The sequence below is a fragment of the Corapipo altera genome, unplaced genomic scaffold (assembly GCF_003945725.1).
Source record: "Corapipo altera isolate COAL_440 unplaced genomic scaffold, ASM394572v1 44b, whole genome shotgun sequence".
Classification (NCBI taxonomy): domain Eukaryota; kingdom Metazoa; phylum Chordata; class Aves; order Passeriformes; family Pipridae; genus Corapipo; species Corapipo altera.
Genome location: NW_020884932.1, coordinates 3,793,276 through 3,937,454, shown reverse-complemented (window position 1 = coordinate 3,937,454; position 144,179 = coordinate 3,793,276). Strand labels below are relative to the sequence as shown.

Below are 144,179 nucleotides of genomic sequence, written 5' to 3'. Positions count from 1 at the left end.
ACGTGACACACATGTATGCTCCCCACCACACAAATCACACACTGACTGAATCCTGTTCAGGCTTCATTGCTATCTTTCTCTTCCTCTCCCAAACGAAATCCAAACGCAGTAAAATGGTAGCCATAAAATATTAAACATAGTTTCCAGAAGTACTCCTTAAAAAAAATACCTGTTGAGATATTTGCAAAAAGCCAGACATGGTACACTGTGCATTGACAGGAGAGTTTTGCAGAAATGGCTTGTAGCTGTACACTCCTGAACTACTGTTCTTGTCTCTTACAGTGACTTTTCTTAGTTTAAGGCCTGACAAGACACAGGGTCAGAGTTTTAAAATTCTTGTTCTGGTAACAGCATAGATATTTTTAGGCTCCTTCACTCTAAATAGATCTTGTACTTCTTCACATCTTGTAGGAGTTTTTGGAGTTTTTAATCCTTCAGAAAGCTGAATTAGAATCCTAATACAGATCAGAAGAGTTAGGGGGGTATCAGGGGGTCTTAGAGGGTGTGGCTTCTGTGAGAAGCTGCCAGAAGCTTCCTGTGTCCCACAGAGCCAATGGCAGCTGGCTCCAGGACAGACCCACTGCTGGCCAAGGTCGAGCCCATCAGTGGAGGGCCCCACACCAAAGCACGGAGATGCCCAAAGGAGGCTGTGGGAAGTCTGCACTAGAGTGGACTCCTGGCAAGACTTGTGATCGTGCAGGGGATGCATGCTGAAACAGTCTGTTCCTGAAGGACTGCACCCCATGGACATGACCCATGCTAGAGCAGTGTATGAATAATTGCAGCCTGTGGGAAGGACTCTCATGGGAGAAGTTTGTGGAGAACTGTCTCCCATGGGAGGGATCCCACGCTAGAGCAGGAGAAGGACTTCTACCCCTTAGAAGGAAGCAGCAGCAGAAATGTTCTGATAAGCTGACCACGAACCTCATTCTCTGTCCTCCTGTACCACTGGGGAAAGGGAAGGAGGTAAAGAAAATCAGGAGTGAAGTTGAGATGGGGAAGAAAGAAGAAGAGGAAGGTGTTTTTAAGATTTGGCTTTATTTCTCACTATCCTACCCCAATTTGATTGGCAATAAATTAATCTAATTTCCCCAAGTTGAGTCTGTTTTGCCCATGATGATAATTGCCAACTGATCTCTCCTGGCCCTTATCTTGACCCAGAAGTCTTCCATTGTATTTTGTCTCCCTGTCCAGGTGAGGAGGGGGAGTGATAAAGCTGCTTCAGAGGGCACCTGGCATCCATCCAGGGTCAACCCACCACAGAGCCCTTTGAAAGGCATCTTCCAGACCTCTTTTCACATGTCCAACACCACACTTGCCACCCACTTCAAAGTTTATCTACCTTCAGAGTTAAACCTTATTTCTTAGGGTGTGTTTTGACTCTCCCCAAGGATGATGATTCTGCAACCTCTCTGGGTAGCTTGAGGAAAGCCAGAGGACTCCAGATGCTTAAATGAACTTAAAAACCCCCACCAAACAACATAACACAACCAATTGCTGTAAAGCAATTAATAGTTAACTGTTCATCAGATCATTTAACTTCTTTACAGGAAATTTAGTCTATTGGTCCTAAAATGGGAAACACATCAACAGTATTCCCTTTGCAAATCAGCCTTCTTAAATCTTTCATGTACCCATATTAAATGCACACATTAAACGCTTTATATTTGAAACTAAAAACATCAGAGTAAGAAATACAAACATGCAGTTCACTGAACGCTGTAGCCTTAAAACACCTACTTTGTTTTCACTGTTCCTGCTTTTGATCAAGTGCACATATGCACCTCGGTTCTTTCAAGGAGTTTCATAGCAATAATGGGAGCTGGTTTTACGGTGAAAAGCAAAAAAGCTTACAGAGATAGAAAAAGGGCAAGACAAGCTTCAAGATACCTACAAACCCTTAACTTTTTAGAATTTAAAAAGCAAACAGGATAAACTACTTAAGGAGCAGTCAGAAACCTACTGCTAGTTGGCAGGAGGCAGCAGTATGCATTTTTTCCACAAGAGAAAGCTGCAGCTACTTAGCTGCTTTAGTTGAACACTTAACTGACCTCCCAGAAAAAGCTGACACACAAGGTTGACACAGAAAACGGGGAGGAGACACTGCAATGTTTAATGTTGGATCTGTTATGCCTTTAATATAGATGCTTATGTGCTCTTACTCATCATCTGATTATCTTAAGCAAAATAAGTTGAAAAAACATATTTTAACATCAGGTTGTGAATAGTGTCCGAAGAAAATAGTCAGAACAGTAGTTCCAGTTTTTGAATAGTCTGTATAAAGAGCACAATATGGCCAAGACATTTACACTGACTATACAGAGCACAATGAGCACTTCCATCCATGATCAGTATTTTTAAAAGCTGCTCTTTACACTAGAAAGTGCAACACGACCATGACACCACCATAGTCTCAGCACTGAGATTCACATGCTTATTAGTTAAAGGCTGTTTTCACCCAAACAAGAAGAAGCTTACAGGTGCCAAATATTTGTGATATAAACAAATGTTTTCTCAACCACACTCAAGAACAGCAATTTCTTCCTGAAGAACATGAAGTCTTTTACTCTTGTAGTCCACAAACTGAAAAGAAAAATGAGAGAATTAAAGCTGCCAGTGCAAATTATGCCTGGTCTCTCAATACATGTCATATGCCCTGCTTTGTTAGACCAGCCCCTAGCATTTTTCTCTCTCAAATCCTACACCACGTTATCTCCTACCACCACCACTGACCTTTTAACAATTTTTTTTCCATCACCTTTATCTCCTCTTACACAATGCCTGTAGTTTAAGCAAAGCCAGAAATGCACATTTCACATTCAAAGTCCTCCTTCCCATGGTCCTCTTCAAGACCAGATTTGTTGACAGAAGCATCACGGAGAATAAAAGACAAGTCAACCCTGTTTTCAGCTCAATGGACCAAAAAGGCTTCAGCAGCTTGCAGCACACTGGAATAGAACTGTTGTTGACTGTTTCAGAGCTCTGGGTGATTTTGTTTTGGATGTCTTGGATGGGGGAAGGCAGGGGCAAGAGGAAATCAAGTTGCCAGTCTACAAAGTTGACCAAACTTGAACAAACATTTCTTTAAAGGCATCACCTTTAAAAACTGCCTTAAATACCACTACACAACACAAACTGGAAAGCCTAATGCCCTGCAAAATGTTAAATTCTTGCTTCAGAATAAGTGGGAGAAGTTTTCAACAGAAAGATGATTCACTCAGTGCTGGCTTCATTTGTGTAAGAAGTTCAAAGTTTCCTAAAACAAATACAGTTTAGAAAGAGGCCGAGACTTGAAGTGTCTTCAGCCCAAATGCTTATTTACAACCTTACCAATGACGAGAACTAGGCTAGTAGTCTCATTTTTGCTTAGATGATCTTTTCTATCATAAAATTGCTATAGTTAAAATGACTGCCTCTCACTTCTCTTTCACAATAGAAGCTGATGAACGTCTTACGCAGGAATAGGTTCGACCACAAACCCTACTCACTACCACGTCTGTATGTCTGTCACAAGCTTAGAAAGACATCACACATACTAGTTTTACTTATCTGAGAAGGAGATTTTAAATGCTGAAGAGAGGATCACTCACAATGACTAGGAATCTGCAGACAGATTCATTCCATTCTTTTAATGAAATAAGGAACAGATCAAAATCCAAATGCTAGTATTACATAAAAAATAAGGAAAGTTGTATTTTACAGAAGCCCATAGTGCCTGTAGTTACTTTTAGAACTGGTTTTCACACCTCAGGCCCCATTCTGCTTTTGTATAATCATCATATTTGACACTGCAGCTTGCTTGCCTCCTTGGCTACATTGCCACTGCTGTCTAGAATCATGGAAAACATCAAGAACTCTTATCAGCAGTATCTTGCTTCCCTTACACCTTAACAGCACATAAAATCTTCACAAAATTTTAGTTCCTTTATTTCCTTTCTTTTTAAATAAAGGAAAATTGATCACTGTTATAATGAACTATTTCTCACTGTTGCTAAAGAACAAAGGGAGGGATAAACGCAAACATTTTAAATTGATAGTATAACTCATGATACTCAAGAAAAGGAGAGGTATTGAAGAAGTGTAACCACCAAATTCAGGTTTCAAATATCACTGAGGGTGATTTGGATTTAATTTTGATAATCTTCTCCAACTGAAACTGTGGGGATTGCTGCCAAAAGAGAAAGCAACTCACTCAGTAGATTTCATTCCTACAACTCAAAGTTAAGGTAAAAAATTGACTCCCAACATAACAAACATAAAAGAAAACAAAAAATCCCCCAAATCACTGCTTGCTTACACCAAGAGTAAAGTCAGACTCATTTACAGTTAGGTGAGGTAATAGGGTTTTTTTGTTTGTATATTTGTTGTGAAGTTTCACTCATTAATTATACTATAAAGCATCATTGTATATCAAAAAGATGATGCACAGTTGCATCCCACATTTTAATTAGACTGATCTTACAGATAGGAATATTCCTGTATTCAGATATAGCATGAAAGAGGACCCATCATGCTCTAATGGCCACTAAAGATAGTACTTCACTCAATATCACTTAAGCCTTCTAGGTCTCAACAGCCAAACCCTTACTTCAGCGATTGATTATTTCACCATAAATACTTAACAGTGCTCTAACGCAGAAAACTCTTTGATGTCAGCCCCTAAATACCATAATAAAGCAAGACAAAAGCACACTCTGTACTGTGCAGGGATGCCTTTGGTATCCTGAGTACAGCAAATTTGTCTGCAGTGAGACACAGAAGAGGTGGTAGTTTATGCACAGAGCTCCAGCAGTATGTTAAGTAACAGTGCTAACATGCTGGTGGTTTCAGCACTCCAGAGATTCCAGATTTTCTAGGTGAGCAGGTGTGCTAATTATATGTCTCCCATAAATATTACTCTCCTCAAGCAGAAAACAGCTCAAAGAACTGGAACATCTCCCATAGAGCACGGAAAAGAAACCCAGGATTTAGAAAACAGTAGTGGAAAAAAACATTAGAAAAAAAAGACATGTATTAAAGGCACAGCTACATAACATCTATTTCCAGTGAAGTTTCACTTAAAATGAAAATAATTTACAGCTTAAGTTGGCTTCCTGCTCTACCAACATCCCTGAGCTTTACCCTGACAGCCTCTTAGACTGAGCAGAAACCAGGTATGTGTAGTTGTTCCTTCTAGAAGTGTTATCCAAGCTCTGAAAACTCAGTTTAGAAAACTAGCGAAAAAAGAAACCAAAAACAAGATGCACTTGAAGACCTCTCCCCAAATACAGACAAGCAGAAGGCACTGTGTTCAAGTGCAGTAGCTATTTAAGTCTGACAAGAACTTTCACAAAGCACATAAGGCAGCATAACTGTGGGCAGGAGGAGTTAAATTTGAAACACAGCTAGTGTCCTGGACCCATAAGATACTAAGATAAGTAGCAGCAAGTAGCAGCATAAGTCTTCATCCAAGCACAAAGTAAAAAAAAAAAAAAAAAAAGGTGATTTTAACCGATCCAAAACAACAGCCAGGATTTTCTCTATTCTGCAAACAGCTTTAACAATCAGTTTTTATATATTAACTGGACTGGTAGCTGTACTACCACCCACAAGTAGTGGATAAAATACCTACAATAGCTGGTTGAACTTTACAATTTATTACCAAGGCTACAAGAGGAAGTTCAGTAGGTATAGCAGTGCCACAGATGACAACTATGGACAGCAGTTTTCACATTTATAGTTTTCCCCAATAACTGTTGGTGTAACTCAATTAGTTCCAACAGTAATACAGATTTGAGGCATCAGCATTTTTACTGGTATCACCTGAACTTGACTGATGACACCGGTCAAAGCACAAAGGGCGTGAACTTTGATTTTTGATAACATGAAAAACACAAGAGGTTTGAGTTCAGAGCTAGAACCCACAGCTAGGGATGGGATGGGAGCCTGTGGAGCACTACAGTCAGTGAAGATCCACACAGTGAAGATCCATCCACCAGCCTACCCAGATGAGGTACAGCTGCAGAATCTGACCTTTGCGTAGTGAGAATGAATAGTCAGATTAAAAAACTAAGCCAAACACTGCTACCACTATTAAATCCCCAAACTCAAGTCTAGCCCCGATTTCTCAGAAGAACATTCTCCTTTGACCTTGTCAACCTGCTAAGTTTGACTCATCACCCAAGTTATGACCTTATATCTTCAAATGCATGGTTGAAAGTCTGCAGGCATACCACAACTTGGTGTAATAAAAAGAAAAAAATCCCAAACCTCATTTTTCAGAACACAGTTGTTTATGAAAAAAATCATGTTAAATTACATTTGAGACAACCTTCTGAAAAGATCAAAGCTTACTTTTAGCTAAGATTAAACTTTGAATGAAAGAATTCTTTACTAGCCTGTATCCAGAGAAGTGCTTTTACTTGAAAAAATTCTCAGTAATAACAACTCTGTACTACAAGCCACACAACTGCTACTCGCACAACTCACCTTTGCTCCTCTGCAGGCAAAAAGATCACAAGATCAGCTTAAAGAAAGACAAATACTGTTTAGGTGACAAGGGGGGAAAAAAGCTTTCTGCCAAATAAGCAAGTCTTTCAGCCATCACTGATCTTACTCTTCAGCAATAATCAGTTATCTCCAGTGCCTGTGTACCCTCACACAACTGTTTGATCAAAATAAGAAGCCCAGTGACTTTGAAACACCTAACAGCATTATGGCAAACTGTTTACACAGACCTCCAAAATATCTAAGTATGTTTGCTCTGAATCCAAAAGATGACTGTCAAATGAAATTTAACAGAGCATTAAGCACAGTAAATCAGGCTTAAGAATCACTTTCAGATACTGCTTTCTGAAAATGGCATGGGTAACTCAATTATGGAGTTTCAAGCTACTACTTAGAGGTCAAAAGCCTGGGAACGCCTTTAGGACACAAAAAGACACTTCACTTTCAGCTTCAGACAGTCATGAAGAGTCCCATGCTCAGAGTAATTTCCTCGGGAATTTGGACCGGCCCGTGTGAGGGTTTATAATGGAGACGCCTCTTGCAGTGTTAACTTCGTACTGCTTTTGGTTATGCAACTTCTGCTGCTGTATTAAAGGCAACAAACAAACATCTGGCACACACACATTTAAAGGGTTACATCCTCCCCCTAAGAAAGTGTTTTGTTTTAATAAAAGATTTACACCGGGAGGTTATGAGAATTTATTTGGAAAAGTCATAGCAGGCACTGCACTGGAGAGCTCGGAAAGTTCAAAGTCATCACAGTTCAAACTCATTAACTGGAATCAAACCCATCAAATCACAAAAAAAACCCCCAGCTGTGCCATGAGAGACCGATGGGCGAGTACGCGTAGGAAATCTGCTGGCAAGCAGCGCTGCATACACACAGCTTTACACAGCGCCCGAGCCCTACAGCTGCCACCTACAAGCAAGAATGCGGAATCACAGAATTATCCGGGTTGGAAGGGACCTCTGGAGATCACCTGGTCCAACCCCGCTGCCCAGGCTGGGTCACCTCGAGCAGGTGACACGGGAACGCCTCTAGGTGGGTTTGGAATGTCTCCGAAGAGGGACACCCCACGACCTCTCTGGGTAGCCCGGGCTCCTCACGCTGAGGGAAGCCAGGCAGGCACCGTCCTCCTGTACACGCAGGAGGGAAGCGACAGGGACACGGGAGCCGCCCGCCCGCAGCGCTGTGGGATGGACGGTGACAGGGGATCGGTGCCGTGTCCGCAGCCAAAGTCCTTCTCCCTCATCCCTCCGCCCTCCTCCCGCCCGGGGCTGCCGCCTCGGGCCAAGCCCTTCGCGGTCACCCGGGGAGCGAGGGAGTCCAGGCCGGCGGGGAGGGCAGCGGGCAGGCCAGGAAGGGCAGCGGGCAGTAAGGGACGGGCAGCCGCCGCTCCCTCGGCGGCTCCTCCCTTCCCTTCCCCTCCCTCGCTCCCGTCCGGCAGGTGCCAGAGCCGCGTCTCCCCCCCGCCCCGGCGGGTCACTCACAGCTTCAGGCTGGTGTAGGCCGCCGCCGCCGTGGTTCCCGCGGGTGCCGCCGTCGCCATCCGTGCCCTCGGGCTGTCCCGGCCCTGCCGCCGGCCCCGCTCCAACCCGGCTACTCCCGCCCCGCCCGCCCGACTCACTGACTGCCAGACAGACGGCCTGACGCGGCGCCCGGGCGGCAGCGACGGGGCCCCGCTCGGGACAAACCTCCGCGGGCGCGCTGGGGAGCCCAGGGAGGGGCACCGCCTATTGGAAGGAGGGGGCGGAGCCGACCAGGCTCGGCGGCCTCGCCATTGGCTGGGGCCGCGCGCGAGAGCCGCGCTGAAGGGTTCGGGGACTGACGCTTTATTCCGAGCAGGGCCAGTGGCGCAATGGATAACGCGTCTGACTACGGATCAGAAGATTCTAGGTTCGACTCCTGGCTGGCTCGGCTGCTCGTTTTTTTTTCCTTCCGCCGTTTTCTCCCTGTGTTTTATTTTACACTCCTGGACTTCGGTCCGAGGGTGCTGCCAGCAGCCCCCACACTACTGCACAGACCTAGGGCGGGAACCCTCATGCACCCAGCATAGGGGCCACCAAACCCCCCAGGGTTGCCCTTGGCAGCCTCCCCACCATGGGCACCACCTTCTGGACAGCTGTTGTCCACCTGGGCATCCCGTCTGCAGGAGGAGATGAGCCCAGGTCATGGGGTTTGGCACAGAGCAAGCCTGGGGAACCTCCAGGCCAATTTTCCACTGGATCCAGCCTTCTGGGTGTCATGCCCTGGGTTTGGGCAGCTTCTTGCCTCAAGGAGGGGAAACCCCAAACTCCAGTTATTCCTGTTTATTTGCTTCATATTAGCTGATAGCTCCATGCTGCTGCAGTGCTGCTTGGCCAGCAGTATCCAGGAACATCAAGTCTTCAGACATGAGGCGTCATGGTCACTGATACCATGTGGCCGCCTGCCTCCCAGATCCATGGCAATGCTATCCATGGCAATGCTATCCAAAACCCTATAAAGAATCCATCCCCATGAATGCTGTAAAGGAGACCTCCATGCTGAGCCCACAATCTGCTCCCACATGCAGCACATCCCTCCCAGTTCCTTAGTCCAGTACCTGGGTCTCCCCAGATGGATGCCAGGGCAGGACGGCCTCTGATGCAGCAAGTACCAGCTGCCTGCAAAGGACTGGAAATCCCCAGAGAATCCTGCTGACCAGGTACGCCCCCCCCCCCCCCAGTCTGTACTGCAGCCACTGATGGGGGGGGGACAGGAGGAAAGCAGATGTTGGGAAACCATCATTTCACAGCATTACTCCCTCCCTGTGGACTCCAGGTGCTGACAATCATCATAACTTTAGGAAAGACTTGACTCTTAGTGTTGCTTAAGATACCGTGTTTAATCACCGAAATCACAACAGGCCAGTGGCTTTGTTCTGCTACCAGTCTTCATTCTTTATAAATACTTAACAGCACAGAAGAAAAGAGGTCTGTGTTCACAGGAGGCTAAGGTTAGTTACACCAGCACAAATCCTAAAATACTCTCTCCCGGAGCTGAGCTTTGAATGAAACATAAAATAATTAGTACCATTCAGTATCACTAGCCAGGCTCTGGATGTGCTTTCTGCATACAGAAAGCCACAGCCTGTGTGTGTGCCTGGGTCCCTTCCCGGCCATGAGCCGCAGACCTGCTGCGTGGGGAAGAGGGTCGGTGCCAGCAGGGCTGGGAACTGCAGCCCAATCATCCCTATACCAGGGCTGCAGGGCATTCCTGCCTTCACAGGGCTCTATGCCATGTTTTTTCATGTGGGGACAGTTTCTTCCCATCTCTCATGTCGTTTTTACTGGGCTATGGATGTATATTGCCATGCAAGCTTCTGGCTGCCCTGGAAGAAAAGTGGGTAAGGATTTTTATTCTCAGGAAAGCTTTGCTTCTCTGTAGGAAAAGGGTGGGTGGCAGCTCCAGGCTCTGTCTGGGCTCATGGCAGGACACAGAAATGGAAAAGAAAAATGAACACATGAACGCTGCACAATGAGAGATGCAAACCCCTACCCAGATTCTCCCAGTGGTGCAGGCCCTCAGAAGATGGGGGAAAAGGGATGTGTATCTGGCCATAGCCCTTCCAGGCCCACAGGTAGTGACTCCAGAGATATTTTCCCAGTGATAAAGCCTGGGTCAACTTGTCCTTACATTCATGCACAGAAAGTTGTTTACGATGCACCTACAAGCACTTGGCATGGGCACAGAGGTGTGAAAGGCAGGTGTCTCCCAGGCAGCAAGTACCACACATCCACGTGCACAGACACAACAGCACACACCACCCCAAAAGTGAGCACGTAGCAGGCAGTCAAGGCCCACATGCGACTTTTTTCCCTCGGCAGCCAAAGATAATCCTCTCTTTTGAATGACCAGCCAGAGCCATACCAGCTCTTAGAAGCCCAGTTTCCCCCTTTCAAGGCTGCCACAGCACACCCGATGTTGATGAAAACTCCACCATTTCCAGACTAAGCAGCCATTCACTTTGTAGTAAAAAGATCTAAAAAAAAAAATAATCACTTAAAGCCTGAAAGACTGGGAAAATATTTTAAAAGCCCCCAAATGAAACTCAGAAACTGAAGAGCCACAGATCTCTTCAAACACTGCTCGCTAGGGTGTTTGAAACTGCTGTTCCCTGTGTTTTAATATCAGGGCAATTTCAAAAATCACTTTGATCATAGGTGTTTCTTACACTTTAAATTACACAAAAATGTCTGCTTCTTCTATAGCTGGGGTTTTCCCCAGGCTCTTATGCAAAAATCCCTATTTAAATGAGTTTCTGTATTCTAAGCAATAGAAATTTAACAGCATGACCTGAATGAAAAAAATCTCCTAAGCTCTGGTTCCTGAAAACAGGCTTCAGGGAATTCACTTGAATAACTATTTGCATGAGAGTTACTCATTACCAGCACAATGGGACTTCCAAGGGTCCCTTACTCTAAAACCAGTCAGAAGAACTCGATGGGGGAGGAATCAAGACTACTTTTTCATAGCACGTTTCAGCATCTTAATAAATTAAAAGGCAACAAGGTTCACGTGAACAGCAAAACCCAACACGTATCAGCCAGGGGATAGGCAGAATTTAACAAGTATTTTGAACTTCTTTTGCAGAGCACGCAAAGCCTCACACCTCCAGCACCAGAGCCACATTTTTTTCCTTTGGGGGAGCTGCCTGAAGTCAGGCAGTGAGGGCTTGCAGCTCCACAGACAGCTGGCAGAGGGTCAGGAGGAGAGGTCTCCCTCCCCTGTGCAGGATACCCCTGTCTCTCCCTGTGCTGGACCTACTATCAGGCAGCTGCACAGTCAGGGACAAGCTGGGAAAAATCAACAGGGACTCAGACACCCACAGCCTGGGAGAAATAATACCAAGCTTAAATGAATTCCAACTCTCAAAGACAGATTTGGTGCAAGTTAGCACACAAAGAGGTGCAGGGCAATGAAGTAGATGCTTTAGCTTCAAAACCCCAAAGCTCCTTTTTCAACAGTTTCACACTGTCATTTCTAGCCCTTCGTAAATACAGAAGAGTGTTGGCACTTAATAATTTATAGGGAACCTCAAAACTGAAAGTAGGGCAGCCTTCATTCCCCAATGCTGAGGGATACGGGATGGCTGACAGAGGTAAGAAGACACTGTGTGGGAGCAGAGGCCAAACTTTCTGGTGATGCAAAGAGAGCTCCTGCAAGACAGCTTGCCACAAGCTGGCTGCTCAAGGCTTTCCACAAAGGAAAATTGTCCTTCTCCCCATCCCCTTCTTTCCTGCTTATTTTGAGGTTGTGGGGAAGGCTGCAAGGGTGAGACAGAAGTTTAAATAGCAGCTTAAAAAGAAAGTATCAATCCCACTTGTGTTTTCAGGTCTTTACAAAATGAAGACCGAAAAATGTGCACAAGGGCTTGCTCTAAAAAAAATCAAGAGCTAGCAAAAGCATGAACCACACAGTAGCTGGTCTCCCAGAGACAGCAACAGATGACCAATGCTGGTGTTTCCAGCTCACTTCCAAAAGCCACTTTGATACCTCATTGCCTTCACTGCCAAAAGCAGCTTAGGGAGGGGAGCTATCTGCCCAGGACTATCTGAATTATTTACCAGGGATGTGAGCTGGTGTTATTTTCCACCTCAGTCCCTTCAGACAGTCCTAAGATCACAGCCACACCCTGAACACTCCCCTTCCCGCTCTGGCCTAACTGTGCTGCAGGACATAAGCTGATGCAATGCACCAAGGTGAGAGCACTACAGGATCTGCCCAGGGCTGTTTTGTTGCCCCCAGTCCATCCTGCCTGGGTACAGCACCTTTTATATTTTGTGTCGGCTCCCATCCCTTCACTAACCAGCATTTGGAGGCTAAATTTAAGGCTCTAGGGGGCTCACATACTCGGGGTCATTTTTACCTCCTCTAAAATCACAGATAAAACTCTCGGAAGACATATATTTCACAGTGGAAAAGTCCCCACCTTGAGCTTTCAGTCTCTCACTGAGGGGCTGCATGGCTGGGTGGTTTCTGGCACAGGATCAACCTCCAGCCATGAGCTGCCATTCCCATCCCAAAGAGTAGCAGGAACAGGCAGAGGTGGTAACAGCTGAATGGGGCAGAAGGCTGGATGGTCCATCGGCCCCATGAAACTCCGTGCCAAAACCACCAGGCTCCCGAGGCTTGTGCAGTTGCGGACACTCACATTTCAGCCACGGCACGCTGGTTTGTTAGCATGGGCAGAGACAGGCAGCTTGCTGCCACCTGGTACCTGTGCTGCTCCAGATGGGTACATGAGGCAGTCTGACTACATCAAGTGAAGTTCAAGCTACATCCATGCTACTGGAAAAGAGGTTTGGTTGAACCGTAGTGAGTTCTCGGCACAGACACTTTTTGTGAGTCTCAGTGCCACTGCTCAGCTAATTTATTGTAGTTTCTTCACCAAAAAGATCTTCAGGAATGTCATCCCATCCTCTGCCAGTCAGAACCAAATTTACATCTTTAGCATGGATACTTGAGGATTTATGTAGTTTTCCACAGAAAATGTGGGAAATAGTAGCTAAGATCCCCAAACGCATCCAAGGCTTTAAATTAAGAGATTTTTTCTTAAACAAAAGCTTTGTACCTGTACACTAGGGGCTGCACAGCTTTGGTAGGTACAGAACATGCACTGCAGGCACAGCTATCATACAAGTAACATGTTGTGGGGGAACACATTTCTTTGACTATAAAGCAGGAGGGGCTCAAAAAAGAAATGATTTGTCTTTCTGCTTTCTCAGCAGAATGGAAAGTAAGGGCCAAACTTGCTAACTCCTTGCTCAGATAAGCTGTTATTCACAGGAGCAAATCTGTTTATACCAATATACTCATCTGAGTTCAGGTTGTGGAGCTGGGCTCCAAATCCCTGTGTAACAAAGCCTTCATAACAATCTCGAGTTTGCTCCCTGAGCTCTAAATAAGCACCATTATGAAATGGCTTTGTGCTGGGTAAACACCATAGAAAGGAGTGGCCAGGCTGAGGGCTGAGTTGCAGGGACAAACTGGAAAACCCAGGCAAGTGTCTGTGTACAGAGAGCTTTTTTTTCAAAGTGAGCTCTGCAAGCAAGAATGAGGATGGATTTCCCCTGTGTCCACACTTTCACCATCTCGACCTTTCCTTTCCAAATATGATCCACTATTCACACTCTGACACAGCAGACTGGCCCCTGTGTGTCGTGCTGACACACAAGCCTGGGCCCCAAGTCATTGCAGTAGTTTAGCCTAGCTTGTTCCAGTTTTTTGTTCTGTTTGAAATGGGACATCAGCCTCCAGCTGCTAGACAATATGCCTGGTTTGTGCTCAGAAAGTTGGTGCTTTTACAGCCAGATTTTATACTGGAGTTCAGGGAATTAACAGAAAGGTCTGAGTGTGCCATTTTCCACAGACCCCTTTGTTTTCTTTTCCTAAGGAATTAATAAAAAGAGAGAGACTGTCTAAAAACTGGTACTAATACGTTGATGTCCTTCAGGGAACCTGATGAAATGTGCTTGTCAGGAAACAGTAGATTGACAGGATGCCTCTGGCAGGCAGGCAGACAAGCCAGCCTCTGGCTTTTTAATTGTGCATGACATGATCTGAGTTTATAGACACAACAGCAAATTGTGCTTTCACTGAAGAATCTTCCAAAATGAGCCAAGAGGAATCTCCAGGCAGCAGAAAAAGGCACGTAAAAGTAAACTGATCAGTTTAGATAACATGCCACATTCTTGGTCAAGTAGACATGGTTTGATACAGCTGGAATCCACAAGCATACAAACTCTGGGAATCCACCAAAAATCTCTCATATCCTTTTACAGAAATGTTGCCGACTGGCGAAAAACATGCACAGGAAATCAACTGAGGGCAGGGAGAGGGAGATCATGTAACAAGTCTTCTGTCCCGGCTTTCCGATGTCAGCCACACTGGCTAGTAGTGGTGCTGGTAGGCAGCTGCTGGGGTTGTGCCATTCTCTATGTGTTTCAGATGACAGGAGTGACAAAGCAAATGTTCATCTAGTGGGTAACAGCGATGCCCGTCTTCATCGTTCAGTTCCATCCCACAGTCCTGCAAAGAGAGGCCATGCAAATTATTAGAGCTTCTGTTTGTCTTCCAGCATGAGCTGGGTCTGGCTTCCAGGAAGGTGATTTTGTGACAAGGACAGAAGACACTAACAGCTCCTTCCCAATAATTCCAACATGTGTCACGAGAAGGAAAACATCTGGCATAGGCATTGTAATGGGCAGCCTTGTACAAATTTGTCTTAAGCAGTTTTATTGAATAACCTTTATCTTGTGGCAAGGTGCGACCACATTTGAAATGTGCTCATATCTCCTTATACTCTCAGGTAAGATTCACCTCTTCACATTACAGTTGTACTGATGTGAAACCAGACTGTGGAGTCAGGGCCTCTTGTTACTCCATTATGAGCACAGTGAGAGAAGACAACTATTTGTTTTAATTTACAGTGCAGAAGTATGAAGGCTTTCTAGGAAGACCTGCACAGAGACCAAATGGTGTTTTAGGGCTGGTATCTCCTGGAATTTTTTTTTTTTGTGCAGCCATATCCTTTGTCCATTCCCAATGACATGTTCATTTCCTATGAGAGTGAAGGTAACTTACACCCCACAGGATCAGTCATCACCTTAGCATTTTTGAACAATCTGACTTGGAAATCAGATACACTAATGTGATCTGGAGCTCAAGGTTTCTGAAAGGCAGCAACAAACCTAACTAAGTCACCATGCTTCCTTCATTAACAAATAAACTGCCAAGTTTAAAAAGCAATAACTAACTCTTTGCCCATAACTTTATGGATAGCAAATGAAATTGCAGCTGAAACACACTGCTGCAAAAACTTTTGTCCTCAAACTGGAAATTTTTCAGCCACCGATGGAAAGAGTCGCACAATGCAAAGTTTGAATTGCTCATCTACTGCCACTGGAAGGCAGGACATTTATTTCCATCTTAAAAATAATAGTAGTTATCACTATTAAGTGCCTACTCCCCAAGAAAGCTTCTGACCTACCTCGCAGTGATAACATTCCACATGATAATCCTTCTCCATGGACACAACTCGAATGGTCTCATCAGACCCCTGTAAGCATTTGAGCAAAGCAGAAATTACAAAGGATTACAGCAGGATCAGACACATGAACTCTGTAGATTGCTTCCTGCAACAAAATAAATGTTGAGGAAATACAGCTGGGTGGCTGGCTGGGGACTGCAAATAAATCCTGCCACTTGCAGTTGTTTTTACAGTAAAGCTTCATCATTGACTGACTACAGATATCCTCTAAAATGTAACACCAGAAAGGTAAAATTGTTTCTGTTTAATAGTAACATCTACCTCAAATTATGCATTAATGGTTTGGTAATTTCACTAGATCACATTTCTCAGCATTTTAAATTAGTTTTGGCTAAGATTCATCTCCTCCAAGTATTAAAATGAGTTAGTCTCAGAGAGGTCACACAGAAGTCATTCATGTGTGCCACCAACATTTATGGACACAAAGGAAAATTATCCTGAACATGAAACTAGCAGCAGCATAATCCTGCAGGAGATGAAAAAAGCAGCCTGTCTGCTTCGCTATGGAGCAGAAGTGTCACATCTCAAGAACAGCGTATGAGCTTAGGTCAGAAGGCTGCACTCCAGAGGAAGCGACCATCTCTCCCCATCCATAAACACATTCATCTTGATATAGGGTCAAGTGTCAAAGAGAGCAAGACCTGAGACATGATGCTCCCTCCCCAGGGGGATATGGAATAAAAGGCTCTCACCTCAGAGGGCAGAATGGGAAGCCCACACGCTGCACACTTTGGAGCTAAAACTCTGAAAGAGCAATGAGAAAATGAAGGCAAGTTATAGATCAACACAAAAAGAGAGGCCTGTATGTTCTCAATATAAGATGAAAAGCTGCAGCTGTAAATAACTTATCCACAGGAAAGCTTTGCATCCTGAGATCATAAATTCACTTTAGCACTGATTTTAAGTAATGCTCGGCACATGTTGCTCAATCAGGCAAAAATAGACTTTATATTTTACACTTAGTGCCAGAAAAAATACAAAATCCCCTGCAAAATTCTTGGCTGCTACTGAGAGATTTGGAAAAGAGAATGAGGAGAAACTGAGCAGGGCCATCCCCAGAAAAACACAGCAAAAGAAGTGGCAACCTTGGGGCAGGAAACCTCAGAGACAGTACCGTGTGACTGTACAGTTTCTTAAGGCCTTATAACACAATAATTAATTAAATTAAATCACAAGGAAATATGCATCATTTCAGAACAACAATGTCACACAGAGGCACTAATCTTGGCAACAAGATTATAACAACTCTAATCTTGGCACAACATAGAAGAGTTCCAAGGGCTGCCTGAGCAACACTTAATACTCTCCTTGTCCAGAAAACGGAGCAAGGAGCAAAGCCAGCCAGAAGGACTCAAATATATGCAGCTCTAATATCAAAACTACCAGCTAAGAGCACAGTCATTTTATCTTACTGTCTAAATAGCAAGTGATTTTTAAAGTGGATTTATCAATTGTTTAATTTAGTTTTGCTTTGCTTTGCAGGTTCAGTGGTGATTCTTTAAAAGTCAAACTCAGCTCCTGAGCTACTCAAAAGTAACTCACATTAATTTCCACAGGCATTCACAGGCTTACTTTAAAGTGGACTGATTTTGTACATCACGGAACACTTTATGAGCACTCCCTCTGCTTTACAGAAGGGGCAACTGAAGCCCAGGGGTTATGTGACTTCCTCAGAGTTACACAGGAGTCAATGATAGGACAAGAGGAGAAATACAGAATTTCTAGGGTCTAGGTCCATCCTCAAACTTCTAACCCTGTACCTATTTTACTAATCTACACTTCCTAACTAGCTGAAAAGCTAAATTAGAGGCTTATTGATTGGAACATCTCTGCTGTTTTTTCGTCCTTACTTGTGGTAATCTCTGACACAGTAGATTTTGTTTTCAGAGTCTACAGTGAATGGTACACCATCCAGACACTCATTGCAGACCACGCATCGGAAGCAGCCTGGATGATATGATTTCCCTAGAGCCTGCAGGATCTGCAACAAACCAAGAGAGAGGAAAAATGCATGTGAATAGCCAATAAAGGTGAAAATTACAAACATACAGCTTTACACCAGAAAATACTACATATTCATCAGCAGGGCTGTGTCTTTTTTCACCACCACTTCTGAAAAACCAGTTAAAAAGAATGGAAAGAGCAGCTGGAATATTTTTCTCTGGAAATATATATCAATATATATTTTCTCTGGAACCAGCACCTGGTTCGAGAGAAATTAATTATTACCATGGGTAAGAAAACAATCTAGAGACTCAGTCAAAGTATTTAGCATGACAAAGGATAGAAGTGACAGAATTTAAAGGAACCAAAATAATTTCTGAAGCCAACAGATAGAGAACACTTAGCAGGATCACAAGGAAAGATTTACCAGCCGGACAAAGGAAACGTATCTTCATATTCTCCATGAGAGGCTGAAACAAATATTATTGCTAGGTTTTCATAACTCCTTAGATATTGCAGAGCTTTGTACTGAATAGCCTGGCCTTCTAGTAAGCACAGACTGTGGAAACTGTGTTTAACTCAACAGCCGCAATTCACCCTCAGGGGTACCTGGAATACCATGGTCCATCAGCAGAGGCATCAGACTTCTGAGTAAAACATACCTTTTCCAATTTAAATGCTTTCCAGTGTAAGCAGGCAAAAAAAGATAATTAATGATAAGCATTAGAAAATCTTGGGAGGTGTGCTATGAATCAGAAATTCCTAATTTCTTTTCTGTAGTGTTACACCACCAGCTACACCAGTCTCCCTCTGAACAACATCTAACTAAATGCTGCCCAGTGCTGGCTAAAGGCCAGCTGACCCCCTGAGCTGTTACCCACGCCATGCTCATCTGGAATGGATGGTACCTGCCTAATCCTGCTTCAGCAGGATGTCGACATATCTATGGAAGAGTTTGCAAGGACTTGGGCAGATCTGAACTGAGGTCTGGAGCACATACTCTGGGCCAAACCTGTACCCCAGACTATCAGCACCCACCAAAAATGACAAGGAAGTGGCTTAATCCTGAAGGTACATGGGAAAGACAGGCTGAGAGAGCTGCACTGATGCCTCACAGCAAGAGAGCACTGCAGAGCCATGGCACTGCTGAGCAGGAAGCATCAGCGGGATTTCAAATACACTGTCCAGGGAAGCCTGAAAGGGGATGAAAGAGCTCAAGGCTCTGCTTTTCAACACGCACTGAAAACAGGCAGAGCAAAGTCTCTGCACTATTCACAGCAAGGTGCCAGCTTCACTTCCTTGAAAAAATCAACAAAAGGCTTAGTGGATTTTCTTTTTGCTACCAATCTCACACTAGGCAGACTACCAGATGATAACAGACAGTACTGGATATGAATATATTTTGCTTTTGATGCATTCTTCTAAAAAGCTGTGGGAGTTTTTTTTTGTAAAGCAATTATCACTTACCATGTCCATTATCAAATGACCACAAATGAAACACCTGTCAGCTGACTGCTGGAAACCAGAATACTGCAAGGACAAAAAAGAATTCTCTCAAAATTTCACAAGGCCAGTCAAGCATAAACAACAGTGTATTGTGGGGTGTTATTTGCATATGTGTTATTGGTCCTTTTTCTGTGCTCCTTACACAAGCTAAACTTCCCAATGCTTTTTTCATTATATGAAGGTGTGTATGGGTCCCCAGAGGACATTCTATAAACACACCAGACTGCCCGTGCTCAGAAGGACTATGAGTTCCTGTAACTTCCAAATCTGAAATTCAAGTTTATTAAGTAGAAAAGTAAATACCATAAATGCACAAGCAAATAAGGTATTTACTAATAAGAGTTATTATGTGCTTATTTCACCACATGAATCTACAAGCCAGGAACTTACTTGCGTTTATCCCATATTCATATCACAATATCTGTATATATATAGGCTTGAAAAGCCAAATTCTTTCTTTGATTGCACCATTATAGTGCTATTGAAGCTTCTCTGAGGTCAGTGGTATTGTCCCAGCTCTCTGTTAGGATAACAATCAAGTTGGGCAACTTTTTTGCTGCTGTTGGTGAGATCTGTCATTAAGGAACTGTCTGTCTTGTCCATGACATGCACCTCAGGTACAGTACATCATCTGTCTGAATGGCAGAAGTGCAAACTTGAAAAATGAAATATTTTAGATGCATTTAATCAATTTTTTGATTTTCAGCCTATGTAGATATACTGATTTTCAGCCTATATACTGATTAGAGCAAAGGTTAACTCACCTCTGACAGAAATCACTAGACTACACCAATAAGTAGGCAAATACAACTTTTTCAAGTCTCTGTGAATGATTAATCTATCAGGACCCAGGGGCAGAAGGGTATATGGTTTTTTATCTCCACCAGCCAAGGATGCTCACTTACATCACACAAAATCCATTGAGGGCAACAGACAGATGTCCATTAAGTTGCCCAAGCAAACCCAGTCCATTGAAAAGGGAAATTCACTCATTCATTCTTCTGTAGCCATTTAGCTCACTCCTGCCTCCACAATATGGCCACAGGGACGTGCTCTGAAGGAGCCATCACAACAGATTATGGCTTCAACCAGGGGCTCTGCGCCACAAAACCGTAGCCCCTCACTCGGATATTTCCAGCACCACATGTGGGCAGCCACCAAGGCTGGTGCTGGCTCTGGGTAAATGTTGGAGCAGAAGGGCCAGGCAGGATGCCAGGTTTCAACTATGTGAAACACAGGCAAAACTGACAGGCAGAACGGCTGCGTGTCTGCTGGGGACATTGAAATGTGTCATTACAAGGGCCAACTGGATGCTTACCAGGAAATCTTCTTCACAGAACACCTTGCCATTGACAAAATAAAAGGCTTTTCCTCTCAGCTTTCGACCTAAGGGAAAAAAAACCACAGAGATAAAAGGAAGGTTAGCAGAGAGCAGGGAGACAACGTGAGCAAAACCTGGCTGCTGAGAAGCAAACAACAGTAAAGACATCCAAGGACAGCCCCCATACAGGTGGAGAAGAGCACCCAACCCCAGCATGGGTCTTCCCAGACTCCAGCCCCCATCTCCTCTTCCACTGCCGGTGGCTGATGAGTGCCAGTCAGTTGATGCAGACAACAGTCCCACCTCTGGGTAGGAAGTGGCAGCTTTGCAAGCCTGGACCACCTAGCAAACTACTACATGCATTTTTAACTCTGGGAAGAATGAGGATACTCTGACTCATGCTGGAGAACACCCCAGGAGATAAGCAAGGAGGAAAGAAGAAAGGGCATGCAAAGAGTGGCCCATACTTGACTTAATTCCTCAAAATGCCACAACCTTGCTGTTTCACTATGAGATGCCTTCAATCAGCAGCCACCAGAACAGGCACTGCAATCCCTGACCACCCACTCTGTCCCCAGCAGAGTGCAATACCAGAGCACTTAAAAGGCTTCTCTGCTCTGTACCAGCACATTTGTTTCTGCAGCTGCCAACAGAAAGTTTTGAAACCATTAATTTTTTTTTTTTAAATCAGAATGTTGTAACATAGACAAGATGACAAAGTTTTTCCAAGAAAGGACTCTACATATGGAGAAGATTTGTATTTACTGAAGCTTTTGTGTTTATGCCTCACATTCACCGTCTGTTTTCAGTTCCATGTAACTATGGCAATGTATGCTCACGCCACCACCGCTTCTAAATGCCCTGCCTTCCTCCAAGAGAAAAGGGCTAGGTTTTGCTTGCTTATAAAAAGTGGTTCCTACCTCACTGAAGCCCAGTTTACCAACTCAGCCCGGGGTTTGAGATTCAGCCTATCACTGGAACAGTTCTGTGCTGGAGCCACAGGCTTGTGCCAGGAGACAGCACCCAGGGCAGGGGGAGCAGCACTGCCTGGGCACAGCCTGAGCAGGACCTGCTGCAGGGTGGTTTTGGACACCTACCAGGCATTGCTGGAAGGAAACTGGATCTGAGACACTGTGGCCCAGATGTCTCCTGCTTTATATGCTGCACATGGCCAGTATCAATAAAAAAGCAACCATCGGCTGCTGGGTGTATAAATGTGGACAACACATGGGCCTGGTCTGGGGGTAACATCTTGGTGCTTTATGGCAGGCACCTACCCGGCAGCCTTTGACAAATAACCACACTGGCTGCAAAGCGTTAAGAAAAGGAGGAAGCCAAGTAAAACCACTTCAATAAACTACAATCTTTATCGTCCCCTGCATACGCCAGAGGGCACTCTCAGGCTGGGAAATGACTTGGGAAATGGAGATGCTCCGATGAATCTCTAAAGTTTTGCCACTGAATGAAGACTAACATTTCACCAGCAGCCCCATGTGCCCTGCCCAGGTTTCAGCCAGCAAGCCAGATGGAGGACAGGGCAGCATGCTTCTTGAGGAACAAGCCCTGGCTTGCATGTGCAGGAGCTTCATGGTTAAACTGTAGGCACTGCTCAGCCCCGTGTTTACTGGGCAGTGTAGGAGCCAAAAGCGCACGGCCCCAACACAGTCATTGTTCCCCATTCTCTTCTAATCCTTGCTGGGGACAACCACATAACCTGGAGGTCAGATATGACCCAGGGCACCAGCCCATCCTTGCACCAATGCAAACACTGGATAGTATGTGCAAGAAAACCTGACAAACCTGAAAGCATCCCACTCTCATTTCTCTTATCCACTCTAATGTTGCCAAGGTTGCTGACACCAAAATAGGACCCACAGCCCTAAACTGAAAGTATCTAATCTTGGACACGTTATCTTTGTGGCTCATAACCCAGGGTGTGCATTTGTATGATAACCCCTCCCGTGTGCCTGCCTGTCCACAGGTAAGTCTGGTACATTCACCGGCAGTTGCAGAGTCCCAGTTTCTGAGGAGAGAAGGGAGAGGCATGGGGACACCTGAGATTTGCAGCAGCCTTATCAAGAACAGTCCTAAGCAATTTATCAACAAGCCTAATGCAGCAAGAAGTACTCCTGAAAATCTCCTGCTGATTTAAATACAACATTGGTATTTGGCTCTCCTAAAAATGAAAAAACAAACAAAAACATTTAACTTTGGTTTTAAATTACGCTGTAGTGTGGGCTCTGGATTCTCTGTTTAGTGCAACAGGAGGTGCTCAAGTGACTTTCCACCTACATGCAATGTCTCTCCTTAAAGACAAGCCGACAGTGGTGAGGAAAAACATACACATGGGGCCATGGAATGAGGAGAGGCTTCTTTGGAAAAAGGCCCTGGCTGGTGCATGAGCAGCAGCCATTCCAGCAGAAGGGATGAGGTTTGGATCACTGCCACGACATCATTCTTCCACGGTGACAAAAACAGCATTTACCAGCCATTCTGCACCCAGTGTATTTTTAACCCTGTGACATTAGCAGGTTAAGATTGATGGCAACAGACCTGCAGAGTAGGTGCCATTGCCAGTGTGCTGTGTCTGGGCTCCTGCTGCAAGCTCATTCAGCAAAGGGATAAACCTCTTTATAAAGAATTTGTAAGTTGGCATTACATGAATCTGTGCAGAAGAACTGACACCAAGAGCACATTGAGGGAGGGCAAGGATGATTTAATTACTTTTTTTACAGAAGAGGTGGGCATTTTAACTATTTTTATCTCCTCTACATGACTCTCTTTAAGCCGCTGGCAGAAATGTAAAAGGAAATTTGCAAAAACCACAAGTGATCCGCTGCTCCTGCAGCCACCCTGGGAGTAGTGCATGCAAACAGAGCTGATGTCTTCCTCTGCTGCTCTCAGCCTCTCCCTACCCACTTCGAAAAGAACTTCTCCCAGTGTGTCTTTGAGATGAGGAAGTACCTTCTCATCATACAGTTGGGAAAGCAAGATGCAGGAAAAGCTCACTTCCCCAGGCTGTGCTGGGGACTGTCCCGGTCGAGCTGGGAAATGCATGTTCTGGCTGCAGCCACACTCGTGAAAGAAACAGCACTGGGACTGTCCCCCAGCACAGAGCAGGGTGGCAGTGGATTCTGTGCTGAGTTCCCTGCCATGGGACAGTACCTTAAACTAAACAAGTCCATCTCAAAAGCAATACTTCTGACTGTGCCTGCAGAGGCTGGCGCAAGTTTCACTTGAGCACAGAGATGCTGTTGTATTTTCACCAAAAGGAAGGATTAAGAACTTAAATGGCATATGAGGAATCACATACTGATCACTGCCTACTTTATATATGCATCATGAAGACTACAGAGAGGATATCTTTTGAAAAACATAGGAATATTAATGCGTGGCTTGCTGCTTTGAGGATCAGTTGCTCTACGACATGTCTTAAACTGCTGGTTCCTGACCATATTTCACTTTCACTTCACCCTGAATTTAGCTAATCTCGCACCTGATAAAATTCAGACAATTAAAATTCTTTGGCATTTGAACCTTAATGTCTTCACTTGTTGTTACAAGATATCTTGTTCATCTCTCTAACAGGGTGTTTGAGCCCTGAGTTTTTATGTACTGTTCATCCCTTACACGTCTGTCTAATCTGTTTAGCTGTGGAACCTTCAGGATGACCTCAAGGTCATTTCAGCACCAATTTCAAAATATTTCAAGCTTAGTCACTAGTGCCTTTGTGCTAAAATAAACACACTTTGCTTAGCAGCTGATAATAGGCATACCATCAGGCAGCACTCCCAGGATGCTGATGCCTCTCTCTTTTTGAAGTTCATACAGAGGAGAGGTTTCCCAGGGACTTGCATTGGCCCAAGGAGGGTCTTGGGAAATGCATCATTTGGTTGCTGGGGAGTTGGACTCAACTTTCTAAGTTGCTTTTCTGTTTATTTATTTAAAGGATAATGGGTTCACAAACCCATGTTCAAAGACAAGAGATACCTCTAAATGCCTACAATGGTAGAGGGCCACATCCAGATCCCAGGGCTCTATGAGGATGCAAGACCAGGGTCCTGCATTGCTGGGGAGGCAGTGTGTGGACCTCACTTATCCCTTATATAAGCACCATGGAACACCCTGTGGTATCTATACAGCAGATGGGCAAAAATCACTGCTGACCAGCAGCTGCTCCTGAGTCCCTTCCAGGCTGACAGCCCTGAGCCTCTGTTGTTACAAAAATCTGTCCTTTTCAGAGTACCACAGAAATTTGAGGTAAATTTGGACATATGATTACTGATTGAAAGAAGCTCCTCCTCAGTCCTGGGTGGCTCAGACTCAAGCTACAGCCCTTCTCCCAGTTTTCAGTCTTCCCATGTAAATCTGTGACGACATTTGGATTGAAGAACCTGCTCTGGTCCACGCACACTCCACAGGCAGTAAAATGTGTGCAGGTAGAGCCCAGAGACCTTGGCTCCTCCCTACCATTCAAAAGTCCCTGATGCCCACAGCACATGAGACCCACCACAGTTCCTGGCCAGGACGTGTGTTTTTGGAGCCTTCCATGGATACTTTGCTGACAGGCAGGGCAGTATGGTGTCCTACCAGGCACCGCAGACCAGGTCAAGTATCAGAGAGCTCTACTTAATTTCTGCCATCTGTCCCATTTCTGTTGGCCACCATTAAAGCTGGAGGCAGCACTGAGGCTGACACAGAAGCGTCAATACTTTTAATCTGGTCTTGAACTGGGCCTGCTCAAAAGGGCCCCTTAAATGCCTGCACATCCTCCAAATCAGGTAAACTCAGACTGTGATCAACCAGCAAACATTCCAGGACAGACCACAGTCTTGGTGAAAACACAGGTAGGAGGATAGGATATCTCTGAGAAGAAACTGTGCTAAGACACAGCTCCATTACCATGTAAGATGTTCAGTCTGTCTCTCAACTACACCAGCTGTACAGTAAGATTGCAAAAAGTACCCTCTGTGCTCTCACCATACATCTGAGGCAGTAAAAAAACCCAAACAACCCAATCAAAAAAACAAAACTCAGAGAAAAAGATCTGATGCCTGAAAGCCAAAAACATGCTCTGGCCCACATAAGAAAGGTCAGCTGCTGCTAACAGCAATACAATCCCTCATGAGCAAAAACGGATCCCCAGAGGGAAACACTGAGAAACCACAGCGCCCCACACAACTGAGCAACAGCTCTGCTTTGCTGATGGCAAACTGTTGCAAGAAGATATTCAAGAGTTCTTTTTAGAGAAAACCCTTAGAAGCTTCAAAATTCAGAGGTAAGATACAGTCACTCAGGGACAAAGCAGTGCTACGATCCAGGATGTCCCTGAATGAGTTACTGCTTTTCACTCCAGTCCTCAGTCACTGTGCATCACACTGGGGACTGCTGCCCCATTCCCCAAAACACACCAAAACTAGGTGGCCATCAGAGCTGGCCTCTCACCCTGTCACCCAGTGACCGCCATTGAAATGCACAGAGCCTCAAAGGAGGAAAGAAGGTGTCTCTGCGATCTTGGTGAATATAACTCTGCATCTAAACTACATGAGAGAGCATTTTTAAATTTCTCTAGGTATGGAAGGTGCCTCAGTGCTTGCTGAGATGCTACTCAGAAAATTACTCACAGGTACTACTAAAACATTGTAAGAACCCTCCTAAAAACTTTACAGCATGACTAATCCAAAGCCTGTTCTTAACAGAAAACAGTACTTTGAAGATGACATTATAAAATAAAAAGACTGGAAAGACTGGAAATTTATTCCACTGAAGTTTTCAACCTTTTTTCTCACACTGTCCTAATAATTTCAGACTTTTAGCCAGCACTAAAACACATGCAATTGATTGAAACCACTAGCATATTTTTAAGTTCCTGACTGCATCCCCCTGTGTGAGCTGAACACTTGCACCTTTCCATCAGGGATATCTACTGAGGATGCCTGAACCATGGCAAAATCCCTTCAGCTCAGATCCCAAATCACTGCTGCCCTGAAATCTGGCCAGAAAAGGAACAAGTACTGTCACCTTTCTATAAAACTTGCCCTGCTTTTCTCATCTACAGCAAGCACTTCTTATGAACAACAGAATTTTTCACTGGCGAGCTGAGAGATTGAAGATAAAAAGTCAGCAAGAGCATAGCAGGAATTTAGGCCAGCAGAAACATGCACTGATGAATTCTCTGTCTTCCGAACTGTACATCCAGGCACACCTTATCTTTCCTGACAGTAGACAGTAGTTTTGCTAAAAAAAAAAAAAAAAAAAAGGGCAAAAAAAAAAAGCATTTACTATGCAGACTCTGGCATGATAATTTTATTGAAGGGATGTTGAAGATGAATTATTGGCAATCCTTGCACTCTCCACTTTGAAGATGTGCACGTTTCTCAAGCGTGTCAATTGGTGTAGTGGGTTTATATCCAATTAAAGGCAGTAAATTCTGCCTCCAGTAGAAGAGATGGCAGTTTTTGCATCTGAAGATAACCATGCACATACATGTGCCGCAGGGAAATTCACTTGGCAAGGCTGGCTATCCTGCTGTCTGGGATTAAATCACACATGCAGAAAAAGCTGACTTTCTACTTGCAGAGTTACTCAGAAGTGCCAATAAAAACCAGGGCCTTGTTGCTCCCGGAGTTACATACCAATTCAGGACATGCTTATTCAAAATAATTAGCCCAAAGGCACCAAGAGCTGCACTGCTCTAAGTACCCATGCTTTATAATCACTGCAGTAAGACTAATTAGTCCAAGCAGAGGGCTATGCCTACAGAGAACACTGCTTCAATAGCTTAGCTACCTAGTTTAGTAAATGACCCTTGATACTTCTAAACACAACTATGTTGTGAAATACTAAATAAAAAATATATATACCCAGAGGGTGGTAAAAGGCAGACAGTTATTTCAAGCTCTGTCACTGGAACAGCAGCCTGTTACCCCCACACAGACATGAACACTAATCTCAGCTTACAAAAAATAAAAAGAAAAGAAAGTAATGCAGTGATGTTGACATCAAAGGTTGAATTCTGTAATGTGGCAAACGTGCAAGGTTTCCAACTCTCCGCAGTAAGGGTCCAAAATCTGGTCCTCACTTTGGCCCTTGTGTTGTAGCTCAACATCAAACCTTCCTTCAAACCACGCTGAAATCAGTTCTTTCTTTCTGATTTCCTTCCTCACCTTCTGATTTCCTTCACAGCCATCCCTGACACTTCCCTTGCAACTTTTTTAGCTTTCAGATTTCCTCTGAGGACTAAATTGTTCAAGTACAAGTCCCTTATGCTCTAAACTACGCTGCTAGGAGAGCTAAAAAATTCTGTCAGATATAAGTCTGGTTGAATCCTAGAGAAAACACTAAAACTCCCCAGTAGGTTAGAGTGATACTGTCTAGTTAAATGTATATAATTTATAAGGTCTCCTTACTCCTAAATAGTAAATAACATCTGGAAACACTTGTATATTTCGTGTTCTGAGGAGGTATAAAGTAGTGATTTAACTTAAATAGTTAACATATTACAAAGCATTTGACAGCTACAAGTGTTTGTCCAACACTGAAAAAAAACCCCCAAAACCCAAGACGGAAACAGACACCTTGAGCTTGCAGGAAATAGTTGTATGTATTTTGGGGCCCTTTTTTTTTTTAACCTACTTTTGTGGCCCTTCTGTAAAGCAAATATCATTTATTACTAATCCTGCAGAAAGAGCCTGAAGTTTCTCTCCCTCTCTGCAAAAGGCTGCCTTGTTTGTGCCTCTGCCCTGTAACAAACAAGAAGATAAATGAGACATTTATGCCAAAGTAATAATTCTAAATCTGTTGTTTTGACCTCTAAGCCAAATTTTCTGCATTACATGCCATTGGCTCAGATAAAACAGTACATTTTTTTCCTGCCAACTGAACCCTGCAATGTGTGCACAGCTCTGTTCAACAAACTGCTCTATCATTTATCTCTGAACATACATGTATTGGGAAGCAGAAGGCAGAGGAAATTTGGCACTACGAGGTATCACTCCCCCCCAACCCCTTGTTTCTTAGACCCTCTTGGTTTTCTCTGTCAGGGAAACAAATACACATTTGGACACAAACCCAGCTACAAGCAAAATTAGAAATCCTCCCTAGAATGAAAACAGCAGGACAGTGGTTATAAATATCTGGAGGACAATATGCTTTACCTTAATAGGTAATTTTGTATATTTATTGGAGTAGAGGATAGTCAGTGTTCCATTGGAACAGAAATTTTAGGACTGAAATCATGAGCAACCTTGACTTCTCAAAGTCAAGTTTGTCCTGGATGGTGTCCAAGATGAACTCCAATTGACCTTAAAAGCACTACTTACTTTTTAGCTAGAAACCAGAGCTTCCGCTAGACAGGCAACACTGTCCAAATAAATATTTATTTTTCTGGCAGATAAAATAGTCTTACCACATTTACTGCAGCGACACAGATGACAGGAAACCTGCAGAGAGGCATGTGTTCTCCCTGGGTGAACGACAGAGCTGCATACCCTTTGTCCCCATAGCAGCTGATGGTCTGTGGGACTGGGAAATTACTTCAGTCTGCAAAAGGGGGGATTCCCCTCGGGTACATTTCCTCCCTGAGCGCAGGGCAGGACGGCATGTACCAGCCCAGGCATCGTGAGTCAAGCAGCCACAACTCAAAGAGGCTTGATGAATCAGAACAAGCCAGGCAGCAAAGCCCCAGAGCAAGCAACCAGTGCATGAAGGCCATGCAGAGCGTGGGGGCAGTGCAGGAAACCCCCCCTGCTCTGGATGGTTTCTTGCAAGCCTTGCCACCCATCGAGGTGTGTGCACGTGAGGGAAGCACCACTACTGTGGGGGCCTCCCTCCAGTGACACTCTTCTTGAGAGTGCTGGGAATCCCACGCCACCACACACCCTCCCCTCCATCCATCCATGTCACCCTGGCTGGCTGCTGCTGCTTCCAGTTTCCATCTTGGTACAGACACTGCCACAATGGGATAGACTTGAGCTTTCATGACTGGTTACTCTCCTGCACATAACAAGCTGAATTAGGCTCTCGCTTATCCTCCCATGACTCCCTTTTTTATTTTGTATTGGAATACAGTATTTTCTACTCAGCTCCAGGTTCCCCGATCTTTTTTTCCCCTCCCTATCATCTTCCCTAGCTTTATTTTTTAATTTTACTTTCCATTTGAAACCCTTTGCCCCAACACATCTACTCAGCACATTTCTCAGTTACAGCCCAGGTAAGAGAGAAAATGGGCTTCACTTTGCTAACCTTACCTTAGCTTCTTTCCACCTTTCTAAATCTCACCTGACATCTACACCTTTTTGTCTTACACTGGAAACCTTTTGGAAAGGGTTGACTTTTAGAATAAGCAGCAAGTAGTTGTTCTTTCAACCCGTCCCATTAAAGATGGGATTAAGCTAATTTTTAACCAAATGCAGACAAACATAAACAGAAGTAACCATGGATACCTCTGCGATCACAAGTACCTTTGTAACACTGGTCTCCAAATAAAGGTTGTAAAATTCATTCTAAAAAGAGGATCTAAAGTGTTTCTTTCTAAAGCACCAGTTGCACAGTAGTAATGTCAGAAATTTAAGACAGCTCGAACCTGCTGCTGGATTATTTTTAACAAGAGCTTTGGGTACAAGGGCAGTTCAGAGGCGTCCCGGCCATAGAGGGTGAGAGGTCCCTGAAGCAAAGTCCTGGTTGCAGCCAGGAATCCTCTCCAGGGGAGGAGATTAATGAATTAATTTTGAATTAATTTATAAGAGAGGACAGAAGAGTGAGATGCTGACTTCTGAGCCTTTACGAAACTGCCATTACATGCAAAGACCACTTTTTCTTTTCAATTTTCGGTTAGATGATGGTGAAGTGCTATACTGAAAACATAGGTGAGGCAGGGCAGCTGGTGTTGGACAGCTGGGAAATGAGCACAGTTCAAGGTTCAGCTATTATTAAAAAGCATACACATCTTTCTATATTTATTCCCACTTTACAGCTCCAAATAAAACACATGCAGTCCTGATGAGTTTACAACTCTAAATACAACCCAGGAGAAAAACCCTAAGCCTCATCTGGGAAAACCAAACTCATATATACAAAAGCAGCAGCAGATTATTTTTTTTTCTGCCACCACATGCACAGCTACATTTCTAAAAATATGCTACTAGCGCTGGAGTTAAACATAATAAAATAGAAAAAACACTGTCTTACAAACACAGCCACAATTTAAAAGCAGGTGGCCTGCTCCTCACCCCAGTTCCATTACAGACCTCATTGAAAAGCCGCTTAGGAGGATCCACACATTGCAGCATGCTGTACACTCCAGCAAGCTTCAGGTGGGGGTCTGACAAGCAGCAGAGAGGTCAGCAGGGCCACTTGAACTATTTACTCTGTTTCTTGGTAGATTTCACAGGGCCCATCATCGCTGCTCCGAGCCCGATACCTCTGCACAATAACCAGTTCCACTGGCCTTCCTCAGACTGAAAGGCCAGAATGGCTGTAAAGTCTGAAGAGACAAACCCCTCCACGTGCCAGCTAAGGCATATTCACTGTCACTTTGAAAAAATACTCACATAAGTAAAAAAAAAAAAGTGGCTATAACTGAGAGGCAGAGGAATGAAAACAACCATCCCCCATACCAGAAGGCAGAAGCCTGGCACAATCCAAAATATCTTTTCTACATGCCTCGCAACAATCCATTCAAAAACAAACAGCAACCACCACCACCACCACCAAAACATACAGCTGTGGCAGACTCCATGTGGCAGATAATTCAATAACCACCTTCTTTTTCACCCCCTCTTTACACCAGAAAAATGTCAAGCCCAAAGAGTTAGCTCCAAGGCCTGGCCCCATAGCAGGCCAAGCAGGGGTACTCACTGCAGGCTCCACAGGTGAAGCAGCTGTCATGGTAGAGGTTGCCCATGGCCTGGCAAGCCTGGTTTGCTCCATACACTCCCTTGTTGCACTTCACACAGGTGCCTGGAAGAGAGAACAGGGAGACAGAGGTCAGAAGTGGGACCCAAGGGGATGTCTGGGATCACTGGTTGGGTGACAACACATGTAGTTCATCATGGTGGCTTGACAGCTTAGGACCATGTGGCTCATTGAAGCCACAAGGCACAGGTGACACCAGCAGCACCTGCCCTGAGAGACGCTGTTAACAGTGGTCACGACGGTCATCAAACCTCCACCGTGTAAGACTCTTGCAAAAAAATACACTGCACAAGAACAGCCCTGTCTGGCTACAGTGGAATCTCCTTCCTTCTCCCTACAACCTTTATATACATCTAACCCCGTTCAAGGACCCTCACAAAAGCCTGGGTATTAGTAAGTGGTGCTCAGAGCTGTTCACAGACCAATAGTTTCTGCTACTTATTGTATAAGATAAGCTTGATGGTTGCAACTGGTGTGAGGAAAACACATCTCTTCACTTAGCTCCCCCAGTCGTGTCTGCTGAAGGCCCTAAAGATTTCCCACTGAAACAGATGGACTACATGACACCTACCTCTCTTCCCTCTATCAGTCACACAGGTGCTATCTACAAACCACCTGTCTGCAGACATTCCTCTCACCTCCTGCAGGACAAGGCAAGAAAAACGTGAGTTTTAAGGAGAGGATACCGAGCAGCTGAGCAGGGCTGACTCTCAGGTGGCCAATGGGGTGAGGGAGAGCCAAGGAAAGCACATACAATCAACTTCTGGCTATAAACTGTCCCAAGTGCAAGCACAAGCTGTTCCTCATACTCAGGCTTCCCTGCCACCACTGTTACCTAAGGACCAGGGTCAGCTCTAGAGCTCCAGAGGGGGGAGATGACCACACTCAGCTCAGTTTCTTGCTGGCACAGCCAACCACCTTTCCACTAGCACCCATTCTGGATGTGGAGCTCCAACCCCAAACCCAAGCTGGGCAGAGAGCACAGGATGAGGATTTCCACCTCATGAGGAAGCCTCTGGGACCCTCCAGGCCTACCCAAAGGGGCTGGAAGTAGCACAAACGGGGCAGATGCACAGTGGGGGTGGAGAGGGATTGCAGGGAGAAGACTTTAGCACTGCAGATTCGCAAAGGTTGTTATGTGTTCACGTAGGACTTCTCAAATCTCACCACATTTCCATGTAAAACTATTTTGATAACAGAGTAAGAAGTGACAACAGAGTTTCATGCCCCCTACGCTAGAAGGATCTGCTCCCTCCACCTTGCAAGGAGAAATGCAGCAAGTTCACCCAAAACCACTAACGGAGGCCTGAGAGACAAAGTTGATTACCAAGGAAAATGACACATCAAGCCAGCTTACTCACTTCAGCATCACCCTGTGATTGTGATAGATCATTTTTAGAGCAGCATCACTCTTTAATTACATCTAAATTAAAAGCTTTAATTTGTGTTCAGGCAAATAAACACAAGTCTACCCAAAAGGGGTAGTGTGAAGGAAAAACAGGTGATGTGTTTCTGCCTCTGATTCACAATGACTCTGATGTGACTTCACCTCCAGGTCTCTCCTTCTACTGCTGCTCAGTCTCATTAACCCTGACTCTTAAATTCCCTGGAGCAAGGGACTGATGGTCACATCTTGCTCCTACTGGCCCAAGAGGAGGGACAGCATCATCTTGCTGGAGATCCTTAGTTATGCTGTGGTTAATAAAACGTGGCTTCTTTTGGGGCACCACAAGCTCCAGATTAATTGGAAAGGTCTGGAGAAAGTTAGGAAGAAACCCAACATGCTTACGACAGTGCTGAAAAGTAACTCCCAACTCTGGCAGCACCACGCTGGCACTCCCACGGTGAGTAAATTTCTTCCTGCATCCGACAGCCACGGCCATCAGTTTTCACAGGGATAAAAACACTCAGGAGTCTTTTGCAGTAGCATACACATGGCTGCTGAAAAGCAGGTACTTGATTTTCCCAGATTTTCCTGAGCAGACCTGGCTCTCTGTGCTGCAGCTGCCTGTGTGCATTCAACCAGCATGCTGAAAGCTGTCCCACTGCTGAGCCAAGCCCCACTGCACTCAGAGCCAGAGTCCAAACTGACACAAACCTGGACAGAAGTCTGCAGAGAATAATTAGTTACTTTGTTTTGTCCAAATCCAACCCTAACTGAAACACTAGCTTGGCTGTGGGCCCACCCCAGTACACAGACTGGCACCAAGTGAACAAAACTCGCTAACTCTTTTTGAACTGAGCAGGTTTATCTCATTTATTGAAAGAAACATTTTAAGAAAGCAAAAGATAAATCATGCAGGCATTAAAGAAAGATTAAAAAAAAAAAAGTCAAGGCAAAGATAAGAAAATTTGCCTTTTCAAATGGATGTGCTCTCCCAGGAATGCACACATTCAGCAGCAGCCTGAGTTTTTGTGCAATGATCTGACACAAAAGCTAACAACTCAAAATTTACTCTTGACTACAGCAATGCTGAGCAGAAAGTTTTGAGACCAGAAAACCTTCCAATTTTCCACGACACCCACCAAGCTTTCCACAGAGCCAATGTAGTTATTGCACTGCAAGTGTTGCATTTTCCCCTTCTCCGTGCCAATGAGTGGCTGCTCCAGAAAAATTCACCAGCGTGCTCCTATTTCCTCTTTTCCACAAAGCAGCTGGGTGACACTGACTATGGATGAGCAGCAAGAAGAAGCAGGAGGCAGAAGGCACAGCAGCTGAGTGCAGACACAGTGCCCAGCAAAGATGCTGGCAGGCATAAGCCACTATGAAATACGCTAATGCAAACCCCATGGAGGGCAGAAATTGCCTCTGCTGTCTCCTGTCCACCCTATTAAGCTTCAGAATGTAGGCACTGCCCCTGTGGGTTCCCCAGTGGGACAGATGACAGTCTGGCCAGGCCCTGCAAGAGCTGCCCAGGCTCCCGCATCCGTACTGAAACCTTCCTCCACCTCTCGACCTATACCAACCCCATTATCTTTCCTCCTTCCTTTCAGTACGTACTCCATTTCATCCCTGATTAACTCTTTTGCCCACTTTAAAAATGCAGGCCCCTAAACCATGGAAAATAAAGTCATAGAATGAAAGGGCTTTTAAAATAAATCGACAATGTTGTCTGTGAAAACTATAATGTGATAAATTACTCAACTATGTAGTAACCAGCCATGCTATAAATATTCATCCATGTCCTGTGCCAAGGCTGACAAGTGAAAAATGGCATTATGGCACATCTGTATCTAGTTTATTTTCTTGCATGTATTTGCTAAATCTCAGTAGCAAGTGGAATTACTCTGTAAATAAGTCTTTGCTTTTTCCAGATACAATATTCTGAAGTATTTTAAGCAACATACTTTAGCCTTCATCCCTGATTCTCAGCACACCTCTCTGAAAATGCAAAAAAAAAGGTGATTTTTATTGATTTTTCATTTCCTTTTGCCTTTTTTTTTATAATTCACTCCTGCTGTCACAATGATCCCGTTTTTTTGGCTTCAGCTATGCAAGGGAAAAGCAATACCTGCTGCTGATGGCAGCCAGTCGCTGAGCTCAGCAACACCTGGGTGAAGCCAGCCTGATGGAAGGCAGCGCAACAGAGGCCACCTCCAACCCCATTCCACTGCAAAACAGGCTCTGTGCCCTGCTCCACGCCAGCTCCAACAACTATTTCCCGAAACAGTGCTGAGTGTGCTTTCTGCTAGCCAGGGCGTAGTGTTAAAATGTCAGCAGCATCAGTCCAGCCCCACATGCCGCTGACACTAGTCAGCAATTCCGGGTAATTTTCTTGGCATGGAGCAGCTTCTAGCAGAAACTTCTGTCCTCAGCTCAAAGCAGAGCGATCCTGAGTAGCCACAGCTCAGCAAGATGCCCGATTCCTGTGCTCGGTAACTTTGCCACACATAACAAGAGTTCATGCGAGCGCTGATTCGAGCAGATATGCCCTCTGAAATTACAGGTTTGAACCTTAGACAACGTTATTAAGAAGAAATGAAAGGTTTCTCTTTTACCACCAGGATGACAAACACATGCACGGCACCAGTAAGTTCATGGCTGAGTACATGAGCAGAATGGTAGCCAGATCTGGAAAGGGAAAGGGATGGAAACTGCTGATTTCGGTTCAGTTTCTGCCGGCAGGGCAGCCGGCCCCGGACAACAAAGAAATCTCTGTTCCCTTTTGCATCATGCGGCAAGCAACCGCCCGCGCTGCAGCTGAGTGTCTGAACAAAGGGACTTTTGGGGCAGAGCTGGGACCAAAAACATGCCCTGTAGGCCACTTCCCAGCACTTGCCATACTGCATCTCTGCACTGCAAACCAGGAGGGCTGTCACCAGGAACAGCCTCGGCTCACGTGACCAGACAGGTTTGATGCAGACCTCAAGGGCTGTTAGAAATGAAAGCAAACCCGGTGCTCAGTCTGAAATGTCAGTCCCACCCTCAAAGTTCAACAAGTGCATTTCCATTTACCACCAGACCCTAAGCCACTGGAGACATTTTTTCCTCCAAGCGTTGCTATTTCACACTCACCAGAAGGAGCTGCATTACTTACTATATCCCACTCACTAAAAATTCAACATAAGCCATGATGAACAGGAGTATTTTCTGGGGTTTGTTGGTATGATTTATTTCCACATGCCAGACAGCATCGATCTACAAAACACGAACACAGCTGTGCATTTTTCCAGCAGCACCCCTCTTCTTTTCAGCAGCATCCTCTTCTCAGCAACACCCAGTACAGCCCAGCTTTCCTGTGCTCCTCGTTGGGTTTGCTAAGGCTGCTGCTTAATTTTGAAGGGCCAAATGCAATGGTGTGCTGCTTCCGTGGTGAGATTTCCTTGCCGTGTCAATTTGGTCCCAGATAAGAGGAATGCAGTGGCAGGATGATTGTGGTGGTGTGGGTTTGCATACGTGGCTAATCCAGAAACAGCACTTGGAAGAGTAAGTCTGTCCTACCCCTTGCATATGCTCCATGCAAGCCACATTTCCACAGTCAGATTGACTCTTCTCCAACAGATGTAACTGCCTTTTCCCCCTTCCTTACAGGAGACTGGATTTACGCTGAAGAACCCCCAGAGACTTTGCACATAAATACTTCTGGTATCACCATTCCCATCTGTCCACACATGCGCAGAGCTAATCTAGTAGACCCAGAAGTTGTACCTTCACAAGGGTCCTCCGCGCTAGAATGCTGCTCTGACACTCTGACAGGGAGGACTCTGTGAAGGGACAGCTTGTGCATTTCCAGCCCATCTACTTATCCCAGGAGAACCAAACCCTCCACTTGTACACACGTTTCAAAGACTGTCTGCTGAGAAAAGCCTTCACCCTGTCATACACAATGTGATGCTCAGTTCTGCTTTTATTTCAGAATTTATCCAGAATCTGAACTCACCTCCCCGTGGCTCACCATAACCAAGTAATTTCTGCAACAAATTCTGAGTTACACACATTGCATGCCTTGCTGTGCTGTTATCCGCTACTGCGCCATTGCTCTTGCTGAAGAGGTGATTTCAAGGGGATCTGGAGGCCCGGGTGAGACGGAGTGTGTGGAAAACCTGGCAGTCTGGTTCTGTTCACTACTGTGAACAGTGGTAGTAAAGATGTACAGACACTCTCTGCTCAAAGAACCACAGAGCTGGTAAACGCAATTTTTCTGTACCTTTTTCAATGCCATGTTCTTGACCCGAGACCTTGCTGTAGACCTTCATGTACACACTGCCAGTGAAGGACAAAAATGCCATTAAACTCATGTTAGTGACATTTTAAGTACCTTATAGTGACGTCAGAGATTATGATAACTCCAGTGCTACATGAATGAGGTTCCTTATTCCTTTCAATTCTCACTGCCACAGAATCCTGGCTGAAAGACGGACTGCTCCTCTGCCTCAACTTCTTCCTTTTTCTTTCCTTCTGATATATTATTCCTTAGCTTGCAAACCCAGCTGAGCTCCCCAGAGGAAGGGAGAAGTGCATACTGCTGTAATCTTGAAGAACCATATTCCAGGCCAATACTTATTTGCTTGGTTCCTTGCAGTGAGATAAGCTTTGCAATCCACACACACCCACTAGCCCAAGTGCCGCGATCCTTCCAGCTTTCCTTGTTCCACCAGGACCTGTCTCACCCTGCCTCCCCTCTCCTCTCTGCTGCAGGTAGGCATCTCCTTTCAGCTTTGGTACTCTCCCAGGAGCAGGTAGAGAAGGATGCCTCTGCTCATTCCCAGTGGAAATGACGCCATTATCATCACCCATCACATACAAAACACAGAGGAACTTTCATTTTAATCAGAAAATTCTCCACTTGTCAACCCTGAAATGCCCTTGTTGCTGCCAAAGCATCCTGGTGCAGCACCATCAGCAGCGTTCCACAAAGTCCATGGGTGTGTTCAGCCCTAAAGTTAAACGAGCTGCGGTTTCAGCAGTGGTGAAACACTAACGTCACTGTGCACAACACTCTGAAAGAGCACTGCTGGCCTTTGAGCTGCCCACACCCATTCAAAGGTGCTGGGTCTCCACAGGGTTGAGTGATTCAGCTACTGCTCTGCTTCTGCCAAGGGGAAAAAAATCTGCAGGCTTTGCTATGAGATCTTCTCTGCCCAACTGCTGGGAAGCATCCCAGTTTTTCACTGCAAAACAAGATGCCCAGGGCCCTTCTAAACACCCACAGCTCATCAGTTCTGCTGTAAGTACCAAGGAAGTCAGAATTCAACACCTAACAAACGCAACAAGAAAAAATGGTTTTAAAAAGAACTCTTGGTAAGGGTGTAGATAATCCCCCATCAGGTGGAGATTTCCATCTAGCTATACAAAATAAGCACTGGTCAAAATGTCATGCAACATGTTACGCCTCTAAAAGCACCCATCTGTGCCTGCAGACGGAGGAACTGTGTGGTACCATGGGCTCTGCTAAAACGGTCAAACCTCCCTGCAGACCCCTCAGCACACCTCAGCCAGGCCTCTCCTCTACCAAGTCACTTCCAGGTAGTGCAGGCAGATGCTTGGTTTGGTTATGCACCTGTCTGGATCTCACCTGAAAACTTATGCAGCACCAGTCCTTGGGATGGTGATGCTTCACTTAACCAAACATCTGGGTTGTGCTACTGAAGCTGTTGCAACTCTGCCATTCACTCCTGTTTAATTAATCTTCTGTTTCGCCAAGGGAAGATGAAGGCTGGTTCACCCACAGTAACACCATGGAAAATCAGTGGGATTCCTGCATGTTCCCTGAAAACAGTACACCAAAAAAACCCTCAATAAATCCTAGGCTGGCTTCCAACAACACCTCCTGGGGACACGGGGCCCCTTCCCCGCACAGGAACCAGCCTCTCCAGGGAGCAACTTCAGGTTTTCCCTCCCCAGGCTTAAGATCTGGATGATACCTGAGACTCCCTATGTCCTCCTTGACAGCCCACATAAATCAAGTCAGCACTTCAAAAGCCCTCATGGAGAACCCAAATTCCTCCACAGACACGTGAAGCCTATGCAGCTCACACATAGGTCACTATTTTTAAAAAAAAAGGAGAAAAAGAAAGAGAACTCTTGGCTTTGTTTGCTTCTTTCCTTTCACTTATTACACATACCCTGAGCAGACAAAAAGCATTTTGCACAGCAAGCTGGTGCTGACAGATAACCAGGCTGTTACTCCTCAGTGGAGCATCCTACCTGTATTATACGTAGTCCCTAGCTTATCCTTTCCTAGGCTTTCATTTACAAACACACATTTTAACAAGGAAAAAGCAGCTCCTTTACTGTGATCAGAATTAATTGTTCATTGTAAATATCTGGTCCTGACTGAGACAGACTGAACGACTGTATGTTAACATGACAGTATGTTAACATGAGACAGTCTCATCTTCAAAAAAATCTCCTTGTTACAAAAGCAGCACGCAAAATTAGGAGAACTGAAAACGTTTTTGATAAAATACTTCAGTCATTTGCACTTCAGTCCTAGTTTAATTTCCTGGTTCCAATGTACTGCAAAGCTGTTGCAATAGACTTCCCTTCACTGGGGAAAAAGTCTGCAATGAAACAAACTATTGATCCTTTTTATCACTATTACATAAAAGTATTTATTTTCCATCCTAAAGTTGCTTGCTTGAGAGTAGGACACAGCACAAATAGAGTCAGAAGACCAGCTCGGCCCTTTATTCCTACAAAGGAAGTAAGGTAACTGCAAAAAATGAAAATAAAAGTGAGAAATAGAGTGGGAGGAGAAGGCCCAGAATTAAAATACCTCAGTACTTGCCCCTTCCTGTTCCTTGGTCCTCCACAGGGCAGATCTGCTGAGCCTTTCCCCACAGAGCTGTGGTTCCACAAAACTTTATATCTTCCTCTGCCATGACTCCATTGTTTCTTTTTTTCCTCTCCCTCTCTTCCATCCCAAATTCCTCAGACACTACATTCTGGTGCAAAACCTCCTGCCAGCAGGATGTCAAAATACCTCACTGGGGATCAGGCAGCCTCCATCCCTCCTCCCTCCCTGGGGCTCACTGGTACCTCAGCTGCCTGACCAGCTGGACTCTCTGTGCTGCTGAATTACTTCTGCTTCACCATAAATTTCCCATAGGACAAAAGCCTCCTTTTGCCTCTAACCCTTATTTTGTGACAAAAATGTAAAAATAATCTAACCACTGACTGGGTTCCCCTGCTTCCTCACCCAATCCCCATGCACATTTTGGATGAGGTACGATCCAGACGGTTTACTTGCACCGTGAGGAGAAGACACATGCAGCAGGCTCTGCTGGAGAGACCCCTGACACGTCTCCAGTGGACCTGAATGCCACCTCCAGAAAAACATTCCCACTTTTGAGCACCACTTCCCACGAGACTGCTGTCCCAACCCCATCTCCATTACCAGCTTTTGTCCCAGCATTCAGCTGCCCCCCCCAAGGCTCCTTGAGCCCATTCAAACCGCACGCTGCCCGCACAGGACGGAAAGTGCCCAAACATGTTTCCAGGCCAAAGCACCCTAAGTACAGCAACTCAACACATCACTTTTCTGAGACAGGAAAAAACTGTGCTTGCCCTGCCACAGGGCTGAATCCAGTCTCAGATACTAAAAAAACAGCCCCAGTACAGCCCTCTCCGGGCAAGTACTGCGGCCTGATGCCAAGACATATTTTGTTACGCAATTTGCAGATGGGCACTCAGTGGGCCCTCCAGCTACATCCTCAAAGTTTGGTGTGAAGCCCTTGTGTGGCTCCGACTACTGCTGAGCCACCCACTAACCCCACTGGACATAATCCTGTGTAACAGCACCCGTGAAGCCTGAGATGCAGACTCTTCCTTGGCACCAAGCTGGAGAGTTTAATCTGTCCCTGCTTCTACTTCTGTGACTGCAGGTCTAAAACCATGAGGAAAGTCCATACACTAGACCTGTTCCTGTTGTTTGTTGAGCTAACTGTGAAGTTTTCAGCCTTCCCAGCAACTCTGGGTTTCCCTCTCCCAAAAGCTGAACTGTTTTATCTGCTGTTAAATTGTAAAGTGAAACAGCAAGGAAAGGAAACGCTGAATTTCCCCCTCATCTTCTGCCATCCCGGCAGGACATTTAATATTCTCACTGGGAGACCCTCACAGGTAAGTGGTCCCTTTTCACTGCCAAGCGCCAGCAATAACCTCTGGCGGCGGTCTGGACTTCTCGCAAACCCAAGATTTAGGGAAGAACATGCCTGTTTTTCTGCCATTTTCAGGATGCATCAATCCTTTCAGTGCTGATGGGAACAAGCTGCCAATCCTGGCAACTTTGGGAAACCACCACTCTTCCCATCCCCAAGCAACACCTCTTGAAGAGATCCTGCAAGCATACCTGGCTGTGGCCACCTCAGTGAGGGGTGGTTGCCACCAAGCCTCCCCTGAGCTCTGTGCCCTTCTCCACAACTGCAGTGTACGCAGGCACAACTCTTCTGCAGGCTGGAGGGCTGCCTTCCTGCCCATGCATGGTCTGGTCACATCCTTTTAATACATGGAGAACCAGGAGTACTGTCAAGAAAAGTTAAGTGCCTCCCTGCCGGCAATGAAGGGCACTTCAAAATATAGCTGCTCCAGCTTCTTTTCAGCGCTGTCCTTCCCCAAAGCTGCTAAACTACCTTTGCTTTAAAATTAAAGAGGTAGGATTAAAGGAAAAGGTGTTGGAGGAGGAAGAGCTTCCAGTCCCTGTCATAAATAAAAGTTAAATAACGCACCCTCCCTCTGGGCAACTGAAAGAGCACAGCCAAGGAGAGCTCCAGGCAAATGCAATCCTGCAGGTCCAAACCCTGCAGTGACACTTTGCAGTGAGTCCTCCTCCTGGCAACAGGTGTATTGCCTCCTTACCAAAGTAATCGGCCTTTGGCCGAGCATCCATCTCCTGCTCCAGGCGCTGGGTCAGTGCCTCCAGCTTCAGCTCGGCCGCCGATGGCCCCTGCTCTGGCTGTGGGAGAAGGGTCTGGCAGGGCAGCTTCACCTTTGCTGTGCTGGAGCTATCCAGGTGCCCGGAGTCCGACCGTGGCCCGCTCACACCCTCCGGGCAAAGCGGCTGTGGAGCATTTGGAGCCACCAGCCCTCGCGAGGCCAGGCGTGAGGAGCCTGGCTCTGGGTTCACGCCACTGCCATTGGGCTTGTGGTTTTGCCCGTGGGCCACAAAGTGGCCACCTGGGCTGGGGTAGGCAGAGGCGTGCTGGTAGTCTGCGCTGGGGGCACCGGGTGCAGAGCTTGGTGGGTAGGGCAGCGAGACACCCTGGTACCACAGCTGCTTGCCATCTCCTCCGGCTTTGGGACCACAGGGCTCAGAGGGGCCTGAAAACCCCCGGGTGGGCTGCACCGAAGGCGTCGAGAAGGACGAAGACCGCTGCTGAGGCGCGGCCTCCTCTGGCCCTGCCGAGGGTGCCGGGGGGGTGCGGGCGTTCGAGAAGGAGGAGGATCTCTGCCCGGCTGGCGTCGGGTCACGGCCCCCAGCACCTCGCCGGCCCTCGCCGCCATTCTCCTGCCCGGGGCTCCCGGGTTGCTGCTCCCCGCGCCCCGCGCCAGGCTGTGAGCACCCCGCTCTGGGCATCCTGTCAGGCTCCGCTTCCCAGCCCCGGCGCCCGGCCTGGCTCCCGGGGGCCTCGGCACGTGTCCCGCTCTCTCCGAAGCCGCGCTCCCCTCCCTCGCAGGGCCTCACTCGGGGCCCCTCGGCGGCGGGGGGCGGCTTGGCCCCCCGCGGCACCGGCGGGCTGGGCCGGGCGGCGTGGAAGGCGGCAGCCCCTCCGTTCATCGCGGCCATCAGCATCTCCTCCTGCTGCTGCTGCTGCTGCTGCTGCTGCTGCTGGAGGTGGATCTTTGCCATCTTCGTGGCGAAGACCCGCCTGGTCTCCTCGAACTCGGGGTTGTTGCCGGCAGCTTTGTCCACCCGAAAGAGACCGTCCTTGGAGGCCTCGTACATGTTGAGGTCCTCGATGAACTTGCTGGCTTCCAGACCCAGGTCGTCGTACTTATCCATCCTGCCTGGCTTAGTGGGATGACCCCCGCCTTCCTCCTCCTCCTCCTCCTGCTGCTGCTGCTGCTCCTGTTTCCCGCCGGGACCAGGGCAATGCCGGCAGCGGCGCCCGCTCCGTCCCGCCGCGCTCCCGCCGCGCCCGTCCCCGCGGGGGTGTGGCCGTGGGCGGGGCCAAGAGGAGGGGCCACACTGCCACGCCCTCGGACCCGCCTCCTGGCCACCACCACCCCCCCTCCCGCGCGCCCATCCCAGCTCCGTGGGGGCCGCGCGGGCGGGAGGTCGAAGGACGTCACGCGCGGCTCCAAAGACGTCACAGGGTGTCAGATCACGCTTGGGAAGGGGTTGGGAAAGGAAGCAGAGCTGGGAAGGGGGCTTGGAAACCCGTGCACGCGGCGGTTAAAGTCACCCAGGTGACCTCGTCCCACCTCTGGATAATATCCCTTTTCTCACCCTGCCAGCCCGGAAACCCTCCTGGAAAACCCTTGTAAAAAGTCACACCCGCCCGTTGTGAAGGAAGCCAGCACCCCCCCGTCCCCGCCGAAAGATTGTGAGGGAAGTCTTCATAATTATCGGAGCAATCAGTCTGTACAGTAGGAAATTGTATGAATTTTCTTAGTATAGATACAGAGGCTATGCTGGATAGTCATGCTTAAATGGGCACGCCTAAAGGACCTAGGATCATTGCAAGGAGGACAGCCCCTAACCTGAAGAATAAAGGATACCTCTGGATGCCCAAGGTAACATTGGCATCCCAGCTCTGCCAACACCTTTGGGAACCCCCCACCCTATTATCCAGCATCACAGACATGTATCTGCAGCAAGACTAACTCCGGGGACATTTAGGTCAGGAAAGAAGCAGATAGATCATGATGTCATAAAATTATAGTTCCTTTCAAATACAGTGGCCTGCGTGTTACTTAGGGATGGGTCAAATCGTGTTGTTTGAATGCTTGAAAGGTAAAGGAACAGGGTGTAAAAGCGCATTCGGGATGCCCCAACGTAATCAGACACCTCAGGCACATGATTAAAGACTTACCCTTGTGATTCTACACTCTGCATCCCAGGCTCCCTCCTCCGTCAGCATGGGCCAATTGCAAAATTTCCGTGGTAAAACACAGCTGGGGGTGCTCAGAGGTCGAGGGGGGGCTGCAGTGGGAACTGCTGGGCTCGGGAGAGCTGTGCATAGGGAGCTGTTGTACCTCTAAGTAAATTTACTGATGCAGTTGATCCTACGGGCCCAGACACGTGTCCTGTGTTTCCAGAACTTGTTATTGTAATTCTCCCCCAGGCTCCAGGAGGTAGGGCCAAATGTTAAGGAATGTGGAAATTCGCTGTGTTTAATAATTGTGGATTGGGCTGTGAGCAAAACATCAGAAAAAAAAAATCTTCTCCCCTCTTTACGAGTTCCCTGACAAAAGCACTCCTGAGTGACTGAGGCCAAATCTAAAATATTCTGACTCTTCCAGTGAGTTTTGGCCAATGTGCTTAAAAATCATGACACTGTGAGCCCCTGGAAAAGATTCCTGTCTTCTTTCAAAGCAACCTCTGAATTGATTTGGTGCCTCCAAAGAGGCTCCATGCTGGACCGAGAGGCTGGAGGCTTGTCCCTGCAGAAATAGCTTTAGGCTGGAGCTTGAGCTGGTAGGCTGATAAACTTTGGACTCACAAAGGTTAGCTCAGCCATAGCTGGGCTTATCTAACAGGGTTAGATAAGCGGGTTTATGGTTCCTAGGGAAGGCGGGTGGATAGGAATCCCAGCACAGGGCAAAGCACAGCAGTGGAGCTCCCCCAGTCCCCAGGACCTAGAGAAGGGGGACCCCAGCACATGGTACCATTAAGTATAGCCTGACACTTTTTTGAAGGATTTACGGTGTTGGAGCTTTTCAAAATATCAGGAAAATGTCCCAACTGTCAAAAAATCCCATCTATCAAACCTTTCCAAGCCTTCCTCTGCCCTGGGGGTGAGGGAAGGAGGGGTGTCTCAGCTCCTTCAGGCTGATCCCCACAAGCCCTGTTTCACTTTGGGAGAAGCTGGGTGCCTTGGAGGCTAAACGTTGCCTTGCACAAGCCCCAACAGCTCAGGAGGGTTCAGCCTCCATCTGGACATCTGTCATGCAAAGCACAGCAAGGCCCTGCCTGTGGCCGGGCCCTTTAGGCTGGAGTGGAAAGGGTTTGCCTCCCATTTTTGTGGCTGGGAGAGGCCACAGTAGCCCCCAGCAGCTGTTTCATGCCAGGTAGTGTAGGGTCAAGCCACCAGCTACCAAGAGTGGGAGTGACTACCTCTTTTGTGGGACTTGACCAAAAACATCGAGTTCGAGGTTAAGCTCAGCTGGGGTGGTGAAAGCCAAAACAGTTTCAGTGTCTAAAGAGCATCCTTGGAAAAGTCTAGTTCAGCTCTGGTTTTGCTGGGCTGACTAGGAGACCCACAGAAAGGGGCTGAGGTGTGGGATGCCACCTCCCTGGCTTCAGGCTGCTTTTGGAGACCAGCTTAGCTGAGATGCTCTGTTTTCAGTATGATTGCTTTAATTTAAAATGGGAAGGGTCCAAAGCTAAAACACTAAGTAACAAAGTTGGTACTGAACCATGGGTTGCTTGAGTCCATATTTGTGTGGAGAATGACAGAAAGGAAACAGAGCAGCAGGTAGATAAGGATGGGAGTGTGAGTCCCACCAGTGCTTTACTCACCAGAGGAATCTGCGACCTTAGTGGACAAAGAGCAATTGAAAAGGAAATTACACATCGCTCTTGCACCTTCTTGCATTTTTCTTACCAAAGTATGTAAAGTTAATCAAGGGGAGGCACATTGTGATCCAGCATATCAGAGACTCAGACTTGTGTGTCTGTTGGAGTTTTTTTCTTCAAACACACTGAGATGAGTCTCTTCATCCCTCTAGGAAAAACCCCTTTGGTGGAACAAAAGTGTTTGGGAATAGACATCTCTATTTTCAGCTTTCAACAAACAAACCAAGGAAGAATATGTAACTTCCCCTAGATCATGGGGGTTTTTTCTGACTTTCTTTTTTAAGGGTCATGCATACATTTTCTGCTATTACTTTTTATCTAACATCTGTAAGTCCTTTTAGAGTCCAGCCCACAGGAGTTCACCATCTTGGGGTGGAAAGGAGTCAGGGGAAGCAGTCTTCTTGCCAAACGGCCGCTCTGGATGCTGCTGACCTTCACCAGCTATGTAAAGTACATTTCCTTCCTATGCCAAAGGATCAAATCAGCTGTCTGCAGAACAATGCTTGTGCAGACGACGTGGAAAAGGCTGCTGAAGCCCTTCACACAGGGAACCATCGCGCTGGGCTTGGCCTTCTTCCAGGCTCCTCATGCATGAGCAGACACTTTGATGGCAAGCGCCTTCGAAGGGGGATCAGAGCCAAGCAATTCAAAGGCATTTTGGTGTTGAATTCGCAACGCTTTCAGTGAACGCTAGGCAGCAAAATACCTTTGAAGTTTCGTGCTCAGATTTATTCTTTCTGTGAGATTTGGGCTACAGCTATTCCCAAGTGAGCAGATGATTAACTTGAACTTTCTACTAGACTGGAGATGTAATACTACACTGACTTGCAGACCCTTCTGCTGCGATTAGATATGGTCCTGCACTTTTATAGTTCCTGTGACTTTTACAGCCCATGCCTATTAAGAATTAAGGGGTCCACGATTGCTGTTGTAGCACAGGACCAAAATCTACATGCCAATTTGAATCAACTTATTCTAAACTCTATCCCCTGAGGAAAAAAATTAAAAAAACATTCCTCATTTATTCTGTTTTTGTTCCTGTGGGCAAGGCTTACACACTGCATTTACTCATGCAAAATAATGCTGACAGCTTATAACTCAGCCCCACTCCACGTGGCAATCGCAGCTGCCCGTGGGGCGGAGGGAGGCGGTGATTTGAGGAGAAGCAGCCCCTAGTGGTGTTCCCAGGTTTCAGCTCTACCTCAGTGGGAGTGCTGGGCACATCACCACAGCCTTGTGCTGGGGCGGCACAGCCCTCCAGGGCCGGCAGGCTGGGGCAAAGCACTGCCTGCCGGGGTAAACAGGGAAGTCGCAAATGAGAGCAGGGAGCGGATCATCTGTCTTTATTTTTTGCTGCCACGTTGCGCTCTAGACTCATATTGCAGAGAGATGAAGCAAATGCGGAGAAATCCACCCCCCCACCCCACCCCCCGATCATTTTTCTATCTGTGAGAAAACGCCCTCAGATTTTAAAGCATGACAACAGCTCGAGGCTGTATAGTTTATAGAAAAACATGATTAGGAGGTGTCAGGGTGCCAATTTTTAGCTAGATCTCTCTCCAAAAGCAACTACTGCATAGTCAGGCTGCCTATTTGCAACCAAACTGGTACAAGGAACCAGTGGCTGGCAGCACACCAGTTTCTTTGTGGACATTTCCAGGTCTTATCCCTGGTGCCTGTCTCCCCAGGGCCGTAGCTGTCCCAAGCAGGTCTTTTCCCACAGAAACCTGGACTGTGGGCACCACTCTGCAGTGCTTGAGATACATGCTCTGTGTGTTTTAGCAGGAAAGTAATAAGTGCTTCAGTGCTAGAATATAAACAGAGTGAGCAATTTATAAGGCAGAAGTATTTTCAGGATGGAGCCTCGCTTGGTTCTTGCAGGAGCAAAGGCGTTTCTCAGCTTTTTGGAAGGCAGTGCCACAGCATCTCTGAACTCTCGACTGAATCACAGGGGGAAACGATGAATGTTCCTTCCAGCTTTCTAATAGAGGTTTTCAATAAATGTGCCATTTACCTGCACCAGTCAGATGCTCTATACCAGGAGGATGATGCATCCAGAGGGCTGTAGGGCAAATAAGAGGGTGGAGGAGGAGGGAGGGATAGAGCAAGGTGACTGTAGAGGTGAGCCTGGGGGCTGCTGTGAGTGGGAAAGCTGGGCTCAAGCCAGGGGCCAGGCTGCTGGCTGGGCCGCTGTGGAGGTGGAGAGGCCAAACCTCAGCCTCTGCCTTCCAAAAGGTTTTCAGGAAACCAGCAGGGCAGGGCTGGGAGATGTTGTTCCTCTCCATGGCTGCCCCAGGGGCCCCTGCATTCCTCCAGGAGGCCTGCCCTGCCTTCTGCCTGCTCTGCCAGCACTGCCTGCAACCTGCCTTGCCTGTTGCCTACACATTTAACCTCCAAGCTGCAGGGGCAGCCTGAAGGCTGGGGGCAGCCCAGGTGCCCACCATGCAGCCTGGGTTGGTGCATACCCTGCCTCCAGGGTGAGGGTAGAAGTGGGTCTGTCCGGACTTGGATGTTTTGCTCCTGCTGTGGTACAAGTGCCTACTACAGGGCATGATCTCTACAGGGAATTATGTTAAGAGTATTAACCAACATTAATTTAATTAACACTGAGGGCACAGAAGGGCCAGGGCAGTACAGAGACAGCTTTCCACACTGTTTTTCAGAAGAGGTATGGATGCTTCACAGAAAGCTTTCAGAATCACATTCCTTAAATAGCTGCACCTGCAAGCATGACTGGAGTGCTGCAGGCTCTGCTCACATGTGGGTAAACTGAGGCAGGGAAGGGTTACCTAGCAGGCCACACCTTGGGAAGGTAAGAGGAACCATGGGGAATGACTGAGATACCAAACAGGAGTCCAGGACGCAGCAGAGAGAAAAGAGGCTGCAGGTCCCCAAGCTGCAGCAGTTCTGTCTCCGTGAGGAAGACCAGAGTTGGGTGCCAAGCGCTTGCCTGCTGCTCTAGGGCAGAGAACAACCTTTACCTTCCTTTCTTCAGCTTCTCCAGGTGCCATCAGTGGTGGTGGAGACACTGCTCTCCCTTCGCCGTCTGCCCATGGGGCCAAATGCTTTTGGTGGCTAGAGTTGCACCAAAATAATGCAGATAGCTCTGTTGGTTTTCCTGCCCCTGCTCAAAAGAATATGGAATTGTTTGTTTTCTCCATTTTCTACTGAAAAGAGCCTTTTATCAGAACAAGAATTTGCCTGGAGAATTTTCCAGCTCTGTTTCCCTGCCTCTTTATCAGTGCATTAACACAAACAGCACTGTGACCTTTTTAACCAACATATGTGGCCTTCAGTAATGCTGGGCTGGAAGCACTCCACAGGTCAGACGACATCCTGCCATCAGTCATCGGCCTCACGTGGCTTGGTGGACTTCAAGTGGGTTTGCCAGATGCAGTCAGTGCATCCACCCCGTTCTTCTGTGCATGTCCTAAGAGAAGCTCTCTGACTAACAGATGTTTTTAAATGCTCTTTCACATGGGAAAATTGGGAAGTATATGTTTTTATTGCACCCTTGCTATTTCATCCAGCCACGTGGATCTCCAGGGATGGAGACGTACTTAAGAAAAATATTCACTTTTAAAAGCTTCTACAGATTTTTTTTTCACAATACTTTCTTGGCTTAGCCAATCCAGCAACGCACACTTGTATTTCTGTTTTGTGGCAATTAGCAAGATTTGCTAATTACACCGCTGTGTGTTTAAAGACAATTGATTTCCCTTTGTAGCACAAACCAATTTCCTGTTATGCCAATTCTCTTAATCTTCATCAGAAACAAACCCAGGCTGCTGTTGCCAATAATGTGTCAAGTTCCTTTATTAAATCAGTCTCTTTTCTGCCCCGGTTGTGTGTCCTGTGTTTATTATTCCTGATCAGTGGACTGGATCACCTACAGCTGTTATGACTATATGTATTTCGCTTCACATATTGTTGGCAACAAACACAGTTATTGAAAAGCAACTCCCCTTGCTCGGCAGCTTGTGCGTCTCTTCTGGCAGTGGGAAGTGGGTGTGCTGGGAGATCCCTGGACCTTTTACGCTCAGTTTTGGCACGTGTAAAAAACTACTGGCAGATAAGGAAGTTCAGAGCCTTAGATGTGAGTGTGGGCCGTCCCCTTGCAGCCAGCCCAGAGAGCGTGGCTGTATCTAAGAGAGCAAGCACAAAGGCACACATTTCTGCTCACATAAATGTATAGGTTCTGTTTAGACTTGTATTGAGGAAGACCAGGCTCCTCAAATAAAAGAACTTCTTATGCCCAGCACAAGCAGAACGTGAATATTCAACTCATTATACTTAAGCCTGTTCTGTTTATACATTCCTTTGCTGAGTGAGCAAGTCAGCTGCCCAAAAGGGAGACCAAATTGGAGAGGCCCAGGCAGATGAGCATGCAAGGAAATATCCTCGGTTTTCAGTATTAGAGGGTACTTTTTGAGATCAAAACCTCTCACAGGTTTGGGCCATGTTCACCTGTTGACTTGGACTTGAGTTTGCAGTGTCACATGGCCAACGTAAAGGCTGGCAGAACAAAAGCCATGAGGACTTCTCTCTGCAGTTTGCTACATCCAGGCAAAAATACTCCCATTCAGAGGCACTAGCAACTTACAAAGCCAGGAAAACCTGTTCAAACTCTCTGACTACACAGAACACTAGAGCTAACTTTGTACAGGAGATGATGCTGGTTTACAACTCTCCAAGGTTTAAACTAGACCTGAACTTACCCAACACAAGGCTGACCTCAGTGAGAGAAGTGCCATGAGACTCAAAGGTTGTGTGTGATTCGAGGCCTCCTGGGACAGACGGGGTTAGTGCATTGCAGACTGCTTTGTGGTGCCGGAAAGTCACATTATTCAGGAAAGGGGAAAAAAATCCCACCTTTCCTCCACATGTCAGGCAAGATCTCTTTTATCATCTGGGTTGCAGATGAGAGCTCTGATCCTGTTCCCTCCTGCGCAGAGATAATACTCCAGTTGAGTTCTTCTCTGGCTATGGCTGAGACTTGCTAAAATCTCCCTGTGATCTACTGTGATCAGCTTCATTTCTCTGAGACACAAACCCCATTTCCATGAAAAAAATCCAAAACCCACAGTGTAGTTCCAGCAGCATTTTTTGAAGTGAAAGCAGATGTCACCTAGTCTGACAGAAGTCAGCAGGATAGTGAGTATATTCACCACTCAGGTTCTGTGGTGATAGACCTGGCTGCACATTGAACACTTGTCTTACAGCACTGTCCTTTGATACAAAATTGGGTCACATCATAATAGGAGAGGACTGAAGAAACACAGAAGCAGAAAAAGCATCCAGCAAAACCAGTGTATGTACTCTTCCAAGTCAGTAAATATACATAAATAAAGCCAATCCTGTCTTTGTAAACTGCAGTAAGTATTGCAAAACTACAAAAACCCTCCCAAACAAACAAAACCGCCAATCCTGTACTCAATTTATAGCCAAGCGTTTAGAAAAATCTCATGTCCTGCAAATCTCCCTAGGAAGGAACGACCAGCAAAGCACTAGTTAACATTCTTTCTGGTTCATGTTGATTGTAAAAGGTTTAGAGAGTAGGAATAGCTTTATGTGAGGCTTTACACTGAAGAAGGAGAGACTGTATGACCTGCATTATCTGTGGAAATTCTGCCTCCAGAAGAAACAAGCAGGCTTTTCAAAGTCAATTCTGAGGCATTACTTTAATCTGGTAAGAGAGCACACAGAGCTGATTTCACACCAAATCTCCAAGTTTGGGCTCTGGCGAAGGACATGGAAAAATACATGCCCATAGAGCAACACTCCTGTATAGGTTTTTTTTCAAAGCACAGGTGGAACAATCTTAATCTAGTTAAGAACTGTCTTAACTAGTGACCTAAGCTGTAACAGTGCCCATTAATGTGATGTTAAAAGCCCTATTGCCTTGCTCCAAAGCAGCACTGGCATGTCCATGTCACCTCAGTCACTGGAGCTGACTATGAAGCACTCATGACAGATAACACATTTTTCTACACAGTGGTGTCTTCCAGCACATTTCAGTGCCCCCATCACCCCGGCATCTGAGATCCTTTCTCATGAAATCAATGGCACTGGAAAAGTACTTAGTGACCTTTCAGGACTTCGCCAGCTTTTGTTTTTCTGGAATCAATGTTTGAAGGCTGGACTTTATCAAAATTTAGTCACATGAACCATTTTGGTTAGAAAGTGTGCCACTAATTATTTTTAAATTTGAAATTACTAAAAATAGAAATTCAATACAGGTTGGATCAGTGCAATGACCAATCTTCTATCACCTTGAGCCACAGGATGCTGAAAATGACCCTTCCGTGTCATGGATCCTTTTCTTGGAGTAGTTTGTCCTGGGTCCATCCCACTGGGTTTAGCAAACCTCCCACATCATCTTTGGTTCATCATTTCATGGAATAAGGATAGTGGCACCAACTCCTTTTTAATGTGTCCAATGAACACAGTGCAATTTGACTGATCGCCCACTGGCACCTTCCTTCTCACTTCTCAAGTATCCCCCTTCCAGATTTAAAACTCCTGTGCTATTTACCCTCTGAACTCTTCAAGAGGACACAATCTGTGGTAATACCAGCATAAAGATGCTGTGTGACACAAGTAACAACTGTTAAGTAAACGAGACTTCTGTGATAAGTCATTTTACAAAGGGTTAGTAACAGGCTACAGCCTGTGTATGATTACCAGGCCCATCTAGGCACAGAGGAAACCAGTGAGTTACAATTATTGTAAGACAAATGGCAGTCATGCTTCAGAGCAGGTCAACCTTGTAAGAAATGTCAGCAGCTGCCAGGACAACTGCACAACTCTGCAGCTGGCACCTCTGCCGTCTTTCAAACATACACTTACCAGGGGATTAGGCTCTGTCACACTGCCTGCATCATCTCTCTCACTCACTTTTTCACCACCTTTTTTGTATCCTCTAGACCACACTGAATTACAACTTACTGTAAACACACTGGCATGATTTCTGACCGTATACTTTTTGTGCGATTTCTGTTCACTACCTTTCCTTTTTTAGCCTGTACAAATCCATTCCTTATTTTGATTTTTGCCTGAATCACCAACTGACATCTACAATTCACTTCCTCAGGCAAGAGCAAATACCCAAAAGTGCTAACAGCAATAAACACTGTGGGCTGCTGCCGGGCCCTGCAGTGACTGCAGCTTTTGTTTAAAGGCACCACAGGGCTGCTGGGCTTACAACATCTTTCTGCATCCTTGTAAATTTTAAAAGTTTTTATTTACACCAAACATGTCACCTTTCCCCCAAAGAAAAACTCTGTTAAAATGGTTCCGCAGGGTGTGTTAAACTTTTATACAGAAAAGAAAAAAAAAAAGCAGGACTGTGCTGTGCCACAGATTTTACTTTAAAGGATCCCTTTCATAGTTCTTTTAGGCGCTTCTGAACAGGAGTTTTATGAATTTATAACAACATATATGTCAGGCAGACACTGGAATTCAAATTATTTTAACTCCAACTGAAGGCCTGTGTTTGAATGTCTGAATGCATTCCTTTGTGGCTCAGATTTCTGGATCTTAAAACTGCAAAGACCGTATCTTCATCATAAATATTCCATTTCTTAGTCATTCTTGTGTCAAAGGACTGCTGGAGAGAAAATCTGCACAAGTGTGGTCCAGGAGGAAGCAGAAATCAGAAGAGTTTTGTTGCAGAAGTACAGATGCCAAATGTGCTTGCTGAGCCTGGCATCTCTGTTTAGTAGCTACATCTTTGGTACCAAAAATGCATAAAAGTAAAATGAATATTGGCATTACTTAGTTAGTACCTACATGGCAATGTGATCTGTCTTGATCCTAGTTGCTTAGGATGTATTGCACTTATTTACTGCTACGGGGGAGATTTTTGTTGGTTTCCTTTTAATCTAATACAGAGTCTGGATGCCTGCTGGGCTGGAGGGTTACTACAGATCTCTGTATTTGCCTAGCTGGTTGTTACTGCTGACTTCTTAACTGTCAGGATGGCTCATAAATGGCTGGCTTATTGGACTAGTTAGTTTAATGACTGTTAAAGAAAAGACATTCTTTCACAATGAATCCTGTAATTGTTTCTTTGCAAACTCTTTTTCAAGCATTTGCTAAATACAATAAACATTTCCATGTGGATATAACAGCAGTGCAGCATATGAATAACAGGGTTAGAACAGGCATGAGAACGGCTCTGCATTTTATGAAAGTCAGATTGATTTTTAGAGACATGATGGCTATTTTCACTTAATGAACCCCTCAGAAAAAAAAAATTCAATTCAAGTTTTACAATGTAGCCACTACAAGAAGTAGTAGAGACAAAAAGCACGCTGTCTGCCTTCCCTGCTGCTGCATTTCTAGCAGCCAACTCAGCCTTTTCTTGAATCCCCCGAAAGTCTCTGAGATGGCTCATACGTAGGAAGTAACTCTCATTCTGTTCCAGGCAGAAACAACCATCAGCACTTTGCTGAAGTTGAACCTTTCATGTCTATGCCAACACAAATATGCCAGCTAGGAAGGAGAATCCTGGCAAAAGCAGGGCTTGGCTAAATAATCTGACCTTTTTCTTGGCTTGGCTCTGAAATTTGTGTGAAATGTCTTAAACTACCCCATTCTGGCTACCTGCTGTGCCCAAGGCTATTGGTCAGTGCAAAGAAATTACTTTTTAAACTAGCACGCTGTAGTAATGTTTTCTTAAAGCTTAAAATGTTGGTTAAAGGTAGGGTACCCAAACATGAGATACAGGGAGCAAAGCACACCTAATATTTGGGGTAGCACAGACTCAGGGTAGTTGTTTAGTCCTGGAATCACGTTTATGCCAAGCCAACTTTCCAACAGGATATATTCCTGAACTGACACTAGCCCCCATGAGCTTTATATGATTTACATTCTGTTACAATTGTTTAGTTCTTCTGCACTTTCTTCGCATTCTCCCAGAGAATATGGACAAGCAGCATCTTATTATGATACAATAAGAAACTTTATTTCTGCAAATTTCTCCGCATTGAAACGAAGATTTAGCAGCAACCTGATTTTAATAAGATTTCTTCCCCACCTTTACATGAGATTGAAATAACCACAACTGGCATTTTTTACTTGGTTTCACCTCAAAAGGTTCCAGCTTCCTTTTACAGCCCAGCAAAACCTTTGCTATTCTTGCACTAAGAAGTTGATGAGGGCAGTTCGGGGAGACAGAAAAGCCTTTTTAATGGTTCGTCCCTGGAGATGCTTGAGTCCAAGTTCGCTTTGAAGAACCAGCTCACGGACTTCTTCAAAATTGCGGGCTGCTTGCTGAGGCACAGAAACTTTGCCGCAAGCTTTGTTATTGATCTGAAAAACAGACATGAAAACAAGAAAAAACAGAAGTTACTAGACTGATTTCTACAATTTCATTTCCTGGATCCAATCCCCCGTTACACAAGAGGGAAAGTGGAACAAGCTCTCTCTCCTCCAACACCACACTTTCTGAGTAGAGGATAAAATTCTTTGTATCTTCTCTCCATCTATCATAAAACAAGAAAATGAAACTCTGACTCATGATACTAAAAAAAAAATTGAAGAAGTGGTCACAGGATGTCTTAGTTCTGAAGACAGCAAGCAGCACATGACTATGCAATGCAGTGATCTTTTAATTTTAAAAGCGTGACAGTTATATAAACTGGATAAAATATTTTTTCCGGTGGGAATCTTGGTTTGTACGTACTTCTGGGCAGGAATTTGGATTTACAGCTAAGAGATGCCTTCCAGAGATTCAAATGCAAAATTTATTATTTTTAGAAAAATAGGCTTTAACTTGTTATGTGTTTTCCTTGTACTAAATGCAAGACTCATTAATCCAACACCAACCACAAAGATGTCAACCTCTCATAAGGTAATGCTTTCCTGTGCTGGGCTGGTTTTCAGAGCAGCTTACACACTGGTTTTGCATCAGCAGGGCAGAATCATGTAAGTAAAACTGAGCAAGGCCTTCGGAGGGAATTACCTTAATTTATCAAATGGTTTTATATATCCTCTGTCATCCAGTAAAAGAGTAGATAATGGACAGAGACTACAGAGCCTGACCGAGTACCTTTCTGGAACTGGTGTAAAATTAATTATTACAAAAGCTTTCAGATTTATATGGACTATTTTTAGTGCATTAATGAGAAGAATATCAATCCCACGTTTTAGAAAATGAAATAATTTGAATTTTTAAATCCAGTTAATCACATTACTTGCGGAAAAATCTGCTGTAGGTACTGCAGATTTCTGACCTTTAGGCATCATTGTAAGGAATTTTCAGTCATCTAAAAGAAACATATGTTGCTTCATGCAGCTTGGACATAAAAATGTACACGGTTTGGTTTTCATCTGGATTTTATCCAGGATACCTGTATGCAACATATGACAGGTGAGAGGGACCTAGTTCACTTACCTATAATCTGTGCAATTCTCTGAGAAAGGAAGTTGGGACAGATTTTTAAGGTACAAGATGAAGTCTCAAACGCAGCAGGGATGAGTTATTTCTGTTTTTTGACTAGACTTGACATTTATTTGTGGTGATAATGTAGATAGACATTTAATTATTCCTACATGCATCCATAATGTGACATCATAAAAGGCTGGCTGTCTTAAACTTTGCCTTTAGCACCTGGTGCAAAGCAAATCCCTTGAAAAACACATGGGAGTTCATTTTTAAAGCTTTTTGTGAAAAATAAATACAAGTAGTTCTTTCTGACAGGACACTTCAGAGGAGAAATGCATTCCACAGGAAAAAGAAAACAGTAAAATCCAAACAGATACAGTTTTGGTGAGAATATAAAGCAAGCTTCTCAGCTTGCTGCTAGGACACACAGCATAGTTCAAAACTATGCCTGCTAAGTTAAAATGTCGTTCACTGTCTTCCATCATGCAAATTAATATGTTCCAGTGGATGGATGTTGGCAAGGGAAAATTTTCCACAACTAGCCTATTTGGTGCTGTTCTCAACAGAAAAGCCAAGCGGTCTAAATCAACTTGGTAAATAAATGACTGCTAGTGGTTGTGTTTTCCTAGAAAGGTCGAGAAGCCTGGGTGACCTGGCACTGTGTACCTTCCCACAGCATGTCTCCACCTTCCCACAGCATGTCTCCCGATCTTCCCACACTGTACTGTGAGCTGAGTCCAAAACTCCTACCAAACAGCAGATTGGTTATGATTTCACCACGTTTGCAGCACGTCTTTCATTGTATTGATTGCACGCTGTGCGTAACAAGCATCCTATTCACATATCCTTTCAGTCAAGGGCTTAGATTCTCAGCAGGACAAATACCTTCTGCTATATCTCCATCTCTCTCTCTGCATCTCACTAGACCAGCATAACCCTCAGCATTTCCAGATAAAAGCGGCAGCACAAGAAACTCTGATGCTGGCAGCTGTGTTTCTCTAAAAAAACACGGCAAACTGCAAGAGGAGAAATACATGAGTATTCGGTCCTTTCTTCCCCTGAGGAAGGAAGCTGTTGCTTTTTTCTTCTCTTCTTTCCCCTCCCCTTTTTTTTTTTTTTTTTTAAACATTTGACATTCTAGACTATTGTGGATCTACAAGGAGCTAGTGGGAACTAGAGAAGTTATAGAAGATGAAATGAAATAACAAGAGACTGAAAAATAAGCACCTGGAGGCTGCAGAGAGGAATTTTTAATTCAATGCAAATATTTTTTTTACCACTGATGCATAATCCTTCTGAGAAGTAAAAAAGAAGATAAATATCTGTGCACTGTTAGGCCTCCTTCATAGGCTAAAGCAAGGAACATGACACCAACTCTTTTTTTTTATTTGTAAAAACATCAGTTTTAAGACCACATCTGCTAACAGTTCTGCACCACCTAGAAAATGCAAGGAATGCTAGTCAGAAGTGTGCTCATAGGATGAAATGCACACTACATTCAGGTCAGATTTTTCACAGCATTAATAATATACAGTATGATTAAAAATACTTGACTTTGCAATAACATTTAGAGTAACAGATACTGCACATATCCAGTGTATTTAAATGTCTTTCTTGTAGGCAATCTGTATTGTATCAGCCGAGGATACAATTAGTTGGTTGCTTTCGCTGCTTTGGGTTAAATATGGAAAGAAATAACTCCAGCACAGACAGGAAATAATGAAGTATTTTTTGTGAAGAGAAATAAAACCAAAATGTCTCAGCAGGCAAACCCCTGGCAGCCTGAGGCAGTTTGATGTCTTGAGAAGTATAGGGTTGTGGCCTAAAGACTCGGTTTGACTGTACAGCCTTGTGAAGAGACACTGCCTCTTTGCAACTAAGAAATCCCTCCATATGTGAAGTGTTCCTTGGTTTAATGAAGGCAATTTAGTTTTGCAGCCATACAAACCCCTACAGTGTCCACAAGACTTTATAATATTCACGTTCCCTGCTCCCCCATATTTCCCTTTTGCCTTGCTCTTACAGTAGAAAGCCAGGCACACTCTGTAGGCACTATTGTTAGAATTATTCCCAATTGAAAAAAGCAACTTGTCTCTCCGGTCTTCCAGTCACTTTCTTTCTCAGAACTAAGAAAGGTATTTACACACATCATTCATATTTTTCTATGAATATATGACTCAGAACACAGGGGCTGCTTTTTCTCTTATTACAAGACTGTTACACAAGGCTACAGCTTTGATAAAGTCAACCACAAAAAGAAACAAAAATAATTTTCATAATGACTGTTTAAAGCAAAATTAATTTTTTTCTGGTTTCTATTTTTGAAAAGGAAATTTTAATGTCAGCAGAAAAAGTATCAGTGAAATGTTTAGGCATTTTCATGTTTGGTTGTGTAGTCTTAAAAACACTGAGTTCAGAGTTTTCCCTGTATTGTTGCAGTTGTTATTTCAAAGATATATTTAATAACATGTTTGCTTTAACCACAACTGCAAAGACGTTTCTATAATTACACGATTTCTCATTCATGACTTCCTTATAAACTGAACACTGGAATTCAAGATGTTTGCTAGCTGTGCTTGGATGTGAAGGCTTATTTTAAGCTTGAGCAAAGTGATTATACCTCAGTGAAGATTTTTACTGGTATAAGTAAATGCTTATCACAGAAAGAGAGGGCAAGGAAGAGGAAAAAACCAGTTCATACACAGTGACTGTAAGGCTAAGTCTGCTATTAGCCCCAGCTGGCAATTGAGTCCTTCTCCTTGGTTTGGGAAAAGATGCCAATTGAAAATTTCCTTCAAAAATACATACTCCATGGCCTCTGTGAAGGGTGTATGTTTAATGTCGGAAAAATTAGTATTTTAGCAGCATTTCTCATTCTGTTCAAATAGACTGACTGAGAGATCTAGCAAGATATGAAATTATTTGCAAAGATACTTTGATTAAGGAAATCTACAGAAACATGACTTCCCCTAAATTCAACCAGTCTCCTCCCTCCTGAAAAAACTCAGTTCAACAAAAATAACCCAACTGCCTTGCTCTTTCTCCCAAAGGAGAGAACAGAATAAAATGCAACTCAAATGCATTGCTTCTGTTTCTCTTACACACACAGAACATAGAGTTTCACATGACCATGTCTTATAGGGGCTCCATTTCATTCAATGTCCAGGAACACAAAAAGTGTTCAAGTTGAAGCATTTAATTTAATTTAAAACATTTAAGTTTAGTGTGCATGGTATATGAAAGGTTATTCTTTGGTGAACAGTGGTAAAGGCAGGAGTCCTGCAGATCTAATAGTATGCAACTATGTTAATTACAGACTATCATAATGCCTGAACACGAAGAACTTAAAGGCAAGTCAGCTGATGGAAGAGTTGTTCATGGATCCCACGCACTTGGCTCCAGGCACTCCCTCTATCGCCTGCAGTGGCACTTGTTGCTACTGTGCACTACCTAATGAGTTAACTAGAGACATAGGAAAAAAGACAGTAAACTACATTGTGCATGTGCACATACACATGTTGGAAAATTACAGGTTAACTAAATGTAGTTATATGTCCACTCTTCTACTGAACTGCCAGCTCTTTCCCTAGACAACAAAGGTGTTAGAGCTCAAAGAGAAATTGGAATGCAGTTATAATGTTCCCAAAGATACCTGTTTTTCCTCAACCTCGTTCCTGCAAATATGGTGTCCTGAAATGTGCCAGAGATTCATCCTAAGTCAGATGGCAAACATGGTTTGGCAAAAATCACAACTTAACCCAGCTTATGAGAGGTTCTATTAGGCAAACACAGCACTACAGGTACCACAAGAAATGTCACCTAATTATACATTTTTGCACAGGGCCGAATTAATAAGTGCACTATCAGGAAAAAAATCTGGAGGGACCTGTATTTTGATCATAGTTTTGACTGTATCATCCTTGCCCACGGCTGTTCATTGGTCAAATCTCTGCAGGTACTAATATGGAGTCACTCTGAAAAGTTTATATTTAGGTCATCTCCGTTTCAGACTTGCTACATTTTTTCATTTAGGAAACCATTGTAATTACTCAGTACAACTGCAATTGCAGTTTCTATTCTGAACTTTCACTGAGCCATCTAATAAGGGAACTGATTTCCACAAGAGTGGAAATTCCATCATCCTCTGAGCTCATAACACATTAGCTAGCCACTACTGAAAATCAATCAAAATGCTCTTACCAGTACAGACATCTCCACAACATCTGGTGGCTGAAGGTACTCTGGGTCTACTTTGGGCCAGGACTGATGCAGTACGTCAGCATCCCAGTGATGATGAGTACAAAGTTTATTCTCCATATGTGCCAAACCTGGAAAATGAAAACAGTCAAACATTCAGTGGTACAGTAACCAGAACATTCAATCTTTGGAATTTGTTTGACAAATAAGATCAGGATAAAGTTGACTTTAAAAGCAAGTGTCATAGGAGGAAATAACATTGTTTAGATTAGCATACAACACATTATAAACAGAAAGATATACATCTTTGAAGTGTTTGTTTTATACCATGCATAGGGACATTAACATGAACAATGTGGGCACATTGTAGATTTGAGTTGATAGTTCTGTGCTTATGGCAAGTATAACCTTACCATAAGCACAGAAGACCACTGTTTATTATTTTAAATTGTAATACTGCAACAGAAGCTGACCTCTACTTCTAGAAGTCAATCATAATACTGTATTTATTTTCAGTAACGCCACCAGTTTGATTAAAATTTTGCTAACAACTCAGAATGATAAACAATTATAGCTTATTATTTTACCACCTGTAATATGCTGGGTAGTTTCTAAATTTGCAAGTCAAGCTATTTGTAAGATTTTCTAGATTTTGTGAACTATATTTTCTCATAAATTAAAGGTGGTACAAAGGAATGCCTTGCACAGGTTGCTCTCCTTCTTATGATTTTTACATTCTGAAACACTTTATCCTTTGATTTTGTTCTTAAAAACTTCTAAAATGGGTATAAGTTATCTCCTTTTATTAAATAGGCTATGCTCTTCCCAAGAGAATTCATTCCTGATTTTTTTAAGTAATAGGAGAATATGATACAAGTCATTCTGAAGCTGCATTCTTTAACTGAATAAAAGCTCCTGAGTGGGGTTTATGTTGTTGTTTACTCCAGTTGTACAATAAAATAAAAAATTTCACTTATCAAGAGGCTGTCAAATATGATCAATGTTGATGATGATTGCTCTTGAGATTCTCACAAAGCCAGGGGATTGTTAAATTAAAAACATTCTCTGTGTATGAATAAGAACACAAACTAATACTTTTCCTAAGCACATGCTTCATTCAGAACTGCAAAATGTATGTGAAATCTCATCTGGTTTAGGGAAACTCCAGCAAAAGCATAAAGAAACCCCATCAACACAAGATTCTCTCTTGATTGGGACTGAGGTGCCTGAAGCTGTTCAAATCACAGCACAACTGCAGACACAGGAGCAAATAAAACACATGCACAGTGCATATGTGAATTCACTTGGGTGGATTGTTTAGACTAATACAGTGAATAACAGCAAACAAGGACATAAAGAGAATGCAACTTCCTCCAGAAAAATCCACCAGATTTTTGTCAGCGCTTTTTCAGACAAAAGACACAGTCGTGCTATTTGCTGAATGACTCAGAAAGAGGCAGTGGGGCGGACCGATGGGAGCTATTTCAAATGACAAGCAAGAATGTGCACATTTCCTATTGATAACAACTATTTATTAGGTAAATAATTGATTAAAATACTTCAGTGGATATGGTTTTGTGTATTTTTTTCTCTTGCAGCAGTAGCTCAGAAACTGAGAGAACAAAAGAACTGAAGGAACTGAAGATAAAAAAAAAAATCTTCACATTGATGATTCATTATCACACTGACTTTAAAGACAACAGCTGTTAGATTCTTTCCTTTTTGGCTTTTGAACATCCACATGAGCTCATTTCTTTCCAGCTGATCACATGCCTTGTGGCAGGAGCATGCACATTGGCCACTCCTTATTTTCCTGTTGAAGAGGATTCTTCAAACTATTTAAAACCAACTTTCTAATATAAGAGCTTCTGTCTACAAAAGCAAAACCAGGATCACTTAATTCCTGTAGAGGTTGTCAGTCCTAATAAACCTACTAATAAAAAAATAATTAAAATGTATTCTGAAGCAAAGCGGTACTAAGCAAAACTTCAATATTTTGGTTCATTTTCTTGCTACAAAATGAGCTATGAGCTCATCCATAGAAAAAAGAGAAGTACAAGAGCCAATAGAACAAGCTTCAGAAAACAGTTTGACAGGAAGGCAAAATGAAGGTTTTAGTTATGTTGCCTGTTTTGCTTCCTGCCTTAATGCACATTTTGTGAGCTGTAGAACACAGAAAATGTAATTATTTGGTTTGTATTTTCAAAATTCAACACACTAGACCAGAAACTTCATTGCCATGAGCCAGAATAGTGATGGTCCACCTAGACAGTACCTTTCTCCAGCCTTCCCACTTGATTCTGAGACGCTAGACAAAAGCACTGTTCGAGATGTTAAAAACTGAGCATTTCCCAGATTTTCCTTGTGAAAACATGAAAAACCCATGTTATTGTCTTGCTGTACTGGAAACTGTCTAATGAAGCACATTGTATGAAGCAATGTGCATTTTGCTTCATATTTTTTTATGTATTTTGCTTTTATGGCTATTGATTCTCCTGCAGATGTAGGACAGAAAGCCAACTGAGTACATTTCAGTTTACTGTAAGCTGTTTACTTATATGTACCCTGACTAGCAAGCTAATGCCAGAACAAGGTTTCCCTAACCAGTAACTCACAGCACTGGAAGTAATTTAAAACACCAAGTTAAAAGTGTACTATATTACTGTAAATGAGTGAGGAGGGGATTACTGTAAATTTAGAGGAGGGGATAGGACCAGTCTAACAACTTTTCAGCTCAGGGCCATGTTTTACGAGCATTATACGAGTATTTCATAAGCATAACACCTCCCCTAAGGTGCTACTTGGCAGGGAAGAGCAGATTCTCATTTTAAAAAGATTTAAGCAGGAAGACATGGAAGCAATTGTGTATCAGCAAGGTGTTAGGACAGCCAGGTAACTCTAGTCTTACAGAAAAAAAAAGCACTGTAAAAAATTATCTGTAAAATTCCAGCAACTGTGCAGCTACGTGGACACAAAATTATGTAGGCCAGAGGAAAAGCTGTGATTATAAAGTAAATTGAGAAAGAACTGGCACAGAGAGGTTAAAGCAGAAAAGGGAAGGAGGATGGAAGCCTTAATGGGTGATAAAAGGAAGTTAATGAAAGCATCTGAAACAATGACAGTATCAGAGTTTAGGACTAGTGATTTTCTAACAGAAAATATAAGGTCAGAGGGGAAAGTATAAGGTAACTATGTGAGTGCATTACCCAAATGCTGCTAACTTTTGGATTTAGCTAAATTGAAACAACAGAAATCTGTGTTAAGTAAAAATCCACCACACCGGCAGACAATTAGAAAAAGATTCTAAAAAGCTCAGATCAGGAGTGTGTAAGGGCAAATGGTGATGCATTCTGGGTCAGTATCTTACTCACCTCTGCAGCCTCTTTCTGGGGTTGCTACCATGTTATTTTGTTCTTGATATGCTTTTTACTATTTAATGAATCTCCCTATTTGGCAGATTCAGGCAAGTTGCATAACTGAAACACTTTTTTGCAGCTCAGGAAGAGTATGTCTGTCATTCATATGTGATACAGTCTGCAATCTCAAAGAAATGACAACAGTTGTTTCCAGACAGCTCTGAGAAAAACCGTATCATACTACTGGTAAAGTAGTACAAAACTAGGTTGTGAAAAGCCTGGGTTACTATAAGCTAACTCTGGAATGTGCTTTCAACCTAGCAAACTCCACATGAATCCTTTTAACCTTCTAAAAAGGATCTGTCTTCCTCCACTTGATGAAATTACTATCGTTCCCTTTGCGTTATTCTCTTGGAGGAAAAAAAATTATTTTTAAAAATTCCAAATCATGTTCCTTTTTGGATTTGTGATTTCCAACTAAAATCCACAACATCAATTAGCTTCCAATCCGCTCTATTCTTTACAGAAGCCTTCTTCAGTGAGGACTGAATTCAAAGGTGTTCTTGCAGAAGAGCTATCATAGTGACAGTTAAAATATTGCTAAGACAATTATACTATTACAAATTCCAAGAATTATCTTTCATTTCAATATATGTATGTTTATGATTAGCGTACATATCTTTCATGTCCCTTCTCTAACAAAAATTTAACAACTCACAATAAGCAGTTTCATATCCCTGTCTGAACAGCAAAATATTGTACTACTACAAACAAACTAAAAGAAAAGTCTCAAATGGTGTCTGTATATTCCTTAGACACAAGGTTTCAGGAAGGAAACTGATTTCCTCATCCTGTTAGTATTCATAAACTGCCAAGATATCAGCCGGATGAACTCTTCCCACACTGAGGGGTTACAGTTGCTTTTTATGTTATTGAGCAATAAACCAGTGTATTCTCTGCACAATTAAGACCATTAGGTTGACACACCAAAATACCAAAAACTGTTCCTCCTCTAAATAGGAGAAAGACCTCCTCCACACACATAATATCAAAGTACTGGGTTGCTATTGTTCAGCTGCTGAAAGGTAATGCACTTACAGAACAGCATTCAAGCAGCTTTTCCTCATTCAAGCTGGAAATGTTTACTGCCAGTACTGAAGTGTGCTCTTCAACTTGCTCACCGGACTCTTTGTTTCTACCCGATGCATTAAAACAAGATGGCCACATATAAACTAAACCCCATGGGAGAACAATTCTTCAGCTGTAGATGAACAAAAATTGCTGTACGTTGAATCTAATTTTACTTTAATTATACTTACAATTTGCACATTACATCAGAATCATCCTTGGGATATCAGACTGCAATTCTAAGTTTGCAGTTTATCAACAAGCTGACAAAGAAAACATAGTGGACTGAAAAGCTAAAATTTCAAATGAACTTGGATGAAACGCTTGAAAAGCAGGATGGCATTATTACAATCAAATTTACTTAAATCACTGATGTTAGTCATTACTTAAAATGTCAAGTAAAGCATCTTTAATTACCACCCTAAAATAATCTTTGCAATTTTCATAATATTCTCATTAGTTGGTAATCATTAAGGTCAACTGATTTGCAGTTAAATCTATATGTAAAGAATATTTTTGCTAACCAAGACAATAACTACATACTTATTTATATACTTAGCCAAGTTTTAATTTTTACAAGCTATTGACAGATTTTTTTTTTTTTACATTTTATTGTGATTTGTGTCAAATAGCTTTTAGATTGAAAGGTAGTAAATTATCCAGCATTCTTTGCTGTTTAAATACAAATGCATTGAGAATGCAAATATGTAAGAAAATGTGTTTGATACTTCAAATTTATTGTATCATATTTTGCAGTTAAGCATTATTTTTTGAGCAAACGGAAAATCTTTTATGTAATTACTGAATAAAAGTAAAAGTATCAGATATTTTTAACATCAGATCCTTCAAGATTTTAATATTTACAGATGATAGCCTCTTTTGCCTAGCTTTTTATCCCAAAACTAGGAAAGGAAAAACACAATGGTTAATTTTTTTCAATTTCCAGAATACCTGTCATTTAAACTGAAATATTATTATTTGCACCTGCAGAACAGATTCCAGTCGTCAAAAGTAATTTCATTACCTCCACACAATCTCATTCCAGGTGCTTAGCCAGAAAATTCTATAGTTCTGTAGTTTAATTGTCTTCAAATCTTTGGCAGAATTAATATAATAAAATGCATTAAATCAGGGTTTTATTGTAGGTTGTCATTATTTCACATTTAGTTTTAAATTCTATTATATTTTCTTCTTAAATGTATTTTGGCCATAATCACTGATCAAAAAAGCATAAAAGGAGAGATTACAATGCAACTGTGGAAGTATTATTCGTTCTGTGAAGTACAACAAAACCAGTAAAAATTATCGAGAATGCTCTTTTCTTCTCTAAGACTGCAGTAAATGAGTGTTAAGCTTATCTCACTATGTACTCAACACTTTCCAATGAGAAACATCAATAAGAAAGGAAAATCCTTTTTATTCAAAAAACAAGCTTGGATACACAAGGAAGCGTAACGTGGTTCAGAGTTAAGACAAGTCAGTGTTCCTACCAGCATTCCTATTCAACTGCAAAATTATCTGGTTGATATTAACTAAAGGGTTTCCAAATTTCCCGGTTTCATTTTCCCCTGTAGAAAGAAAAATGCTGCTTGTTTTAATCACTAAAATGTAAAGACTGTATACCAGTTATTTTAGAAGGAGATATCAATTTTTAATTCTAAATAGTTTGCTTATGTGTTGTTTATTATTGGCATTACAATGGCTGACATAGGCTTCCATCAGAGTGGGGGTCCACTGCGATAGGTGCTATTTATAGAGCTAACAATATACAAACTCCTTTTCCTGACTAATTTACAAGACAGGAAGCAGCATTATCCCTACTTTTAGATGCAAAGCCAAGATAAAAAAGGAGAGACTTAATCTGAGTGTGTATGGAGAATTAAAGCACAAAAAAACCCTAAACAGAGTACTTAGAAATCTTAATTTTCATATTGAAATTATTTAAAATAAGAAAGCATCATTACCTATACATAAAGTTTAAGAAACTGGTTACATCAGAAGCGCAACAGGACTTGGTTGAACCAGAATGCAATTCAAAACAGGAATTTGGGGAATCTTTAAGACTATAGTTGGGCATTTTCCACCAGAAATCTCAATCCCAGGACAGAATGGCTACATGTTGGCTGTTTCAACATATAGTCTTCTCACAACAACGCAGCAGTTAAATGTGTATGTTCTCCTAATAAAATTGTTTAATGATTCTGATATAACATAATGATCACCATGACAAAAGGGATTGTGATTTTCAAGTTTAGTAATAAAATTCTTCAGGCAATAATCACCACATGATGTTTTTTTATGACTTCTGCACTGAATTACAATGCATAGTCTTTGGACCACACAAGTAAAATTATATCTTTAAATGCAGACAAAAGCCAAGGAGAGTACACTTACAATTTTATTTAGGCTTCCTTTTCATTCTAATACCACAAAAAATATTTATAATTCTTATTCTCCAGTGATTTGAGTAGTAAGAAAAGACTCTCTTATCTAATATTCAAAATGTTATAGGATTAAGCTTTATGTTTGACAAATTGTTAATTAAGACATCCTAGTATTCTTTGTCATTTTATCAACCATATTTGATGATTCTGCATTCCTTAACACATTCAAGTTCAATTCAAATTTAGAAGGCACTGTATATATAAGCAATTATCCTGGATGTCTTCCTCCTCCATCTCAACCAATGTGGAAAACAAAGCCATGCTAATTTCATTTAGCAGTATTGGTACTTTGTAGCATAAGAGAACATTGACCAGAATTAGCTTTCTCCAGATGGATCATGTTTGATGCCACTCTTTTCTAAACACTTAAGCCTCTATTAAGACATTTTAAAACCACTGGAAATGAAAACACACACACAAAAAACCTCAACTCACTTTCCCTAATAAATCCTGTTGTTGCCATAGTCTCTGCCTCTGTGTTATTGCTCTGAAAAAGAATAGTCTTTCCTTGGCAATCAACATTATTACAGGGCCATGCACAACACTGAAATATAATCAGTTTAGTAACACTACTTTGTAAACACTTGAATGCACAATGTTTCAGGATGACTGTTGAAAATAAACCATTAAAACAGCATCCAAAAGCTAACATTAGGTCCAAAACCACATAGCAATTTGTGGCCAGCCATAATGCAGAAGAATATAGTCCTATCTTCCCACATACATCTTGGGACTTTTCCCAGTAAATCTTAAAAGCAACTGCTGAACTCTGGCATGCACGTCCCTTATTTCACAGGCTTTAACTGTAGCAGCACCACACAACTCAGCCCACTTGGTATTCAGACCTGTACAACCGTGACAGATCTTAAAAAAGATGTCCTGTCTACCATTCCCATTCTTCACAAGAGGTTAATTTGCAGTATAAGGTCCCTCAGTCTCTGCAGCATTCTACAACAGAGGGTTTTTATTGAGCACTCCCTTAGTCTTTTTAGCATACAGCCCTCTGACATGGTTCTCTTTGCCTGAATTCCCGAAAGAAAATATTTGTAGTCCAAAGATTCTGAAACAGTTGTTTGAAAAAGGACTGTTTCTTGTCCCGGTGTTCAGCTCCTAATAATGCCATTCATATTCAGGAGCAGCTAGCAGTTGACATATAAATTCCTCAGTCCTGTCCTGAATTTTTTTTCCTTCTCCTTTTCTCTGCCTTTCAAGGTTTCAAGAAATCAACCTTTGTATATGAGGAGAAGGAAACTAAAGGCAGAAAAGAGAGATCTGGGACTGCCACAAGTTCTAAGATTGTTTAGGAATTATGACAGAAAGTGACAAGATAAATGAAGAATTCAGGGATAAGTGACTCATGTACTAACATAAAGACATTTTTACAAACTTTTTGTCTTTTCTCCTGGAACATCACTATAAAGTTTATTTCTATAAATACCTTTCCACATCTCTGATGCAATGTGTGGAGCCATAGGTGCAACCATAATGCAGAGGGAAGCCAAGGCATCTTCAAATTCTGTGCTATGGAGAATAAGAGGCCGAGGAGCTTGCTAAGTGAAAAGACAAGGAAAACAAAACAAATTGTTAACACTCTGAGGTGGGGGGGAAAGCAGTTTAATTAAGAAGAAAATGCAGCAATAAAACCTAAAATCAATGTCTTGCTTAGGACAGTGTCACGTCACAATAAATTGAAAACTTATGAAAAGTTCTGGAGAATTAAAATCACAACCCTTGGTGCTCTCTAACACTTAGAAGCTAATCCTGAAGTGGCTGATGAAGACCCTTGGGGATCTGCTCTAGCACAGGTGTCTGAACACAGACTCATGTGGACAACAGTGGTCCTCAAAATCATTTAGAGGGCTTCCATTTCTAGAAGTGCAATCTTAGATAAAACCAGAGCTATCTGAGAAGAGGTGAAGTACTTGTATAAGACAGTCAAACAGTGTTGGATGCAGCATGGGTTTTGTTTGGATAAGGTTCAGTTGTACAGAATCACAGAGTGGCTTAAGTAAAGCTGAGTTTAGTGACAAAGTGAGGTTTTAGAGCTGAAGGAAGCTTAGGGACTGAAAAGCACAGCATACTCTTTTACTGCTTGATGTTCTGATTGTTTTAGTAAAGCGTTCTTATTCTCTAGTACAAAAAATGTTCAATTTCTTGCAAAAGGTACAAGACTGACAAAATTTGAATCCTCATTCCTCTACTGTAACTTCAAAGAAAAGATACAGCACTAAAAGTGGCTGGATGAATTTTTTCTTTCCTTGTGTGAGAGATTACATCCCATGGTAAATTCAGCTGCTGCATTTATTTTGTAATCCACCCCTCTAATGAAATGGCACAGAAAAACGTCAGTACATGTCAGCTTATGGGAATTATTTGGTGGGAGAGCACCCACTCCTGTCTACTAGAAAATTTTCCAAAACCAGTGATTTGCTTGACACAGACCACAAATGTTGTCAGAGGGCATCTTCTTATCACTGATACTAACAAGGTGAATGCAAACTATATTTCAGTAAGCTACTATCTGCTTTCTGTGTTTAATCCTTGCCCACTTCCCCCCTTCCTCCTTTCAACTGGGAGTGAAAGAGCAAGTGTCAGTATGCTATACAGAAGGTTGTTCTTCAAAGATACTGCATTGACTTCTTTGGTCAAGAAATATGTCAGTGTTTAAACATCTGGCTGTCTGTAGGACACCAATCTTTGTTTATGTAATTTTAAAAAAAAACACGAAAGTATCTGAGGCTTAAGTTATCTCAGTACAGCACTTGTGCATAATCTACTTAACTTTTTGTTTAGTTCCTTGATTTTGCCAATAATCTCCTTGGAAACCATAAGGTATAAAATGCTATTTCTATAAAGAAGTTGAAACTTTCAAAATTATATTTAATTTCTAGTCTAGTCTAGTCTAGATCAGGTTGCCATTATATGCTTGAAGGATTGTTCAACTAGATCTAAAAGTAGTAACAAAAGTAATGATAATGGTTTATTACATTTCATATATCATCACTGGCTGATATACAACATAATCTAAATAAAAAATGCTGGAGACTTTTACATCTGTTTAAAAAAGAAGGATTTGCAAACTCTCTTACTTGCCAACAGTTCAGTGGTGTAAGCTGTCTTTGAGGAATGTAAAATTATGTGTGATTTTCCTTCCAAAGAATAACCCTTTTAAAATCAGAATGTTTGGTGATTCTATAACATCCTATACCTAGCTACCTATGCATCTAGAAGAGAACTAAACAAAATGTATCCTTTTGAAATTACAGGATGCATATGCAAACCTCAGAATCTAGTGGCTCTAATATCATCAAGCTCCTCCTGCAAAACTGTATATATTTCAGGGTTACAGTGATATTAGAACGTGCTGCTTTTGAACTGAATGATTCAACAAGGCTCTCGACTCGATAACACTGTTTATGACAGTCAATGATTTACAGAAAGCTGGACCTATAGTTCAGGAGGCTCCTGCTTTGTATAAAACCTAATAGGAAGAGGGTCTGAGAGAAAAATACCTTCATGAATACCAGGTACTTACGTGGAGTATATTAGTGAGGCTCATCAATCGGGAAATAGCTGCATTGAACAAATGGTCCTTTGTGAAGTACTCGGTTACCTTGAGTTAGAAGAAAAGGTCTGTCACTAATTACTTGAAATTCTAAAACACGGAATATTGGCTTTTTAAATTGAAAAGTATTATTGATAATCAATCTCAATTTGTGAAATATGTGCATATTACCTCTTACATGAAAATCACTTTAGTTCGCAAACACATCGTATGTGCAATCACACATATGTTTGGGAAAATAAATCATATAAATTTGAACTGAGCTTCTCCTCAGTTTCAGAATTTTAAAAGCTTCAATCAATGCTAATGAGAACTGTGCATTAGCAATCATCCTTTATTTCCTCTAATAAAATAGTCTCCCTTTGCCCCTAACAAGAGGCCTTCATTCTTGTAAATCCATTTATGCTGGTCAATGCTTGTTCATAGATTGCAAGATTATAATTCTAAAGTCTGCTAAAAGATCTGGAAGGTCTCTCACAACAGGGTTTAAACTGGCAAAAGTTTTTATCCACAGAAGAATCTTTTAAGTTAATTTTGCAGGTATTTAAGTCTCCGTCTGAGTCTTGGATAATTGAATTGACACTAATCACAGCAGGAGACAACAGAGAAGTAGAGATAAACAATCATTTCAGTATTTTTTTTAGGATACCCTAATATATTTTCACCAAATAATTCTATATGGAACAGCAGGCATGATAATGAGGTATGAAGCAAAAAGATCAAAAGCTTTCCTTAGGGATAACCTCCAGCACTCACCTACAGTTTTGCCACTGGAAATGGAGTTACTTGAATCCCAGATTGATAACATTTTACTGCTGTAACATTTCATCCCTTAAATGAGATGCACATCCTTTAAATAAATTCTATCACACAGAATTTGTGGGTAAATAAATTTATACAGAGAACAATTCACTTAAAAATAATGAACTACTCATCTGGGGAAAAAGTTTTTGGCTCTGTAAGTCAAACATACGGTTTTAGCATAAGCAGTAACTTATTTGGTCAGTTACAAAATATGTAAGTGTTTCTTTTAACCTCAGATATCACCAGATTCTTCTGCTCCCAGATATTTTTCGCTTCAGCCTTCTCTTTCTTACTCAGAAGCTCAGGATTGGGCATGGTTCCTGAAGTCCTTGCTTCGATAATTTTGGTTACAAGTGCCCAAAGGCGCATCTGCCATCTCTGAACGCCTGGCACAGCATCAGCTGAGATTAATGAAAGATTTCAGAAACAAATTTCAGTTACACTTAATGAATACAAAACTTTAAAAAAAAGCAGAAAGGACAAAAAACACTAAACATTTTTTAAAAAAAAACCCTGTATTTTAAATGAAAGATGTCAATGCAATTAAAAATGCCTTTACAAGTAATTCCAGGTTGCTTTAATGGAATAAAATCAATAAGACAAAAGTATTTTTCTGCAATGACTTTAAAATATATATATAGTAAGAACATAGCATATATAGCAGAAGTATTTGCTAAAATCTGTAAAATAACCTAATATTATGTCAGTGTTAAAATGTTCATCTTGTATTTTAAGGACTCAACAAATGAGTTGTGCATGCTCTCATTTTTCGAACTCATGGAAGTATACAAATATATATATATATATACACACACATGTATGCACACAGGTACTTTTCAAATTGAGAAATTTCTTTTAAAATTTGATTTTAGAAATCACATATACTTTTGTTGCTACAGATATCCTATTCTGCTAATGAGTAGAGTAGGATCCTTGGTACCATCTTTGGACACAGCTTAGTTTGGGATGTGGAGACTATAAAGCTGTTCATCATGACCCTAAAGGCATCAGTCCCACTCTGTGGCTGCTCTAAGAATGTGTTTCTGTGACCTCAGGATCGTGCTACAGAGAGGCCCCAAGCTACTGCAGCACACAGCCATGTCCTCCATGTGGTGTGATGCAGAGACACTAGTGAAGGTATGCTTGAGGTGTGGCACTGGTACAGCTTTAGCCCTCTCTTCCAGATGTTCCGTGTTTCTACTGGACTGTGCAGCACCACATCACACTGCATGCACAGTATCAACATATCACAGTTTCAACATATCCTATGATGTCCCAACCAGCAAGAGCTTCCAGTTCTGCTCTGGCAACTGCACTTGAGAACTGCCTGGACTACTACTAAACTGGGAGAAGTAAAAGACATGGAAGTGACTGCAATACATGTGAATTACCTGTATGATTGCACTAGATGTAAGACTTCCTGTACATCTGGGAACAGTAAAGCTGTTGATTATGTCCACATGATCTTCATGAATTCTCATAGGTGGGATTGGGATAATTATGCTGTCCCCAATCTTCCCATCTCCTAGTCATACCAGAAGGCTATAGATCATCTAGACATGATAGGCTTGGAATCATCCAGACTGTAGTAATGGTGTAATAAGCTGCTGGGTAAGTTTGACCACATCTGGACCTAAAAAGTCTGGGAGACTTCTTTGCCCACACCAAGGCAGAGAATGACATGAGACCATGCTTTGACATTCACCACTGAAAGGACAAGGAATTCAGTCCAAAGGGCAGTCATCAAAAGGCTATCAAAATACATCCAGTGAAGAGAGGGATCACAACAACTGAGAACCAGTGTTTAATATTCTCTGAATTAGACAATTTTCTGTATTGGATTTGCGTGGCAAGGTTTTGGTAGTGAGGGGCTACAGGAGTGGCTTCTCTGATAAGCTGCTAGAAGCTTCCGGCATGCCCAACAGAGCGAATGAAGCTGAGCCCAGGAAGAAGGGAAGGGTAGGGGAAAGGTGTTTATTTCTCATTAATTTTAATTTGTAAGAAATTAAACTAATTTCTCAGTTGAGTCTCTCTTCCCATGATGGCAACTGCTGAGTGATCTCCTTGTCCTTATCTGAATGCATGAGCCTTCTTTTGTACTTTTCTCCCTCCCTCTGTCCATTTGAAAAGTGCAGAGTAATAGAGCAGCTTGGTGGGCATCTGACAACCAGCCCAAGGTCAAACCCAACACAACTTGCTTGATTTCTTCAATTTAAACATTCACAATTTTGTTATCATTAAGAAATTTAGACCAAAGCTTAAACATTTAAGACATGCTTTTCATCTGCTTTTGATTTTCTTCTCCCCTGGAAATATCTTGATGCTGCTAAAATCTCCTATTGCTCACATTTTCCAATACTCTCAACATGACATGACTCCGAAATCTTTCTTTGTATTTCTCAAGTGGTAAACAGGTTGGTTTGAATGACTAAAGGCATTTTTGGTAGCATTATACCTGCACGTGTTCAGCTTTCTTAAAAAATGCATAACCACCAACCACTTTGCAACCAGGATTTTCTACATGCTATTCTCTCAAAACCATAATTACTCCACTTTCAAGATCCAAAAATTCAGCAAAAAGATTGTGCATCACTGAATTAGCTGCTTCAGCTGTGTACTGTCAGGGATGCAGCTGTTGAAGCTTGATTCTAAGTAGTTAATTCTTTTTAAGAGACCTTTTCATATGCCTAGCTCTCTACTGTTGCGATTAGATAGTGACAGAAAGCCAACTAAGAAGTCCAGTACATACAATAGAGCAATAATATATAAATGAACATACATGAATGTAAAGGGTGACAGACACCAACTGAAATAATGCTTAGTGCAGGCTGAACTAAGTAGCAGGAAGTTAACATATAAATGAATAAAGAACTACAACATTTAAAACCAGGTGTTAAACCAGGAGTGTTTTATTAAAGCCTTATGCAACAAGAAAGCTAGATTTAAATGAATGCATAAGACTACATTAAAATGCATGAACCACAGTAGATAAAAGAAATTAAGACCTGTCAGTATGATGAATTGCATGATAGCAGTAAATAAGTGCATAGGAGGGCAATTCTTAACTTACTCAAGAAATAATCCCATAGAAATGCCATGTCTACAAATATTAGTTACTGGGAACTCTGATTATGTTCTAATGAGATTCTTCTGAGAACTATTTCATAGTCCAGTTTACAAAAGTCATTGCATGTGTGTAAATAAATGGAAATAACAAAATATTGTAAAGTTTTATCTGTAATCTGATATGATTAGAAAAAGTTTTTCAGTTGATCAATCATCGCTAATTTAAAAAAAAAGAGAATGAGGTCCAAGATTGCAGAAGAAAATACCCCTTAAATACTTTTCACATAATGCTTTTAGCTTATAAGAGGTAAGCTGCTTGAAATGATCTTGCAAGCCTGCCTCTCAGGGACAGCTTTGTGACCCCCTCTCTTTTAAAAGAAACAAGCAATAAAATCTGTTTATTATACTTTTTGATTAATTTGTTCCAAAACCTGGGCATCAAGAATTGTATTAATTTTGTGTTTAAAATATAACATGCTAGGAAAAAAAAAAAAAAAAACCACAACAAAATAAACAACAGAAACAATCTGACTTACTTTTAGCATCCCACAAAATATCTTGTTCTGGAGGAGCAGCAAACAGAATGTAAAGACGTAGGGTGTCAATGCCATACTCTTTCACTAATTTTTCAGGGTCTATTCCATTGTACTTAGATTTGCTCATTTTTTCCCAAGTAACTTGGAGCTTCTCACCAGTTTTTAGGTGAACTGGTTCAGTTCCTAAATATTAAGACATAAAAAAAATATTAAACCAAATTTTTCTTACTTGTAACCGCAATTAATTTTGTTCCCTAAGCATAAGAAGAGACAACTATTTCTCGTGTATTTTTTTTCCCAAAGACAGCTTAAAGAGGAAAGACACCCATTCTAAACACTCTTCCTTCCCACATTTTTCCTACAGTAATGTTTTAACAGAGTAATATCCCAATGCTTCCATCACGTTATGACAAAAAGTCTCATAGCATTGGAAGCTGTATCTAGCACGCATCCTGTGTGCTACCTTCAGAGCCCCTGAGATTTAAGCATTGTTATAACCATGACATTTAAAACCTCCTAGATAGGTGTACTGATTTGGTACAATTCTGACTTGCACTTAGCTTTTACAAATACTAGATTTACAGGTTTCAATTGCAGTAAGTTATCCTGAAAAGAATGTGCCTTCTGTTGCATGAATTCCAAGACAGAATGGGGCATTTACACCGAAAAAGGTGCAACTGAGCAAAACCATCTACTACAGAAAAGCCCTATCTTTTCTGGAAGAAAACAGGATAGCAGGCAGTGGAAAAACGTAAGAGGGTTGTTTGGTTTCATGTTTTTTAATTGACTTACAGGGTTTGTATGCAGGAGAAGAACAGTGAAAACAATGTTGCACAAGAGGACTGCTTAAGGAAAGTCTATATGACCAAACCACTTTTGTTGCTACAGGTCCCATAGCCAGGACTTGCTGGTCCAGCTTATGCAGTGAAGGCTCTAGAAAGCACTTGAGAAACAGCATTGTTTCCTACACCCTTTACATGCCTAATATCTACTGCATCTGTGTTAGCTTTGCCATGATGTTTTTGTAGGCTGTCTGTTTACTGGGACTACAGGCTCCATTCAGCAAGCTGCTGATCATTGTCTTAACAAAAGTGACTTTTATCTTTTGGACTATACTGGAGCTAAAATAATAACATAGCACTGTTTCTGTGTTTGGATGCAATTAAAAGCTGCTGGATTAGTAGGATCTCTGTCCACTCGGTAGCGCATATGAATCCAAAACTCACAGAAGTTGCTCACAAATTTAAATATTACAAGGATTCATTTTCTCTTTCAAATTTTCCCAACACTAAGACCTGTACACTGAAGAAGTCCCTGGATGCACCTATGTGGATTTTCCCATGTAGTTTCTCTTACCAGTGAGATCAACCTCCTCTCTCTTCAAACACTGGCCTGTTGTTCGTAGTCTGAATGTCTGACTCTTGATAAGACCTTGAACCAAGAGCTTATGGAAAGGCTCCCTAGGGATAGAAGGAAAAAGAAACTCTTAAAAAGAGCTGTCAAGAGCATACTTTATGATAAACCTCAGGTGTCGAGCCAATCAGGCACAAGTATTTAATGAAAGAAGAATTTCAAGCTGACTATCATAAACAGTTGCCACCTTAGAAAGAGTACTTTGTGCATTTATTCATGGTGGCTGGCTGGCAAGTATAAGTATTTATTTGCATTCCACACACATTCTTGCACCCTGATTTAGTACTAAGTTATTCTAATGTCACTTTTCAAATTAGCATATGGATAACACACAGAAATTTTTTAGCCAACTGTGCAATTTCCCTAACTTCAAGTTAAATCTCTTGCATAAAAGCATTCAAGTACCTGGTCTCACTGTCTTACAAATATTTAGCTCTTGCTTCTCTCTGAGGAGCACAGTATTTTGAACAAATCAAAATGTTGCTCCACATTTCTTTCTATAGAGATAAGATCGTTTCTCTAACATAAGCACTTGCATGCCTTGTCCCATTGCAGAACTAGCCACGAAGGCCTAGCTGTACAAAAAAAATACACTAGAAAAAGTGGATGCAAGGCTGGAAAGTTTGTATGTCAGTGCATCAGTTTTTTTAGCACCTCGAATGTTGAAACTTTACTTTTCTAGCAAAATTTACATCAGGAAGAGTAAACTGTCACCAAATGCATGTATGATAGGGCTAGAAAGAGCCTTGAAGGGAAGTATTGCACTCAGCAAGAAATAAACTCTAAGTAAACACTGCTCTGGTTGACAGATATGCTATAGCAGCCACCTCCTTTAATGACCTTGCATTTCTAATGCATTAAGTCAGAAGTCTGTCCCTGTTTTCACAGAAAAAAAGACAACAAAATTAATCTCTAGAGCCTTTGGTCCCCTCTCAATAATCCAGGAAAGTAAGGCAGTTCTAACAGCAGCCTCAAGAACAGCAGGGGTCAGGGAGGAGGTATGGAGCCAGTCCCAGAAGGCACACACAGTCTGGGAGCCTTCTCATGGGATCCACCAGCACAGAGACATCAGTGACCATCATTCTGGAGGACATGTTAATCAGTACTGGGTACTACTGACTTGCACCTCCTAATGCTCACATGTGTGCTCAGCTTTAAGCAATCTGAATTCTCCACACTTGCACCTAACAAAGCCTCAAATATGTACAGAACAACTTATGTAAAAAGGATGTATCACTATTTCCTAGTTTTTAAAAAGTTAGAATAAATCTCCCTAAAGAAGAAATAGTAAAAGCAGACTTCCACATTTTACTTCACATGTACAAAAAAGTCATAATCCAAAACACTACTCACTTTTAAGGAGTTAATTTATATTTTACATTATTAGGATATACAAATTATATGACAATTTATCTCATTATTTAAAACACAGTAATTTATTTAATAATACAGTTAAAGCATTAATAAATTATATAACAACTATAAATGTTTTCACCATATTAAAGCAGATATCTTCCAAGTATTAGTTATTAAACCCTTTTCATGACTCTGATGTAAGGACATATCTGAAAACAAAACCTTAAATTGAGAGAGAGAAAGTGATAGGCTTCATATTTTACCTTCAAAATATTCATGTTTGAACATGAGTTACCTTCCTTGTGCAAGTACTGGTACATATTGATGTATCATTCAGTCACAAAGAAGTATGAGTCTCTGCCATGCCGCCTGGTTTTATCAACAATGTTAAGTAAGAGCAGCAATTCAAATATCTCTTACAAATATTTTCTAGACAACATTTTACATTTTGCCTGAAAAATCTTGTTGTTTAGAAACAAAGTAAAGGAACTTTAGGAGATGAGAACTGGAGTCAAATTTAGACAGTACAAACAAAAAAAAGTATTTTAAAAATAGGATGCAAAAATCATTTAAAATTTCAAAAAATTATCACATAATTAGAAGGTGAAAATTTGGAGCAAAAATTTTGTAATACTATGAACAACAAGAGTGGGAAGTTGCTCCAGGAGATAACAGTTCAGGATAAGTTTTTTCTACAAACTAAAGACATTACACCAAAGAAAAATAAAAATAATTTCCCCCTCTGTCATTCAGTACTTCAATCTGTTTAAGATCTCAAACAGTTATTAAAATAGCTACACTTCCTGCTATCTAAAATAAAGCTAATGAGGTAGCCAGACCATCCAAATCAGATAGCGCTTTCCACTGGAAGTGATTTTTCAAGGAACACTTTAATGACAAAGAGTTAGTTCAGATCATATGCCAAGTTATTAAAAGCTGAATGCGGGAATGAGCATTTCTTATTTTTGTTTATGCTGACAGAGAGTACAAAAATGCAATACAAAATACATTACCAAGTATGGGGAAACACCCCCCCTCACGTGTTCCTAGTGGGAGACCACAGGAGAATGGAGACATGCCCAAAATGAGAAAGCCAGAGCCTGTCTAATAAACACAGGGCTCAGAAACAAATTAAGCCCTTCACTGAATGTCTCCCGAAATGCACAGTGATTTTGCCAGTGCTGTGGTGGCTCCATCTCATGTTCACATGCAGAGCTACACTTGGATTTACATGGACAAAACTGCACACCTCAAACCTTCCCCTCTGAAGACAGCAATGAGCTGCTTCGTTGCAGAAGGGAACTGTCAAGGGGCCACAGCACAGCATGTGTGATGAAATTCTGATCTAAATACTGCAGCACCCAGTCACGGCATCATAAATACCTCCTGATCTAAACCACTGTGAACAATGGAAATTAAGCCATCCTCAGACACACTGACATTACTGGCACAGTAACAAAGAGGTGTCTGGAGTTTCTTTGAATGCTTAATCACATTTCAGATCGTAAGTATGCTGGAATGGCATAAGCCTTCACCAGTCCGTGAAGTTGGTTTGTGTTCATGCTGAAGTATGAGCACTGAGACCTTGGTCATGTGCAGCTTTTGATCATGTTGTATGTCCCACCTGTGAAGTCTGTCTGACACCTCTAAGAAGGATCAGCTGTGCTTGCCATGAAATGTGTAATCCATCTTTTCCCTTTCTGTACTGCTCACGTACAAGTTCATCTCTGTGACAGACTCATCTCAATATACAGGACCATGCAATGGATAGTAGGAAAAGTATGACTGACAGATCAGGAATTCCTGCTCAGTGCCGTGTCCTCAACGCTCTTTGCTTTGCTCTGTGCAAGGTGAGCAGAACTTTCAATCCAACTACAAATGACCTGGCTGGAAGGACTCTGTGGAACCTGCCACAGTTATAAGTAGTGGATTCAGAAGAAGGGATAGCCCTAGCAAGGGCTCCCTGCATGTATTTGCACCACGCACCTTTAGAAAGGCCGAGAGAGCCTGATGTTGTGCCCTGGAGCAAAGACAAGACCTTGATCAGTTACTATCAGTTGAGTTCACGGGGTTGTGAAACCTGCTGTTAGATCTAGCTGGAACAACCCAGCAACCTTGTGAAAGTGACTGGAGAATGCGGAAGCTGATCATTTTATGCAGAAAAAGGATGATACAATATTGAATATTCAAGATTCTACACAGTCAACAGCTGAGTGCTTTTACTTAAAATCAGCACTAGTGATAAGGTCCCAAATGAATGCAGAGCAGCTCTAACATCCTTCCTTCACAGAATAAGCTATTTCTGTCACACACATATCTTCTTTTATTCTGTAATGCATTATATGAAAAAAGTGCCTTCTTACTCAGCAGATTTGCTCTCTATCACGGTCAGATCTGCTGACTTAATGGCAACAATAACCTTTTTTGGAGTCCTTCAGGGAGAATGTGCTAGATTCCATTTCCAACTTACGCATCAGACAGAATTGATTACTGAAGTCTAGGGAAGGAACAGATTCTGTGTAACTCATACTTGCAGTAATACAGCTGAGCAGGTGTAACCGAGTATGTCAGCACACACTCATCATGGTGGATTAAGCTGGAACAGATGAGGAGTTTGCTGGCCTCAGCTGCTTACCTGGCCCCTCTCCCCGTGGTGGTCACAGCTGGGAGGGCTCACTGGCTTGTGAATTAATTATAGAACCAATGCACTTTACAGACCAGATTGCTAAATCAAATTGACATCAATTTGGGCTTAATCTGAGATCACATGTACGAATACCCAGAGGGTGCCATTTATTCTGCCTTGTCATTACTGAGGAAATGAGGAACAGTATCCACCATCTTCAGTCCAATGCATTAAAAAATAAAATAAAAGATTGTGCCTCATCTTCAGGGGATATTTAAGCTATATTGACACCTGTACAATTTTAAATGCTTACAAACACTTTAATTTCTTATGAAAGCATGTATGATATCTGTAAATGCCTATGTTATTATACACACTGCCTGAAATATTTCTACAATAATAATCATTGCACCATATTTGAAGAGATTCCTTTGAAAATCTACAGTATGGATTTTTAACATCTGTTTGCAACCACATTATTATATTAATAACCATTAATACAGAATTAAAGACTAGCAAGAAATATTTTAATGGATTTGAAAGTCAGAAGATAGGAGCCTAATAATGAAAATTTCCACCAATAAAACCTATCAAAATGAAAAATTACTACAGAGAAATAGGGGAATCATAAAAATTTGTAAGGATGCTAGATAACACTTTAAACAGTGGCAGCTCTCATTAACTGAGATATAGCAGAATTTTCTTAATTTAATCTGTGAACAAGACCTAAGCTACTAGAGAAAGATTGAAAATGCACTAGGGGGCAGTGTTTTTTAACATTTTAATGTCTTCCCCCAGAACTGTGGGTTTCGAAACTAAGCCTGAGCTTCCTAACAATAAGCCTGTTGTTTCTAATCACATTTTTCCAATCTCTGAGACTAGCCCTTGAGCAGTTCAAACAGAAGACTGAGCAAAAGTGGCTTCTGACCAATGCTAAAACATTTAAAACACACGGAAATATTTATAAAGGAGTTATAATTTCCATATCAAAACAAAATCCTAATTTGACTTCATGGTTTCAAAGCACCTAATGCAGTAACATGCATAGAGCTAAAGCACGCAACCAATTTTGTGCATGAAGATGAATTTCTTACAATCACCTTGCAGTCTGAGCACACACTGTCAAAGCAGTTCATACAACCAACCCGCAGGGCAGTGTGCTATCACATACAGATCTTCACATGTGCAACAGTTCTTCAGATTCTATATGGTGTTAAAGGAATTCTTCATAGTCTTGCAAACTGCTTCTACAGAAAGCAATTTTGATTTTTTTCTGCTTTTGTCACTAGATTTTTTTTTTTAAGTGGAAGTTAAGAGTTTTCTTCTGCAATCTACTATATTTAGTCCAGTCTACGGTACACACACAGCTTTTGTGCTACTGCTCTGTCACAGCCGAGGGTGAACAAAACACATTCCAAATTAATACAGCTGCAGAATCACAGAGTCCTTAGATTGGAAGTCATTTGGTGCAGCTCTTTTCTCACATCACACCTAACTTCAGGTTGTTCAGGGTCCCATCTGGCTGAGTTTTAAAAATATCTGATGATGGAAATGCCACAATGTTTCTGGTCAAATCATTCCACTCTCATCACCTTCATAGTCAAAACTATTTTCCTTCTGTGCAGCTGAACCTCACTGCAATCGGTGACTGTTACTCCTGTCCCTTCTCTGTACATCTCTGTACAGAGTCTGGTTCTGTCTTAGCTATAAACTTCCTTTAGGTAGCAGTAGACTGAATTACATTCCCTCCTTAGCCTTCTCTTCTCCATGGGGAACACACTCAACTCCCTTACACTCTTTCTCTGACATATGCTGCACCCCCTGAATATCTTAATGCTCATCCCCTACATCCAGTTTGACAGTGTCCCTCACACTGGGAAGAGTGAGTGGGGACCTGTCAAAACTCGACACAGTATCCTAGATGTGCCTTCCTGAACGATGAGCAGAGCTAACCAAACCTGAACATGGTTTTGCTAACGCAGTGGAACAGACTGTCACGCTGACTACTGACTCACATGTAACTTGCTGTTCATCAGGATCCCTAAAGCCCTTCTCTGTTGCGATCCTCCCCACACAGATGGCATAGCCCTTGTTCTGTGGGTAATCTGCTCCATGTCCAATCCAGAACCTTGTCTTCAGATTTCAGACCCGCTTTTCCCCTCATCAAAGTCATCTGCATAGCATGGCTTTTCTCAGTGTGCAGTGATAATGAACTTGTTAAGGGTGAGCACTTGATTGCACTGCCAAGGTTGTTGCTGAAGATGTAAAATAATATTGGACTCAGTGGTGCCTCCTGAGGAATACCACTTGCAAACAGCTAATTTTGAATCTGATGGTCCAAACAGCTTTTTCATCCATACTGCAGTCCACCCGCTCAGCCTATATCTCCCCAGTCAGACTACAAGTATGCCATGGGAGAATTTGTTAAAAGCCTTGTTAAAGTTGTAAAAGATATGCACAGCTCTCTCCTCATCTGCAGATGGAATCATCTCACCATAGAAGGAAAGCAGATTAAGTTAGGCATAATTTTCTCTTGGTAAATCCATGGTGGCTACTCTCAGTCACCTTGTCATAAACGTGCCTTGAACTTGTATGTGTCTTATGTGTTTACTTAAGTGATCCCTAACTTGATCCTACTTTACAGTGGGTAGTATCTCTCTCCTTCAAACTCTCCTACTAAGCACAGATCTTGACAGGAAATGTCAAGGCAAAGGCTATCCTTTGCTGCTTAGGCTCTTTGTCTGATTTTGCCTCAGGCCAACATTTTCTTTGATGTTCTCTTCAATGTATCTGCAGAAGTCTTTCTTACTGCCTTTGCATTCTTCACCAGTTTAAATTCTAGACGAGCTATGGCCTTTCCTAATTCAACTTTGTCTGCCTAGTCAATGCTTCCATGTTTCTCCAGTGGTAGCTCATCCTCGCTTCCACTTTCCTTGTGCTGCTTTTGGTTCTTAAGGTCATGTGGAGGGTCCCTTTTCAGTCAAGCTGAAAGCCTCCCTGTTTTGTTGCACACCAAAGTGGACCACTTACTTTGCAAGAACATCTCCCCTGCACTGTAATCTCACTTCATACTGACAATACTTCAGCCACAGCTAATGTCATTTAGAGAGCTGGAAGAATTTGACTAGCAAGAGAACATTTTGCTGCTGTATGTTACAGCTCCACTAGATGGCTGATGGATTAGGATTGTAAAGTCTTTTGTAGAATTATTAAGCCTAAATTTTCTTGCAAGGGAAAGCTCTGAAATTCTCTGCTTAAAGGAATAGTGCTTCTGAGAGAAAGAGTCCACCCCGTGAGAGAAGAACTAGCCTTCCTGCTGCAGCTGCACAAGCTGGAGGCAACAGAGGGAACACAAATAGTCTACATCCAAAATTTCAGATACAGTATTTACAGCAAACTGTTTGCAGGCAAGAACGAGTTATGAAAACACATTGTCTACTTTCATCAAATTATTATGAAATAACTTGGGGAAATATTCCGCTTGGCTCCGCTAACTAGTCCATCTTTTTCCAGCTCAAAGCTACTTAATTCTAGTTTTGGAGCAAAACTACTGCATTTGAGTGAGTTCAGTGCCATATATATGTAGGCTCCTCTTTTACACCAAGTTTTTAGAGGGGATACTAGTAAAGAATGAGCTTATATGAGTTGCCAGTTGAAAAATTACTGAGCAGTTCTTCTCATGGGGTCACTCATATTGACTCAATTTATTCAATCCTCTCTTCGTTTGAGAGAACAGGAGAGAGCATGGGGGAGCATTTCATTGTTCTGACACTAGTATCCTCCAAGCTAAGGCATTACTGGGATGACATTTTATGGTACAAAAGGGCAGAATTTCAGTGGAAATGGGGACGTTAAGCTAAGAACCTATCTGAGAGGCCAAAGAACAGAACAACAGATGACTCATCAACCTGCATCAAACTTTACCTCTAAAACAAATTGACAGCAGAAAAACATATTGCTTTTGCTTATCAAGACATGTTTTACACTGTTCAGCTCCAATAATACAGTGAATTACAGAAGTGCTTAGTTTTCTACATATACATGGTTCCACTGAAATGAATGGTATTACTGGCAGGAAGTTATCTAATTTGAAATAATAGGGCTAGTCAGAATCCCTGAAGTTACTAGTTTATACATGCTTTTGCAGGTTGAAAATCTACACCAGCATTTTATCACTTGCTCTGAGTCAGTTAATACTCTTGTAATAAAAATGTTATGTATGTACACATACAGAAAGTGCAACTGACTATGAGAAACCAAGTACTGACAAAGTAGGAAAATTCAGACTTATTCAATGTAATGTCCTACCATCATAACAATGTTCACTAATACTCTCGCTAGTCAAATGAAATATGGAAGACTTTTACAGAAATACATAAGGCTTACTTGTGTTTTGTCATCTTTAGATCATGGCAAAAATGGCTGAAAAACCTTGCATAGAATAAGTGCATAACCGCATGCTCCTTTCCTCCGATGTACAAATCCACAGGCATCCAGTAGTCTGCCAAGTCACTACTAAAGGGCCTGAAAAAACACAATTACAGAAAAAATACAGTGTGTAAAAGAAAGACCAGTGCTACTGAAGTAGCTCATCATACTTGACTGGACAACTCTGTTTACCAAGAGCAATACATGTGTGATAAAACTTTCATTTTGCTATCAGATATTTTTAATGTTTTAAGAAGTGAAATGCTTATTATAGACAAAAATTTAATTTCCACTGAGATGCAGATCCACAAAGAGACTATTCTCCTATATTTCAGGTGAGCAACTAAGACTTCACATATAGTACCTGAGAAAGTGATAAAAAGATTTGCCTGCTCATTAAACGACTTTTTTTATAAATACCTTGTGGCTAGCTTTAAATTTTTTAGTATTTATCAAGTTTTATATACAAATATATTAGAGTGAAAGACAAAAGGCATGACCACTCAAAAAAAGTTGATTTTTTTAATGGGAGGTTTGCATTGTTACCATTAGGGGGCAGTGACGCAGTTTAAGGCTACAGAACCTTCTGTAGAGTCAGATGTGTCACCGCACTCCAACTGAAGGAAGCTCGATGAAATGACAGTAAATTTGTCGTTTACAGCAAATTTAATATGCCGTTGGAGGTCATCTGCATGGTTTCCTAGCATTGCTTACTGCTTCATTACATATTGCCATGTCTCTTGTAATGGGCTCTTGCCTCAAAAATACCATTTGTATAGCTCTTCTTTATGACCAGTTTCTAACAACAAATCTACTTGTTTTGTCAGTCTGTCTAATTATTCCCTCTGTTATTTTTTGTAATAGTAACATGTTTTTCCTCACAGATCAGCCCAGAAGCAAATAATGGATCTGGGATTCATGTCTTTAGTGGAACAAATCAAAACTAACTTGTTCATAGGGTTCCAAAATCAGTAGAGTAATTCTTGCAAATTGCAGACCAGTGAAATATGGCTTATGGAAATGAAGGGTTTACATGTGCCTAGCTTAGCTAAAAAAACTAACTAAATAAACCAAATACAGGTAGCAATTTATTGCAGCAGACCATATAAACATTCTCATTTCAATATAAAACTGATTTAGCTACACTAAGCTGTTACTTTGACAGCTGAATGTTACATCTGACTATTTCTTCTTCAACTTCTGGAAAAGTTCCTCTTGTCAAACTGTCACTGGAGAGAAAGCAGTCTGCCTAACTCAGTAATAATAATAATAATATATTCATGCTATCTAGAAAATAATTAAAATTAGCATGAAATAACAGTGTTTGCAAAAGATTTTTCTTTAGTTTAACTAAACTAGTGCTGCAAATGTAAAAAAAATAATTTGCTCAGCAATACTAAGTCAGTGGGTATATGTAGTACGTTCTCAGACACTGCTCTGCACAATAAATAAAGAAACACTTGCCCAAACAGCTCTACATGTGGTATCAATATTTTAAAATGCAACCCTTTTTTGTCTTCCACAGACTACTTAGTAGGCATGTTGCACTAATTACTCTTTGGAAAAAACAATGCTATCAAGCAGCACTATTAAAAGCAGACTATGAAGCAGAAAAACAGCTAAATAACTACATCTGCCTTCCCACACTCTCCAGCCACTAGTGCATAGCACATGAAAAACCTCCTTTCATTAATTTTGCATGTAGTGGAAGTGCTGACACAGGAGTTTGCTGTGATGCCACTTCATTTGTGGTCTGCACACAAGGAAGTAGGAAGAGTCACTAGAATTCAAAAGGAGAGAAATGAAGGTGCTGTTCTTGGCAGCTGGATGTTACACTGGACTATTCCTCTTCTTACCAGTGGAACACCACTGTCTGTCCACACACTGAACTGCTCAGTCCATTGCCAGAGAGGATACACTCTGTGCAACTTACCACAGTCTCAGAGAGTCATGGCAGGCCGTCTGTTATTCTTAATGGAACCCTCTGCTAAGGACTGTTTTCAGCTTCTCATCTGAACATTTCCTCTGTGCCCTGCCCCATAATGTGCTTTTGTGCAAACTTCTGCCCCTTGCCCTGTAGCTCCTGTGCTTACACAGTAGTGTCTACACATCCTGTCCTTGTACATCTCCTGACATGGGAGCAACGAAATGCCACATTTCTAGACCAGCTCCTAGTCTATTGCCCTGGTTTTGGCTGTGATAGAGTTTATTTTCTTCCTACTAAATGGTACAGAGCTGTGCTTTGAATTCAGTATGAGAATAATGTTGATAACATAGTGAGGTTGTTGCTCAGCAGTGCTTACTCTAAGCCAAGGACTTCTCAGTGTCCCTTACTCTACCAGTGAGCAGGTGGCAAAAGAAGCTGGGAGGAACCATGGCCAGGACAGCTAACCTGAACTGGCCAAAGGGATATTCCATACCACAGGCTGTCATGCCTAGTATATAAACTGGGGGAGTTGGCTGGGAGGCACCAGTCGCTGCTTGTGGAAGGGCTGGGCATCAGTCAGCAGGTGGTGAGAAGTTGTATTGTGCATCACTTGTTTTTCTTGAGTTTTCTCTCTCTCTCTCCCTATCCTTTCTATTACAATATTTTACTTTGTTTCAATTACTAAACTGTTCTTATCCCAGCCCACAGGGAGATGATTTCTTCTCCTGATTCCTCCCCAGCCCACAGGGAGTGGAGGGCGAGTGTGTCAGCAGCTGTGTGGTACTTAGATGCCATCTCCCCTGTGCGGTGCTCAAGCCAGGGGGCAGGCACACAATGAGAGCAGTGTGAGAGTTTACACCATCGTCTGTAAAGGCATTTAGAAGCTGGAAGCACCAGAATGTCTGGTCTCTTCCTTCCCTTCTTTTCTCTAAAGCAGGCTTGCCCCTGGTGGCCCTGTGCCTGCAGCCCTCACCTGTCCGTGTTGTGAGGGTCAGTGTACCTCAGGTAGTACCAAGCAGAATCAACAAATGTATCCATGGTATCGACTTCTCGCCGTGCTGCTGCCTTACACCTGAGCAAGAGAGAAGGAGAAAAGCTATTTTTAGGTAAGTGACAAGCTTGGAAAAAACCCACCATATACAGAGTGGCCACAAAGACATTTAGATTGAAGTCTGAAGGGGTCTGAAACAATCTGAAAAGTGACATGTTCAGAAAGATTCAACATCAATAACAGGGCCAACTCCTTCCCTCTCCCTCCCAAAACATACAAAATGCAAACCCAAAAGAAGCCTGAACACTCATCACATCCAGCAATAGCGGAAGATGGCACTGCACTGGACAGCCCTCTTGATCATAAGTTCCTGGAATTTTTTAGAATTACCATTTTAAAAGAAACAAAGCATGGAAAAGTGTACTCTGCCATAAAGTTAATGAGTACTGAATATATATCACACTTGTTAGGTGCCAGCAGACAAATAATTTTACAAACATTTCGCAGACGGAGCAGGTGGTTGCCTCTCACTGCTTGTCTGTACAAAAAGGTCTTTGCAGATTCCATTTATTATCTCTAGAAAAAATAAACTTAGTTTAATTTCAGTTTTCACTGAGATGTAGCAAATCTCTCCTAGACCTTGTAGCACAATTTTAATTTGTGATTACACAAATTGATTTTTGATTGTAATTATATTGGCAGCCCTGAGAAATAGATTTAAAATAGATTTTAGAAGCTCAAGTTACTTTCTGGTAATTTCTCCTTGAATATTAATTGTTTGCAGGAGCCAATAATCACATTTAATAAACTTCTATTTGTTGTAAATGATCCCTTCTAAAACTCTTACTGTTAAAACAATGGGATTATTCTAACGTCAATGAAACTTTGCAACCTGTGACACTCATGTATAAATGCCATTAGCTATATGTAAGAAATGTATGCAGTTTATAATTGTATGTGTATGTGTAATAAGTATACATAATAAATGGGGACTGGCTATTTAATATTTAATAATTGCATATTTAGTCTCTGATCAGGCTTGATGACTGAGCTGCAACATGTATCTGCCTTTCTGACTGATATTTCAGCTTTGCTTGCCAAGGCAAGTTTATGAGAAAGGATCACCACTTAACATTTTGCTTCACTCTGTCTCTGCCACTGGTCCTTCTCTACCAGTGAATTCTTCTTTCAATGGGAATAGTGTAGTAAAGGAATTTTACTTCTAACTGATTTTTAATCTAGAATAATAATTTTATTAAATTGTACATATAAGTAAAGACTTGGCCAATGTAAAATAATACTGTATTGCATTGAAAAAGAATGGCTTTTCAGTCAAAAGCAAGAATACTTTACATTCATTGAACCATAATTATATCTGCTTCACGTCTCTGTGCTCTAAATGGACATGGCTCACTACCACAGAGACAGCATGGGCATCTTTCAAAGTTTATACAATTTATATCAATATTGTGATTACAAGCACAATACTGTAATCTCATTAGACAATATTCAGATGACTAACACAACTACCTGGACTTGTATAACAATGAAAAACTTGGGCATCTCCTCCCATTTATGATTGCTAACATTACGGTCACTCAAATACTCAGACTGTTGTATCTTTCCATCTGGCTTTCCTTATTAATTCTAGATCTTAAATGCAACTAATAAAAACCCCTATTACTGGAGAGAAGGACTAAAGGCAGGGATGATGTAACTTCTCAGAGCAAGGAAAAGCAAGAATGACTGCACACAAAAGTAATAGCTCAAAGGATTTGAAACTGTAGCAGATGTGGATAAGCAATACTGAAGATAGCTGTCAAATAGGTGAGAATTAAGAAGTCAAATAAAGGTGAGAATTAAAGAAAAAAAGTGAATTTCAGCAAACTACCACATTTTAGGCTAAGAAATTAATCCTGTGTGACTTTATTTCTGATTCAACAAATATCCTTGATTAACTTCTAAGTAGAGCAGCCACAATAACTATACAGAAACCATAGGGATTTGCTATACATCAAAAGTATATTACTGCCTGGTAAATAACAAAATACTTTTTTAATTAAGGTTGTGGGGGAAGACAAGAGTGCAGACAGTGACTTTCAGTCACATCAGGAAAAATTTTCCATTGAAATTAAAATTGTAGACCAAGGCATTTCTGGGGGTTTTACCAAACCTGTGGATCTCATTTAGTAAAGCTTCACTGCAAAAACTGCACTTTAAAATACACTACTATCTGCAGTTTGAATAGGCACGTCTGAGAAGAAATTTTCTATGCAGAAACACAGGAATAAATGTCTGTTTTGTGAAAAATACATGTTATCAACAAAAGTCAAAATACACGTTCCCAGAAAACCATGGAACTGTTGTGCATAAGCTGCTTAATTAGAAATAAAAACCCTGCTGATATTCTACCTTTTAAAAATTAAAATGAAGTTATAGATGTTATGAATCTCCTACATTATCAAGAGAGCCATATTGTCTTTTTTATGTCTGATTCCCGTGCCTGCAGCCTGGTAACATACTTCCCATTTGGTCAGTCTGTTAGCAGCAGCATTGCATTACACTGCTGATGAAAAACTTCTCTGGGATACCTCATGTTCTACCAGTTCCTTCCACAGAGCCTATATGCAAACTTCAGTGTACAGAGTATCTAAGCAGCCCTCAAGATTACACAACTGATTTTCACAACATATCTTTCACTACTTAATTTAGGTTGTTTTATTTCTTAAAAAGCTGGACTACAAACAATAAGGATTACAGCACTGTGCATATACTCAATATCTCCTTCAATCTGAATTACATGCTGTTATCTGTAATGTATAGTGCATGTAATTCTTCATGATCAAGATTTATATAGCTTAGGGAACACTTTATTATTGGACTATGGCAAGAAAATGAATACAATGTTTGTTTCCTTAACAAAAGGACATAATTTAATAATCATCATAAGCTTCATTTGAACACTGGTGGTGAAAGATAATTAAAATAATTGTAGTAAATGAAGTGAGAAATACTATTAAGAAATGGGAAGCAGGGAGAAAATCATTCTGTTTTTCCTTTTTTCTTTCCTCCAACTTAAAACCAGTGAGTTTTGCTTCAGCTTGTTTATGAAAAAATAACTGTGGGTGTTTGTGTTGCAAAAAACGAGTTTTATAGAGTATACAAGAAAAAAATCTCTACTCTGAGTCAGACTAAACATCATTCTGGAGTAGTATTCTGTCTTAGAGCAGTCAGCCGCCAACACTTAGGGAAACAGCACAAGAAATGGGCAGGTGCAAAGTAATCTCTCCCCGACTGCAGCAAATGCAGCATTAGCTTACCTTGGACAGGAACAGTTCACCCATTCAGGAGCACTTTCTAAAGGAGAGGCTCCCTTTCCTGTGAAGGTGGTTACACTGGGCAACACCACAGGTAAGTCTTCATAAGGTACAGGAACGGTGCCGCACGTCTGGCAGTGAATGACTGGAATAGGAGTTCCCCAGTACCGCTGTCGAGATATTAACCAGTCTCTTAATTTGTCACTTGTTAGGTCTCCACCTATTCTTTTATTTTTGGCCTGCTGAGTAATAGCTTTTAAAGCCTCCTGCCGAGTCATGCCAGTGATCTGATTGAGAAAAGAAAAAAAAAAGAGAAGCAGAAGAAACAAAAATTTATCCTTGCTGTCAGTGAAAATGCAGGAACAGACAAAAAAAGTCATAAATGCAATTTCTGAGAGTCTAAGTTTATGAGCATTATAATACTTTTCCCCTTCCCACAGCTTAACATCCTCCTGTCCAAGAGACTGTTCACATAGCAGCTACTCATTTGAGCCCTCTTGCTTAAAGGATAACATTTTTGATGGGCTGAATAGAACAAGGCAGAGAAAGAGCCTTGTAGATGCCTTCAGCCTTTATTGGCATATATTTGTATTTACTGCTTATATCTTTATCAGTTGCTGAATACCGAAACTCCCAGAATTCTATTACCAACATAAGGTAGAAACTGAGGAAATGCAAATGTTAAAACAGCTTGCTTTCTCCTGTGCTCATTTTAGGTTTTTCTGTTCTTGCTTTCACAAATACCTTAACCACTTAGATCCCATCTGGCATGTAAGAGAATATAAGCTTTGTGTCTGTTATCAAATACATTTTTCAAGAGCTATACCTAAAGACAAGATTTCTATGCCACTTGAGGCATATAAGTTATTATAAAGGCTGAAACATTTAATTTCAGTGAATATGTGGAAAAAGGACATATATTATCATTTAACTTGAAAATCTATTGAGATAATGAAATAACAATCAACTTTTAACATAGGTTAAATTATTTAGTTTCTATTATAGAACTCCAACCAATACAGAGGAAAGTACAGTCTTCCTCACAAAAGGAAAAAACTTTTTTTATTGCTACAGTAGAGGCAACATATTTAATCATTAAATTATTCCTAGAAATTTGGTAGCATAAGCTTGGCTTGATTCTCAACAACAACAACAAAATTCCTTTAATCATGCAAAGTATTTGGCACTCCTGAGAAAACAGATTTAGTTCGTACTGTTAAGTTGGAAAGAACTCCATACTTGTATACCCACCTCTGCAGAATTAACGACCTTCTCTAAACCATTTGGCAATCTCTCAATGACTTCAGTGAAAGAAATGCCCAGATTCTTAGCTACTGCAGCATCTTCTGCACTAGTACTAGGAATTCCTAGGAGGGATGAAAAAATTAATCAGATCAGGGATTGACTAACATGGATATCAATCATCACTTTGAGGAAAAAGCACTTCATTTCTATGACACTCTGTTTATAATGACTTACGATTGCCCGCAGGAGTTAAAGAAAAATATCTAAGAATAAAAATATTGTCTTATTCTTTAAGCAGTAAAATTCAAACAGCAATAATTACAAATGCATTTCTCAGTTCCTCTGTAATTCAAATGTTTATCAATGTCCTACTGCAGAAAAAGCTGAAAATTTGATGGTTCTGAAAAAACTAAAAATAAAGCTACAAAATTTTCAATACAGTTATATTATCTAAATACATTTTAAAAATACAAATTTAAATTCTAACTGCTAATATGAGAATCAAAGAGTAAACAAACAGCTGAAATAGTCCTCCTGTTTCAACAGTAAATTCAATCTCTTTCTAACTTCATAGCTTATTAAAATGTACCACAACATAACTGTCTCTAACAATACTATCCCTTTAACTTATTATCAAAGACATGATTTGTTTATAAATTCAGAAAAACCATGCAAATAACATCGATTTTCTATTCAGAATATAACTAGTGAGAACACTTCCTACAGCTATTCAAGTCAATTGCAGCATTTAAGGCCCTTGATGCTATCTTTCCTGCTGCATCTTATTATTTGGGACAGTCATCCATTTTAGTTCCGGTCTGGAGGATTACCTTTCACATTTATTAGCTTTATTATCACATATATTCTGAAATAACATTGAGATACTAACAGATTTATTATTTCCACAGAGATATATCTTCCTACATATTTTTCCCTTTCACTGATAATTTAATTAATAGTTTGAACAATCTTGCACAATTGCTGTCATCTTTAAAAGGCAAAGAACCTTATTCCGACAAGCCAATGCCACCACTAAGTTGGTGAAAACTACAGACAAAAACTCTCATAATATTGGCTGAGCACATTAGAATTATTAACATACAAACTGCCTCACTTAAAACTAGTTTAATAATCCTCTTTGTTCAGGCAATGAAATGCCTGCTCTACGTTCACTCTGTCAACACGTGGAAGTTTGGAAGCAGATAACTGAAGAAAATCAAGCAAAACTCCCTTGAATAAATAACTCCTTAACTAGCAAAATATAGAATCGCTATTTTATCTTTCCAGCAGATGTACACTCCTGCCATTTCAAGGCTATATTACAAAATAATGTATGCATCTTAATTTGACAATGAGCCCTGCAGCCTGCAACAGGTGGCTTCACAATATGCTCTACAAATGGAAAAAAGCAGGTCCCACTTTTTGGTTTGCCTTCTTTTGAAAAGATGATGCTATTAATGTACATTGGCAAAGCTCAACAGCTGGCATCCAGACCTTCCCAGGGAGAGCTGGACTGTTTCCAACAGCCATAAGACCAAGGTATGTGCCAGTGAGCAAGCTGGAAGCTTTTAAGGAAAAATAAGATTAGGTATCTCAATTATTTGGCTTCTCTTACATGAGGAAAGATTCTGTTTCTCAAAACCAGAGTCATATCTAAAGTGTAAGATGCAGACATGTTATAAGTAAGGTATACAAGTGGATAATTTCCATTAGCCCTGTGAGGGTCGTCCAAGACATTTTTGTACAGTCAGCTGGTGTTTAGTCCAGTTCTGCAAGATTATCCAATATAGGCAGTGGTGAAAGCAGCAGCAATAGGACAGGAAAGAAGTATCAGCAACAGGAAGGCAACAAAAGGGAGTTGAGGGATAAGGAAGGTAATGGGAAAAGGGAAGAAGAGATAACTATTTCTTATTTGGACTGGCACAGAACATTGCCTCCTCAATGCAGCTGAGACGAGACCGTGGCAAGGCACAAGAGTAAACAAAAAGCTCAGTGGGTGTAGATTAAAACAGACACTGGTTTTAAAACTTAATACTATTTCTAATTTTACTTATAAGGACAATCATTACCTAAGCATATGTACTAAGCTGCCCAAGTTGGGGGACTAGGCTCCCAGTGCTGGAAAGCAGCTAGACAGGCAGCTTCACAGGACAACTTTGAGAACACAAGCCCACTGCAGGCGATTCGGCATCCTTTAGCAACACGCCTCCCCCTTCATTTATGGATCCTCAACTCTAAATTAGGTACCTTAAATTATGGGAATGTTTCCTTTAGAGATAAAGGATCCAAGATAACTGTCCAAGACTACCGGAAAATAACTATTACCTACCCTGAACTATTTTACGGGCCTCAACACAAATATTATCAGGCAAAAGTCAAACTTGGAAGCTTTGTACATTCGTTGTCTGAAACATTTCTCTATAACGACGTGCATAATTTATGTAAACATAAGACACAAAAAAAGTCAGAAGTTAGGGTTGTTTGTCAAAAAACGGTACAGTTCTGTTTTGATTAAGGGTGGTGGGAGACAGCCAAACACACATGCATTGTAGATAATCAATCTTCTTAAGATGTGCAGATCCTCAAATTTAGGTCATTAAATGCACTAATTTTATAATATTTCCATTTAAATTTATCATCCTGTAAGTTCCCCCAGACAGATTCCACATAGCTACTTTCCCCTTCCTTCTTCACTAAAGAAGAACAGAATTACAAAGTCCAGGAGAGAGCCTCTGTGTTCAAAGATTTATTGCAATAGTACCTTGTGCTTCAACACGGCAACTGAAGACTATACTATTCCACTTACACATTAAATGTCACATACCTATTTTAGTATCAAGAAAATTATCAAAATTGGTTTTTGCTGAGATGACTACAGGAATCTCCTGATTGGTAAGCAAATTCACAGCTGTCACTGAAGTAAGTGAGTCTGAAAACAAATGTAATAATATGGTAAGAAAAATATGACAGAAGATATGCTAAGAACATAACTTACCATTAGAATGCAGCTTATCTTAAACATATGTGAATTTTAAATTACAATTTTCTTTTAAAAAGAAATAAAATTAAAAACTTAACCATATTTCTAAAAAGCTCAGATACATTAAAATGTTCAGTTAGTAAGACTGACAAATTTTCGTGATTAGAAAACATACTTATAACAAACACCTGAATAAAAACAGAGTAAGATTTGAAATGCAATAAAAATTTCAGTCTTTGACCAAAATGCAGGCCTTCTGCAAAGTTGTATAATTGGCTTTAGTAAGCCCCGATTTCTATATTAGCATACAATATTACAAAATTCCACCAAAAAAATCAGATGAAACTGCAGGGGAACATATATCCTTATGATTAATTTTTTACAGAAGGACTACAAAGCATGTGAAATACTGACCCCTGTTAAAAAGTTACCTAAGTAACGTATTGATTTGCAAATAGAATATTCATATTACTACTAGAGATGAGGAACCCAATGTCCACAAGGAAGAGGAGAAAGAAGAGGAGAGAATCAAGGGTGAGAAGTGTAATAAGCTCAAATTGATGTACAATGTGCAACTCGGGTGGCTCAGCAAGAAGAATCTAAATACTCTTAAGTTTTAAGGATTCAAACCCCAGATCTCCCTTTGGACCTATTTCTAACATTTCAGTGCCTTTAAGTTGATTTAATAGATTTCACAGAGTATTCTGAGTTGGAAGGCATCCACAAGGATCATCAAGCCCAACTCTTTAGTGAATTGCCCATATGTGGATTGAACACATAGACCTTGGTGTTCTTAGCACCATGCTCTAACCAACTGATGATAATTACAATAATTAAAATATAGGCTGCTAAGAGCTTCCTTTCACGTATCGTCATAGCTAGGCTGAGGAAAGCCTTAGGTTTGTATTGCAATGCATAAAAGTTGCTTGAAGTAAAGTAACAGCAATTTTGAGAACAAAGCTGCTGTATCTCATCACTCTTCTTAACACAAATGATATATTTATTTCTTTCTGATTAATACTTTTTCAAATTTCAGATGTCTGAGATATTTATATTATAAAGAAAATTTTCACATTCAAGCCACTGCACACAGCTTTCCTCCTCTGTTTAAAAATAAGTACAAAAGGAGTTATTCCATTCTTTAAAAGCAACTAACCAAAAAGCATCAGGAACAGGAAGCTGAGTGGGTAGGACAGTCTGCTTTTAAAAATAACTTCTCCCTTCTACCCAGCAATAATTTTCATCTTATGCTGGAACCCAGAATAATAACTCCAGTTTATGAAGGTGTTCTTTCCTATGCTCAATTGCTCACGTTATTATCATCGTAACGGAAAAGAGATGATATTACAGTTACCAATGTAAAAGAATGCATACAAAGTATTTTAATGAGATAACGAACAACGTAAGGGTCAAATCCTTATCTCAGACACCTCATAACCGTCAAAACTAGAAGACTCACCAGGTTCTAAATTAACACAAATTTTTCTGGGCAAAAAACTGAATGTTTAAAAACTGGTTGCTCCCATCTATTTTAACAATAATAGCCTAAAATATGGACCGATACTCCAGAAGTAAAGGTATTAGAATTTTCAGTTACTTTGTGAGAAAACAGCTTTTTTTAATCTGCTCTAAAATATAAAAATATAAACATCTAATTATTTAAATGAGAAAACAGTGAAGAAAGGGAGTTACAAGACTATCACCATTGAAAAGAAAACAATTATACTTAATTAAATAAAAAATTGTAATGTTACTGGTGAATTTTTTTAAAAAATCTTGGTTAATGTGAAAATAAGTTCTTTACAAGCCCATCCAAAATTTCTTTTCATTTAAATGGCATCATTGGCCTTTCTTATGTACCATGGCTGAAATGTAAAGCTGAAAGTTCATGTAGAAATTCCTCTCCTTTATGTTCTCTTCTTTGGAAAATACCAGTCTGTGCCTTGAGTCTGTGCCTCAAGAAATAGTAAGAAATATTGGCCAATTTCAACTGAAGAATGCATAGAAGCATATTTACAAGTAGCAGGAGTACACAACAGCAGAGTTATGATTCTGGAATTGTTCCTCTTGAGGACTTATGGCCGTCATTATCCCAGCTGAGAGTTTCTTAACTTAGCTCAACCAAAAGGTTTAACTTACTGGTAACAGACACAAAAAAGCTTTTACAAGTATTTCTACTTAAAAACCAAGATAAAAAATATACTGTTGTCCTTATTAAAAGCACATTGCACTTATGTGGTTTGGCTTAAAGCACAAAAACCAAGGTACAGGCACATGCATGGATGTGAGTTTCTGAAGTTAGTGCTTTCATTTGGCTCAACTGCAAGAACTGCAGATTTGTTCTCCAAAATTCTCCAAGCTTTGCTTACCTCTGAGACAAGGGCTTTATATACTCAACACAATCAGGCTCTGTTTTTTTTTTTTCTACTAGCAAGCAAACCTTTTTAAGGTTATAGAAATTAGGCACTCAAAAAAAAGCAGGATCTGTGCAACCAACACAATTTCCCACAAGATTCCTGCTTCACTGCTGTTGACATCAGATGTTATATAGACAATGAGACCTCATCTTTACCAGTAAGGGGAGAAAAAAAATATTGATCACCAGCCTGAAGAAGAAATAAAAAATATTCAGTATATATTCTATTTACTCTGGTAATTTTCAGGTTTTCCAGACAACAAAAAAATACTAGGCCATGGATGCTAAATACAGGCCTAGTGTAGGCCTAGTGTAAATGGTGGTAGGAGCCTTCAGAATGCAGTTAACAACATTAAAGAATTATCACTTATTTGTATCAACTGTCACTTATTTGTATCCCCTGTATATGTCATGAATAGGGATACTCTAAATTCACTCCATTAGAGTCTTGTATTAACTAAGGATCTGCGCAACAGAGCAGTATTTTGCTATGCATCCGTGATTACTCTGCTATGTATTCGTGATCTATTGCTCTCTTTATATCCCCTGTGACAGGAAGGAATTATTCTTGGTGCAAGAGTTGGTTCTGCTGTCTTTGTGCTAATGACAAATTACCATACAGACATGAGATTTTCCAATGGGCTGACACAGTCAAATTTGGACTATTCATTTCTGGTACAAGCATTACAGTCATTATAAAAAGAAGAATTCTAGCATAGCTGCTCTCACCACATCTGAAGCCAGGACAGGCTGGTGTGACACTGTGTGACATATAACAAGAATCAAAAGACCTGCTGCCTCTCAACAGGAACAGCTCCTGCTCAGCTTGACACACATTCTCTAAAGATCATTCTCCAGAATTGTTGCTCTTCTACAACAAAATGCAGTATGAGAAAAATATCACCTTTCCCTGCGATGAACTCCTTCTGAAAGACTTCCTTGAGACTGCTATTACCATGCAGCAGTCTGTGAGTTGGTAAGATATATAAATGGGAAGCTCCATAAATGGCTTCAGGCGTATAGGTGTAAGCTGCTAGCTTCTCTCCTGTTACTTCACCATTAACCTGAAAAAGAGCAGAAAAATTCCCACTGGAAGTGCAGTGGTTTTAGATTCCCCTTCCTTTTTACACAACTAACGAGTCTACACCACCCTGTAGAAATACACAGTTCTGAACATTGAAGCCAGACACATTCCCACTATAGGAATTTTCCAGACTCAAACCTTGACAAAACTTACTTTAAGGCCTTTAGGAAGTTACTTTACAGTCTTGCCTCAGTTTATCCAAATATATCAATAAAAATATAATATTGAATTCACATGTAATATTGCATTGTGCTACTGAGCCAGATTCAATCCCTGGCTAAGCAACCTGGAATCCTTCTATTCGCTTTTAATATGCATGCCCTGTTTCCAGGAAACTGAAATGAGATGTTACCTTTGAAAGTTAAGGAGAATTTAAGATTTTTTCAGCTACCATATGGCTTTCCACCATACCACTCTGATGAAGTCCATGCTGTGACTTATGTACAGAAATAAAACAATAAAAGGTGGCACAACATTAAAACAATTGGACATAAAAATGAGTAATAAACTTCAAAGACTGCTTAAGAATTACCACCTGGAACTATCAACAAGGTTTATATCTTAGGTCAACTAAGTGTGTACGGAGGTCTTAGAAGATTTTTCTGTAATAAGCACTGATATAAATTTTCAGAAATAATTGATAAAAGCAACCTAAATAAAAAAAACATCTTCTAGCTTGGTGCAAATCGGAGGTATTTAGAAGGTTTAAGCTGTCTCAATTTGAAGTTCCCAAAGATTCAGTATTTTAAAATAAAAAGTCACTTTTAAAATGCTAGAGCAGAGTAAATAAGCACAATAAAGCTTTGAAGCACAAGGGCTGAAATTCGATCAGAGTCTCTAAAAAATCTCTTCTGTCACTATCACATAAATGAAACCTTTTGCCTCTCTTCAGAAAAATGGGAAAATCTGAAGTCCTTCTGAAGATAATTATAAATTTCTTCAGGTTTATTTTTTCTTCATCTTCTTTCTTTCCATCTAGACTTCTTTGTAGCTCCATCGCTACCAAATGGTGTGGTTTGCATTATTTTAATTATTGTATATAGTAAATGAAATAATCGACAAATGTAAGCAAAGTAGGTTGCCTGAGGTCAGCCTGAGTCTGACAGAGAAGATGCCATGCAGAGAGGAGCAAAAGCCCAACTAGATCCCAGCTGACTTGCGCAGTTTATATTTCTCCTGGCACTGTTCTCTAAATGTCCTGGCTTCCAGGAAAGCTTATTAGCTGGCACATATTTTGGCATAAATACACACAGCCGATTTGCATCCGTTTGAACACACAAACCCTTTCCTAAGGAGGATAGCAGGGAGTATCTCTTCAACCCACAAGTGGTGTTCTTCAGGAATCTGTCCTGCTCTGGGCGTGAATAACATAATAACCTTTAGTAGGTTTCAAGCTTTTGATACCTGAAAATTAATTCTCACCATGCATTTCAGGGGTTACAGTTAGCCTGGCCAAGCTAATTGAAATTTCTGACTTACCTTCAGCAAAAAGTCAAGTGAGCAACCAACACAGTCACCTATCCAATTTGCTTGCATTTCTTTAATACCATACCACTCAGGGAGATCAGACAAAGCATCAAACATAGCCTAAAGCAATAAAAGAAATAATTAGGACATTCAGCTTTTATAAGCATACAAATTAATACTATGGGTTTAATTATAACTAACAGCAAAATGGTAAGGTGCTGGTAGAAGAGGAGGCTCAGGAGTGACCTTATCACTCTCTATAACTACCTGAAAGGAGGTTGTAGTGAGGTGGGGTTGGCCTCTTCTCCCAAGTAACAAGTGACAGTACCAGAGGAAATGGCCTCAAGTTGCGCCAGGGGAGGTTTAGGTTGGATATCAGGAAAAATTTCTTCATGGAAAGGGTTGTCAAACATTGGAACAGGCTGCCCAGGGAAGTGCTTGAGTGACCATCTCTGAGGGTATTTAAAAGACCCACAGACATGGTGCTTAGGGGCAGGGATTAATGATGGACTTGGCAGTGCTAGGTTACCGGTTGGACTTGAGGATCTCAAAGGTCTTTTCCAACCTAAATGATTCCATATTATGCAGCAGAGAAGAAATCAAGTGGTGTCTCCTTCACTAGCCATAATATCCAACAGTCAACATATACTTCTACATATATTTATACTCAACAAGAGATATATCTATATATTTATGTGCTTTCTGATGGGTGGCATAGAAGTGTAACAGACTATTCCAAATCAACTAATATTTGTCTAAACAATTTGAACAGTATGATTTTAATAAATGAAATCTATAAAAAAGTAAAGGAGAAGACAAAGGGACAGATAACTCATAGCTCATCTCATTTTTCACTTCATAACACTTCACATTTTTGTTATGAATACTCAATGACTGTCCAAAATCTTTAGTTTGGCAGAAGTACAGCCAGAGGCATGAGTCACTCGGACAGATGGTGAATATGCTGAACTATTACAGTTAAAATCTAAGAATAAGGCAACATGTTAAATAATTTCTCCTTCAGCTGTGATGCCCAACATCAAATGTGCAAGCTCTTTATTATCCCATTAATTGCTAACAACCTGCAGGGATGGACAGCAGCTACTATATGCTGCTCCAGCTAAACAGTAGGTAGTTAGGTAATTAGTGAATGTAGAATTCACTCTTTTTCAAGAACGTGTTTCAAGTTGTGTTTTAATAGCATTCTTAAATAATTACAAAATGAAATGTATAAAAGATACTGTAAGAATTATTTTCTAGTTACTGCTCTGTTGTATATCTATCATTCAAAATACAACAAAAGGTATGTCCTTCGTAAATCATAACATCACACTACCGCTTGGGACTGTTGTTACTTTCTACATCTTTAAGAATCAAACTGATTTATTGATGATTTATAAATAAAAGAATGGCAGGAGGTTTTTTTCATACTGTAACTTTAATCGTTTTAGCTCACAATTGCAAGCATACTATAGCACAGAGAATTCCAAGTTCTCAATATTCTCACTAATGGTAATGTTCCAGAAAGTACTGAGCTTTGTCTGCTGTGAACCATCCATGTACATATATATACCTACCAAAGAGTAATGAGTAGCTAGAGATATATATAGAGAGGTATATACACAATACTTGGATATGTTCTTTGCAAGAATTTTATGCATTTTAGAAAGAATGAAATTATGCCAATGCGTGCAGAACTGGTTGGACACATTAGTACATTTTTATAAATCCTCCTGTTTGGATATTCATTCAAATCTACACTATACTTTGCTGGCAGAAGCAGCCAAATGTGCATGTGCTCTGCTGAAATTGTACAGTCTTTAACTGCTTGCCAGCAAAACTTTCTAGATGTTTTTTCACTGCAGGATTAACGCACTGAGATTCATCAATACCAGTGTGATAATGATTTTACTCTAATTCACTGGCCTTATTATAAGCTATAGGCTACAGTTTAACTTTGCCCAGTTCTTCTCTTGATAATGCAATCGCTTCCTGCAGCTAAATACAGTAAGAGCCAACTTTACTTCACCTCAATGAAGATAACTAAACTTATTCTGCATGATGACACAGCCTAGCAGGGTTTGCAAACACAAACCCTTCACATTTTAGTTTGCACATAAACAGTAGTATAGTGTGATACAAAAAAACCCCAATGCAAACAAAAAAACCTTAAAAAATCTTAATATGGAATTATGTTTCACAGTTCTTCCTGCTCAATGCACTACCTTGGTTTCTTGTAATGGCTACAAATAGTAGATGAAGCAGAAAGTGAACATGTCAACCACAAACACTTTATCTAGTGTCACAGAGGCAAAAAATATAGTGTGTGCATACTGCTAGCATGTTAATAAGTGTTTCTGAATGGTAAATTAACCTAGGATACTCACTAGCAGAAAAGTAGAGAAACATTAATTCTTACACACATGAATGCACTTGTACATTCAAAAGTCATCCATGCAAATTAGGAGCTTTTAAAAAATTGCTTAAGGAAAACCCGTTAAAAAAAATTCATTATCAAATCCAATTGCACTACACCCTGCAAAAATAGAAACCTATAAATATATGTTAAAACCATTATTAATTTAAAAGAATTGCATGTAGACTGTTTGGATATATGAAACTCTTGACCAACACTGGCATAGAAATTCCTGACTATCACAAGCTAGCATTTGGAAAGCAAAATATTAACTCCATGAATTTTGCTTCCATGTTCTTTTTTAAAATCACTGCCATGTTTGGTAGAACATCATCTGAATCATTAAAGCAGCCCCATGAATTCTGCAATTTCCCAACCCTGGCAATGTTGAAGGTCAGGTTGGGTGGAGCCTTGAGCCACCTGGTCTAGTGGGAGGTGTCTCTGCCCATGGTAAGAGGCCTTGGGACGAGATGATCTCTAAGCTACATTCTAACCCCTTAATGTGTTCCCTTAAACAAAAATTCTGATCCTTAACGACATATGTATAACTCCTATTTATCATGCCACAAGTTTATTAACCAGGTTTGTTAACACAGAGAAGACAATCAACAAAAAGATTCCCAGTACGCAGGAAAAATAAACTGAAGTAAAACCACGTTGGATTCTGGAGGGGCCAAATAACAGCAGCAACATTACGATCCAGTAAGCAGAGAGTGATAAGATTATCAAATAAACTCAATTTTCAAATTTCTGATGATGACTTCATAGTGAGAAATTTGGAAATATTAGGTAGCAAGGTCCTTCTGCTTTCATTTTTCATTACTCAGGAAGAGACAAGAAAACTTCAAATGCAAATGTCTAATTACAGAAGAAATTACTCCCATCTTAATTAAACACAAGTTGGGGAATAGCATAAATACATTTTGGCAGTCTTTCAGATCTAAAGATAGACAGGCTTAGGAAAAAGCCAAAGAAATCAAAGCTATGTTAAGGGATGAGAATGACTTTGAGGCTCTAATACCTGGAGAAGATGAAGATTCAGGATAAACTAATGTTTCACAGGACTGCTTTACTCTTTCAGAACATACAGAAAATTCTGGCACAGTTAAAAGATGAAAGTCAACCAACTCAGATGATCAGAAAGTCACAAAATCAAGATGAGTTCACTGAAATTTCATCGCAGACAATGATGACCAAGTCTGAAACTAGAAGTAACGCATTTGCATGTGGAAAACTGATCTCACATATCAAGCTGTCTAGTCTGCTGAAAGTTATGACAGAAACAGAACTTCAGTTAAGCAATCTTCAGGCAAAAAAGGGTCCATAAAACCGCTGCTTGTAGTTCCAAGACGGAGGATTCTGCTGAGCATCTAAAAAATTCAATCTCTGACTTTGTGAACTAAAATTTTTAGTAGATCAATACTTGCTATGATTTCATACTTGCTGAGAGTACTTCAATGCCTCTGTAATAGTAAATGAAATAAAGTGAAAAATCTAAATATAAGCTATAAAGTCAAATGTATACTCTTTTTTCAATGAAGACACTTAAATGAAGTTGACACATTCGCAAGAAAACAAGACTAAAATAAAAAGGTCAGCAAAACGTTGCATTTCAAAAGAATTCAATTCATTAGCAAAATAAAATTGCATTCTGCTGAATTACAATAAAATTAAAAAGCTTTTTTCCTGAGGAAGAGTCAAATAAATATCGAAGCTCTGTTTGGATCAAAATTAAATTCTTCACTTCATTTGATCAAACTCCCAAAGGAGTAACCAAACATTAAAATAAAGATTACATGAAATCGTTTAATACAACTTAATATATTAACTAAAGTCATGAAATCGTTTAATATAACTTAATATATTAACTAAAGTAGACGAAATTAAAGTTAGGCTGCCCACTGTTTTATTTTGCACTCTATTGCACAGTTCCAACCGTGATTATGTGGCACAGCTTCTGCTCCTATTTAATCTCTTCACGTTTTATTACTTTTTTTCCTTCAGTATTTTCTGTCTGTACTATTGTAGGTCACTCTTGACTTTTATTTCCCATGTGTGAAGAATATTGATAACATACATTAAATAGAAGCAATAACACAGATACCGTTTATACTTCAAATTTTTTCTCATAAATGTCTGGACTGTCAGCAGTTTTCCCATTTCTTTACCCTAAAATTTATGGGCAACAAACACCTATGGTTTGATTATGCAGAAGTGAGGCAAATCAATGATTCTTCAAAAGCACAAAGTAAAGCCATCATTATTCTCCAGATTTGCTCTTCAGGGCTATTCTCTGCTTAAATTACCAAAGTGAAGATACTAACTTTCCAATACAATGAAGTGTATCTTCGTGATGAGTAATTGATTCCATAAGTATCAAAGCTCTTTAAAAATATTTGTTATCATTTTTAGTAGTACAAAGCATTCACTGCTTTGATTAACCTTATACCAAGAGGAATTCAATACCATTCAAATTGATTTGATGATATTGCTGTGTCATTAAATGAGATGCTGTGTTTAAACAAAGGTGAGAAGACCAGCCTGGTCTGGATATCCACAAACAACTTACTGTCTTGCCAAGCTGACAAAATAGGTGTCATTTTTTATTAACGAAGTGCTAAGCAAGATGAGGAGGCAGTGCTCTTGGTCCCTGTCCAGAAGAGAGCTCTCAGCCTGACTCAAGAGGAAGAGTTTCAATGCAAGGTTTATGTTCTGTTGGAAGAAGACACCTGTGAGCTAGATACCAAGAGTAGGAAATGAAAAAAATCACACATAAAGAATGAAAAACTAACCAGCCAGCATTTCAGTTCTCTTCAGTGATGAAGCATGACCTCATGCTATGAAAAAGCCTAAGCACTGACAAGACTCTTAAAATCCTTAAATGCGGTACTTCTGTTTCATTGCATTTCATTACTGTTTTGCCCAGTATCTAAGAATTAAAATAGAAAATAAAAAATATCAAGCAAAACACAATTACATTAAATAATTCCAAATCTATTCAGACCAGATGCAGCACAAAGCCAGAGAAAAGCTGGAGAAGAACTGGCGGATCATTTCTTCTGTTGCCCCCCCAGAGTCAGCAACCATGCCCAACACCTATGTTCCTCCACTCCATAGAATATGAGACAGCTTTGTCTCTAAATGTCTGTACAAAAAAATTATCTACAAAAGGGTACTACTTATCTGTATGGCAACTGTAAATTACAACAGCATAATTTTGTTGGTCCTGTTATGTTCCCCAGTATTTGAATTAAACATGCTAGGCTGTACAAAAAAGGGAGATGAGTTAAGGTAAAACTTGAAGTTTTAAAGTTGTTTCTATTTACTTTTCTTCAAGAAAAGATTATTTACCAGTTATTTGGGTGATTTTTGTAAAGTAAAATATGTTAAAACAGAAGAACAGAGACTATAATAAGACTAACTTTACTGATTCTGATTTGAGGACTCAGCTGACCACGCATGAAAAAAACCATAACAGCAACTTACAGGTACACCCAGAAAATACTAACATTTACAGATAAATTTTCTGATGAAACTGCCTACAGATTCAGCTCAGTAACCATAGCAACTAAATGTTTTAGCTTAAACATCTTAAATGCACAGACAACAATTTGAATAATAATGCCATCAGTTAAGGCATAGGCATTACACTTTCATCAAAGAAATCTGTCAAAAGAAAAATTACAATTAAAATGTTCTTTAAAAATCCATAAAAGCTGCTAGACCATTTTGTATGTACTCTACAGTTTAAAAAATGGGTCGTGATTACTTTATGACTTTACATAACCAAAATCTTTCTGCTAAGCATTTAAAAGCATGGTCAATATTTTTGCTCTTTGAAAAATATTCATTGCTGATAGTAAATTGCCATGTGAGCCAACACTGCTTTGTTTGCATTTTTTATTGCAAGAAAGGAATATGAACTGGTGCAGTAACAATAAAGAAATCAAAGCAAATCCACAGATGATTCCTCTTGACAGAACAGAAATCTGAAAAATAGTGTGTGTAGGAATGAAACACTGACTCTTGTAACACACATGACTTCACAGCCCATTACTGATCATGTAATTCCTTGTTGTTATTTGAAGCACTGTAGATGAAGATTACTCTGACTAGTTTTTATTTTTATTAAGGTTGTGAAACACACAGAAAACATCAAATGATAAATGGGCGAATGAGAGAAACACGGATGACTACAAAGATTATCAATATACAGCATAAATAGGCTGAATAGTTACAACAAAATAATTGGTGGATGTTCCAAGTAGAAAATAAGTTATATCCATACACATTCAGCCATTATTGCTAGCTGGTAATTTGCATGATGAATTAAGGGATAGTAGATTAATTAAATATCTCTTAATGGACTTTGTCTATAAAAAAAGGTTATGAAAGAGTTATATTTTCCTCTTACACAGGAGAGGAGCGAGTTACCAGAAGTAAAGATATTTTCCAACATACTTTCTTGCTATGTCAACTTACAGAAAACTCAAGTGTAACTTTGAGAAGGAATAGGGAACAAATCTGCAGAAAGCCTTGTTCCAGAAAAAGGGCAAAGAAGGTGGAACTTTCTGATGTTTGGTCTTGAATTTCTGTAAAATTTCAGAAAAAATATTAGTCACCAAAAAAGGTGCAAGCAAAAGGTGACCAGAATCAAATGGCTTTCCCCATGATACACCAAAAGCAGACAAAGGCCTCCCTGTAGAAAGATGAGTGGGACACTCATAAATTACTAAACCTCTAAGTCTGAAAGTAGCCAAAATGGGAAAAAATACATATCTTCCCCAAAAGGTGCAAGGATTAAATTACTATCAGATCTCTTTGTGCCTTCTCATTTTTTAATTTCAAAATAAAAAGTAGTTAAAATTCAGTGGTTAACAGAAAACTAGGCTGAGAGCCTCTCTCTCACTGAGAGCCTGATCCACTTAGCTCCCTACTTTTTCCCCAAACTTAGGAAAAGCATCTTGCACAAGAAGGATTGAATCTGCTCTGTGCCCATGAACTTGTCCAACCTGTGAGAAAATACCGAATGATTTTGACCATGCTAATCTGACACCATGTCAACCTTCTGGACACCTTCTAAAGAAGTAGAACTGGACAAAAGTTGTTCAACAGGTAATTGACTCAGAAATAGGGAATAAAGAGCTCAGGGCCAGACAAGTTGTGGGAGGGCAAACTTCTATTTCTACTAGTGTTTTATTGCAAAAAAATGTCAACTGTGAATTTGAAATCCTTAGGCCCACCACAGATCTTTATAATGTCTTCTCAGACTTCCCTTCTGGCATATGGCTTATGATAAGTAACCTTCACCATATAAGCTCAGCTTGGATATAAATGCTCTCTACTAGCGTAGCATCCTGAGCCTTCAGGAACCTAAAAATAATTGCAGTGGAGTTACTATACACATATTCATGGTGAGCCCCAAACAACCAAAAAAAAAGGGAAGCAAGATCCATAAAGAACCTAAATGTATTTATTTATCATTAGAAGCACAAATATCAGAAGTCTCTGAACTGCGAAGAATTTCAGGAAAAGGAAGTTGTACTGGTAGTGGTTCTGGTCCATTATGTAAGCCAGGAAAATCTCTTTATGGAAATCAAAAATCAGAAGACATGAAATAAGGCACCCTGTTGAAGTGAAGGTATCATCACCACTAATGCTATCATCCTGAAATCTTACTAGTGATGAAAGATCTTTAACTTTTTGAAGTTAAGGAGATGTCTCTATTCTTCACACCTACTAGGACTACCTCTGTAAAATCTGAACCCTCCACTGCAAGATGAAAGGCTCTATAAACAATAAAGGTAAATGAACATCTCCCTCTCAAAGCCCGGGCTCCTGGCAAGGGCTTTTGAAAACAGCTGGGGAAGAAGGTTTAAGGAGTAGGCTAGGAAAAGTGATTGCTGTAACCATAGTGTTCAACAGTGTAGGACAATATGGATTCAGATCAACTGTCAACAGCCTGAATCCAAAGAAAAAGTAAACAAAAGAAACATATTTGGAAGCAAGGACTCATGGCTCTCACCCCTCCTTGAAAAGTACTATGGTAACTACCACAAGGAATGAAGAAATGTGTGCAAAGTTAAGTTTTAAGGATAATTAGTGGAAAGAGGAGCCAAAGTTGTAGCATTTAAGATCTATTATTTGGCTTCTGTCAAAATGCTGTTGTGAAGCTTCCTGATTATGTCAATGTGGGCATACAGTTTCTAAGAGATTGAAAGACTTGACCAGTATTAGCTCAGATACAGTCTCCCTCTGAGGGATTGTCTAGTTGTGGCTTGCAGTTCATTGGCATCCAGCGCTGTATAGCCAGAACAGTCTTCTTCAGAAAGTAAGACACAACATGCTATGTTATCTAATCTCTTGTAATTTAAAAGAAGAAAAAAAAGTACAAAAAAAAGGGAATTCATTTGTTCTAACCTTCCAAGAATGAAATCCTTCTAATATCAGATATTTGACTTAGTATAGCAGAGCCTGGTAATCTGCTCTTCTTATTTGAAGGTTTGGCAATTAAAAAAAAAGTAATATTTCTCCCTCTACAACCAAATGTTTAAAGCCCTTGCCAGAAGAAGCACAGTGAGACTGAAAGTGTGCCAGAACTATAGCAACAAAAAATGGGAGTCAGTGGAGGGTGAGTAAAAAGGAAAATCCAAACCACCTGCCAGCACTTGGTAGCATCTGTCACTGTACAAGAAGTGGGAGAACATGAAAGCAATGCTTGCCAAAGCACTTGAGCTCAAAGCAATATGGCATCATTCATGGATCTGGTTGTATCAGCTAGCATAGACCCTAGGAATACCAGCTATGAACAGAACAAAATTTTGGGAAACCTTTACAGAGATCCGTAGAGTACTCAACTGTCCTCTGTAGCAATGCTTTAAGATTTTGTAGGGGTTTATATAAAAGTTCATCCCCAAATGAAAAGCAGGAGCAGCTCTCATTAATGATACCACTAAGGTGTTCAAGAGCAAAAGGTCACCTGCACATTTACCCTTCGTGTAGGTAAAGGATATGGCAGTCTCCTGAGGTGACATCTTTGGGGTGAAGATGAGGGGGTGTCATGGAGGCAAAAGTCCCTTATCATCTGCTGAGCCTACTTATTGGGGAATGACATGCTGGAGATGTGATAATTCCAAGAGATGATGTCTTTCCCGTAACAGCATTTCTAGAGTATGAATATTGAGCAAGAGACAATAATCCTGTAAGCCAAGGGTATTTTCAAGGTTACTGAAAAGCTCCTCAGTCTTGTCTTTTGGTCGTGATGAGTAAAACTTTAAGGCTGATTCACGTCTCTTAGAGGGACATAAGAGAAAAGTGATTTGGTGTAAGCATGGATACAGTCCAGAAATACCAGTCATTACTTCTTACGACCTTTATAAAGATAATAGACAAAAGACATATCAGTAAAGGCAGAAACTCTAATGAAGCTCCAGCCTCAAACTGAGGGAAAAGTGAGTCGGGGCAGACACTGAAATATCACAAAGGTCATAAACCATGAAATCTGGTGACAAAGGTACAGAAAAAAAGCTCAGAACACTGTGATCATTTTGTGATTGTGCAGACAAAATCCATTTTTCCTTCAGCTGTACCAAATGTTCCCTCTTTACTGCCAGAACAGACAGCACAATCAGAAAACATGCATCTCAAGTACCTCTGTGTATGAAGAATCAAAGCACCATGCAGGATATCTAAAGTTTTTCTCCTTTTTATGAATGGACCTAGAGTGAGACATTCTTCTCCCCGGATGAGTGGAAATTTATTTTCTTGAATCTAAGACTCATGAAAAGGATCAAAGATGAATTTTTAACATTTTCTTGGAAATAACTTTCACAATCTGTACTTGAAGTCTTGATACACAAAATACTCAGATGGAATAAAAGCTTCACCTAGACAAAACAGGAAGTCGATACTTTCCTCTCAGAGAGCATAAAGCCAAAACTTTTGTTGAAGAATTCATAGGTGTGTAAGTTATACTGTCCCACTACAATCAAAATTTGAGCTCAGAACAAAAAAAGAAATATTTAAATAACTTGAAACTATACTTTTGGAATTACAGATTATCAAACAGAGTACACTATGAAGTGAAGTAAAATAGCAGGTCCAGATGAATCTTCAATAAAGAGAAGTTAAGTATAGAGAACTATGGTTCAAACACAGATGGAAATGAATGCTGGGTGATAGGCTGTGTGCCAAGCCCATGGGTCCAATAGGCCAACTAGACAAACAATTTTCTATTTCTAAAGACTGCACAGCTTTACACTCAAAATATACAGAAAAGCACTTGGTAAATATCGTCATTGTGCGAATTCAGAATTCATTCATTCACCTCTAATTTATACTTTTTGATTTCTTCAAAATTTAATCCCACACCAATTATTTAGAATCTTCAAGAGGTGAACAGAAAGATTTCTGGGATAATAATTTTTATATACACACATACACAGGGATGGGTCACATATATTATTATGCAATTATATATTACACAAACATGCAGATGTAAAGGACCGCATTCAGTTTGATTAATATTTCTGGATGAAAATTCACCTCCTTAAGTGCTACCATCATTTCCAAAAGCTGCATTCTCATACCTTTGCATAAGCAGTCGTTTTGATAAACCACTGTTTGAGGTATTTCTGTTCCACTTTTGCTCCTGAACGCCATGAGCAACCATTGTCATCCACCTGTTCATTAGCTAGAACAGTCTGATCCACTGGATCCCAATTTACCAAGGCCTAAAAAAAGTTACAGGAAGAAAAAAACATTTTCAGCAGCTATTTAAAAAATAGAATCTTACTTTCCAGATACCAAAAGAATTTTCTAGAAGTATACCTTGGACCCCTGAGTTTTCTACATTTTTATAGCATCCATTTGAATCAGCAACATGGATTCAGCTGAAGATGTGTTGAATATTCATCTTCTCAGAACTCAAAAGACCCAAGAATGCAGTTGGCAGCATTTTTCTAGACTGATCCAGCTAGCAGGAGAGGCTGACACTTGACTGCTTGGCTGTTAAATAAGTAAGTGTTCCGATTGACTATAATGCAAATGACATAGTCTGATGCTTAAAAGCTCTTCACTACTAATCCAAAAGTGTTGAGTCAGACTGAGGGAGATGAATAAAAAAGGATGTCCACTTTGAGAGGACAGAATCACAAAGAAGTAATATAATGGTCAACTATGTTTCAAGTGAAAGAGTTGATATTATCTGCACATAACTTCTGTCTGCTGTGTGAATTACTTTTTGAATCACCTTTCCTTCTCAACACAAATGCATCAAAGTGAAATAAATCTTAGTGTTCAACTCTACAAACCTTGTTTTTTGAGGGTTAATTGAGATACCAGACATAATATACTGGGGAGGGAGCAAAAATCAAAATCTCTCTCCTCCCCAGTGTTCAACAATTTACCTGATCACTCATCATAAAGGATCTAAGATCACAAAAGAATCCTACCAGTCATTCCAAAAGTGTTGCTAAATGCTAGATATTAAATTGAAAAAATGAAGAGAAAGTAAGAGAAAAAAAACTATAATCAAAGCAATAAAGAAGAGTAATCCAGTATATTGAGTGTTATTTAGTATTTGAGCTAAATCAGACTGACTGAAAAACAGTAGCTCCATAGAGTTCTAATACATCTTTTGATGTATTTTGATCTTTTGAAAATCTCAAATGCATTTTTTGGGATGAGGAGGACTTAGTATCTCAATCAAAAACTAATCACTGTCCTCATATTGTTCATGTTACATTTTATCTATCATCGATCATCTTCTGAAGTGTCCATTTAAGAAATCAGTAGCTGAAAGGTCTTGTCTTTGAATTTTTAAAGTTACATTTTGTTCCTTCCATCTCTCACAGACTTTTGACTAATATCTAGAACTTGGTTAATAAATCAAATCTTTAGCTCCTACTTATACCTCACAAAGGCAACTTCTTGACAATGACAGCCTCTGAAACCATGACCTCAGGAAGCTGCTGAAAATCATCTACACAAAGAAAGCACAATGCAAGAGCATACAGAGCATACCAATAATTTCAGTCTCCTCACTATGCCAATATAGACCACATGCTTTTAAGACAGGATTTGTCTCATTCAACTTCAGGTATCTACAGCATGAATATCTCTGGGCTTGGTGTCTCTGGGTCCACTACAGATTACAGGTGTCTAATCAAAATCACAGAGTCAGGGCAGGTATTATCCTCAGTGAGACATCTACTTCTGGCCAGGTCAATATTCTCTACAGTATATTGACTAGATCAGTACTGCAGGAAAAAGAAAGAGGATTTTGCTATGGTGAATAAAGGTGTCCTCTATGAATGCTGTAGCACCCAGACAGACATTGTTAATCCTCCATAATTGCAGCTCCTGGACATACTGAGTCTGTGTCTCCCTGCCAGGGTAATTTCTGGTCAGACACACAGACTCCTTGGCATGGAGTGTTAACTAGGCTAACGCTCTACTTGTCTTCTTCTTATTGTCACAGTAAGGCTATGAGTTATTGTAACCAAAATGAAATTGTAATAAAGGAGACTTAAAGCTGTGCAAAAGTACTCCTTAATATATATTGCAGATAAACTGACAACATGAGATAAATTTATGCTTTAAGTATATACGACTATTCGAAGAGACCCAGGGTTATGGGTTCTCTCTGCCATCTGTTTCCTGCCAAAAAGCAACTGGTTCATATCCACCAGAGATTATATCCCCTACAGGTTGACAGATGCTGATTTAAGTCCTCAAACTGATCCCTGACTTGAAAGCAGATGGAAGTTGGAAGCAGATTCAATCACTGGTACCCAAACACCTCCAGGATCCCGCAGTACTTGGAGCCTACATGAAAAATTTATTTTGTATATCATCACTGCTTGGAATGAAGCAGCAAACCTTGTGCTTTTCAGATTCACTTGGGGTCACTTGTCAAGCAAACAAATTTACATATAAAAATATATTTGTTACGGCAAAGACAAGGGTTTAATTTTTTTTTATTACAAACTAAAATGATTACACAAGAAAAAAAAAAAACCCAACCAAATCCAGCATGTTAGTACATATCACATATTGAGGTTTTTTGCTGGTTATCATTTAAGATCTCTGAGTACATCTCACCTATGCAAATGGGAGAAGTAGCTCAGTAACACCCTGCCATCTTAAACGCTACTTTTTACCATCAGTCTCTTTCCCTGGGTTCAGAGAATAATTAGAGTACATCCCTAATTATATCCTATGTGGTTTCCTGGTTTCTATAAAATACAAATGAAATATCAAATCGTATTTAAGAAATCTTAGTTCCCATTTTAAGTTAGAAACATTCACTAAATTGCTACTTTGTTTAAGTGCAGCTGTTCAGGTATTTTGGAACTGCATTGCCTTGGCTATGCAGTGAGTTCTTTGGACTACTCATTTAACATCTTTGTTTTACCTCCTACTTAAGCAATTAACTGAACCCTTCACTTTTCAGATAGTCTGATACATGCTATTTATAAAATATTATAATTTCTTAATGTACTGCTAGCAGATAAACAGTTGTGATAGTCTTATGGTATCCAGTTCTTCTGTAACACTTTAGAGATCACAAATAGGGTTCAGGAATAGGACAGCTATGCACCCAATCTCCAGTTGTCATATCCAATCCCATCAGTTCTGAGACAGTATCACATTAATGTCATACAGATAAATAATCTCACAGCTGAAGAGACTCCTAATGATCACAATGTCATATATTTTCATGAGGGAAGTTAAGATCTATAGAAAATTATATATTAAAGCCAGGAAACAAACTAATAAAAGCTATATTCTGATCCTGCACTTCAATGCAAATCTCTGACAATAAACACTTCTGATTTGACTTATTACAATGGCCATTCATGTTGGTTTATTAGTTAGTTACATATAAAATTCAATTATATATAACATTATTTCTATTTTGAGTGATTTAAAATTAATAGAGCACTGTCACTGAATAAATGTGAATGGACAATCTGGAAATGTGCCACTGACACAAATAACTTAAATTAGTGTACCTGCAAAATATTAGAGTTCAAAGTTTGTACCTACCTCTTTTTGATACACTATCCCAGCTTCAAAAAGCTTAAGAAAGAGGTATTGTGTCCATTTGTAGTACTCTGGCAAGCAAGTGGTTACCTCCTGTAGAAATTAAACAAAATAAAAATTCCTGAAACTATGCTTAGTATTTTCTTACATCATTTTAACATAGACAATTAACCCAGGAGTGTATAATATATTCCACAGAGAAAACATAACTGTTTCTTCATGTCTATGTTCACATACAAACCTCATTTTTGTAATGTTTACAATTAGTGATATTCACCTGTACACGAAATCAGAGAACACAGGCTTTGAGTGGGTTTGATGTGCAAAGAAAAGTTTCCCTCTTAACATGGAATATAAGAATCCTGTAATATTAGTGCTGACAGATATAAGAACAGAAGGCGAACGGAAATGATCACAACTGTCTGATCTGGGAAACAGCAAAACCAGAGAAAAAAAGACCTCTGTCAAAGAAGCCATCCTAGCCAGGTAGCCTTTTCCTCTGTTGCTCAGCAATGAAAAGCAGGAACAGAGTCTGCTGACTGCTCAGAGGCAGCTGGGAGCTGCTGCAGTGAAATGAGCAGAACAAGGAGCTTACAGCTGAAACATTGGATGTGGGAGGACAGAACAACACCACACAGGAACCCGGGCTGCTGTCAGACAGAACATGTGGGGTAGACAGGATGGAATACAGGGTAAGAGTCTAAACTTCAAGATGAAAGACTTGCAAAGGATATCTTACATGCAAAGGTCAATAAGCAAGCCAAGGCAGCTCAAGTTAGGAGAAGGCTCTTGCTTGAAGGATGGAAAAAATGAGTCATAAAAGAAGTCACAAATAAGGGGGACTGTTAAGAGGGAAATAAAGACAGAAAAAATAAAAGACAACATAAGAAGGAGGAATGGGAATTAAGAGAATAGCAAGTAACTATAATGGATAGCTTTTTTCAAAACTCAAACACATTTTCTAAGTTTTAAGTGAAATATAATATTTACGAAACAACCTACTGACCAACTGCTTACAAAGTTCTATATTTTAAATGTTTGTTCTTAAAAAAACAAACTGCATTTCAAGTAAACATCATAATATGCAAAGATGACTAAGGGATTCCATCATTACATACTCCCAGTTGTCTCAACACAAACACAGGTTTCACAGGCACAATGCAAACCTATATGCTCGCACCCACATACTTTAAATTTTGGCCAAAGTGAAAAGAACTGAGTAACTCAGTATTTAAGCTTTCATTACATCTTTAATATGTGCCAGTAGAGACCAGATTTCCTCCTCAACTTTTTCTTTTTAACTTGCGCTTGTTTAAAGAAGAAACATTTCTACAAACTTTCTGCTTGACCACATTTGTACATATTGAAGTGGAAGATGGTTGAACTTCAAATCAACACAAACACCTCTTGATTTTAGAGTTACTGATAAAAACTTTCTCAGTAAGCCACTGATAAAATTTATTCCCTTTATAAATAGTTATCAAGTACCAGGAATAGCTCCAAATGTGAAATGTCTTTCACGTGGGCTTTCCTATCATCTAAGCTTCCCACCACACACAACTCCTGCAATATCATCTGCTACTCAAATGACATCTGAAACACTCTAGCATAAAATTTTTATTCTTTTTCTACAACTTTATATTCTAGTTGCTTTGAACTTTATATTCCAGTGCTGAAACACTGCTTTTTACAATTAATATGACCTTTGAATAGATGTGCCTCAAAAGTGGGTATAAGAGGCTTTCAAGATCAGAAACAGACATTTAATGGCAAGTTTTCAGCACAGCATGTGAAGACCTAGTAATGAAAAACAGTTGCTTGATTAATTCCCTGTGCTCTGCACTGAAAAAAATCCACTTGATAAAAGTCTGATTTCCATCTCTCCAACCAAACACTATCCATTTAGTAGTTCTTTTTTTCCCCCCTGCTTCTTCACACAGTGACAACAGTTCTTCTGCCAACGTGATGCCACTACAGGCAACAGAGTTTCACCACTAGAATACTGGACACATAAAAGAAGAGAGACAATCCCCTTCAGTACAATGTAAGACTATGTGAGCAACAGACAAACGGGTAGGACAACAGAATTGTAATAAAAATTGTAAATGAAATTGTAAATAAAATTGTAAATAAAATAAAATAAAATAAAATTGTAAATAAAAATTGTAAAATGATTGGAGATTTGTCCTTCTGGCCCTGAATGTCAGATCTGTGCTTTCTGAAACAAAAAGATTTCATGTCCCAATCTAAACAAGCATGTTACAAGCCAGACAAACTTGAGCTACAAGATACAAGGTAACTCCTGAGAATGGAATCTCACAAGTTGTAAATTGACACTCTTTAGAAAGAAATGCAGCAGACTGTGTCACTGAAAGAAAAAATCTGCTGTGTGGTCATTGAGCTGCAAAAAGATCCCTCAAGTTCATAATTTAACTTTATAACCATGAAGGTTTGGAGTAACATTTGAAGTTAATGAAGAAAGAGAAATTACATCACTACCAAGTGAAATGAGCTGCTGAAGGCAAGCCAGCAAACTCTTGTCAATCCCAAAATATGTTTTGGGTCTTTTTTTTCCTATCATTTAGCACATTAAGACTTACAGTTAAAAATAATTTTCTATGTATTCCAGTTACTGATCTTGATTAAATAAATGATGTCTGGTAAAAAGTTTCCATTATGCTGCCATCATGCTTAAATTAAGGCGAATGTTAATGTTTCTATTTATACTTTATAAGCATGACAAAGATCTGCAGAGCATTAACATAACTAACTTAACTCAGAAATACACAAAAGAGTTTATAAAAGGGATTGAAAAATAGCACGTTGGAGCCATTCCACCCTGCCAAAAACTGTTACTTTCTGCTTCTCATTTGTGATCTGAGCACTAGCATAAACAGCACACATATAGAACCCCAAATCATAAAACAGTTTAGTGAATATATATAACATGACATTAACATATTTTCTCCAAAAATAAAATACCTACTAAAAAATCAGAACCCTTTTACAAATATGTAAGATACTGCTCACTGTCCACTGCATTTGCTCTTCAGTGCTCTGTGACAGATTTAGTCATCACCCATTACCTCTGCCTTTCAGGTGGTAATATGAAATGGGAGGGAAAGCATCTCCCTCTTCTCCCCATCCATTTTCCCTTTTCCTCCTGTCAGCTTCAAAAAGAGTATTCGATATTCTCACCAAAATGCCTCTTTATCATTGGTTACTGTTAGTGCTCCTTATTCCTACAGGAATGACACTCATTCATCAAATCAGTTCATCACAACAATTAAAACAAACCACCTGTAAGAACAGTCTGCTTTTAAAAGGACAGGTACTGGCAAGTCATAGAAGAGAAAGACCCCTACCCTTATTAAAAACTACCTTGCTTAATCCATTTATTGCAGCACGGTAATCTGTTCCTAACAAATACCACAATGGAGGGGTTGGTATCTTACTTATTTTGCAAATAAATTCTCAGTTACAGATTAAAATGGCAGTATTGCAATTTAGATTTGATAGCACTGTAACTGGGAAGCAATAGATTCATGTTAATGTTAAAGGGCCATTCATAATGAAAAAATCTGGTTTAAAAAAATCCCTTTCAGCTACAAAAAAATATGGGAAAACCATCAGGAAAGAATCTGCACTAAAAAAAAACCTGAAAAAAACCAACTCAAACTGGATAAAAGATTTTGGTGTTTTTAATAAAAGAAAAACTCATTTTCAAATGCTCTGTTTTAAAATTCATTATTTTTTCTAAATCTGCTCTGTTCTTACAATGTTCTACTATGAATCTCTGACCTTTTAACTTGTTTTTGCTAGTATTTTTAAGAAGAAAGCTACATCTTCAAGCTACTTCCATGGCTTTCTTTTTTTTTTCAAATAAAAGTAATATTTACAGGCTGCATGAAAAAGTTTATTTGTTCTAAGATCCATCAGGCCTTATGAATAACGTATAACTGGAGAGAAGTAATTTCCTAGTTTATTGCCAATAATTTTATTTTTACCATAGTCTTATGCTATCCTAAAGATAGGCACGTTGCACTCATTTAAAAGGAGACAAGGAGAAGAAATCTGGGCAGATTCTTTTCAAATTCTATTTGGGAAGATTAAACAGTTTAATCAATTATTTGCCTATTTTGGTTTTAAAGGGCATGTAACACCTCATCTGAAAGTATAATTATTTGATTTTCTGAGATTTAGAGCTAGACCAACCTACATTTCTAAATTAATTTGAATATTTGTATTTCAAAGCCCCTTAGTTTTATGCTTTATTAGCTACAAATACAAATGTCATTCAGTGCCTACATTTTAGAGCATGAATATCTTCCTTGAAAAAAAAAGTAGCCTTGTATCAACAGTTTGCTTCTTTTATTTAATTACAAGTAGGATCACTGATTATCAGTGATACGTGGATGAAAAGGAATTTTCATAGGTAATGCTCTATGTACTGCTAGCTTTATGCATGCTCAGGCAGAGCACAAGAATGACAACTTCAAATCTAAACAGAAAAGTATCTGCACAAAGAAAATCTACCAAAGATTTCGTCTTTTTTTAATGTACTCTTATGCAAAATAAATATGTCACTTGGAATGCAGAAATTGAAATACGGAATGAGCTACTTTCTATGAGAAAATTATAGATTGATAGTAACAAAAGTGGTGAACTGATGGCTTGCTGGGAACATGCATTCAGTCTGATGGCACTCCCGAGAAAAAGAAAGGAAAAATGTTATATGCTCTCCATTCCTTGTTGCTGATGACATGAATCTTTGAAAATTATATTGCCTAATTCCCTTGAAAATCATCTTTAAAAAACGTGGCAAGCAGATTGCTATGCTATCTGAGGTGATATTTTTGAAAAATCTGACCACCAGGAATGCTCTGATTATTGGTATCTTAAAATCAAAACATAACTGCAATGTTGGGGATTTTTTAATTTTGCAGGTGTTTTTAATGTCTCCTAGAGACATTTCTTCCATGCTGAAACTTCAGCTTTGGAAACATAAACATAAATGTTCAGAACAGAAATGCTCTCTCTCTTATTGTTTTTTCTAAGTATCTCCCCAAAATCGCACCATTTTTGAAGTGATTTAAAAATACAACATTTCTTACTTGAGGCACTTAAAATACCTCCATGTTTCAGGTAAAAAATTTTAGATTACTATCAGTATTTAAAAGCAAAGTACTTATAGAGTTATTTCATGCATTTAATTACATTTTTCATTTGCTTACATTTTCTGTTCAGGAGAATAATTTTAAGGTGTCTTTGTAACCTGACTGTCCAAAATCATCTAATTAGCTTTTAATAATGTGTTATTTGTGGTGCCTCACTGATTAAATAATTTTACTTACTGCTACAACATAAAAATATTTGCGCATTTTGATTTATAAGACAGAGAACAACAAAAAAACCCCCCCGGATAAATAAAAGGAAACTTCTACTATTGCAGGTGCATTGGGATTTGTTCATAATAATTTTATCAAGCAATAAAATTAGATCTAGTCTTCATATTCCTGGACAGGAATTTCTTGACCACCAGACATGACTTTATAGGTAGCCAGATTCTTCAGCACAGCTACATGCACTAGGTATTCAAAATGGACTTTTCCCCCCCACACTTCTTTTTTCCTTTACCATTTTTAAAATGGCAACATTTATTTAAGTTCCCTTCCCATCACCTAGCCATATAATATACTCTAAGCTGGCCACAGAGGACAGGGACAGTTAACATAAAAGGTTCACACTCTAAAAAGGCAATTCACCACACACTAAAATAGGTATCTAAGTTAGGGGAATGGGCTCCCTCCAGCATGTATTTGCTAAGCACTACGCTCCAGCACAATGGAGGGGCAGATTTAAGCAAGACCAGTGAAATTAAATTAAAAACAAAGTCCTGTTTTGTATAATGGCTTTTGGTTAATTAAACTAACACATCTAAAAGGTATCTTGGATTTTTCATAGGAGTCACTAATGCTACTGGGTTTGCTTTGCAAGCCCCCTGATTTAGAACCATACAAGTAGAGAATACTAAAAAAAAAAATACTCCTTACCTCAAAGACCTCACTTTTTTGATAGGTACCTGCACAGCACAGTGCTTTGCTGTGCAAAGATGCTTGGGTTACCCCAGAAGCAGCACAGCTGAGGCAGTAAGATGCTCTGCCCAGCCTAATTAGCCTTGCAGAGAAGCAGGCTTTATCAGCCTGGATAACACATTCTGCTACGGATCCTATTTCCACAGGTTCTTTCATGGCTAGCTCAAATATCTGTGCATTTGAAGATCATATAATATTTTAGGCATCATAAATTTTTTGCAATGAATAAACATATCTATTGCTAATGGCTACTATTCAGATCACTCTTACTCCAGTTAGTAACATAGGCTTTCTAGGTAAAATAAAACTTAACTGATTAGCTAAGGAGTGAAAACTAAAATGTATTGTGTTTCAAGGAACACTTTTTAGCTGTTTTAAAATCTTACCTTTCAAAACCACAAACTAGAGCATTTCAAAGTATTTCAATTACACAAGAGTTCAAGTGGAGTACGTTGTAGAGTTTCAGAGCCCTTTCTACAAGTATTCAGAATGTTCTGAAATATCCTGAAAGTTCATTAACCAAAACATGGTTTACTAGAAAAGTGAGGGTAAGCTTCAAATCACAGGCACAGAGATGACAAATGATTTTTCCCTGTGTACTTCTACTTCCTGCCATGGTTTTCAGTACTGCCAGTTCTCCATCTGTTCTTTGGAATGGAAGGGTTAAACAGAAGTCCATACACGGAGATGAATTTTCTCAATTTTCTTGATACCATCAGTTTCAAATATAAGAAAATAATTGTCAAGCATGTGTGCTGTGAACCTTCCACAACAAATCTTTTGTTTTCAGAGCAACTTTTTGGCTACCAAGAAAACAAAAACCTTACTAAAAAGGCTTATACTGAAAAATCTTGCCATATATATGACATGATGAAATATGGTTTTTTAGATGTAAGACATACAAATAAACAACTTCACCTTCAAGATTAAAGAAAACAGATGGCATGTCTCAGACTGTCAGAAAGTAATGTGTTCCCTTTTCAGATCTACAATACTGCTATAAAAATCCAAGATTAGCATCTCCATCACTCTATTCAAAATCACATTAAAGTGATAACAGTTATTGCTGAGAATATAAAGGTAGTGACTGACTGATTCACTGGTAAATGCAATAACCTTACAATTGCTTCAAACATTAATTTCTTTTTTAACTGGAAAATTACATTAGCTGATGATCTGATCTGTGTTTGGTAAGTTTTTTAAGGTGAACACCTCATTCTTAAGTACTAGTGTTTTAAATAAAATTTATGTTTTCCAAAATGGTCACGATATGAACATCTACAAAAATGCAGGCTTATGCTTCAAAATTTGGAATATCATAACCAAGCCCTTGACATACACATTGAAGAGAGCACTCCTCAAAAAATACATACCTTAACACAAAGGCATTGCTGTTTCATAAATATCTGTTTAGACTATTGCCTTACTTCTAACACAGAAAATTGATACTTCAAAGAGACGAAAAAGCAGAGAGAAAAATCCAAATACAAAACTGAAATCACTTTAAAGATTCTCCTAAACATTGATATTATCAGATGATATCAGTATTCCAAAAATGAGGGAAATCTGATAAAAAGCTCAATTTTACAGTTTAACAACTTTAACTGGTCACTACCAAAGACTTTTATATTGTCATAAATAAAGTAGTGAAATTCCATGGCTTTCAATGTTGCATCATGCAATAAAATAAAGCAGTATCCATTTAAAAAGAAAATCTTACCCTTTCCCATGTAAAAGAGAGACCTAGTGCATCAAACTGTTCCCTCATGTGCTGAATATTACTGCAAAATAATAATAATAATAAATTAAAATTATTAACTTAAAATATTTCTATCATGTGATCATATTTAAAATCAGGTGCTTAAAAAGTTCTGAGAAATCAAAAGCAGTAGCTAACCTCTAAACACTATGATCTCAGAATTGTCAGAAAACTCATCTTAAATAATAATTTTAAAAGTCCCCAGTGTATTCTGGTCCAATCTGCCTATGTATACAAAAAAGAATTTTTTTTTCTCTTGATCTGAATGCAACTTAATAGTAAATACGGCACTGCAGTTTGAAGGAAGCATTACTGAAGCATCACTTCTCATTATTTTTAATTATCTTCACTGCATTTGAGCCAAAGGCCCCTCTGAAATCTTCTTAATGCAGTAGGATGCACTTCTACCATCAGCTTAATCCTGCTCTATCCTGGCTATATTTTGCTGTGGCTGTGGTGATTGTGTGGCTATAGGATGACTTGAATCAGCTTCCCCATTCAACTGAAGACACTCCCTATAAAAAGTTCTCAAAAAAACCCCCACAAGTTTTCTTTCTTCCCTCTGATCAACAGCCTGATCAAACCAAGACTGTGGGCCACAAAAACAGCTGAGCCAACACAAAGGAAGTGGTGGGAACATATATCCTGGGAGGCAACAAGGAACAGCGAAACTTCTGGTGGCAGCAGAAAACCTAAGTCAATGGTGAAACTGTAGGGCTAGATAGGGCTAGATGTTGCCCCAGATCAATAATATTACAAATGTAAAATAAGATACAGCAGAATATACAGTGAAGCTTTAGTTTGAAAATGTACTAAATACAGTTTACCAAAATACCCACAATTACATGACACTAATTAGTGACCTGGTGTGAAGTCATTCACATACTGTAGCATTGGTTAAAATTTCTAATGGACTTATACCTTTCTACTAAAATGCATTATGTCAGATGAAGTAGTATCTATCCTTCCACTGTGCCTAAGTTGACAGTCATGAAATCAAGCATTTAATTCTGATCCAGAGCAAACTTGCACTGCTGAATAACTGAGAAATGCAAGTATTTAGTACCTGGAAAAGGCCTGCCTTTTCTAGTAAGCTATCTTTCCTGGTTTGGGTATACCAGGAAATCCTCTTATGGACTCATGGCTTTCACTGGAAGAAACTACACTTTTAGTAGTGCTGCTTTAATTAAAGTCCCATTCAAAATTAACAGTACTGATTAAAAAAAATAAAATTTGAGTAATTTTCACAAAGCTTCTGCTGCTATACTTACTCATGCCAACAAAATTTTCTGTTTGTATAAATAACTCTCTTCAATTTGTTTTATGTTTTTTCCTATCTTTGAGAATATAAGAAGTAATGGGCAATTTAAGTTAATATGAAATCACCTCTTCAGCAAATCAACATGCTCTGAAATTTGGTTGCTCACTCCTGAAACAAGCAAACTGAAATGGTTAGTGTGCCCCCTTTTACAGGAGCAGCTGTGTCTGCACCAGGGATGACTAAAACACATCAGGGTTGATGCCACAGCTTCATGTTCAGTTCAGTTCATCTTTGCTGCAGGCATGAAAAACATTTGGGACAGGGGCAGTGGAGAAAATGGGAGACACTAATTACTTCAGTGGTCAGAATTTAAACTGCCTGTATGATGAACCAACTCCTTTCCTTAGCATAAACGAAAAAAAAATTAGGTATGTAAATATTTTTTCTATTTGGATGCTGCTGTAATAAGTTCCAGTTATGATGTGCTACCTTTTCTCAGTTTTTTTGTTATAGCTAACTCTTAAAATAGATAATTGCTCTTTTCAGTACTAAGGAAACTTTAAAAGCAAATCTTTTCTCCAGTATAAAACATCTTGTCCTTGCAACTAACTAGCTGAACTGCTTTAAGTATATGGAACAATACACACCTATTTACAACAAAAGAGAAAAACAGAAGAGCACAGAAAGCAGCAGAAGATAATCAGCTCAGGCTGTGCCCTGCCACATGCTTTTTGATATGAACTAGACAAACTGCAAAGATGACACAGGCTGAGCTGACACGATTCTTTGCTGTTGCACAAGTCTCTGCCCCACATGCTCGCTGCTTTTCCCTTGAGCCAATTCAGCTCAGTCAGCTGGCAGAATGGCTCTCCTCTGAGCTGGCAAACTGAGTCAGTTCAGCAAGATGCCCTTTGAGTGCCAAAGCCAGTATAATAGGTAGACTGTGTAGTAGAAAGAAGGGGAAAACACTAACCCTTCTGCAGTCAGCAAGTATTTAATGTCAGCCTCGTTGTCTCAAAGTTACAACCTCCGCTTCTCTGTGCCTCATTTGTCAGGTAGGGAATGATCACAGTAATGCTCTATCTGGTGAAGTTTCCATCAAGATAATTGAGGTAAAAATGAGACACTCATGTAACAGATACGCAGATGTGTTTTACAGCTGAGCTTATACAGGCTTATCGAAGGAAGACAGAAATCACTGATTTACTGACCATGCCACAATACAACTGATAGCCCACAACACCCTGTGCACAGGGATTTTTCAGACTCCCTCGAATGGACAAAACCAGGGTTTTGTGTCTTCGTGGCAAATGGTTTTCAGGCATACTCTTTCTAAATAATACATAAAGGCAATTTTAAAAATTTGAGCAGAAGTAACTCAGAATTTGAGTGTAGTGCCCACATGCATTCTTCTTCCTAAGTGAAATCACCTGCCATCATATTTTGGTTGGAAAAGTATCAAGTATCTTAAGATAGGACAAGAAGCATGAAAAAACCCTAAAGAAACAGCATTATCAAGGAAGGAAATGGATCAAGGTCTAAAAAGGTACCACAGCTAGATTACTGCATCCAGAGCACAACAAACAGCTTCACTTAGCAAGCCTGGTTTCCAAGTTACTTATAGAAAGTGTTTACTTATATAACCTTTTACTTATTTTAAAGAATATTAGGGGAATATAACACCCAATTCTGTGGTCTAAAGCCCAAGATGTTCACAGAAATCAGCAGTAATAACGGCTGCTTAGCACTTTCTAAGATCCAGTCTGAAACAAAAAAACTATCTCCTTCCTCTTTTGCATGGTACTGAAAACTGCTAGTAAATCTAACCAGTAGCTCATACTCTTTAACTATGTATTCTATACTAAGATTTACCTCACCATAATGAAATTCTGATTTATTTCTTACTAACCAATTTGTGTGTTCGGGAAACATCTCTCTTTTGATATTCTACCACTCTACAATCTAAAGGTCCTTGAGATTAAAACCTTGAAAATCATCCCAATATATTTATTTTTCAAAACTGAATCATCTGCACAGTCCTTTAAAATGTACTTTGGTCCCAGACAACCCTGGTTCTTTCTGTATTGTCTTTCTTCTATGCTGTTTTTGCTCTGTTTTGTTGGTTTATGGGGGTTACAGTACAGGTATCCCCCACGGAAATGTCATACTTCAATTCATTAAAAATTACCTTTCTGTCCAGCTTGCAGGGTGAAGGCCATGCTCAACTGCAGCATTTTCTGCTGGTAAACCAAATGCATCCCATCCCATTGGATTTATCACCTGTCAGCAAAAAAGAAGAAAAACACAATGTTATGCAACTTTCTGGAATGGCATCAGCAACACACACAAGACTCCAAATAATGAATGATGATTTGCATTTCAGCAGTTGCTTTGTCTGAGTTGAACCTCTTCCAAACCTGCCAACTAGGGCTAGCTTTGCTTTAAAAGATGACTATGAAGCATAATTGCTATCTGCAATAAGATGTTAGAGGGAGCTTAAAGTATTATGCAATAAATCCTCATGACTATTTGAACACCAGGTTGACGGTGAAAAAAATGAACCCTTTGTAAATTTTTGTGGTGGTCAAAATCAGCAGTTTATGCTACTACTGGATAGAATCAAATATTCATTCTAAAAATGAAAGCAAGTAAAAATAATTGACTTTTATAACTGTACTTGATGTGTACCCTATTTTTTTCTGTGTTGAAGAAGAAAAAAAGAAAAATAACCTACAATAACCTTAAATCTACCAAATAAAATTAAGATAATGAAGAAAACAGTTTTAGTCAAATTTTATTGAAATATCTTTTGTAAAGATAGACTACAAAATGACAAATTGTATTTCATGACTACAAATAACAGTGGGGGAAAAGTTTACTCTAAAATATAACACATAATTTCTGCTGAAATAGAGATATATCTTTCCTATTGGCATGAAAATTATTTTGAAAAATAATCTAACAATACAGTAAGCGTTCAAAAAACTTGTTTAGCAACCAGGGAAAGAAAGGCCAGTACTTAAGATGCTATCATTAAACACATACATGTTGGATACCTGATAAAACCAACCCTATTTCTTAAACATACAAATGTGCTATAAATTCCATAATCATGATTAAAGTTACACAAGTTTAACAACAGCAAAACGTGACTAACATTTTACAAGTCGTAAGAAATCAAAATTTTTACCCCTTAAAATATGTATTTATATGAAGAACTTGTTCCTTAGTGACATATAAGAAAAGAAGCAATAAAAAAGCAATCCCAGCCATACTAATCTCATAATCTACCTTCATGTGAAAAATCTGTTTGTTTAGGAAGCATAAGAGCTCCTTTTGTCACTGGTTTGAATTATTTTTATTCTTCTTCGCTCCTACCTTCTAATCCTCTGACTTAATGTAATCTTTCATAAAAAATATTTTATATATGTGTTTATAAAGATGCCCTAGGCACGAATACAGTGTAAAAGTAACAAGATATAACAGATGTGACTCCTCAGCATTCTTGATTCCATAGTGATCTAAAACTAAACCTGCTGTATATCATTACTGTACTGCTGCAGCAACAAAACTGAAGGTATTAACATGTGATCACGTGTGATCCAAGCCAGCACAGTAAGGGTCCATGCACAGCACATTTTTGATGTCTAAATCTAACAGAAATTGGAATGCTATCCTGTGTTACAAATTTTCCCTATTATCATTCAAATTATTGTTCCTCATACCACAGTATCAGAAAATACGAGTCTTAACTTCCTACTTCCCTACATTATAGAGCGGGGAGTGTTACATGGTAAATCTCAATTGGAGCATAAACCACTTCTCAACACTCTGTTGAAGCACACCTGCCCCCAGCCCTTCTCCTCCTCAGTCCCCCACCTAGCAATCAAAACTACTGGTATACAAGAAAAAAAAAAAAGGACAGGTAAACTTTACATAAACTGTAAATCCCAACAGATTTTTTAAAAGACACATTAGTTCTTTTTGACCACACTATTGCTAAAGACCTGTCTCTGGACAGACATGATGAAATAAACCAGACCTTTTTTTCCATGAATAAAACATATTTTCTCTGTTAATCCCCTTTTGTTGATTGTGTGATCCCTACAACTGCCTTCATTTACTACAAGCTGATGCACATTAAGTGAGATAGAAAAAACACTCTTGGTTAATTTTTGTAAAATTTAGCTTCTGAACACCTCCTGGATATAGACAGGCAGCCAAAAGCAAGGCAGAATCTCATTTCTCACACTCATGAGCAAAAAGATATGGGAAAAACAACCTCACTACCAGCTACAGACACCCAAAAGGGCTGACAGATGATCCAGACAGTTATATGTACAGACATTTTGTCACTGTACCATCAGGGCTAGAAGGAGTAACCTGTGCACACAGATCTTCCAAATTCTAGCATTTATTAAAAATATCACATTCACTCTTCACGTTCAAAAGTTCGGTTTAATGACAAATAACGTTCCTCAAGTTAAAGGGCTGAAGAAGTATGCTAATTCAAGTTTCAATAAGAAAATGGAATTTAAAGAGACATTAAAAATATCCCCAAATTAATCTCCAGGATAGATCTATTTATGTAGTTGCTATAGAGATGAATGTAACATGCACAGTGGTTTAGAAAATTATTTCAAGTTTATTGTCTCTTTTACTTCTCTGCCATGAATGGATTTGAAAGGTTTGTGAAACACATTTGTCTAAACAACAGGTCAGCTCCTTCTGGCTGTAATCTGCAGCTAAAATGCCACAGTCTCTGCGCAGCATTTGGCATTACATCTCAACTCTACTTATCCAACATAAAACACATCAAAAATCTCAAGAGACACGGAAGAGGAAAAGAAAATATACAACTAACATGTCAAAAGTTGGTACAAATGAAAAAGGAACAGTTCAACTGTTCAAAACAAAACAAAAACAGGAAGAAAAAACCAGAAAGCAATATTGAAGACCAAAGAGTATTCCTTGTAGCTCCTTGATGGGTTGGTCGTATGCTCTAACTAGCAGAAAACATGGCTGCTCCCTCTACCATTACAGGTGAGCAGAAGAAAAACAAGTCATCTGCTTTCTTGAATGCTGACTTGATTGCTTCTGACAGCAGTCTCTAAACCTTATGCAACTGAGAGATCCATTCTGATCACTGGAGTAACCATTTTTCCAAGCATCACTTCTTTGTGTAAACGATATTTTCTCTACGCCTCAAGGAGAAAGAAAAACATATAATGACCATATCTAGTAAAGCAGGAGGCCTGCATAAGTCTAAGGATGGCCATACCTGGTAAAAGAAGGCAGGCTATAGTTTCAGCCATTTTATGATAGCCAGTGCTATCACCAAAGGCAGCCAGCTGTGTGTTTCCTGCCTTTACAATGAATTGGATAGGTAAACTCCTGGTTAAAATTCCTAGGTTAGTCTTGAACACAGATTATGCAATTTAAGATCCTCACAAGTTCACATGATTAGGCAGGTTCAACTCTGAATGAGGGGCATTTTCTACCACTTACCATGTTTTGCACAGGAACATAAAAAGTTGCATGGAGACAATTAAATAGTGTGTGGGGAACAAAGCGTTCAGTAACTACCACACCGAGTGCTCTTTTCAGACACAGGTTATTAAAAAGGTAAACAGTTGCATCTTGAAACATTTTAGATCCTAAAGACTGACTCAAAATTAGCTCGAAGCATTGCTTTAAGAATCATTTCACAGCACAGTCAAAAATCTGTTGTTAAAGATGGCTAGAGCTCTTAATGTGAGTGTGGGACCAAGTGGAGGAAGACACAGTAACTCCATTAATTCATTTCTGAGATCTCAGCTCTTCCTCTCAGAGGATTTTCGTCTATTCACTGCTGTAACGATCAGCTCATCACACTGACAATTAGTAGGTGAGATCGGTGTGCTACATAACACAGAGCTGACAATTATCTCAGTTCTAAGCCTCCATCAACATAACTAGGACTGGCAATTCTGTGAATTTTCCTTGATCTTTGTAAGGAAACAAAGAACATGTTTGCTCTCATGATGTGCTCAGTATGTCTCAGAACTATGACCAGGGAGTTGATGTATCCTTCTTACATCCAGATCAATGCATTCTAAATTTTAAGAAAGGTAGCAGAATCAGTGTCAAAAAGGCCCTCCAAACAAATATATTTATTTTAGAGAACATGTCATAAAAAAAGACAACCACAAATGAAAACTAAGAGGTTTGCTGACAAATTAGTGATGAGGGCAGCTGCTCCTTCCACTGGCTGCCTACAATTGGGCTGAACTTGTTGAAAACGTGATTTGTAAATTGACATATTGCAGATATAACACATTTTAAATACAAGACCTCCACCTGAATCCAGACTCGATTGTCTTAAAACCACCAAACAAAACAAAAAACCCCAAGCAGATAAGCCACACCTGGAAATAGATTAAAATAATTAATTTTTTGACCAGTGTGTACATTCTATTTCAAAGACTATTTCAGTGCTTTTCTTCAACACAGTGCTGCATATTAGCATTCTGAGAAAGCACTTTCAAATTAAAAAATAATCAACCCACATAGATTTCTATCAAAACATAAAATGCCCTCATTTATTTTTTATTGTCACAAAATACAAAATACAAGAAATTATTCTATGTCCACACACTACCATAAACATTTTGAGAACAAAGTTGTCTCTTGCCTCCTAAATCTCACACATTCTTGTCTAACATAATTGCATTTAAAATTACATCTCGTTTTATCTTTTTCTTTCAAACATGAAACAGTGAGCTCATTAACACCTTCAGTACTTGCTATAGGAAAACTGAAATTAAATAAGATTCAATGCACACACGATACTTGTAATATTTTCCACTTGATTTATACCACATGAAATAACCTGACGAAAGAAGGACACAGCAGCCACACATAAAAAGGTGGAGAACAGTAGCTAATGATGATGAGAAAATGGATCTGTATTGAAATAATTCATCTTACTGATGAATTAATTATAAAGTTTTAATTAAACTTCCCTGTCTGTCTTCAACACCACTCACTTTTGCAATTTCAAGAGTACTAAGATTCACTGCTGAAAGGGAAAACAATTAATGAAAATACATTCAATTTAAAAGAAGAGATGTTATGGATAAAACGAAAACGCTCTTTAAGTCATTTGGGGATATTGTGGAAATATCACTGACAATATCCTAATCCCATCTATCAAGACCAGTTTAAGTATAAATTAGGAAATGTGATTCCAGCATACAGGAATGTCACCCTGAATTGTCCAATGATTATTCTCATTTCTCTACAGCTCTCACATGTGACTGCCCCCTGTAGTATCAATTTCATTAAAAACGTATCACAAGAACTATTGAACTGAATCACTCTCTGTTTACTGATCACTAAGGGAATTATTCTCAGTCCTCTGAGAGGCACAAATTACCCACTTTGAAATTTATCAAAGACATGGTAATGATAGCATGATAAAAGTAATGGTAAATACTTGTTCACAGAGCAGCAGCAGACTGGAAATCTGCCATAGTGAAAATCACCATTAATATCTCTCTAACTTGTACACAGCACTCGCAAATAATGAATAGGAAATCTCTTAATGTCTCAGACAACTACATTTGAATTGAAAATATGCATGTAAATTCACATGAAGAGCTTACATGAAGAAAACACCACCAGGAACTGCACATTATAGTTCTGGACTGGTTCCAGATACAAATGCGTAATTTAAAATATATCAATTACTTTCTCATAGCATTTTATAAGAAATATGTTTTCAATAAGATCTAGAACTCTTCATACACAAAAATTGTTTTAATTGTATTTCAAGAAAAATGTCACCCTTAACACATTTTGGAAAGAGCCTAGCTATGCAAAGCAATCTATATGGCTTACATTTCCCACGCAAAGACATCAAACTTCATCTTCAGTAATCTGAATGTAAACAAGTTATCTTATAACAGATGTACTCTACAAATCATTCATCCAGCAACCCAATCCAACTGCATGACTTTCCCATGCACTGCCTACAGGTCCTTGAGGAGTGCTGGAACAAGACAATGCTTCACAATGCTTTCATCTACAGTTTTATATTGAAGCAGTATTTCTTTCAAGAACAAGGTGGGAAAAAGAGCAACGAATACTTATTTTCCCACCTAAAGTGCTGGCAAAGTACAAGTTTCTGACAAATATCAGTAGATTTCAGTGTGTATTGCTTCTCTAAAATATTTTAATTAAAACAAAATCAGATCTTATCTAGATGAAAAAATTGAATATTAACGTTCCATTTTAAGAAAAAGACAAAACCATTTCAAATTATTTAAAACTTTCCCAGTGAAATCTACTATTCCTATCCTACTCTTCCTATATATATATGTATGTGTATATATATATATAAACTACTTCCTATATGAAGAAATTACACAACTGCATTCCAAAGGAGTTCTAAAGGACCTCTAGTCTCTTTGTAAATGTATTCTAGCTTATCCTTGCTTAAATATTATAACAAATAGGCCAATTCTTGCCTGTTCAGATTAAATCAATGTGAAACTAATTTACTGTTTTCTCATTAAGACCTCCATCTTATTCAACATAAATTGCTCTCTTACTTAACCATATATTCTCAACCAGGTACACACCACACACATTTTCCCTCACTGTTTATTAAATAACAAATATATACCATAGCCTGAAGTTTTCCCTGAGAACTGAAAGTCTGAATGGTTTTGCCTGTAATTTTCATGGTAATAGCCCATCGTTCCTCATAACCTTACACTTTCAACCTGTCTTCATTGCTTCTAGCACAATTTTTATGATTTGCTAACCAGGTTGAGCTCTACATCTCTGTGTAGAGATTCTTCCTTTTTTTTTTTTTTTTGAAAATGATGGAAGCAAAGCTTAAACAACATTGCTACTCAGAAAGAAATCTTATCCTAAACTTGCCTTGAATACCTGAAATGGATTCACTTCTACTTTCTACTTAGATTTTTAACAGAGGAAAAATTAGAAGTCCCTGAGCTTTGAAACATGCAATATTAAAGCTGAATTTTGAGGAAGAAAATCAGTGGAATAACTTAAAAATTGTGCATACTAACGGTTTTGTTTCTAAAGCATTCTTTCTTTTTATGTACTGAAGAATTACAGTAATTCCTTGAATACAGGGAAAAAATAATTTTTCTTGGGAATATCAAATTTTATTATATATCCATGTCATAGCCTACAACTACCACAATAATGGAATCTTTAACAGACTGTAGAACTGTGACAAAGGGCAGAGAACACTTCTAGAGGCTCATAAACAAATTGCAAGGAGAAAATCAATTATAAAGACTTTAATGCTGAGTGATAGAGAAATTAGCATGGGTAATGAAGAAAAAGTTTTTTAAGACAAGTTTCAGCAAGTTAATGTACATCACTAACACAGTATCTCTTACTCTGACATACTCAGAAAATCATCTGAGAGATTTTTAATGTCTCTTAATCGTAATGAAGGTTAAATTCTATGGCTGCCCACCTTTAGTCAAAAATAGATGTTCAAACTGGTTAACATAACAGAAGATACAAGTATTTATAGAAATCCAGCATGTTCTATAAGCACTCCAATATACTTCAAAGTAATTTTTACATGAAATATAAAAATAAGCTGAAATGCAAGATGTAAAAACTTGAAAAGCCTTTCAAAACTTTTCTGGAAAAGAACAGGCAAATGTGGAAATAAAAACTTGTTTGCACAGTGGCTCTTACATTTCATTACAGTTATATTTTCTTTTTACTTTTCTCCAAAGGTTCCTATAAAAGGTGCTTACTTACCTTATATTCAAAAGCTTACAAGTAGAACATGCTACTGGATGTAGACAATTATTTTCACTTTATTTTAGGTAGTACAAGAGAAAGCAAGTTTCTATTTTTCTGAACAGAAATTTAGTGGCTATCTTCACTGCTATTGATAAGACATGTCTATATCCTGAAATGGCATTTCATCAATGGTCTTAACACCAAGCAAGAATCAAATATCCTTTCAAATGCCTCATCAGCTCATTTTTTTAACTGAGATTCGAGTTCCTGTCATTCAGAAGAGTTAGGGAAGATTAGTGTTAAAACAGACATTATTGGGTTTTTTCTCATTTAAAGTCTAAGGCAGTTATTTCTTTTTCCTGTAATTTTGAAAGCATAAGAATGCATTTCTCTAAAGCAGTAGCACATATTCAGTGCATGGTATGTTCATCACTGGCATAAAATATATAGTATTTGGAAAGGCAGCACACTGAATAATTCAGTGACGATACCTATCAGTTTCACGGATGGTGATAAATCCAGGAAATGCTACACTTCTACAGCATTTGTGGCAAGGAAATTGCACTTAGTACCTCAACCAGCAACCAACATCACTTTCTCCATTTCATCTTCTTTGTACTCTTATGAGGTTGATTCCTATATTCTTGAGCTGCTCCTTCTCTCTTGTACATTAGAGAGAATTCCTAGTGTGTCATCCTAGATTCTTGCCTATGGCTATTTTTTTCCTTTTACTCCCTTCTCTTTCCATATTCCTCCTTCCTACTCTTTCCCAGATTCTTAACATTTTCCCCTTACCAAATGTCTTTCCTCCGCAATATGGTTGTCACTTAGACCACAGTTTTCCCACACCTTCCTTACATCCTTCAAATTCTACCCGCCAGCCTTTACTGCAGAATGCCAGTTAGGATCCCACTGCAGATTGCAAGGACCAGGCTCTCAGCTACACCTTCTACGTAATGGAAAGACAGAAGGGAGCAAGGAAGAAACTATGGCAGGCATGGGGCAGACTGGGAAACAGAGGAACATGGAAGGGAAAACAGGATTTCTCCCTACAGATGTAGCAAGAAAGTTAGGCTTAGCCTACCTCGTAGATTTGCACCTTCAGAAGGCAACGTTTCGTATGTATGAGCAAGGCTGAAATGGGTAAGCCAAGGAGTCAGACGCTACAGAACAGAAACTTCTAGTTACACCCACATGATGTGATGTGTGACATGATCCTGTTCATCTGACTTGTAGCAGTCAAGAAAAAGGGTTTCCCTCCCAGCTGGCAGGGTGCTCCTCTGAGTCTGACAAATGACATCAACTGGTTCACGGGAGCAGAAGAGGTGAAAGCAGTTGCCTTCTGTGGTGTCCCAGTTTTCTCTTGCCAGCTACACCTTTTCCTCCCCCCGAGTCCCATCCAGAGGGCAGTAGGGTCTGCAGTCTCCTCTCACAGAAATGGTGTGGCCCACACTGCCCATCGATACTATGCCATTCAGGTAACTGATACAGCATCAGCTGTATCGTCTGAGACAGCTTCTAACCATCTGTTACCAACGGAGTTTTGAACACCACCTATTTAAGTCTCAAATTTCAACATTCAAAGCTTCACAGGTCATTTTCTATGCAGCTGTAGCATATATTCCAACCAAACCTTCACTTTCATGGATTTTGGAAAAATACTCATTTCCTGAGCAATTATGACATCAAAACATAAGCCCCCCCCAACCCGGTCCTACTGCTGATCTATTCTTACCTGCATCCCTCTCATTTTCTGGAACCGAGCTACTGCATCACTGATGGTGTAGACACGAACATGGCCCATGTGAAGCTTCCCAGAAGGATATGGGAACATAGAAAGCACATAAAATTTTGGTCTTGATTTCTAGAAAGAAATTTTTAGAAACTAGTAACTACATGAGTTAGCATTTCACTTGAATAAATACATGTGCACATTATAACTATAAGGTATCATGAAGAGAAAGAAGGTTCTGCTGGAACTGATCCAAGCAAGCACTGATAAAGCTCATTGGATAAAATTCTTTGGGCCCTAAATGGAGGTGTTTTACTAGACTTTGCCACCATCTCATCAATTCCTACTCACATTTATACAGCACTGGGATATTATGAAAATTAATTAACTTCTAATCAACAAAAGATATATTAACAGGATTGAAGCTTAACCAATCACCATTCCCTACCAGAGTATCTGCAACTGATGACCTGAGTGCTCTTAATCTGTCCCCCCCCCAAAAAAAAATGAAAACAAAGCAGATTAAATTTTCTTCATAACAGTTTAAATAATTAATGTTTTACTTCGTATCTACAACAAACACGGAACTCACTCCTGGCCAGTTATTTCTTGTCAGTTGAACTGCAGTTAACTCAGAGTGACTAAATCATTAGCAATTGCATGAACATCCACTAAATTGAAACTGTTCAGTTTCACTACGTATGCTCAGATCCATAAACACCTTACAAGCAGTATCTTACATAATAAAAAGAAAGTAAAAATTTCATTTAGTTAGGTTTGAGTAAAATGACAAAAGTTACAAAGAAATCAAACATTGTCTCTCACAACAATTATTCCTAATACATCTTGATTACCATTGATTGAATTTGTCACTGATACCACTGATGCTTGATAAGTTCATACGTTATTCTTCTTATGTTAATAATGAAAAAAATTATGGGCAGCTTTTACTATTCTGAATAAAACTCTAATCATATTTATCAAATATTACTTCTTCATCACTTTTGCTCAATCATTGCAAAATCAGAAATAATCTGAATACTTCCTTGCAGCACTACACACTATTTGCCTCTTAATATGAGATGTTATTAAATCTACTTCAACTGTAAGGATAAAACAAAAATATAATTAAAAATACAATGTAGAACTTAGCATATGTGTGCTATATATGATACTTACATATACAAGTATAACCAGGTATCAAAGATACACACCTAAATCAATGTTTACTCTGCTACACTATACATGCACACCATTTCCATCTCAGTTTTCTTTCCCAGAAAAAGCAAGCTCTTCTCTCTCTTCAACATTTTGATAGAATGATTTTTTTGATCATTTTAAGATAGATGAAGAAAAAACCATGAAGGGGTAAAAAATGTTTTTAAATCAGTGTGACTGAGCACAACCACGAAGGCAAAAAGAGTCAGAGACTGAGATACCATTGTTTTCAACATCTTTTATTGCATGGGAAAACTTTTTTTTTCTGTAAGGCACTTATTACTCCTATGAGACTATAAACCAGAAAATATTAAAAAATAATTTCCCCTTAACATAGATTTTAATGAGTCACAGTATGTAATGTAATAGATTCGTCTTAACATTGGGAACCAAATCTTGAGAAAATTGTTTATAAAAGTTACACATATAGAAGATGTTTCTTTTAATACTTTAAATAATTAATTCCTAAATATGATACAATAGACAAAGAAAGAATTGATCACTCAAACACTTCCTAAACTGGGAAGTTCATACTTGCTTATCACTGTGTTTTTCCTCAAGATTTTAAAATTATTTTTTCCACCTATTTCAACAATATTTTTTAATAATCTACTAACACATAAAAGTATTTTCCCCTGAAATCTAATCAGTATAAGCCAACTGTATTAAATAAGTTCCAATTAATTTCATTCTAAGAAAACAAAAATATCAAATAGGTAATCTCCAAATTTCTCAGAATGCTTACATCAGTTTCTGAAATTCTGCAGAACTGATCCTTTATTCTTGGGAGCCACCAATTTTCAACTCTTTTTCTTGTCTCCAACCCATAGTTTTTTTCCCATTTCCCCGTCTCACTGTAAATAGTTCTCACACAAGCAGGAACCAGTCTTCTCTGCCATTTAATTAATCCCAGGAAGCCATTTAGTTGTCTCTTCAAACATGAGGAACAAGTGCCAACTCTCTGACAAACCGACTGCATTCTTAAGGTTATGATATCTGAAAAGAAAAAATATGCATTTCAGTCTGCAATATATAACAAGAATTCAGTGATTATGATGATTATAAAAATAATTGGTAGCTATGAAACATATTTTAGCTTGACTTGAACTCGGCTGTCTTCCATGGCACTTGCATTTTATTCCCGTCTCTGAATTATAAAAGCATGTATTTTTTGGCAGAGAGAACTAACTGTGGCCCTTGCATGGAACAAAACTGTTGTGTGAAGATGTCTTATCTAACAAAATACAGTTCTTGTGCTCAGTCTGCCATAAAAGCCGAATCAGTCGATTGAAGGTTCAAGAAGCTCAGTTGCCTTAACAGAAGATGGCTAACAGGGTGTTAGTAAAAATTCAGAATGAAATAGAGAGAAGAGGAAGTTGGATGAAATTATCCTGTAAAAATACTGAATTTGTCACCACTGAAAAGAGATGGGGGAGGATAACTATAATTAGTAGATTTCAACTAGATATTCTGAACCGACTACTTTGCTAAGGTATTCTCTTTCAACTAAAAATCCAGTTAACTCCTCATATGCTTTAGAGTAAATCTTCTAAAACTACTCAGATGTGAGAAAGATCAAATAGTCCGCATATTTGGGGTCAGTCTCAGCAAGGCATTTACCGATTTTACTTCTTACAGTAGGAAATACAGCATTGAGACCCCTACTCTGAGATTTCTTCCTCATCTTGACCTTTAATTCTTTAAAAAAAAAAAATTTTTTTTTTTTTTAACATCAATATTTCCTGTCCTCTATGGTTGTTTTTTGGTGGTTTTTTCCCAAATTTTGGTCAATACACTTGGTTCGTACCAAGCTAGCTATTTCAGTAATTTCATAATTTTCCTTGCAAAGTTACATCACTAAAATCTCTGTGTAGAGAAATTCTGATAACAAAAGGTTTTACTCATCTATTTCCCATAAGGTAGCAACATTATCAGTAGAAATAATTGCTATACCACCTAATTCAGATCCCCAGTAAACTAGTGGGAGTTGTACTTACTTTAACATTCACCATATATGCATACACAAACCCTCACTGCCTGTCTCATTACCTGTCTACAGAATTGCACTTTCCCTCTCTTACTTACCAAGCAGACTCTTCTGAACATTTTTTCACTTATGTCACATCAGTGCTTTGAATTTTTGCTAATCTCTAAAATCTCTCTCATTTGTAGTAACAACAAATCCAGGACTGTACTCAGGATTCCCAGTGCAGGTGCACATGAGTCATTCAGGAGACACCCAGTTTCTCTCCCACCATAACATTACAGTCATCTCAAAATTCGCATATCAGTACTTTGCAGTTTTTTGCTTATTTTTATTAATTATTTCCTTATTACTTATGTCTTTCTATTACTTTGATTTAATTTACAACGGAAAGGAGTGCTTCCTTATGCAAGCCACTTTCAGCTTTGCTGATTTACAAAATAAGTACTTCAAAGCACAACAGTTACACATGTATAATGCTTCATTGAAGGCAGATGGAGAGGACATAGTCTCAAGTTGCGCCAGGGGAGGTTTGCAATGGACATTAGGAAGAATTTGTTCACAGAAAGCCCATTGGAATGGGCTGCCCAGAGAGGTGGCAGTCTTTTAAAAAAGACTAGACCATGGTACTTGGTTGCTGAAGTCTAGTTGATATGGTGGTGTTCGGTCACAGGCTGAACTTGAGGGTCTCAGAGGTCTTTTCCAATCCAGTTGATTCTGTGACACAGAAAGGACACAGACCTATCCCTGTGCACAGCTCAAGAGAAGCCCACCTGTCAATGTCATGCCTGCCAGGGCTCTTTTGAGTGACCTCAGGCCATACAGGTCACATGAGCAGGGGTCAGAGCAATGAACGTGAGTGGGAAAGTGGCTACAGCCACGGTCACAGTGCTAGAGCTAAGTTCATTCGAACACACGTAATTCCAGGATGAGAAAGAGACCCACGGTGTCCTTCCCACTCGCAGACACCCCCCCCAACCATAACATGGGATGAACAGCAAATAATGCGATAATCAGCACATCATGCATTGGGCCATGCCAGGACAGAAAACAAGCAAATCCAAAGGACGTGGAACTAAGCTGTTTTGCCTTTCCAGGCCTCTGTGCATGGGACCAAGAGAAGCTCAGTGCCCCTCCCTGCCCCAGCCAAGGGTGCCTCAGCCCAGTGCTGTGTGGGTCTTACAAGGAGCAGGTTACAAGGCAAAACAGTCCAACTCCGGCAGGTGTGCGAAGAAGTGGGGAAGGCGCTGGTCTGACAGAGAAAGAAATCATAGAACCATTAAATATCCTGAGCTAGAAAGGACCGACAAGGATCCTCAAAGTCCATCTCCTGGACGGGACACCCCAAGAATCACACCATGTGCCTGAGAGCATTATCCAAACGCTGCTTGAACTCTGCCAGGCTTGGTGCTGTGACCACTTCCCCGGGGAGCCTGTTCTAGTGCACAGCCACCCTCTGGGTGAAGAACCTTTCCCTAATACTTAACCTAAGCCTCCCCTGACCCAGAGACCGTTTGAAAAGATGCAGTAACCACACGGGAGACTGAATTAAGGTACTGAAAACTGCCTGGCGAAGGCCAGCAAATTTCATTCAGCCCTGTGGGGGTGTCCCGCCGCTGGAGAAGCAAGCACGGGGAGCTCCGCGGCAGTTCCCCAGGCGCGGAAGCGCGAGTGACGGCGGGAGACTCGAGGAGAGGGGAGCTGCGGCGGCACGAGGCCGCCGGGAGAGCCGGCTGGGAGCGGGCAAGGAGACCAATGGAGCGGGCGCCGGGAAGCCGCGGGCAGCGGGGGCGGCGGCGGCCGCGGTGGGCGGGGGGCGAGAGGCGCGGCCGGGCGGGGGGACCGTTACCTGCGCGCGCCCTCCCTCAGCTCCCCCGCTTCGCCGCGGGCGCCGCCATCTTGGTGTCCCGGTGTCGGAGTGGGGCGCAGGCTCCACCTCCTCCTTCGGCACCGCCCGGCGGGGGCGGGAGTTCCGTGAAAGGAAGGAGGAGGGGTCTCCACTTCCCGGAGTCTAACGTGGGAACGTAGATCAGCAGTAAATTAAAAGAAAATAAATTAATTTACAGGGATTGATCTCTGTATAAGCTGCACAGGTCCTGTTCAGCCTCGAGAAGAGGCGACTGAGAGGGGTTCTCCTTGCGTATAAATATCTAAAGGGTGGGTGCCAAGAGGTTGGAGCCAGGCTCTTCTTGGTGGTGGCAAGCAATAGGACAAGAGGCAACGGGCAGAAACTGATGTACGGGAACTTCCACTTGAATATGAGGAAGAACTTCTTTACTGTGGGGGTGACGGAGCAGTGGAACAGATTGGCCAGAGAGGCTGTGGAGTCTCCCTTACTGGAGATACTCAAGAACCGTCTGGATGCAAGCCTATGCCATGTGCTCTGGGATGACCCTGCTAGAGCAGGGAGGTTGGACGGGATGACCCAGTGTACTCCCCTCCAACCTGACTGTTTCCGTGTGATTAATCTTGCTCCTGTCCACAGCGTATACAGATAGCCTGGAAAATAACCATATAGTTTAGGGCTAAATTTCAGTAGCTTTTGACTCTCAATAATTTTATTTCCCATCTGTACTTTTGAAGATGCAGATTTTGAAATAAGGGCAGTAATTTTTTTGTGTGCTGTCTTTTTGACTAATGAAAGAAAAAAGCAGAGGTCAAGAAAGGCAATCTAGCACAGCGTAGTTAATTCTACCTCTGCCTGGAAAACATCATCTTACCCTGTTGTCAACACTGTGCAGTTCAGAGTTGGTTTTAATTACTGCAAGTAGCTTGTAGTAGCCTCCAAGGAACAAGAAATACTTTTTTCTTTTCTCTCTTTTTTTTTCTTTTTTCCTGGTGGATTGTGTCCTTTTTCTGCTGGCAACTGTTGTTTTCATTTTTAGACCTTTTTCTTCACTGCTGTGTTTCCAACAGAGTTTAAATAGACACATTCTGTTTATGCAGTGCAATCCCTAGAAAAGTCAACCTTTTGGTACTAGAGAGGTAGGAGCTTCTTATGTAACTAAAAATAAGTATTTACTGAGTATAACCTTTCTGCTTGGTTGTGTGTACCTGTCAAGGATACTTAAAGGATACCTTTTCACCACGAAAATGAACAGAGAGCAGCTTTGACGCTCACCCTGCTTATAAACTAGTAGAGTTTCACCACAACTATGCATAATTTTAATTCGCTTTCCTGTTGATCTTCCTTTCAGCAAATGATTGTTACTTTGCTTTATCAGACCTTCCATCCCAAAACTCTCTCTGAGCTGCTGCATGAGTTCCTCGGCTGAGGGAAGATGAGGCATTTTGTTATGTGGGGGAACAGGGAGGGCAGTCCTTGGCTGAGACCCTTTCCCAGGATAAATGAGAGCTTGTGACCAGCGGGGACATTTTTTCACCTCAAAGGATGATTTCCTTCACACTGGCTGTAACCCCTGCACTCTCCTGACACGTCTGAGTGAATGAGTGGAAAATTATCCCACAGATGTTAGCAGACTTGCATGAGACCACAGAAAAAAAGTCAGTATCTGATTCTGGAGGAAAGCTTTGGTGTGCTTTGGCTGTCCTCTTGACAGCATTGGACAATTAGTCATTGCCATTTCTGGGACTTACTGCTGACTTGGGATCTTGGTATTTTTGAAACAGTGATGCCAAACAGTTAGTGCTTAATAGCTAAACATCTCACTACTACTTCTACCATGAATAAGCCAATAAATAAGCCCAAATGGCAAGTAACAATGTATGTCTGGATTATTTTTGATCTTCATGGATTTTCATACTACTCAGAATACTTTTGCTCTTCTTTCCTTCTCAATATGTTTCTATTTGGTCTCAGTTTTTCTCACCTAGTTTCAGTTTTTGTTTACAGAAAATCTTGCAGCTTATTTAGCTTCATTTGATACTGGTTGTTTTCCTCACTATTAGAATCCAGACTGCACAATAAGTGCCAGTATAATCAGTGGAAAGGGACACAAGATTTTCGTATATTCTCAGGGTAAATTTCCAGTCATATCTTGACAGAAGTCGAAATGTTCTAAGTAACACACAATTCAAACCTGTGTCAAATATGCTTGGCTTGTATTTGTTAGCAGATAACGAAAATCATACCAGCAAGTCCTTCCAGAAGAAAACAAGGAATAATAGAAAATGATTTTGTTTGGGGTTTTATTTTTCTCTCGTTTATTTTTAATATTTTATATTAAATGTTTCATTTTATATTGACATTTTGCACCCATAGCCAAGACTTGGTACAATACTTGGTTTATAAACCCCTCCCAGAAGTACCCATTTCATCAGAATCACAAGCTACATCTGAGTTTAACCAAGCCCAGTTTGGATTGTTGGTTAATATGATGAACAGAGAAGAGCTGGAGGCTCCAGATGGGCCCAAACCTGAATGTTCCTCAGGTATGACAGATCTACTTTTGTGTATAGCATCTATCTAACTTTTTAGGAAGCATTTAGGATTGTGATTAATTTAGTATTAATCTAAACAGATTATCCTCATCTTCAAGCAAATCAAATACATAAGTAGATTGTCAGGATCAGAAAGCAATATTTTAGTGAAATGAATGGATTAAAAAGATAAGACAAAGGTCTAACTACTCAATCAGCTATAATCTTGATGGCAGAGCTTGAGAAATGTAGGTCAATATGTTTAATGTTAGATAATTCAACAGTCCAGAGACTGAAATGTATTTAAAAGAATCATAACTAAATTTTAGGCAGTGATTGGACTTTCAAAATGTTTTCAAGACAACATAAAATAATTGTCTCAATATTTTGCTACTTCCACTTGATCTGAGCTCTATGGTGGTATCCTCAGTTGAGGTGAAGAGCACTACACACACAAAGTAAAGAGGTTTTCATTTGCAAGCGAAGACTGACTACTATTTGACACCAGGTCCCTTCTCTTTGGAGGTGGGAAACTCTCAGGTTCCTGAGCTGAATCCTGCAGGAATCATGAATCAGAGCTGTGAGCTGCACAGCCCACCATATGAATGAAAATTAAATTCAACAACACCTTGTAGCTCAGGCAGGGGTTGGAGACACAACTCACTCGTCTATCTCTCCCTTATTAGCCAGTAACCCTGCATGGTGTGGAGAGCAAGGGACACAAGGCCTCAAATGGCTCAGGCTTTTCCAAACAGGGTACCTCCCCCACTACCCCGTGATACCCATCTTCCCCACGTGGAGTTTTGCTTCCTAACCTGGGCTGTTTGCTCAGTCTCCTTTCATTGTGAGAAATTAATGCTGTAGTGACATTTGTATTTGCCTTCATAGCAGTAAACTATTTTCCATATGGCTGATACTCTCTTGATTTCTCTTTTAGACTTCACACTAATTTGTTTGTTAGTGTTTTTGTTAATCCACACTGTTAAGCCTGAGGTTGATTGAGTAATCAGGTAATTCATTAGTTCCTGTTTGGGAAATGTGCAGAAATGCCCCAGCTGTCTGTTACTTAAATAGAAATGCTTCCCACTTTTCCATACATGTATAATTTTGCTTTTGCTGATAGTTACCAGAATTGATGTTTGTGTTTCCTGGCATTTCTCTTTTGCTCCTACATCAACAATGTGACTAGTATATTTTCAACCTCCTACAAAAAAAGAATTAAACTCCAGCATTTGGAATACAAAATAATTTTTATTGCCTTCATACTTCATATCCCAGCACCATTTCACGTGATTAAAAGTTTGTTTTTTCCCACTAAACTCCTTGAGTGTTGCTTTTGCTTCTA

General features: G+C 40.1%; 3 protein-coding genes and 1 non-coding gene across 5 annotated transcripts in view; 1 reads left to right on the top strand and 3 right to left on the bottom strand.

Annotated features, from left to right (window-relative positions):
* Positions 1-8,081, bottom strand: part of SACM1L (SAC1 like phosphatidylinositide phosphatase) — a 31,065-nt gene extending 22,984 nt beyond the window's left edge. The window contains exon 1 of the mRNA XM_027659362.1: positions 7,978-8,081. Coding sequence (XP_027515163.1) covers positions 7,978-8,036 — 59 coding nt within the window. The 5' untranslated portion in view covers positions 8,037-8,081. The remainder of the gene's footprint in view (positions 1-7,977) is intronic.
* Positions 8,082-8,331: 250 nt separating this feature from the next.
* On the top strand, positions 8,332-8,404 carry TRNAR-ACG. Its single transcript has one exon. It is a non-coding gene; the product is annotated as a tRNA-Arg (tRNA).
* Positions 8,405-9,335: 931 nt separating this feature from the next.
* LIMD1 (LIM domains containing 1) lies at positions 9,336-42,819 on the bottom strand. Its single transcript, XM_027659364.1, has 8 exons — positions 41,543-42,819; positions 31,189-31,290; positions 20,329-20,396; positions 18,972-19,034; positions 17,411-17,541; positions 16,253-16,304; positions 15,501-15,569; positions 9,336-14,539 (listed from the first exon to the last, which is right to left on the bottom strand). The coding sequence occupies exons 1-8, from the start codon at positions 42,684-42,686 to the stop codon at positions 14,402-14,404; spliced, it is 1,767 nt and encodes a 588-aa protein (XP_027515165.1). The 5' UTR covers positions 42,687-42,819; the 3' UTR covers positions 9,336-14,401.
* Positions 42,820-54,371: 11,552 nt separating this feature from the next.
* On the bottom strand, positions 54,372-140,433 carry LARS2 (leucyl-tRNA synthetase 2, mitochondrial). 2 transcript variants are annotated; one of them, XM_027659358.1, is made up of 21 exons: positions 140,304-140,433; positions 137,216-137,466; positions 135,256-135,384; positions 125,929-126,020; positions 122,441-122,501; positions 114,629-114,718; positions 111,166-111,309; positions 100,174-100,281; positions 98,515-98,674; positions 95,039-95,143; positions 92,221-92,336; positions 90,973-91,256; positions 87,635-87,733; positions 84,693-84,830; positions 76,268-76,371; positions 74,912-75,094; positions 71,541-71,710; positions 70,476-70,553; positions 68,379-68,490; positions 60,016-60,143; positions 54,372-54,740 (listed from the first exon to the last, which is right to left on the bottom strand). In XM_027659358.1, exons 2-21 carry the CDS (start codon positions 137,447-137,449, stop codon positions 54,561-54,563), a joined length of 2,715 nt encoding a protein of 904 aa, XP_027515159.1. In that variant the 5' UTR covers positions 137,450-137,466; positions 140,304-140,433; the 3' UTR covers positions 54,372-54,560. The 2 variants fall into 2 exon arrangements, with proteins under 2 accessions (XP_027515159.1, XP_027515160.1); XM_027659359.1 differs by lacking the exon at positions 140,304-140,433 and adding an exon at positions 139,966-140,121 and having other exon boundaries at positions 54,380-54,740.
* Between the last annotated feature and the right edge of the window lie 3,746 nt (positions 140,434-144,179).

Excerpts from the sequence above, each read along its gene's own strand:
- LIMD1 (XM_027659364.1), bottom strand. The coding sequence starts at position 42,686 with ATGGATAAGTACGACGACCTGGGTCTGGAAGCCAGCAAGTTCATCGAG. Across the intron at positions 20,397-31,188 it reads CTTCACCTGTGGAGCCTGCA|GTCGAAAGCTGAGAGGAAAA; the intron begins GTGAGTACCCCT and ends TTTTTCCCTTAG. Across the intron at positions 17,542-18,971 it reads GTCATTTGATAATGGACATG|ATCCTGCAGGCTCTAGGGAA; the intron begins GTAAGTGATAAT and ends GGTTTGTTGCAG.
- LARS2 (XM_027659358.1), bottom strand. The coding sequence starts at position 137,449 with ATGCAGTCGGTTTGTCAGAGAGTTGGCACTTGTTCCTCATGTTTGAAG. Across the intron at positions 75,095-76,267 it reads AGAGGAGGTTGATCTCACTG|GAACTGAACCAGTTCACCTA; the intron begins GTAAGAGAAACT and ends CTTAATATTTAG. Across the intron at positions 70,554-71,540 it reads AGAATCTGGTGATATCTGAG|GTAACCGAGTACTTCACAAA; the intron begins GTTAAAAGAAAC and ends TTCTAACTCAAG.